Here is a 121,340-nt window from a genome sequence, read left to right on the forward strand (position 1 = left end):
AATTAGCATATATGTGCACAAGTAGTTAGTATTCACTTAAATGTGAATTTTAAAAGCCCGATGCATGCATCAATTAGGAGATGCTTGCACGAGTCGGGCTGATGCACGTCAATGGAATTTTCAAAGCCCTGGGATGAATCTCCTGCAATCCATGGTCTGGGCAGAGCTAGGCATTTCAGGGCAGGACCAAGAGATGTGCATTCAAATATTTATGCACCTGGGCACACGCCCAAGGTCCAGTACCACATAACTTTACTTCTGCTATTGATGAGATGTAAATCTAAATAAAACCAAGTCCAGGCATTGCAGAAGGGTTTAAGGGGTCTGGGTTAACTGAGGGGAGTGCAAGCTATTAATCCAGAGGGGTTTAGAGGGCCTAGCTCTAGCCTGGGTGAACTGCTTGATGAACTGGTGAAACCTGTCATGGCATGGATTGTAATTTTGATTTTTTTTTTCTATTATACATGGTAATAATGCACAAGACAGAAATCAAACTGCAACTGGATTCCTTTACTAATAAGGCCACATAAATGCAGCTATACAACCTGCTAAACTAATGTATCCTAAGCTCCCTGTGTTACACCCCCATCCAGCCAAAACTAAATGTCACAGGCTTAGGCAGGTTGGAGAAAAACTCAAGAGCTCTTCTTAGCTAATTATCATAGCTAGCCTGGTCAGAAGTTAAAGGGACCTTACTCAATAACCTCTGACCCAGGAAGCTCGTGGAGGGAAAGAGAAAGAGAAGGGGGGAGAGTAGACAGGAAGGAAATTCCCCACACTGCTTGCTCATGCTTAAATTTGACTTAGAACAATAAAAAATGAAATTACACATCCATTATTGCAACTTTCATATTATGAAACAGAACTGTATAAAAACAACAAGGACTTCTGATTGTTCATGAAAATGACAGTCACAACAGTCTAAATCCCCTGCAGGTTACACATTGGTGGGCTCCAGCAACCCTCGTGGACTCTGCAAATGGAAAACTAGCTCAAAGAGTACCCAAGGAAAATTCACTCAAAATGAGAAACAAGGACAAATTCTAGCAGAATACACTCAATAGAAAAAAAAAATTCTCCTTTTATTCTTATATCTTCTGCACAATGACCTCATAGCAACTCCCCAGAGGGCATCTCAAGAACCAAAACTGTATTACTAGATGCCGATCAAATCAATGTATACAGTATAACACTTAAACAGCAGACAGAAAATACATCAAATTATTTCATGGATCATTAAACTGGCTTTTCATAAAGCCAGAAAAAAAACTCTACAGGGATTGTATGCATACTATTAGTCTAAATATTCAGAAGACAATTAACCAGGTCTGTATGTCCTGGGATCATATCCCAGATGGGTCTGTCAACCATCATAAGCAGTAACCACTCCTAGTTCATCAGGGTATTCATACCAGAGATGCAGAAACCATTGACCAGGAAAGTAAGTGATGCTCTTATGAATCTGCCTGTCGTATTACTCTTTGGTGCTATTGTAATGCTGATGTAAAAATAATCTCCACTAGACAGATCATTTCTATACTAATTCTTCAACAGATCCAGATATAAATGTGTTCTCTTCTGATCCCATCCAATGAAACATTTGTAGAAAATAATTCTGCTTTTTCCTTATGTCATTGGTGTGGATATTCATCTGTTGATCCAACTACCCCAGTTAACCATAGAACTGGGTCAGGATTAAAAAGTGACAGGGTCAAAAGTGTGATCTCAGATGGCTCACAACCGAGCCATCAAACCCTCAGAGCACCAATACAAGCCAGCAGCTTAGTAAAAAGAGGAATGGAAGTGACTCACTGACTAGGCAATCGGTTGACATGTCCTAAAAAACAACAAGTATGAGAACTGATTCTGATTCTGTGGTTATAAAAAGAAGATTCCAGATTAAATTCAGTATTTATTTTCTAGGAAAACATTCTTTTGCTTTAACTACCAGTGATGTCACAGACAAAGGTAGGGAAGAGAGGCTCCTTTAGGAGACAGGAGCTCAGTGAATTCTGGGATTCTGAATCTTTTTTGATCCACCTCATAGTCAAGCTCAGGTAAATTCAGGTTGGCTTTTTGGTGATGTGTTTTCTGGACTCTCTAGTTCTCATGCTGTTGAGAAATGATTTCTTGAGTTCATTGGCACCTGTGGATCCTTTGCTCAGTTTTCCCAGACTCTGTGCAGCTGATGTTTGCACGCACACACACACACACACACTTGCGGAAGGCACACTTAGAAGACCAAAAACCAGCAGTCACTATAAGTATGCTCCTAGAAACTAAATTGCAGGCTCTTAAAAGGTCAATTTCTATTATTCCGCAGAGAAATTCTCCATGTATAAGGTAATATGGGGATAAATTTTCCTTGCCCGAAAAGTCACAAGGTCCTTATATATTTTTGTAGCCTCATGCCTTGTAGCTAATTTTCCCAAGGTCAAGTTTCTACAAAACATGTGGCTGCAGAAGGGTCCAAGGACACTGCATCTGCTGTTTCTGAGGGGCAGGTGTGCATGGCTCAAAATAGTACTTTATTCACAGAAAAGGCTTTTTAAAACATGTGCAATCCATTCATGCATTAATTTATGTGCACACGCACTATAGGGGCATCCTTTTATATGGATAGGGGAGAGGCATGTTGGTGTGTAGTATTGCCTGGATAATTTCCAAAGCATGTAAGTCCACTCTGAAAATTGGCATAACGTACCTGGGTTGAAAATGCATAAGTTTTGTGGATTGCAATAAAATTGCCATCTTTATGACTTAACTCTCCATGAGGAAATCTCAGGCCACAAATTTTCCACATTTCTATAAAGAGAAACACCCAGATGAGTCCCGGGAATGCCCACATCGCCACTGTGGGAAATCACTCAGCAGGGCGTTAAGGATTCCTTGAGAAGCTTTAATACCTTGTTAGGTATCAGCAGGGCTGGCTATAGATTATTCAGCATAGATGTATTATTTGGTGACCTCTTTCTTTCCACCTTGAATTTTATTCTTACCTTTTCACTTGGTAGTAATACATTATTTGAATATTAAAAAAAAAAAAAAAAGTATGTATCTTATTTTGTAATCAAACATTCAACTTTAAAATGTTCCTTCTGCAAGGCCAGTGTTAAGCAATCTGTGCGATATAGGGCTCTTACAAAGATCCAGTCTTTATCTCTCTATGTTGTATTCATGCTATGCCTGCATCAGTGTAACGCCTGCGCTCTGATGAAGATCTGCTCTTCAGCTGTCCATGCTGTATTCATGCTATATCTCTATCGGTGTGATGTCTACATGGGATTCTGATAATACTGAGCACAAAAGTATATTAAAATCATTTCATGCTAATATCACATTGTTAATTTAGATTACAACTTGACAATTAAAAAATCTAAAGTTCTTCTACTGCTTATTTCTTTGTCATCTCTACAGCTTATATCAGTATAATGTTGGCTGGTCAACAGGCTCCATTCATTAGGATAAGCTGATGCCATTTTGGTTTTACCCCATTCTGTGCATGGACTTCCAGATCAGCTCTTAGTGAAATCAATATGGAAATCAGATCTATAAGTCTCTGCATGAAATGGGGTAAATCAAAATGCCAGTCAGCCTCTCCTAAAAACTTGGAGCCATTTGATAACCCCTCTGGTATTGATCATGTTGGGGTCAATTATCCAACTATCCTCTTATCTCTCAACTCTACAACAAGTTTCAAACAGAAAGTATGTGCACCCTGAAGAAAGAGAAGCCGATTTCGATGACCAATATGTAATGCGCATCACAGGAGAGCTCCACATTGTTGGGGGTCTATTATGGGCAGGAAAAGGAAGGGGAAAAATATCTTCTACTCCTTATCTCCTTCTTTGATTGGCCCATTGATTGGCCCCTGCATTTGTCTAGATGGAGGTTCAGGGGATGTGCCAGTAGTAGTAGAGGCAATGGCTGCATCAGCACAGGACAGTGAAGCTTCATTAATCTCTGGAGGGAGAACACCTGCTCTCCCCCACCAGTACTACAAAACTCAGTAGCCAGTGATTATGTTCCTTAATACTGGGAGATGACATAGCCATGGCATTAGGAACCTCACCAGGAATCAGGATTTGGTGGAACCATGGTCCCTGCCTTAATGAGGGTAATCCAATGTAGAACCACTTCAGCATACAAGAGAACTAATTGATTATGAAGTCCTTTGCACTTCCCAAAAACCACAACTGGAGGTGCTGAGAATCCAAGTTAGTGATGATAGGCCCCTTAAACCTGGGATGGGGTTGGTAGAATTCCTGGATCATTGGGATCCAGGAATTCTACCAGGAACTGACCAGGGTTGGAATCATTGATCCCAACCCTGGTCAGTTTTCCCTTTCTGCATTTCTCAGTCTACCCCCTGATGTCTCCTCAAGGCAGGTTTCTTCTTTGGTGGCATAGATAGAGTGTTCATTCACTGGATACATTTGACAGTTGTGTGATTATTCTGTGGGTGCCACAAAGAAACTTTCCTCAGAAGATTCAGTTTTTAGAAAGCAAGACAGATGTTTGACTAGCTGTAAAAAAAAATAAATTTCATTTTCATACAATTCTAGTTCTGGAGGTCTGATAGTAAAAGGTCATCCTAGAAATCAGATAACCAGGAGTTACAATCAGGGAATGTTATCATCTGATCCTTTGTGGAAAGGAGTGGAGATAAAAGGATTACCAAAATAGAATGCAACCAGTACTAGTGAGTCCAAATTTTCATCTTTCTCCCTGATTATTGTACTGGTCAAACAAGCACAATCCCTATGTAAAGAAATATGTAAATGAGTATATAATGTTTATTTTTTTCCCCAATTTACCAAGTATATTTTATTTGCATGCTGACACTGAAGAATGCTTATTATCTCTACTTCACAGTAAGTATTTTTCTAGTAGGCATGGAGATCCTTGTTGCACACACCCAAGTTTGACCCTGAACAAGTCAATTGGGCTAGACTGGTACCAGAAAATCTCATGGCTTATGGGCTCAAATAAGGCTGTGGACCCAAAAGAAGATTCTGAAGCATGTAGAACTGATGTAAGGAGACAGAGAACTAATATAAGTTTGAAGCAAGCAAAAGAGAAAAGCTGGTGATCTGGCAAGATAAAGGACCTGAAACTGGCACCCCACTATCATGATCAATGAAACTGAGTACAACAGTGAAAGAAAGCAATAAATTCAGAGAGCATGGCTTCCAGTATAGATCTCAGAGCATTTGCAACCAAACAGAATACAAGCACTTATCAGATAAAGGAGTTTAAAAAGGAAATGATGCTTAATAAAGATAAATAATGGGATGCAAATATGCAAGGACAGACCTACTGAAGTTCAGAGAACTGGTATGACAAATATGTATGCAAAAAAGTTTAATTTCTCTTCCTGTAGAGGATAATCAATATACATCCATGTGTGTACTACCATGAAAGAGATGTGTAATTATACAGATTAAGGCTGAAATAATGTTAAGAAATGTTGGACCATATTAATGCTGTGTTAGAAATCACAGAAAGACTGAAGTGCATGGCAGAAGATATGAAAGATAATCATGTGTCTGAAATATTGCTATGCTGCTTGCCTAAATCCTAAAACCCCTTGATAAATTCAAAGAAGAAAGACCAGAATGTAAATTAACATTGGACTACGTGAAGGGGTTAACATTCCCCAGCTGTGTCACTTGACCCAGTATGGGAAGGGGTGGGACTGTAGGGGTTACCTAAATAGAATGCAACTAGTGAGTCAGAGTCTCCATCCTACTTCCTGTTTGCCGTGCAAATCACACCAGAACAATCTCTAAATATAGAACCATGTAATTGTGTATATAATGTTTGTTGTTCTTCTATCCCAGTTTCCCAAGTAAAATATCGTTGGATGCCACCATCGAAGAGTGTTGACACATTTCTGCTTCAAAGTAAGTACATCTCCTGGAGGCAAAGAGTTCCCTCTGGCACTCACCCAGTTCTAACATTGAACAGGTAGATTGAGACAGACTGGTACCAGAAAAAAACACATTAATGTGGCCGTTATCAGGAAAATATGATACTTTAGAACAAAAATGGCCCTTATCAGAGATAATATGGTACTTTTCAAGCTAAGCACAGATCCTTTTTGAGTCTTTAAGAGTTCTTTGTGTCCCTGGGAACAAATTGTTTTCTAAAATTTTCTGCTAAATATATCATTCAATTAAGGGGTAATTTTTTTCCTTTTTTGATCTTGAGGAACAAAGGAAATCCTATGCTAGAGTTCATCTTGATTTTCAGGTTAGGGATTGTATATATACAGTTTCTCTGTATACAATCATGATAATGTTTTCTCTTTCCTGGGTGGGTTTTCTATCTCCCCAATAATAATGGACTTTAAATTCCTGGAGGTTAAATTTTTTTGTGTACTGCTTAATATTTCAGATTATTAATGTCTCTTAACCCATTGGATAGATTCTTCTCAACAATTCTTACAGATGATGTCAGTGATGGTAACTATAAATATGAAAGCAGTATCCACAGACATTTGCACCTGCTATTTGTGGGTGTAGATCTTCTCAGAAAACAATACTTGTACTCATAAAAATGCAATTGATGCATATCATTTTCTAACCCTGACCAAAATATAACCCTAAGAACACCTGTCTTTATTTCTTCATCTATCTGTCCAGTTTTTTTTATACCACATTCATGGTCTCATGAGATCACCCAAATGTTCAGCTGAAAGTTTGAGCATTAAGGACAATTTCGCGTTGAGGCATGAGTTTTTTCAGGCAGTCACTGAATGTACATAAATTGTTATTTGCCTATGTAAAAGGTTTGGAAAAATTGCCTTCTTCATTTCCAAATGTGTTAATGTTCCTGCGTTGTGCTGAGGCTCCCCTGTTGTAGCCCCCATCACTGAGCCCAGATCTTTCAGGAAACTAAATGGGAACTTCAAAACTTCTAAATATCCATCTGTGATAATGTAACTATGTTACTATATATGACAATCTGGTAACTAGGTCATATTAACACTATGAATGTAATAATTGAGAGACTATGTAATGTAATTATCTTTCTATATAACTTTCTTAAAGTGCATCAGTCTACCTATAGCCTATGAACTCCACACCAATGTGACTGTTTAATGATCTACCTGTTTAGTTACCTACCTGTCTTAAGTCACTGTGTGACTGTGTATATACCTGTGTGACTATATAACTGTGTTGCTATATTACTGTGTGAATGGGTTCTTGTTTTAAACTATGACTGTGATTCTCTTACACACTTTCTTTATTCTGTTTTCTTCAATTCTTTTTCTTCTTTCATATCTCAGCATACGATGCCATACAAATATAAGAAAACAGGAAATCACACGGCTGTGACAGAATTCCTGATTCTGGGGTTCTCGGAGTTCCCAGAACTGCAGCTCCTTCTCTTCGTCCTCTTCCTACTTCTCTACCTGATGGCCGTGCTGGGGAACCTCCTCATTATCTGCATAATATGCGTCGATCGACACCTGCACAGCCCCATGTATTTCTTCTTAACCAATTTGTCTGTCCTAGACATGTCTTCCTTAATGGTCACTGTGCCAAGGCTACTGGCAATCCTTATGACTCGTAATAACACCATATCTTTCGCTGAATGTATTCTACAGATACATTGTTTTCTGAGCTGTGTTGCAGTAGAATTTCTAATTCTAACTGTCATGGCGTATGATCGTTATGTTGCAATATGCAATCCCCTGCGTTACACTGTTATCATGAATAAGAAGGTTTGTGCTCTGCTGGCAATGGTCTCCTGGGTCCTTGGGTTCTTAGAGTTATTACCTCACAGTATTATCATATCCCAGTTTTCTTATTGCGACTCCAATGTGATCAATCATTTTTTCTGTGACTTCACAGCACTGCTAAAGCTTTCCTGCTCAGACACCTCTATCAGTGATGTTACAACTTTTATAGAATCCGTGTTCATAACGTTCACCCCATTTATCCTAACCTTGACATCCTACGTTTTCATCATCTCCACCATCCTGAGGATCCGTTCAAAAGAGGGGAAAAGGAAGGCCTTCTCCACCTGCTCCTCCCACCTCACAGTCATCATTCTCTTATATGGGAGCATGATAGCGGTCTATATGCAGCCCAGCTCAGGGGGCTCTGTGAAATCAAACAAGCTGATCACAGCAGTCTATGTATTCGCTCTTCCGCTGCTAAACCCCCTGATTTACAGCTTGAGAAGCAAGGAATTAAATGTGGCCCTGAAAAAAGCCATAACTAGGAAGTAACCACTTTCAGGCACTAAAACACTTTTGGAAGCTCAGCACAAATACGTTGTTTTGAAAATGGTTTGCTTGTTGTTGGGTTAGGGCATTAGAATACAGCTGGGAGGAGAAGGACTTCAGGCGATAATCTGGAGTAGAGCAGACATATGTTTCTGGAGAAATAGGGCTTAAAAAGCCCAGGAAATCATCTTAACAAGAGGAGACAGGGATACGGACAAATATGTAACTAAAGAACCCTAGAAGCTTACAACTAAGCAGAAAAAGAATGCTAGAGAGCAAGAAAAACTTAACTGTGAAAAAATGGGACCAGAACAGCAATGGGGGGGTGCCCAGATTTCTTTAGATGCACAGTATTAATGAAGAAAATCAAAACAAACAACAGTAAACTAGCAGAGACTGAGCAAAGACTTCCAGAGCAAGAAGAGAAATCTCCTAACATAAGTAACCAGCTGATTACAGCAGAGAAAAAAAATATTAGAAGAAAAATTAGAAACTCTTAAAAAAAAACAACAAGTAGGAGAAATAACCTGAGAATTGTAGGTCTAATGTAGCAGGTCAAGCATTCGGAGTTGCAGTGGTGTTGTGAAAGTTAGTTCCAGAGCCGCTGGGTGTAAAAGCCAAAGAAGATAAAATAACGATGGAGAGAGGCCATAGACTAAAGACAAGAAAGGAAGAAGCTAGAAAATGAAGACAAGTTATAAGTTAAACTACTACACCAGTAAAGCTAACATAAAGAACAAAAACTATTTTATTTGCTGTCCAGTGTTGATGTATTTCATCTGGGCTTTGACAGAAGGACCAGTTTCTTTTTAGTCTTGCTGGATATATCATCTCCAAAAAAAAAGCGTCCAATGCTGTGCAGATGTACAAATCAATACATTACACAAAAAAACATCCCCAGGAGAATTTTTTTCAATACTTAAATCTTACATTTTAAATTTATTTATTTATTTATTTATTTAAAAACTTTTTTATACCGGCATTAAATGCAGAGAAAGCCACAAAATAGTTTCTTGTAAAGTGAGGACCGTCGTAACATCCCGTGAATGCTGGAGAAAAGGTTTTTGGTTTTTTTTTAATCTCCGGTGTTTTCACCAACGACTGGTTTAAATAATCAGAGGGGTGGATGAGTAGCCTAGCAGTTAGATCAGCAAGCTATGAACCAGTGAGACCAGGATTCAAGTTCCACTGTTGCTCCTTGTAACCTTGGGCAAGTCACTTTACCCTCCATTGCCTCAGGTACAAACTTACCCCTAGATTCATCAAAATGACACCCTTGATATGAGAGAGAGAGAAAGAAAGAGAGAGAGACTATTTATAAGGTTCTCATAGTAGTCAACTATTTATATCTCTATAGGAGGGCCAGCTAATAGCGTGAGGTGAGGTGGTGGTGGTAGTTTAGGGGCCAGTTTTAGATGGAGAGTGAGATGAACGAACTGCACAGTACACCTTAGTGAAGATTTGACATCATTTGGAGGAAAGTCTCACAAAGATGGTATTTCTACAATGTTCTCTTCCCTAGCTTGATGGACTCCATAAAACAGGGTACCATCAAGCTAGGCCAAAATAACATAGTAGAAATCTCATCTTTGTGCGACTTTCCTCACGCCAAATGACTTCAAATATTCACAGAGGTGTACTGTGCTGTTTGTACATCTCACTCTGCATGTAAAATTGGCCCTAAACCCTAACATCACCAACACCTTCCCTCGAGCTATTAGCTGGCCCTTCTATAGTCATATAAATAGTTGAATACTGTAAGTGCCTCCCCTGAGGCTCTCTCTCTCTCTCTCAAGCCCAGAAATGGCCGAAATGCAATTTGCAAAATTTATCACAAATTGTATTATGGCCATTTTGGGCATATCACACAACTTAACACCAGGAAAAAAAAGGAATAGTTATTTCCGGCATTAAAACCGTGCAATAGCATGCGTTATCTTATCGCACCATGTGATATTGTCCCTCATTTTCATTAATCCCACCCTTCCAAAAATTTGCATTCACGCTGTGCGATAGTACAATTATCGCATGCGTTATGACATTAATGCATGCGTTAACGCCATGACGCATTTTGATGAATGACCCTATTAGATTGTAAGCCCTCATAGGGATAGGGAAATACCTATAGTACCAGAATGTAATCTGCTTTGAAGTGCTGAAAAGCAGAATATACAAAAAAAAAAAATCTAAAATAGTAGTTTACCAAACAATTTTTAAAAACTTTTTTTATGCTCTAATATTATGCAAAATATTAGAAGTGAAGAAGCATGCTTCACTTTTGTTATGCCCGACATGGTATCATGTTTCGAACCACTGCGTCAGGGGCTTCTTATTGGTCACAACACTATCAGTCTGTTGTACAGCAACATAAATGGATGTTTCCTGTAAAAACAATAAAATCCAATGGTAAAATAAATTGAGACGTGGGACAAATGTGATTTCACAATGCAGGCAAATAGTCAGAAAGAAGCAATGTATGCATGTGCCGTAGCAACCTAATAACCAGCGCCAAAATGGAGTAATCCACAGTGATTTGGGTATTCACCATTGCACAGAGTTGCAGCAATTGGATTCGAGACAATTAATAGAGAGCCTGCAGGTTCTAAATAATGGCATATCCTCATTAACTTCAGTTTCATTGCGTGAGGTAGTAGCAGATGTAAGAACCAGTTCGTTGTCAGATTTTTTTGTAAGCTAAAATAATCTGGCAAGGTTCGTTAGTGGCTGGTCTACCACAGCTGAAGGCAGAATTGTGATTCTTCAGATAGTGATATAACTTGTCAATGATTTCCTTTTTGTTCAGTTTTGCATGATAAAAGGATTTTTAAACAAAAATATGTTCTTCTAAAAAAAAAAAATTTTTAAGGAGTTTTTTTGACCCATGATTATAAGATCTTAGCTGTACATTCTTTTAGAATTCCTGAGGTCTTTTCCCCCTTTTTTATATTAAAAATTAATTAAGTAAAACATGGTAAAACCAAAAGAGACCTGTGAGCTACCCCTCTACTCCCTAAAAAGTGACAGCACTACCCAGATTATGATATTTTGGAATTAGGAGACATCTGGATTTTTTTTTTCCCGCCCCTCTTTACAACTTGGAGGAAGGAGATAGAGAAGCTTTGGTCAAGACTGGAACATCAGGCTTTTTCTCCCAGAGAAGTCTCGCAGAGTAGAAGGAGAGAAGAGGTCGAAATATCAAGATCTGAAGACTCCCGACCAGATCTGCAGCCTAAAGGGAGGAGGACACAGGCCTGCGGGCAAAAAAGACAGCTCTTTGGAATCAGGTAAGGATCTTTCCATGGCGTGGGGGCTCCCCCTTAGGATTTCCACGTCCTACTGGGCTTGTTTTGCACACAGATGAGGAAACAGTGGCGAGCTCCTCCCCAGGAGCTAGAGAGATGGACACCAGCGCCCCCAGCAGAGAGGAAAGGTAAGCAGAAAGCACCGTTTCATGTGTGGAAAACTTTGAGGGACAGGGATTGACATTTTGGAAATAATCAATGAACTTTATTTGAGCACCCAGTCTGTGTCCAGCCTGTCTGTCCCTGAGGAGAATACACACACACACATACACATCAGGAGAAACCCTCCATCGCCCGGACCGCACAAAGGATTTCCTTTCCCCCCAACGGAAAGAGCTCACTCCCTGGGAGTTGTAGAGAGAAGGGGGAGGGTTGGCGAGAGAAGCCCTGACTAACAAGTTCTTTTATGTCCCTTAGGGGAAACAGCAAAAACCCCCAACAAAAGGGTCACATATAAATTGTAATTTCTTAAATAGTAAGCCTTAGGGCAACCTTTCAACATGTTCGCCCCACTGTCACCTTGTTTTGCCTGGTAAGTCCTTTCTTTGCATGTTTTCTAATATGTTGGCTGCCCAGAGCTCAACGTCATACCCCACATGTGGTCTTGTACAGTAACATGCGACATGTGCATGACACGGAGGAGTATAAGCAACGAACACTAGCACGAGACCACCGATGCTTGCTGCGTTTTGCCTTTACACACAATCCTACTGTTTGATCAGCCAAACATACCAGTGTCACATTCCTGGTCCATATGCACAAGTATTACAGGAAAATCCATGTAAATTAGCTAATACCATCTCCTTTGACAATGTCTTCCAGGAACCATCTACTTTCTCAGTGAACCAGTATTATCTTATGTTTGCATGGTTTTATACCTCTTACAGAAATCCACTGTTTACCCCTGGCATAAGCAGCTTGGAATCTCTCTACCCCTTGGGATCCTGCCAGGAACTTGTGACCTGGATAGGCAAACTGTTGGAAACAGGATACTGGGCTTGATGGGACCTTTGCTCTCACCCAGAATGGCAAATCTTATATTCTTAATAATTTTCCTAGTTATATTGAAAGGTAAGAATCCTTGCAAGCCTTTATTTAAGACTCTGTTTATTGAAAGGCTGGTATCATCTGGGTCTGGTGACTCAGTGTACATTGTAGAGGATCATGAACCCAGAGCCATTTAATCAAAATAGAAGGAAAATAAATTGTACAGGTGCCTTTAGAGAGATAAAAACTCCTTCCTGAATTTCCTGCTCACATAAGATTGAAGCTGGCTTTAATTTTAAGTTAGCCAGAATATATAGAGTACTTTTATTGCAGAGCTTTTTTACAGCATTTATCTGTTTGCATGGTGTGAAATGAAATCATCCTTGGTGGACAGTATTTAAGATGATGTGTATATGAAGATACTGGTGGTCATGAACCAAGAATGACTTAATAAAATAAAAACAAAAGCAGAAGCACAGGTGTCTGTACAGAGCCATGAACTCCTAAGCTGACCTCTTTCCCCAGAGAATTTTAAACTTGAATTTTAGTTAAAGTTAAGCAGAATGCATAAAATGCTTGTACTGCAAACCTTTTTATTGCATTTATCTGTTTGCATGGTTTGAAATCTCAGAATAATGTTCCTAGTTTGATCTAGAAATGTAAGCATCCTTGCTGGACTGTATTTAAGATGCTGTGTATGTGAAAGGGCAGGGGATTCACTGTGCAGGCTGGAGGTCATGACCCAAGAATGACTTAATAAAATAAAAACAAAAGCAGAAGCACAGCTGTCTGTACAGAGCCATGAACTCCTAAACTGACCTCTCTGCTCAGAGAAGATTGTTAGGAGTCATGAACTTACTTAACCCAAATAATAACAAAATCAGGTGCACAGGGGGCTATACAGAGCCATGAACTCCTAGCTGACCTCTTTGATCTGAGAAGATTGTTAGGAGTCATGAACTTTCTTAACCCAAATAATAACAAAATCAGGTGCACAGGGGGCTATACAGAGCCATGAACTCCTAGCTGACCTCTTTGCTCTTAGAAGATTGTTAGGAGTCATGAACTTACTTAATCCAAATAATAACAAAATCAGGTGCACAGGTGACTATGAACATGAACTCCTAGCTGACCTCTTTGCTCTTGGAAGATTGTTAGAAGTCATGAACTTAATCCAAATAATAACAAAATCAGGTGCACAGGTGGCTGTACAGAGCCATGAACTCCTAGCTGACCTCTTTGCTCAGAGAAGTTTGAAGCTGACTTTTAGTTAAAGTTAATCAGAATATATAGAATGCTTTTATTGAATGGTGTGAAATTTCTGAATAAAGGTTGCTTGTTTTATCTCACAATGTAAGCATCCTTTCTGGACTGTATTTAAGATGCTGTGGTATATGAAAGGAAAGGATAAAAAGTTCTAGTTTCTTCATTCCTTCCCCCCCCCCCCCCCCCCACCCCCCGGGTATTTTCTTCTCACATTTAGGATAAGTGAATAATATATAACATAAGTAAGTACCAATCTAACATATTCACCAGTTGAAGGTATAAACCACCTATAAGAGGAAACTACTTTTCTTCTGCACAATCACCTAGGTACTTGAGGATTGTAGGCCAAACAGGTTTTCACCAGGTGCTGAACCAGATAAGTTCACAATGAGTAGAAGAATAAGAAACATTTTTAAGAGAATAAAGTTGGTGGAAAGGATAATTAGTTGAAATCACTATTGATTATAAAACATTCCCATTTAATTGTATTGGTGGTAGAAAGCAGCATCCAATATATAAAATCAAACTGACAATATCTTTGTATCAATTCATCAGCAGAGGCTTGGAAATATACACAAAGTATGAACCGGTTCTTGATACAGGAATATCAAGAACATGGGATAGGTTTTGCACTTTCCTATTTAAGCACTTTGTTTCAGCCAATGAATTTCCTAAATTAACTGTTAAGAATTGATTCTCGTGATGAATGCGTTTCCCGCAGCTTTGAAGAGATTATAGGTATTACCTCTTCCTTTCTTCCTCTTTCTGTGTGTTACTATTCTGGCTAACTTGGGGGAAAACGCTGTGGTTGATACTGCTAGCTTCTGAGGAGAAGCAGGATGGCCAGGCCAGGACACCAGTTGTCGCGGTTCTAAATATCAGTTGAAGCCCCTGAGGAAGGAGATCCTCTTTGAAACACGCGTCGTGCTGGCCAAAACGATCAAGCACGGAGGAGGAGACTTTTGTCTGAAAATGAACAGTTTGAAAATTGCTCCCATATTATTAGGGAGCGAGGACAAAGCTCTTACGGGCCTCAGCATTTACGATGCTCTTAAGAAACGTTCAGAAACTGCACGCCATGCAAATTACATATGGTAGGGTCCCTTTAAATTCGTCAGTGATCATGATCTTGATTTTCCATTTTAAGGATGAAAAGATGAGCGGTGGTTATAAAATATGCTGCCAAATTGGAAAGCATCTTTACAACCAACAAGACTACCATGTCTACTGTAGAAATCATTAAATAAAAAAAAGTCACAAAAAAAAAAACAATTTAGATCAAATGAGGAACCTCAACAGTTCTCTTGCCTTTGATTCAGTCTTGCACTAATTTGGCAGTTCCCTGAAGGATCAGGTCCCTTTTGCTTTAGAATGCATGGTTAAATATACTTTGACCTTGGTTCCGTTAATCCACATCAAAATAAAAATAAATTCACATGATGGCCATCTGTCTGTCTGCCCATTTGTCTGTCTGCCCATTTGTCTGTCATGCTTTTTTCAGCACTGCTACATAGAATTAAGACAAGAAACTTGGTTATACTTGGTATAACCCTACTACCCATAACTAATCAAGCTTGATATTTCACTTGGTTGCAGCTCCATCACTGCTCTCTACATTAATGGTGGGGGTGGAAGGGAAATAGAACCAAAGAGCTAAGAGAAACAGATAAGTATGAGAAAAAAATGTGACACTTGCTGGGCAGACTGGATGGGCCGTTTGGTCTTCTTCTGCCGTCATTTCTATGTTTCTATGTTTCTATGTTTCTATGTATACACATAGATGATGGATTACAAATTGCCTTTTTGGTGTTTAATCGCAGGGTTCGATTTGGCAATCGGTTTGGTCAGTATTTGGAATTAAAATTGTAGTGGATTACGGCAATTTCTGCGGATAGACTCATTTCAGACAAAGTAAAAGTCCATCTTTCAGAGTTATGAATTTCTGTTTAATAACACATTTATACAGTAAATCTTGCATGTAAGATATTACTAACTCTCTATTAAACATACAGGCATAAGGTAGCTCACTGACAACTGGTTGGCAATGGCTTTGCAGCTCATTGGCAAATAGAGCACCACTGCATTTGCATTAGGTTCAAAGAAGTCTGACCTATAAACGTTCATCATATATCTGCAACTATTAAATGAAGTGGTTCCAACACCAAAGGCTAATCAAGATCCAAATAATGAAATAATCATGTCTAGCATTTAAAAAAACTAATTTCCGAAACACAGAAGCTTAATTGTCTGTCCTGTGAATGTCGCTCCCTGTGAATTCCCCCATGTTCCAGGGTTACATTCCCAGAAGCATTTCAAGCCTTCATAACATGGCATGGTTGGGATCTGAGTGTTTGAGGAAGAGGTATTTGTCTGTCCCTGCATACAGTAAGTCGTACCCTTAAATGTGTTATAACTTGTTGTGTTGCTTTTAAGATATAAGGCTGCAACTCATGCCCTAGGAAAAACTTTGTATCAATAGTGAACTCACTCAGAAATCCCACGTAAAACTTAATGGCAAAAATGTTGGTCTTGCACTCCCTATACAGTGGGTTATGCCAAATAATGATTGGAAATATACGATGGTTTTGTAATGAAAAAGGCAAAGACATGGCCATTTGATCCAGGATTGGAGATTATCATTCACAAGACCTACCATCAGCCATGGATCGGTAGAAGTCAACATTTCCAGCAAATATTTGACTTCAACACAAAAGGGGATGTTACATAAAGAAGTAGTAGCCTTGTGTGAGGATCATTCAGACAAAAAAACCCCAAAAAAACAAACCTGAGGTTCCCTCCCCTGTAGAAACGAAACCCTTGCATTACAACAGGATTTTGTTGCTACAGATGAAAGGGAAGAACTAAAGTCTGCAGGAGTAACAAGTGTCTGCTGGAGAGTGTTTTTTCCAGGCATTACAGCCCATAACAGATTTTTCAGCAGGAGCAAGAAATCTATCACCTGTTGCTGCTTATGGGACCATAGATGTAGTCCTCCAGCTAGACAGAGTGTCTGCCTATCTGCCTGGTAAAGAATCTGTGAGACTAGTACTTCCTAAGTCAAGATCACAGAGTCTGTGTAAAAAAAAAAAAAAATAATAATAATAATAATAATAATAATAAATCCATTTTTTTCCTTCTGCCCCAAGCTGGAAGATGGATGGCAGTTGACCAGAACAGGCTCTTGGTCCTGTCTGTACTCTGTATAAAAGGAAAATTTCCTGATGCCAAAATCCAGTAGCTGTTGCAGAGGGAGCCAGACTGAGTTCTGAGCTGTTTCCAGAGAGAGAGAGAGGGAAGATCTACAGGTTTGGGAGACTGCATTTTGGGAGTTACAGTAGAGCTGGAGAGAGACACTGAGGATTAAGAAAAAAACAGCTGGGCAGCTCCAGAGAAGTTCTTGAGCCTCAGTCGAGGCAAAAAGCAAAAGAAAAAAAAGAAAAAGACAACACTGGATTGGAGGTGATGGGAGGGGAAGGGGATTGCTCCCAGCACTACTGGAGTTTAGAGGCCACAACTCTCGCTGCTGCTGCTGCTGTTGGCCCCTGCCGGCCTGATAACTCGCTGCGGTGAGAGACAGCTTTTGTTTTAGGTTGGGGTTTTTTTCCCCCTTGGGTTCAACAGGGCTCAGTAAGACTAAAGTGTGCATTCAGTGATTAAAAGTGCCCTGCAGGAAGGATTGAAATTTAAGCGGCTCTGGGCAACCTTTGGACACCGCAAGGACTCAGAAGAATTATCAATATTCAGCCCTAGGAGCGGCCGGAGGAACCTTCCTCCCCACCCTTTTACCACAAGCATTGATCTGAATCATGGAGGGGAAAACTCCTCAGCATTAAAGAACGAGTAATAAATAAACAGCGGCGCGCATAAATTTGAAAATGTCCATGTTAAGTGCACGCCCTAATCCTCTTCCAATCTAAACACACCTTTCCCCTATCCCCCCCCCCCCCCCCCAGAAAATGCCTTTGATTAATGCAGTTCGTGGAAAGCTGTGCATGTTTTTACCTGGATAGAGGCAGGCGGTTATTCATCCAGGTAAATTACACCCGGGCAAATGGCTTAGAAAATCTGCTTATTGATTAATCGATTCTTATGCTCTGCAATTCAAATATACCATTATTAAATATGGATCACATTTTAAAACACCCGTTATAAAGAAAAACAAAAAAAAACTTACAAACAAAAATTAAGATACAACAAATAAACTTGCCCTCCCCAAGCCTTATACGATATCTGTGCCTGCTGCCCAGCCAAATGGTGTAACTCCCTTTCATTTTTAATTGATTCCTATCTCCCTGATGCTTACGTCATGTTGTAGCGGGGGGGGGGGGGGCCGGGGGGACACGGACGGACGACACCTCCGTCTTGCTTCGCAGCTGTGCATGTGGCGCAAGTTTCCTGCAGTTCTGCTGCACGTCCACCCGGGAGTCAGACACGCGCCTTGATTAAAGCATCCTGCCTCCCCCGACTTGCAGGCTGGGAGCAAAAGCCAGGGGCTGCCTGACCTCTCTCTTTACACGAGCTGAGATTATGAGGGGTGGGTGGGAGGGAAAGAGGATTCCTACTGAGGAAAGAAGGCTTCGGGGGAGGGGGATTCTCCCTCGGGTCTCTCCTACAAAAATGTGCATTTGCCTCGTATTTGCTCTTCCAGGCACCCTATGAAGTACAGAATCAAGGCAATTGCAACAGCTTCTTGCACATCAGTCCCCTGTTTGCTTCAAATGTGCTTAACCTCAAATGGACCTGGTATTCTGGATCACGAGCTATCAGCGCGTAGCTTGAAACCCAAATGTGTGCCACAAAAGAATTCGAAGAGATTCACGAGATGAATTTCCTGGTGAGTAAAGCAGTTAGAAGAAAGTGCAAGGTTTTTGTGTTTTGTGGGGTGGTGGGGGGGTTAGTATCCAGTTCTCAGCTCTGTGAAAGTATTCAGTTCTTAGCTCTGGGGTAGATTTTTTTAAAAAGCGCGTTCGCGTACTTTTGTTTGCGCACCAGGCGCATAGCCGCGCGTATCCTCTAAAATCCCGGATCGGCGCGCGCAAGGCTGCCGATTTTGGGCAGCCGGTGTGCGCCGAGCCGCGCAGCCTGTCTCCGTTCCCTCCGAGGCCACTCCGAAATCGGACCGGCCTCGGAGGGAACTTTCTTTCGCCCTCCCCTCACCTTCCCCTCCCTTCCCCTACCTAACCCACGCCCCCGGCCCTATCTAAACCCCCCCCCCCACACCTTTATCCATGGATTTACGCCTCCCAGAGGGAGACATAAATCCACGCGCGCCAGCGGGCTGCTGGCACGCCGAGATTCAACCCGGGGGCAGTTCCGGAGGGCGCGGCCATGCCCCTGAAATGCCCCGGGCCGAAACCACGCCCCCAGTCCCGCCCCCAAAACACCGCGCCCCGCCCCTGAAACACCACGTCATCCGGTCCCGCCCCGACACACCCCCGACACGCCCCCTTTGAAAAACCCCGGGACCTACGCACGTCCCGGGGCTCTGCGCGCGCCGGCGGCCTATGGAAAATAGGCGCGCCGGCGCGCAAGGCCCTGCTCTCGTAAATCCGGGCAGATTTACGTGAGCAGGGCTTTTAAAATCCGCCCGTCTGTGAAAAGATTTTCTCTCTCGTGATCAGAATTAGGGACGTGGGGGCCATCTTGAATCGTCATGCTCTAGATCAGGGGTGGGCAATTCCAGTCCTCGAGGGCCACAAACCTGTCTAGGTTTTAGGATATCCTAATGAATATGCATGACATAGATTTGCATACAACTGAGGCAGAGTGCATGCAAATCTCTCTCATGCATATTCATTAGGGATATCCTGAAACCAGACTGGTTTGTGGCCCTCGAGGACCGGAACTGCCCACCCCTGCTCTAGATCATCCTTGAACAATTCTTATGTTCAGCCACAGAAAACCTTCACAGACTGCAGAGAATCCAGTTTCTCCAGGGCCAACAATTCTGTGCTATCGATTTTTTTTCTCCTAATGGCATTTTCTTTTCTACATCCCCCCAACAGATCGAGAACTTTGAATCCTTGGCAAAGGGAAATGAGACACCAGTGACAGAATTCGTTCTCCTCGGCTTCACCACCAGAGCTCACCTGCGGCTCCTCATTTCAGTGACGGTCTTCCTGCTCTTCCTGATCTCTGCGCTGGGAAACTCTACGTTTTTAGCCCTTGTGTGCTCCGACCCTCATCTGCAGAAACCCATGTACTTCTTCCTCGGCAACCTCTCCTTCTTAGACCTCTGTATCACCTCGGTCACTCTCTCCGCACTGCGAGACAACCTCTTCACAGGAAATACACTGATTTCTTTTTCAGTTTGTATCGTGCATGTGTACTTTCTCTTGTCTTTCTTGGGTACAGAATTTTTCCTTCTCACTGCCATGGGCTTTGACCGCTACGTGGCCATCTGTGACCCATTACGTTATGATCTTATCATGAACAGGGCAGTCTGTGTCCTTCTGGCATCTGCATCTTGGACATCTGCCTTTGTATTTACGGTACCTCAGACGGTTTTGACGTCTCAGTTCTCTTTCTGTGGGCACAAGGAGATTGATCATTACTTCTGTGACCTGACAGCTCTGATGAAGCTCTCCTGCAGCAGTAGGCACAACATCGAAATTGTGATATTCACTGAAGGAGTGTTTCTGGCAGTTATCCCCTTTGTGTTAACCCTGGTGTCCTATGTCTGCATAATCTCCAGCATCCTGAAAATACGTTCAGTAAAGGGAAGACGCAAGGCCTTCTCCACCTGCTCCTCCCACCTCACGGTCCTCATCCTCTTTTACGGGACCCTGATCTGTGTCTATCTGAGACCAGCCTCAACGTATTCACCAGGCCAAGGCAAGCTCTTCTCCCTGCTATACACAGCTGTGATCCCCATGCTAAACCCCATTATTTATAGCCTGAGAAACCAAGAAGTAAAAAATGCACTCAAAAAAATCATAATTAGATATTAGTTAACATTTTCTCCTCTGTAATTGGAAATAACCCAACCCTGTTGGCTTACAGCACTAGAGTTTAGAGACACAGGTGCTTTTTCTAGAGCAAGTTGTATATTGCTATTATTTAACTCAAAGCAGTAGGATGACATGGCCCCCAGAAGGATTTCTATATCTAGTTACATAGCGAGCCTATTACTTACTGCTGATAATGCAATTTTTGTAGTTATTTTGCTACTGCTCTCTTGATTCCATAATTAGGTTCTAGCAGTACTGTTGAGCTAATCAATTTTTTATTTGTCATTTCACCATAAATACAGCGGATGACGTAAGTACCTGAAATTTTGGGATGGAAGGGGATGAAAGTCTTTATCCCAATGTCACAATTCCAAGAATTTGGTCTAGGCTATCAGAACTCCAAAAATGCTGAGACATTTCTACTTTTACTTATTTCCTGGAGGTCCTTAAAGCAGGCATAGGAACTCGCATCATTTACTAAGCATTTTTCCCCATAGACATAAAATGGGAGAAAGGTCATCAGTAGATGTGAAAGGTCATCAGTAGATTACCACAAGGATTGGTACTGGAACCTTTTGCCGTTTAACACATTCATAAATGATCTACAAAAGGGAAACGACAAGTGAGGTGATTAAATTCGCAGATGATACAAAAATATTCAAAGTTGGTTAAACAGTAGCTGATTGCGAGATACTGCAGAGGGATCTAGTGAGACTAGGAGGCTGGGCAACTGAACGGCCGACGACATGTAATGTGGAAACGTGCAAACTGCTGCACAGAGGGACAAATAATCCCAACCACACCATGCTGAATTCGGAGTCACCGCCCAGGAAAAGAACCTTGTGGACAATGCGTTGAAATCCTCAGCTCAGAGCACAGGAGCAGTCAAAAAAAGCAAATAGAAGATTAGGAATGATCTGAAATGGAACGGAGAATATCACATTGCATCTGTAGAATGAAACGAAACAAACTAAAATTTTTAAACAAACCAAACAAATGTAGGTGACCTATGAAATTAATAAACGAACAGAAATTAAAATTTTAGCCTCTGCACTTTCCTAGATTTCACTGATGTTTGTGGACAAGCCTGTGGTTGGAGTGAAAGGTGTTGGGTGAGCGTTTATGGGGGTTTCCCCTCATCTCAAATATAATAATGATGAATACTTTTCAGTTTTTTTCCAGAAGCATTAGGCTCATAGGACATGCAGCCATGAAACTGGCATGGCCAAACACCCAAGGGCAGTAAGGCTGCTGACTGAGAACTTTAAAATGGAATAAATCATCTCTCACATTAAAATAGCAAATAAACAAATAAAAAAAACCACAAGCGCATGCTGTCTCTCCCGTGATTGTGAATTCCCACAAGATAAACAGCAATCATCTCCTGAAAATATTTTTATTCTGACAGACTTGAGACCTCTTGAGTCTTTGTGCAAGAAGCAGCTGTCTGTCCTACATATACATACGGTAAGTGAATGTGAAATAGACACGATCATTTTGCTTTTTTTTTTTTTTCCAGCCCATGCACTAGGAATTCACAGTGACTGGCTAATTTCATTGGCATCACAGTCAAAATCATTGACGGAGAGTTAACCTTGCATTGCCATCTTAAAACCAAGCTTAGTTTTGAATATGCAAATTTTTTTTTTTTTAATAAGGAATACATGGGTTTGTCCATTTCATACCTTTATGTGCCCTACACAGAATAAGTGGCAGACCTAGGGCTTGATTCAAAAGGCTTTTCTTTCATGCCACGTTAAGGGGGGGGGGGGGGGCGGTCATTTTTTCAACGACCCACTTGGGAGTCGTCTAGTTCAGTGTTACTGGTTTAAAAATGGCCCCTCCTCTCTGAACAACAAAATGTAACCAGTTTATAGATTGATTCGCAAAGGTGCTGCTAAACGTATGCATCATTTATCGGAGCACCCATTTTCTTCAATGGGGCTTATTGACAAGTAATGTGCATTTTCTCATGGTTAAACCACACCGCGCCAGCGTGAATCAGCCTATAGATGCGTGAGCCTCTTAAACTTAGCTAGCTAAAAAAAAATAATAAAGCGGTTGGCTCCAAGGGCATTCCTGGGATAAGTTTATGAATTAACTGGTCAGCTCTGATTTTCAGTTTTAACCGGCTATGTTTAGATGATTAAAACTAGGAGGGCGAACTGCAGGCTTAAATCGAACCAGCCAAATTCTGACCAGCTAGATTTGGGCAAATCTTTCAACCGAATGCATAGCCAGTTGAGATGGGCTTTTAAAAAAGTCTCTAACAATAACCAATTAATATTCAAATTAACCAGTTATCTTACTCACTTGGCGGGTCTTTGAATAATTTGCCTTTTAGTTTAATCGTATCCTTAAAGTGTCAGGGATATATCCACCTCGGGTCAGAGATGCATGGACAGAATCCTAGAGCACCCTCCATGACCCATGAGCAGGTGGGGGGACGGGGATTGATTTTATGAGTTGTTGGGAGCAATTTTTCAGTTGTGATCCCTGACATAGCATCAGTTGCGCTGTACTGCAGCGGCAGGTGGGTTCTCTTCCCACCCTCTGCTGGGTGTCCGAGAACAGAATCATTATTTTACAATTGTCCTCCTTCTCTGGCCCCAGGATCTGGAACAAAGACACAGAAAATAGAATAGATCTTACAGGCAAATTTCAAGTAAATGTTCGAGAGAAGATATGATAGAAGGCATTTAAATACATTAAAAAATATTAGTAATGCACAAGATGCGAACCTTTCCAATGGAAAGGAAGCTGTAGAATGAGGCGACAAGATGTGAAGCTCCATGGGGGGAACACTGTCCAGGAAATATTTTTTTCAAAGAGAGGGTGGTGGACTGAAATGCCCTCCCGGAGGAGATGGTGAAGACAAACACGGTAACAGGATTGAAAAAGGCATGGGATAACACAGAGGTTTCCCCTAATGGCAATAGGATGGTAATGAAGTACTGGGTAGCCTGCAGAGAGTGGTGGCTGAGCTCGAAGCAGCAGTGAAATGACTGCATTTATTTATTTAATTTATTTATTCATTCATTTATTTAGTCTTTACCTGCCGTCGTTTACTATGCAACTATGTTAATTATGTCTTAATTCCTACCTTCTGTCACTGAAAATGCACAAAACGGAAACCCAGAACCAGTTTGTAGACATTTACCTTTATTTAAAATGTATGAATCGCTTACACATAAGCACTAAGCGATGTACAGGTGAAAAACAATCATAAAAGCATGGATATCACAACAACAAAAAAACTTACACCGTAACACCTTATACACTGTTTACCAATGTACACAGTTTCGGAGTTTTCATGTGGTATTTTCACTGTTAAAAATGTATTCATCCATCTAGGTGGAGTTTGCAGGACAGACAGATGGACAGGAACTGCTGTTACTCTGCAGATCCCTGTTGGTGGAGCTCTTGCAATCACCGGCAGTCTCGTTGCCTTTGCCCTTTCCTCTTTGATGTTCATTTTTTTAAGCCACCGATCATTTTGTTAGCTCCTTCCCTCACTTGGCTTGGATGTGCCCATTGCCCAATTACTAATGCATGCGGCAGAAAGTTTTTTTTATTTTATAGACAAAGCAATTCTTGGACCAGGCTTTCAATGAATACAAATGGACCCTGCTGAGTATTGGGATAGGAAACGGTTTGCAAAGCAAGTGCACGCAAAAAAAAAAAAATGGTTCAGGGTAGAGATTGAACTGGCCCAGAGTATAATCTGAAGGCATTGGAAGGTGCTCTGATACAACCATTGTAAGATGTGGCATAATTTGATATCCGTAGAATTATCAGACGAGGGCTTTCTTGCCAGAATAAATAGCAAGCTGTAGCCATTGCCTACGATCTAGGATAGATCCTTGTAATCTAGAGCTAACATTGGGCAATTGGTATTGATAAAAGCAGGGTGCAGTTGAGTAAGGTTAATAGTGTTCTCATGTCAATAATCCAATTGAGGAGGCAATAATTTCCTTCATAGTAAGTATTTTGACATGTCTAACTGTTCATATGCCAGATATACTGCCTAAGATATCTAATTTCCCATAAAATCTCTTCAATTGAAAAAAAACAACCCAAAAACCAGAGAAGGGATTGCAGTGGGTTCTGGCTTTGTCCTGGTTCTGGAATCATCAGAATGTCTGAGGGATCTTAGTTTCACCTGATTCTCAGTATGGACTGATTGAGGGTTGTGACTAGAATATTGACATTGTGCTGGGTCCCCATAATTTTGACTCCATTTTCAAATGGATGCTGTAGATGATTCTAAGATCAGCTGCCTGATGGTGTTGATGGAAACAGGTGCACCCTCAGCCATAAATGGAATCATCTGTGTATTTGAATATTTCATTTTTATTTTATTGGATCAAATTAAGCCCAAAGATTATGAGGAGTCTAATTTTCTCAAGACCACATCTGCATGGCCATCTGCAACCCTTTACGTTACAGGCTCATCTTGAACAGAACAACCTGTACCCTTCTGGCTTCCATGTCTTGGATACTTGGGTTTTTGACTGTGATGCCCCATGCCGTACTGACTTCTCAGTTCTCTTTCTTTGGGGCTAATGAGATTAACCATTTCTTTTGCGATCTCACAGACTTGATGAAGCTCTCCTGCAGTAGTATGCGCAACATTGAAATTGTGATACTGTCCGAAGGGTCATTTGTGGCGGTGATTCCCTCTGTGCTAACCCTGGAATCCTACATCTACATCATCTCCAGCATCCTGAAAATCCATTTGGCAAAGGGAAGAAGCAAAGCCTTCTCCACCTGCTCCTCCCAGCTCACGGTCGTCATTCTCTCTCTCCTACGGGACTCTGATCTGTGTCTATCTGAGACCAGCCTCAACGTATTCACCAAGCCAAGGCAAGCTCTTCTCCCTTCCGTCGCAACCACCCAGGGTTCATTGTCCTTGTTTCACATTTCCCCTCCCAAGTCACCTTCGCCAAGTCATTGCAGCGATGGCCCTCGGCTGGTGGCCATGCACCCGGGCTCCCTCCAGTGCCCTGCAGTCATGAGCCCTAAATTCAGCATTAGGTGACTGGCACTCTGTTGTCCTTTGGGACTGTGAGTGCTACCTCTGCATCATTCCCAACTCCCACCATCCCTATGAGCAGAAGACCTGAGCCAGGAATTAAACAGGACTCCCTCCGCACTGCAGGGAGCAGTACAGTCACCAAGTAAGCCCCGAAGTAGATCTGTACGTCAAAACGTAGCTGCGTCTTGGCTGTGATTTTTTTTCCACTTATTATTTTTAATATTTGTGTACACATTTGTGAATGAGGGAACGTGGGAATTACTTTATGTGGAATCCTATGGGACTAATAGACGTTTGCACCAGAAATGTATAAATTTGGTATTGGAGATTCTATTTAGTTTTATGCTTTATGTTTTTTCAACATGTTTTTCCTTTTGCATGGTTGTGGTGTTCATTTTGATCCGTCGTCTGGGCTCCAGAGACAAAGCCTTGAACCCTTACACGGCGCTGCCCATTTCCATACGTCGGTCGTCACAGTAAACAGCAGCACACCCTGCACATCCCGTGATGACACATGGAACTGGAAGTGGAATGGAGAATGCATTGCACGTGATAATCCATAGCACACAGTCCCTGCCAGCACCAAACCTCCTCCTTTGTTGCTTCCCCTTCTACTCTCCCCCACTCTTCCCCTCCACTGTTGCCCCTTATTAATATTGTCAGTAGTGCGTTTAAGAGCAGCCGGTGGCAGGAGGGATGCAGGGCTTCAGCAGCCAAGGGAGCAGATGAGCTTCTCCCTTCTTCCACGGCTCATTGGCTCTCCGGTGTGGGGGTTGGGGGAGGGGGGGGGGGAATGTCATTGGCATTGAGGGAAAGCACAAAGAGATAAAGTGATTTGCCCGAACACACACACAGAGAATGGTTTGCCTGGGTCGCAGTCCAGAGCTCCAGTCACTAGACCACGATCGTGAGATGCAACCGTTTACTGCAGCATCTTTTCTTTCCCAATGTACTTCTCCTATAACTTGGCACACCTCTCCATTCCTAAGGTGTGGAAGGACCTCAGCGATTTACCCAGAAAATGAGACACTGTCCCCAGGCACCTGATCTATTGCATCAGCAGGCAGGGATCTTCCATAGCAGGCATGAAAGAAATACAGCAAAAGCTTCAACCTCTTCTATACCCACGTCCACCCCCATGGTTTCTTCCCTCTGCTGTTTATCTCACACCTGGACTCTGCTTCCTCCACACTTTGTATCCTGCTCGGACCCTACATGCGTTATAATTTTTCCCATATGCAGGTGGCTCCCCCAGAGCCACCTGCTCTGCATCTCACATCCAAAGCCTGTATTTTGTATTTTATCTGACACCCAGAAACTAAACCCAGTGTTGTTTATGCAGAAAGCAGGACCCAACCATGTTAACAGCTTCAGACAACGTGCAATACAAGCCAATACTGGCACATAAATTACATTGAGGATTTCTATCCCGATGAGTCTTTTCTTGATGTAATATGTAAGAATGGATTCATATAAATGCGTGTAGAGAATGAAGGTTTACTAATTTCACAAAGGCAATTTTTCAAAAAGCAAAATGGTGATCCTCTGACTTGACATCGCTAAGGCTGGTGCAACAGATTTTACAATGAAAAATAACTTTGTTCACTATCTTCTTGGCAAATGCTTGGGAGACCCAGAATGGCAGAAGAATCATTACAGTGTTTAGGCTTTCTTGCCCCTTTGAGGTTGCTACCTCACCAAAAATAATCCAGAGGCTGATCCAGCCCTAGTTTGTCCACCACTGCAGGCCCTGTGTTGTTCCTGCTTTTCTTGGGGAAATCAGAACGACAACTCCCTGCATGCAATGCGGGCCAAATCAGGACTGGATCTTTGGGTTGAGCTGATTGAGGTGGAAGCCCTCCCTCTCTCATTTCTGGAACGTGGCTGCTTATTCTTCCTTGCTTTATATGGTATCACCCTGGTGGGTGACATTCTCTTGATATCAGTCACCAGTGGGAAGACCTCTGCGACACAGCCCCCCCCCATTGCCTATGCTCCTCCTCAGCCTCCAAGCGTCTCATCATAGCTGAGGCCCTCCAGTAGTCTTACAGAGGCAAAGCTTTCAGCAGTTTGCCGAACTGCAGAGTTGCACACATCTTAATCCCAAGCATATGCCAAACCAACCCAATGCTCAAACCAGATGCAAGCGCCAAGTTGCCTTTGGAGATCAGGTTGATAGGTGGATAAATACAATCACATAACTTTACCCACCGCAAAGCAGGGGCACAAGTTACAGGCATAAATAGTGTGCTTTTAGGGAGGACAATTTTCAAAGTAATTTTTAGGCCTTTGAAATTCCACAATGTTATTTCATGCTTGTAACTCCTTACGCTATGCGAGCGGGGTCCCAATTAAACCTTTGAAAATTTGCCTCAATATATCCTGGCAGAGAAATAGAGGGAACCACAACGGGTAATTAGAAAAATGAAGGTGTAATGCCGGGTACTAAATATAGTAATATAATCATATGAAATACCTGTTGACGGTTATGTTAATTTTTATTTAATGCAAAATTAAAATAAACAATCACACAGAGAAATATAGGGCCCTATATACGAAAGAATATCTTTCTATGGGAAACATGCTTAGCACCTCTGGCCCACAGACTGACTCCCTCACTGACTGTGACACAGAAATCCCCAATTTTATCTTGAAGGGCAGCTGAGATGGCAAACTTACTCAACACACCATGCAGAGACTGACCGGTGATCTGCCGTCCCTTCCACCACAGCATCATCAGAACCCCGAAAGCACGTTAGGAGGATCTATAAAATCATCAAAAAAACCAGCAGCACATTCCAATCCGCCGAAACATCAGTAACTCAAGTAGTTCCAGGCCACAGAAGCCCAGCAGTACTTCCTGATCTATAAAACCACAGGAAGCCTGGCAGCGAGCTCCAATCTGCGTGATCTCAGATACCCAGCAGCCCATTCCACTCTACAGAATCATCCGAAAATTGGCTGCACTTTCCAATCTACAGAATCATACAGAAGGCACGTGCAGCATGTGTTAGTCTGGCGACCAGATGCCTGCCTGGAGCATTATTGAATGCCAGAGTCATTTTTGTGATGACAAAAACATTATCAATTACAAAATGACCCTGAAGAGGTGCAGGAGTGCATGAATGAGTTTATGATGTCAGTAGTTTGTGTTTTCCAGAAAAAGGCATTCCTTTCATCATTCTCTCTGCCATAACTAAATTCTACTACTTATCATTTCTGTGGCACTACTATACTATAATGTACCATCATTAAAGGACTTGAACAAGTTAATGCAAATGGTTTATTTACTCTCTCAGATAATAAAAGGACTAGGGGGCTCTCCATGAAGTTAGCAAGCAGCTCATTTAAAACAAATCGAAGAAAATTATTTTTCACTCAGCGCATAGTTAAGCTCTGGAATTCATTTCCAGAGGATGTGGTTACGGAAGATAGTGTAACTGGGTTTAAAAAAGGTTTGGATAAGTTCCTAAAGGAAAAATCCATAAACTGCAATTAATTCATAAGCAATAGAAGCTTGAGACTTATTTAATGTTTGGGTACTTGCCAGGTACTTGTGACTTGGATTAGCCATTGTGGGAAACAATGGCTTGATGGACCCTCGGTCTGACCCAGTATGGCATAGCTTATGTTCTTATGATGTCCATTGGGCTGAATACTCATTACTTAGATGGAGGGCTGCTCATCAGTCAATTTAAGCTTGATATTTAAAAGATTAAGAGTTAGGTACCTGGATCTAGCACATTAAAAAATTTTCTCAGGCTGAGGGCCTAAATTTAGGTATTTTAATTCCCTAAAATTGGGCATGGCCAAGGGCAAGAGCAGATCAAAGGGAGAAAGTTAGTCACCTAACTGATTTCCAGCACTATGCATCTAACTTGGGTGGCCAAATCTAGATGCTGACAAAGCAGCCCTAAATCCGGCCGCTGATCATCCTCCTTCCTCCTGCTGGATGAAAATAGAATTGTGCGGCCTACAGCTCCTCCCCCTGCTTAGCCAAATAATGTTAAAATTAGCGAGGACAATAACCCCTTCAACTCCCTCCCTCCCACCCAGCCACAGACTTCAAAATTAGCAGGGATGACAGCAGCTCCAATCCTTCCTCCTGCCCCACTTAGCTTGCCTGGCTTACCCGAAAGAAAACTAAGCCGGGAGGACATAGCCTTAAGGTCCTGGCTTAGCATCCACAGCTGCTCCCCTACAGCAAGGGTTTTTCTTTCAGGATGGACAGGCAGGCTTCTGGGTTTTGGGACAGAGGATTGTCCTCCAACAGGCTCCAATAGTTTCAAATCCTCGTCCATGCGAGAGGGAGGGCATCGGAGGGACTGTCATCCCCACTTGTTTTTAAATCTTTGGCCAGGTAGGGAGGGAGGGGGATCAGAAGGGCTCAGAGTCCTGCAATTTAGTTTTGTTTTGGGAGACCACTTAGCCACCTAGCACTGGTTAGGCGACTAAGCTGTGTGTGTGTGTGTGTGTGTGTGTATGTGTGTGTGTCTGTGTGTGTATGTGTAAGTGTGTATGTATGTGTGTGTGTCTGTGTGTGTATGTGTAAGTGTGTATGTATGTGTGTGTATGTGTAAGTGTGTATGTATGTGTGTGTGTCTGTGTGTGTATGTGTAAGTGTGTATGTATGTGTGTGTATGTGTAAGTGTGTATGTATGTGTGTGTGTCTGTGTGTGTATGTGTAAGTGTGTATGTATGTGTGTGTATGTGTAAGTGTGTATGTATGTGTGTGTGTCTGTGTGTGTATGTGTAAGTGTGTATGTATGTGTGTGTATGTGTAAGTGTGTATGTATGTGTGTGTGTCTGTGTGTGTATGTGTAAGTGTGTATGTATGTGTGTGTGTGTGTGTATGTATGTGTGTGTGTGTGTATGTGTAAGTGTGTATGTATGTGTGTGTGTGTGTGTGTATGTATGTGTGTGTGTGTATGTGTAAGTCTGTATGTATGTGTGTGTATGTGTAAGTGTGTATGTATGTGTGTGTGTGTGTGTGTGTATGTATGTGTGTGGGTGTATGTATGTGTGTGTGTGTATGTATGTGTGTGTATGTATGTGTGTGTATGTATGTGTGTGGGTGTATGTATGTATGTGTGTGTGTATGTATGTATGTGTGTGCGTGCGTGTGTCGACATGTGTATCACTGCTGACTAATATCTAGAGCATGTTCCTCCCCTCCTATCTCCCTCTCTTAGCATCCCTTTTGCATTTTCCTGTCATGTAAGCTAGGCAGGCAGGTAGACCCTCATTGGATTTTCCTTCCATCCTGGGAGCTTGGAGAGCTTCTGGGACACGCTGTCCTCGATCGGCCACCCCCACGCCTGAAAGAATGGAACCAGGTTCCTCTCCACCTGCACGGAAAACCTCTCTGCCCAGAGGTTCATCTTGTAGCTGTTCTCGTCCTTGACGCTTTCCATTTTCTGGTACTGGGAGAAGAGCTGAATGAAGGGATCCCAGCCAAATCCTTCCTGAAGCTTGAGAAACAGCAAAAGAGGGCATCTTAGTATAGGTGACGCTGAAAGCTTTACTCCAGAGCAGTGATGTGCGAGGCTATTCACAACGTATCTAGGTCGCTATCCTATTAAAGCTTCCACTCAAAAAGCTTGACGGATTGTTGTGCCTTCAAAGCAAGTATGATCAACATTGGCCGCTCTCTTGAAAGACTGACAGTCTCAGATCATGGAATTATGTCCAACCTATTGGTTCAATTGGCCTCCCATGTCTGCAGTCCCTACCCCAAGGATGGCAAACTCCAGTCTTCAGGCACTATAGCCAGGTCTGGTTTTCAGGGCTGCTGAATTGTACACATTGACATCATCCTTGCATCGCAGAAATCCTGAATACTAGACATGGTTGTGGCACTTGAGGATCAGAGGTCACCATCCCCTGTTCTACCATTCAAACTGCAAGGGAGCAGCCGCACAATATGTTTGGCAGGAGAACTTCTTTTGACAAAAATTATTCATTTAACTGTAAGGGGAGTAACAAAACTGCCCCTTGCTGTTAGGTCTCAGAGTCTAAACAGATCCCAAGAGAGAGAGCAGGAGTAGGGGAAGGTATTTGGCACTGTCCAGCAGGAAGTGACCTTAGGGCTCTTCGGGGTCTCTATGGTGAAGTGAGAGGTGCCAGAGGGTGGACTCTGCAAGGGTAGGGGACTGCCTGACCTGCCTCCTGACCTTTGAAGTTGGCTGGGGCCCAGGCCTTCAGGAATAGGGGTGGCTCTTGTCTTGTGCTCCAAGGGTGGATTACTGAGATAGCCTGAAGATCTGAGGAAGAGGTCCCTCAGAAGAGCGCATGTAAGCTCATACTTTCACTCTGCTTGAGAGGGATTACTTCAGCGTGTAAGAGAAAGGGGATTTTCTTTGTGAGGAGTCAGAGGAAAGAGTGGCTTGCAGGGGGAAGGTCCCACAGAGCTGCTGCCTAAAAGGAAGCATCAGGTCAAGAGTTCTTGATGTGTTCAGAAGGCATTCTAGATCCTTACAAGACTCCAAGCGTCAACATCCAGCTTGCAGAGACTATAGGGGACGTGCACAGGGAGGGTCCTTAGTCTACGGATGTACATATGTATTGCTAACTCAGACTATGATTTCTTGGATTTTACATTGTCTGTATTGAACGGACACTAAACAAAAGAGCATCTACTGTGTTTTACCTGCAATCATGTTACCAGTAAGATGGATTATATTTTGGACAGTACATTTTTTTCCTACGGGACTATGGCAGATGACCTCCTGCTGTGCCATAAGGGCTTTGATGGGCTTGTCCTTTGCCCTCTGTGAGGGAAGAACCTGAGAGCATATGATCTGGAATGGCCCATGACCTCCCATATGAGCTGCTGTCGTCAAGAAGAAACCGGAAAAGACAGGAGCTACAGAAATTTTATATAGCTGGAGTTAGCCCAATGGCTCAGCATTAGTGCCGACCACTGCCATGCAGCAGCCCAGGCCTGGCTTTCTCTCCCTGGGATAGCCCCGGTTGCGAAGGCAGCGCTCCCAACTATGGAGAAAGGGAGTCCCAAACATTGCTCCATGGAGACATCTACTGGCTGGAACTGGAGTTCACATGTACAGTGTTACAAAGGGAATCACCAGTCTGGCGTGACTGGCCATGGATCATCACTATAACATCTGGGCTTGGGAAAACTAAAAAAAAAAAAAAAAAATAGGAGTGAAATCCCCAGGTAGTACTGAATGAAGGTTTATGGCATCATTGTGCAGAGGAGGCATTTTACAATTAAGCTGGAAACCAAAGGAGCAGGAGTAAACTGCTATGCCAAAAATGCAATTAAAATAAAGTGGTATATGTATATTTTGCTCGCTGTCAGAATTCAGTACTCCAGAATTCTGGGTTATGCTTCCTTCCCTCCAAAACAAGTTTTACAATAAACAATCAATTCCCAGGTTACCTGTAAGTATGTCTCCAGGCATGTCCACACATTCCATTCCTCCAGCTTTGCTCCATTTCTCACGTACTCTTCGATACGCTTCTGCCTCTTGCTTGGACTTAAGTCACCATGGGCTTTATGCCTGGGGATTCCCAACAACTTCTCATGGACGTACACCGACCAGAGGTTGCAGGTGGCCTCGGTGGTGTGAGGAGGAAACTCCCATTTATTTCGCTGCTGGTTGTGGCCTAACTCATGGATAAAGCCCCAGGTCCCATTGGCTTCTATATTGTCTGCGTCCACCAGATTTTTCAGAGACTCCACTTGACACATGATGGGGTAGCCAGAATGCATGAAACCTACAGGATAGAAAGTACAGAAAATCAGGACGACAGACACCAAGAGACGGAAGGGACAAAAAAAAAACCAAAAAAACAATTTTAGCACTTTATTCTGTATAAATTTGCATGGCAATAAGCAGGCAAAGGTCAGGCAAGATGCTCATGTGTCCAAAGCCCCAATTAAAGGGAGCGTTGCATCTTTACAGAGACACTGACGGACAGCACAGAAGGAAAGAGGAACCAGTGTGGGTGCCAGCCTGTTAACAGTTAGCAGAAAGCAAGCATGAAGCACTTTGCCTGGGCGCCGGGGTGAAACGCAGAACCAGAGCTGGGATGTTTGTGGTCAGAAGGGAGGCTTATACTGGCTTAGGGGTAGGAAGCGGTGCCCTTTTTTTTGGTGCATGGTAAATGACAAATTACAAAGAGGTCTGGGTAACACATGACGGAGGGGGGGGAGGGGGAGACGGAGGAATACGGAGCCTATAGTATTCAATTCTGTTTCACTACATTTCATTATTCAGTTCTGTTTCATTTTCATGCCTTTTTTTTTTTTTTGTCTCATATAGTTTTTTTGATGCAGTTTGTATCAAACATTTTTAGGGGGTACCGCAAACCATTTTGCGTGCACTAAAATCATTTAATGCACCCTAGGACAGATTAAGTGAGTGCTACGGCGCACTAAAAAGGAAAGGAAAATCAAGCGGAAATGTCGTTTGCTTTTTCTTACATTGAGTTCGGGAAGCGACGTCCGACGAAAGCGAAGTTGCCGACGTTTGTGGCATTTTCAGACGAAGGCAGGCGTCAATGAAGATGGCACTTTTCCAAAACCATTTCCACGGGTAAAACAGCTTCCTCACCCCCAACCCCCTATATCTCTTTTACCATTTACTGATGCGTGTGCAGTTTTTCTTCTCCAACGCAAACAGAATGTGAAGCTTGGTGATTATATTTAGGCAACTCTGCCCAAGGCGATCTTGAAAACCAGGGACCTTTTGTGCTTACCTCTATGGATAATGGCCTAGATCCCTTTTGAAAATTGTCTCTACAAAATATTGCGCACTGCAAAGAAGCAGGGGCATCGCTAAAGCATGAGTACATGGGGCTCATACCCCGATTCTTAGCCAGTGCTAAAGACACTATCCCCAGGTAGAGACAGCCCTCAGCTTCCTACTCCAACCCCTCCTTAGCGGCCCGCAGGGAATTGATGAGGCGTTAAGACTGAATTGGACAGAGCAGAGCAGAGATACTCTGCTCCCCAGTCCAGCCCCTCCCTTCCTATTGTTCCCTCCCTCTACCCCCCCCCCCCCCCACACTTTTTCTGCATAAAAAGAAAATGCTCCCCTTGTGCAGAAAACAGGATGGGAGATGAGATGGGAGCAAACGGAGCAGAGCAAAAAAAGAGCTGCACTGCTTCTTAACCCAACACTTCCTGACTTATCATTTCTCCCATCACTACCACCAGAGGTGTTGCTAAGTACTTAATAATCAGAGCACTGGGCCCATAGTCATCACTGCTACCACTATAATTCTTTCCAGCCCTCACCTCCACCCCCACCCCTGCACCCTAATCTTTTAAGTACCTAGCAACAGGTCTGATAAATATTACAGGGGTTTTTGGAAATTTTGTAAATGGTCTGAAAATCTGAGATGTCATTTGGGTGAAAGGTGATATGTAAATCAAGCCAATTTCAGTCCCTTGAGTGCGTGCAACAAATAGACTGTACTCACCATAAGATATCTGAACGTCAGCTACAAACCTCTCCGGACGCTGGAAAGGCGATGGAATAGCAGCCAGTTCACAAATGGCTTTCATGATTCTGTCCCAGAGAGAGAGAAGAGCTGCAGGGTTCTCCAGAGTCCGCACACTCTCCGATGGAACGGACAGAATGAGGCTCTCAGTGGCAAGTTCTGCCCACGGAGCGGGATAGTGGCGGATGGTTTGCAACCAGTCAGATGGAAGGGTCTCTCCTGTAATGTTGTGGGAAATGATTAGAGCCTGCAGCATCAAATAGCCAGATGAATTCAACAAGAAGAAAGGAGAACAATCGATAACATGATGGGAAGTATCTACTGCAAGGCTCATCAGGCTTTGCCATGCTCTATTCCTACCATAGCATTGCAAACTCTTCGTCTTCTCTGGCTTTGTGCTTGCTTCTCTACCACCACAGATCCTCAAAACTTGCCCCCTCAATTTTTTAAATGTTATTATTATGCTTGCCCCATCATGCCTAATGGAAGACAAAGAACATCAGAACTTAAGATGTGCCATCTTGGGTCAGACCCAATGTCTATCAAGCCCAACATCCTGTCTTTGACAGAGGCCAATCCAGGTCACTTTCTCTTTGTCCCTCTTTGCCTCTTTGAAAAATGGCCTCTAAATGGAAGTACAGCTTTCTTCAAACTTCTCTCATTCCCCAAGGGAGTGCTGTGTGCATCATACATACCGTGTATAAAATAAGGAGCTTGCACTGCCCCTTCTACCGTTACGTCAACTTTGTCAAGTTGACAGTCCTTGGGTACTACGATGTAAAGGAGACCTCCCCACAGACTGGAGATCGAAATCTTCTCCTGGTCCACAGGAAATGTCTGAATAACTACAGGGGCCCGCAGGAACTGCTCACAATTACTGAGGTCATCAGACTGGCAACCAATTTGCACCTGAACGGGAGAAATATGTGCTTTTGTCATAAGAACGGCAGGCAAAGTTTACAGAAATCTGTCTTGGATTTACAGAGATGGGATTTGAAACTCAGACTTCCAGTGTCATGTTTGACCACTCTCTCTATATCACATTGTAAACCTGCATCTTTCATTTAGAATCTATACAGCCAAACTTTCTCACTCCTTAGCAGGGAAGGAGAAATGGTTTAAATGAAATAGCTTACATGATCTTTATAACACCGTAAAATAAAATTTTATTGAAAGGATTACAACATTACACCCATTAAGCAGCCAGGTTACTAGAGGTATCTAAGTCAGAATAAAGAGATTATGATTGTCATGGTTTCATGCATTTCTTGTGGGAACAACTTTCAAGTTCAGTCTTATCTTTTGTTACCTGAAGTCATTTGACAAACATATTAAACAATATCCCTATACAAATGATTCATACTGTGTCAGAACAACTCAGCAGCTATATCCGAAAAAGTTACCTGCAAGCCTTTTTCAGCAATGGATCGAGGGAAGGTCACAGTTCCAGTGGCCTGTGGTGCTAGATACAGCCCTGTGCTCCTCCAAGCTGTCGGACCTAGAAGGAAATCAAATAGAATGTCACTGGGCCATCTTCAGAAATAATGTTAAAATGGCCGGGCCGAATCGCACTGAGTCACCCAATCCATAGCCTCCTGGTGGGAGGGACTGAAGGGTATGGATGGCTCCCTATCTAAGTGTGTTATAAGGACAGGGATAGTGGCATCTAGTGGCCAGACCCAGTAGGGGTGCCACACCCAATTTATGGGTCTGGCCAATCTATTTTCTAGAACTCTGTATTTTAATGAGAATTGTCAATTATTTAACTGCTATGTTGTTATGTATTTATATTTTGCATTTTGTTGACAATTGTTATATATTTATGACTGATCTGATTAATATATGTGAAAAACAAAACTCGTGGCAACAAAGCAGGGATACAAAAACTACGGCTGATGACAATCTCCAACCAAAATATCCAAACAGATGTTTTTTAGCATGACCATCATAATTAGGCACTTATGTTCAATAGAACCTTCATTTTGCCTTCTCTTTAACCATCAGTCAGTCCTTGTATACGCTACAGATAAATTTGCGTTTTTTGAAGAAAAAACAATTTTGTTGCTGCTTAAAATCACTTATCCTTTAGATGACAGCTAGTAATTCAATTAGGATAAGTAAGACAATTAACAAATGCAATTAAACAAATGAATAAAACAAAAAATGATCTTTCACCTGTATTTGTGCAGTTGATCTGCAGTCTCATGGGATGGTGACTGGCCAGCTCTGAAGCAGGATTCATTTTCCATTTCTGAGGTGCAACCCCCTCTTCACATGGACAGCTGTTATAGAATTCTGTTGCCAAGCTGAGGGAAAAGCCTTCCTTGGAATTACTACGGACAGGACATTTTTCCCCAACAGTTGGTAACGCAATGCAGGATGTCAACTTCTTCAGCTGTTTGCAGATAGAAGAGAAAACAGGGAAGCCTTGATCTGGCACTTTCGCCAGCAACATGCAATCCTCTCTCAGCATTTTCATCCAGGAAGAAAGCTGGGGGCTCATTTCACCCTCATCATTGAAGTACTGACGAAAGTGAGAAAGCGCCTTTCTGAAGAGGTAACGTCTGGACTTGTCATCGTCGTGCCAAGGTTTGCACTTGGTTGTAATCATGAAGTCCCCAAAAATGCTGATACCAAACTTGTTGAGGATTTTGTTGCCGGGATAATCAGTGATTACATTTTTTGCCGGGTTCTGGCTTTTCCACCACCAGGCATGACCACTAATTAACAAGCCCCCTCCCTCAGTCACAAACTCATCTATCTTTGCAGCCTCCTGATCACTGTATGATCTGCAGCAATACACGCTTAGATTTGGAACCAGATATGTTTGCTCACAATCAATGTTCTCCTGAGATAGTAGCTGGTAGAAGTCTTCCAGTTTGGACTCAATGCCAATCTTCCCTTGCCTTCCAGTGCCCAGCCAGGACACCGCATTGAGCATGAACTTTTTCAGCTGAGGAAAGACAAGACAGTCTTCATGTGTTAGCACTACGATTCGGCCCTTTCCATAGCGAGCTGCTGCGAAGATTGGCTGATGAAATTCATTCACTCCAATGGGAAAAGCCAGTGGTCCATGAACGAACAGCAATGATACAGTCTGCCCTGTTTTTATGTTCAGCTCTGTCACACCGTCCAACAGAACATTCAGGTCTTTGGTGAAATCGATCCCATGCCTGGAAAAACAAGAAAGAATGTCCATTGAATTCAGCACGCTAATGTGTGGAAAATCGTTTTCTAGAATCATGATAAAAGACGCAAAAAAAAAAATTTTGAATTAGCAAAAGTTTGAAACTTATGAGCGGTAGCCTCAAATCGACAAGACTTCAACCATAATCATGACCATGATGAAGGCATCAAGTCGTTAGACACAAGGGCCCCAACATTCAGCTGGAAAATAGCCTGATATGTAGGACTTATCCGGCTATCTAGCAGCCGCTGAATATCCACTTAAGTTGTGCACTCCAGGACCAAAAGTGTCCACCCCTGTTCTAAATTTATTCTCTGCCTGGAGAACCTGGGAGTATTGTTAGAATCTAATTTGGCTCAATACCTGACAAACTACTTCAAGGCAGTTATGCTCAGAGAACTCTCCTAGCAGTACAATGACACGCTGAGATTTCAATTTGCAATTCAGTAAGGAACTCATCAGTCTCCTGGACTGAATTGCATGGAATCAGTAAGTAAATGCTATTTAGGTGAACCCACTCCCGCCCCAACCTTTAGTCTGCCAATATCATCTATAACTTTCAGTCCTTAGAATTGACTGATTGTACCATGTCATCTCTGAATATGCAAGGTCTGTTAATCCCCTGAATAAATATCAAGAGAATGACTAAAACAAGTGCAGATATTGCATTTTTATTGTAAACCGAAGAGTTGAGTGCAGTAATTTTTCTCAATAATAAAAAAAAAAAATCAGTCTTATAAGAAGCAAAAACAACCCACAGGGGCTGTGGCAGGATAATGACACCGCAACAGAAAGAGCCTGGTTATGCACAACTACATTAGATGAGGAACCTGGAAATTCCCTGCTGCCTTCTGTATACAATAGAGAGTAAGCAGACAATTTACAGAAGGGGTAAAAGTAAACACAGAAGCAACAGATATGATTTAAAATCAACAAGATGCGTATCTGGAAGGGAATACTGAGGAAATCTTTAATGACTGGTAGGTGCTCTGTAGTACAGAAGTTTAAACAAAAGATACTGAACATCTGGAAACATGAGCTAGAATTAATGATCATCCTTTTAAAATGTTCCCCAACTCAAACAAAAATGCCAAGAAAAAAAAACCACGAGAGACTGAAAAATAAACATGAAACTTTGAGCAGCTTTGCAGGCCTAGAAGTTTCCAGCCTACTTCCTCCTTCTTGAGTCCTTCCACCAACTTACAACTTCCCCTTCAAGCCCTTTACTCTACCATGACACCATCAATACCTTCTATTCCATCCCAGCGCAAAGTATAATTGCGAGCAGGGAGCGCGCCTTGGCTTGTAAATGAAATAAAAGTTGTGATGATACACTTACATTTCATTTCATTTAAAAGTCAATGAAAAGAATCAAAACAGATGCAAAAGCCTTCGTCCCCTACCCCCAGGCCATGCTTAACCCTTCCATTCGAAGCATCCGATGTAGAAAAGGGCAGGAGCGATCCCCAGTTGCTCCTTCCCCGCCAGCTCCCAGTCCGAAAATGGATGTTATCTGGCACCTTTTTTGGTTGTCTGGGCTGTGTGCCGTCAACTGAAAAGTTACTGGCGTGCATCGCTGGTCAAGAAACCCTATCGAAAATTTGTACCATCAGCATCCATAGGCACAGGCACAAATGTTCTTGGACTGAAAACTGGGGATTTTTATTTTTTTTAATTTTCTCAGCTTCAGACTGAATTAGCATTTCTTCTTAGTGTAAACATCAGTTGCAGTAATGGTATTCCTTTAAAAATTAAACAGGTCTCCCTATATTGTGGCTGCATAATTTTGTACAGAGCGTCTACGAGGCCGCTCTGAAAAAATAAAATTGTATTTATTTGATTTGTGATAGATTGGCGATAAATGGAAAATAGACAGGTAACGTGATTAAAGTGTGTAAGCACCTCCTTACAGGAAACAGGGTCTGCTCTCTTTCATTTTACGCGTTTCTCCTCTTTCTCTTGCTTGTTCTCTTTATTTTCCTTCATTCAATCCTTTTCCACTCTGTAAGGGCTTTCCCTTTCTCTCGTTTTCCTTCATTTAGTCTCTCTCTCTCTCTTTCTCTCTTTGCTAGGACTTTCTGTCTTTTTCTTTTCTCCATCTCGCTATTTTCCCTTCATTCAATCCAACTTCTCTCTTTCCTTTTTTTTTTGTACTTCTCTTTCTTTCTCTGATCCTTCTCTCTATTTCTTCTTCCCTGATCATTTCTTCCTTTATAATTTTCCACTTCTCCTTTCACTTTCTGGATATTCTCCCACCTCTCATTTTTAACTAAATTACAGATAATGCACTCAGCCATCACTAGAACTTTCCATTCTCTTCAGAATCATTAGGAAAGTCTGCACTGATGTTTCGCGACACGAGGCTTTGAAAAGCCAGGCTCTAATCAGGTCCTGATTTGTGTAAAGATTTAAAAAAAAAAAAAAAAAAAAAAAAAAAGGTTGTGATCCATTTCCATCGAGACACTCAATTTTGAATTTCAGCCAAAAAATGCAAAATCTAAAGTGAAAGTAGGTAAAATACTCACGTCGCCCACAGCGGAGCTAGAGGCATTTCCACTGAAATGGGGAAAATTCCAGTTTCTGCACAGCTGGATGTGAAATGGATCCCGGCCACAGCTGTGACATTATTTCCAGGAAAGGAGAATACGTCTGCCGTGGCTCCCTGCCGCTGGGCCCACTGACAGGCCTGTCCCCCTATCAGGAGTCCCCCGCCTGCCTTCATAAACTTCACCAGCTCCTCTGCCTGACGGTCATCGTAGGCATCCATACAGTATACCCCAAAGGCATCCAGGAATTTGGTGCTTGACTGCACTCGGGCACCGTTGCTGGAAAGGGTCTTCTCCAGGAGACTAAACTTCCCCTGGATGCCCACTAAGGCTTCTGGCGAGGACCTGAGCCAGCCGATGGCATTCCGGAGAAAGCGGGAAAACCTGGGGTCATTCAGGTATTCATTATGGGAGAGGACCACCATCCGCCCCTTCCCATACTGAGAAGCGGCGATCAGGACTTGATCTTTGGGGTTCACCAGCACTGGGAAGGATTCATCGCCAGTCAGCAGCAGGTCGCAAGGAACACAACTTCCACTGAAGTCCAACTCGCTGATACCTTCTACTAAAGCCTTATAGGCATCCGAAAGCTGCATTTTAAGCATCTTCCTGTTCCTGTGGGAAAGAGGAAACAGCATTTTTAAACTCTTTTTAGCACTGAAACAAGTTTTTGACAAACAGTGTTCGAGAAATATTAGATGGACACTGAGGTTCTGAAATGGTAGGAAATCAAAGAAAATTAAAAATCAGAACATGTTACCGTTGCTAGTAATAGCAGTGGCTATTTTCTAAGTCAGCTTAATTAATAGCAGGTAATGGACTTCTCCTCCAAGAACTTATCCAATCCTTTTTTAAACCCAGCTACACTAACTGCACTAACCACGTCCTCTGGCAACGAATTCCACAGTTTAATTGTGCAATTGGCTTGTGTTTTAACTGTTCAACATAGGTTGGTACTGTTTGTGATTTCCTAATCTAACTCGTCATTACGTCCTCTAGATCATTTATAAATAAATCAGATAGTACCTGGCCAAGTACAGACCCCTGGGGCACACTGGGATGTACCCCTTCCGGTTTCAGAACTGGTTATTCAATCCCATTCACTGTCTCCTTCACTTTAACCAGTTACTGATCCATGCATGTACATGTCTTTATTATATATTCATTTGTATTAAGAAATGCACAAAATACAGCAATAAAGACAAAATCAAAATGACAAAGGTGCATAGAACAGAAGCTTATACAGTGAGTGCGTTAATAAAAAGCGGAGTCCATGTTTTATTATGTATTCAGCCTTGAACTTTGGATTATAAATTTTGTTAATAAATATCCCATAGCCTAAAGGTGGCCGGCTCTGGACCTCAAGAGTGACCACCAGGCCTGGTTTTCAGGATATCCACAATGTGCATGCAGAGGGATATTTGAATGCACTGCCTCCCTTGAATACAAATCTAGCTCATGCATATTCATTGCGAATATCCTGAAAACCAGGACCGGACTTAGGCCCTCCTGCCGTAGGCCATCAGTTTCCCCATGTGCTACTTTGCTGAATGCCTTCCTACAGACCGAATACATTATTGTCCTCTGGCTCACCATCATCCATGTACCCATGTGCCTAGTTACAACTTCAAATCTGAATAGGTTTGTGAGGCATGATTTGCCTTCTATGGATGTGCTGTCATGTGAAAGAAGCAAAATGTCATTCGTTTTTCATTTGTTTAGTTTCTGCAGTCATTTAAAAAAAAAAAAAAAAAAACTACCGAGTGAGTCCCTTTGGCTTTCTTCCCCATCTTCAGGCCCATCGGATCTCCTCAGATCTCCCTGGACCCCTTCTCACCCCATCCACAGATCCGCAATAGGCAGGAGCGATCCCCGGTCACTCCTGCCCTGACTCTGCTAATTTTTCAGAATGGCGCTGCCAGAACCCAAGTCCGGAACCATTTTGTCGGCCCTGGATCTGCCAGCGCCATTTTGGAAAAATAGCAGAGACGGGGCAGGAGTGACCAGGGATCGCTCCTGCCCATTGAAGACAGGAAGACAAGGTGAGGAGTGGGGGGAGGGGATGGGGGTACGGGATGGTGAGGAAGCCCAGAGGGCCAGCACAGAGCCCGGAGAGGCTTTTTTTTTTTTTTTTTTTTAACTTTGGCAATGACAGAAAGGGTAGAACCTGACAGTTTTTCTTTTCATTATGTTCTTCATTTTGAAGAAAAGAAATGAAACAAGGAATGAGAAAAACAAAAACAAATCTAAAATGAAAAACAAAACGAAACAAAAAAAAATGTTCAGTGCATAGCCCACTTTCCTTCCCAAAATCCATGCTGACTATTCCTAATTACACCTTTTACTTCAATGTGTTTAATGATTTTATTCTTGATAATTGTCTCTAACATCTCCCTAGGTATTAATGTCAGGCTTACAGACCTGTCATTTCCTGGTTCCCCCAGAGCTTTTCTTAAAAATTGCCTACCTCCCAGGTCTCTGATGCCATTATTAGTGGCAAAATCAGTGTTAAGTATATCTTCAATTTCTAGTTTTATTTCTCTCGGAACTCTGGAGCGGATTCCATCTGGTCCGGGGGGGGAGACGGGGACTTATCACTGTTTAACCAATCTATAATTCTTCTCACTTCCTCCCGCTCCACAGTGATATCGTTTAGCAACCCCTAACGAAAACATCTGGTTTGTGGATCATTCTGCCATCTTCCCTGGTGAAGGCCGATGCAAAGAAATCATTCAGCTTTAACCACGATGGTCTTTATCACCTCTCATAACCCACTTAAACCCTTGGTCATGCAATAGGCCAACTGCCTGCTTCGCTGGTCTCTTACTTTTGAGACACTGGAAAAAACTTTATTATTGTTTCTTGCCTCCCTGGCAAGCTTCTTCTCAAAATTCCTTTTGGCCTTCCTTATCAATGTTGTATATCTGCTCTGGCGTTGTTTGTACTCCCCTTCTGTTTTCTTTGCTTGGGTCCTTTCCCCATTTTTTTAAGAAATATTTCTTGGGTCTAATAGCCTCGTTCATCTCAGAATTTAGGTTCAAAGGGGGTCACAAATATCATTGATAGTGAGACACTACTGATGATATTGGCGACCTTGTTGAAATCTCCCAGCTGGGAGATAATCATACACGTTGCAACAGATTGCATAACCACTGCCTTGCTGCTAGATTTTTGGCTTCTTCGTTATAATATTTCCATATAATCTGTTTTGGAAGCTGTACAAGCCAAGTGACTTAGGGAGATTTGGCTGTATTTAATTTAAATGTTTTGTCTTGTAGGATTGTCTGGTCCTTATTCATGAAGTGTCCACCCTTTGACCCTGAGAGGCTTTCTATAGAAGGACGAACGTTTCTGGGTTAGTTGGGTGCCTACGGGGATCCAAAATTCCCTGTAAAATACCCTTGAAATTGAGTGGCAATCTTGGTTCTTACCCAGTGAAAGGGTCCTACTGCTGTGCTGATTGATTTCCTAGAACAGACACTGCAAATAAATAAATAAATAAATAAATAGATAGATAGATAGATATTAATGAAATCAAGACAGCAGGCTTCATAACTGAGTATTTTAGCAGGCACTCCAGGTTACCCCTTTGCAACAATGCTCCATCACTTACATCTTCACCTATCACCTCAGCAGAATAATTTTAGAGTCACAAGCAATCTCCCGGTAAAACAGCTTTTTTGAAGTCAATATTCAGCAGTAATTTTATCCAGATATTCAGTGGCACTGAGCCAGCTAAGTCTGCCATTGATTAGTCCTTGCTAAAATTCACCCAGGTAACTTTAGGACAGCAATTTTTCTGATCCGACACAGCCCAACTAGGATTATCTGGCTAGTGCCATCAGAATGCACCCCCCCCACCCCAACACCTTCACCTTTCCTCTTTTTATATAGCTAAATTTTAGTCAGATAATGACTTACCTAGCTAAACTTTTGCCAATAAGAGGGAAAGGAAATTCAAATCTCAGGGTTCATCCATCTTATTTTAAAAGTTAGCCGAACAAATCCTTTCGAATATCGACCCCCATAGAGTTTGTTCTCCTCCCCACAAAGCTACCTTTACTAGTCATAAGCAAGTTCCCAGTAAAATACGTTGAAATTCAGAGGCAATCTTGTCCCAGTTTCAGCCTTCTGTGGTAGTCAAGGATGGTTCATGATTAGGTTGGGTCCCCATGAAAGAGATCTGGGATCGAACCGCATGGAGCAGTAGAAGTTCCATCATCTACTGACATTCCTCTCCCTGAGACCAGTGTGGCTGATAATGGACCTGTTATGCCTGTCCTCCAGGGGGCTTTGATGGACACTAAGAGTATCACTCCTCAACCTATTTCTTCCTTTATTGGAGCAACTGGGTCTGAGGTGGGACAGAAACTTCTCGAACCTCCAGATGTCACTTTGGAGGATGTTTGGAGACTTGTTGGAGAATGGAAGCCTCCTTAACGCAGGCTGTCCCCTCAGTTATGCAAATGTACAACTAATGCTTCTCCTAAGCTCTTTGAAATGATCAAAGATTGGAGACCTGATTCTCAGGTTGCCTTTTTTTGGATGTAATACCTGTATTTCAATCTCACATAACATCTGGAGTTACAGTTTACACTGTAAGCAAGAATTGTTAGAAAAATAGGATGAAATAAAAAAATGTTCAAGATTATTGCCTGGTTCTGAATTATTTAAGAAATATGCAACTGAGGTGCTCCAGTTTACCTATGAAAGCTTTTTTTACTTTATAGTTGCTATTATGAGCCTGATTTATTTATTTATTTTATTTATTTATTATTTTTATTATACCGAGTTTCATGATAAGAATCACATCAACCCGGTTTACAATTAACAATGTGTGTAAAGGCAGAGAGTAACATGGTAATCAACATTCCCAATTCAACTTCAAATATAGTAATAACTTAAAAATATTATAACAATACTTAGAATGTGAGAAAGTTACAAAAAACAAGGAAAAATAACTAGGATCTGGAAGGGGGAAGAAATTGAACAAAAAAAAAAAGTCCTCAATTCTAAATGTGATGATGCTTCTTCTGACCCATTAGCTCCCTTTTCCTAGTTCTGACTTGTCTCACTTTTTGTAGAGCCCTCGGGATAATATTCTATTCGTGCAACTTTTGTTGTATCATTTGGTTTGGAATCAGGTAAAGATCTTGTATTTCAACAATGCTTCTAATATAAGGGAAGTTTATTTTTGTGGGAAAGGATTCAGATTTTCCCTGACATTGCTGGGGGAAGCTCTCAGGGAAAGAGATTGTTTTAACTGAAGAATAAGCTGTGTTGTTGTTGACCTTGGTGCTTCCTTTTTCCTAAAGTTTCCCTGGATTTTAGTAGATCCTCGTTATTTGGAGACCTTCCTGGATGAGAGGTCGTAGTGTTCAGGGTATGCTTGGGCAGCACTGATTATGTGTTTAATTTTTTTTATATTTCTATACTGCTTAAAACAAAAACATTGTACTAGGCGGTTTACAATTAAACAGAGCATCAAATTTAACAGTCAAACATTAAAACAGCAAATGTAAAAAATGACAATCTAAAACATTAAACACATACAAAAATGAACAAATAAAAAAAATTGAGTGTCATCTGTAACAAAAGGTAGTTTTGTTTTTCTTCTATTTGTATTTCTTCAATTTCACCCTTTTTGTTTTCTCTCTTTTAGATGGGGACTTGTGATCTGTTTCTTTTGATTTATATATATATATTCATACATTTTTTTTAAATTTAATTCATGTGCTTCTTTTCTTTATAATTTATCTCATGTATTTGATTTATAAATTCAATAAAAAGAAATTATAAAAAAAAAAAGAAATTTAGAGGCAATCTTGGCTCTTACCCAGTGAAGACCCACAGCTGTGCTGCTTGATCCCCTAAAATTGAAGTAGGAAGAAGTCAAGGCAGCAGGCTTAGAACAATTTAGCAGTCACCCCAGGTTACCTTTTACTGCAGTGATCCAGCACTTATCTCTTCACGATGAAGGAATCAGGTGTTATCCAACCTTCCTCTCAGCTGAATAACTTCAGAGGCACAAGCGATCTGCCAGTAACACAGCTTTATAGAGCTTGTGCAATTCCCCACTAAGCTACCCTTAATCACAAGTAATATTCCTAGTAAAAGGTAGTATTAAGACCGAGTTCTTCTAAAAGTCATTCAGCTCTATGGTTGAGCTGCAGGTGTGGCCGCATTATTATGACCTTAGTCTTGGGTTATGGTTTTTACACTGCAATAGCTTTATAGGAGTTTGAGCGCCTCACCACAAAGCTGACGTAGAAACAGAAAAACATAGAACATGACAGCAAATAAAGACCGGTCTGCTCATCCACACCTTCCACTTGCACAATCCCTTCCTCTCCCTCAGAAATCCCTTGGGCTTGTCCCAAGCTGTCTCGAAATCAGATACTCCACCGCCTCCACAGGAAGGCCACTCCATGTGTCCATCACCCTCTCAATAAAGAAATAGTTTATTCCTGAGTCTACCCCCCTTTCACCCTCATCCTATGACCCTTCATTCAAGGGCTCCCTCTCTGTTGAAAGAGACCCACCTCTGTGCATTTGTTTGGAGGTTTTTAAATGTCTCTATCATATTTCCCCTCTCTCTCCTTTCCTCCAGGGTATGCATGATTAGATCTTTAAATCTGTTCCCCCTATGCCTTCTGAGGAAGACGGTTGACCATTTTATATCTGCCCTCTGGACCGACTGTATTTGGTTTCTATCCTTTTCGAGATGCGGCCTCCAGACATGTACACAGTACTGAAAATGAGGTCTCACCAAAGGCTTGTACAGAAGCAATATCACCTCCATTTTTGCTGCTGGCTATCCTGACTTGTCACAATCTATCTCTCCCCCCCCCCCCCCCCCAACAGGGTTAGCCTCACTAGTCAGAGGCAAATTCACAGTAAAATAGTTTTACAGGCGGTCATTTCCAAATCCATTTGCATGAATAAAACACAGGCTTATCACATAAATGCTATGGATGTGCATTCGTTTCATCCATTTCTTATATAAGCATGTAATATGAAACGTATGAAACATATGAAATGAATGCACATCTAATTGAGATGTAATGGGAAACGTATGAAACGAATTAAACGAATAAAACGAATGCACATCCCTAGTAAATGCCTTGCTATAAAATTGCCCGAGGTTTGTGCACATAAAAAGTATGCCCATTTTAGTAGCTGCCTTCTGGACCGACCCTGTTCAACTTATACCCTTCTGAAGGTGCAATTTCCAAAATTGTATTCAGCACTCCAAGTGAGGGTACAGGGATGCGGCTACGCTTATCCCCTGCTGGATAGGTGGCCAGTGATGAGAATTGGTAGCCATTTCAGACTGTTAGCTTCGCAGTGGGTACTGGCTGCTCGCTTTAGATTGGCTTAGATGCTGGAAAGGGATCCTGAGGTTTGGTGCTTGGAAGTTGCAAATCAGGAGGAATTGCAATGGTAGAATGAATTACATAGAAACATAGAAATATGATGGCAGACACAGACCCTATGGCCCATCTAGTCTGCCCATCCGTCCAATTTATCTAACCCTTACAATTCCCAACCCTCCCTCAAAGATCCCCTCTATTTTATCCCATACTTTCCTGAATTCAGATGCCACTGGGAGGCTGTTCCATGCTTCCACCACCCTCTCTGTAAAGAAATATTTCCTGAGTCTTTACATCCCATGACCCTCTTGTTCTGAGACCTCCTTTCCTTTGAAAGAGGCTCAGCTCCTGTGCATGGAAACCTTGGAGGTATTTGAATGTCTCTATCATATCTCCCCTATCCCACCTTTCCTCTAGGGTGTGCATCTTTAGATCTTTAAGTTTATCCCCATATGCTTTAGAATGTGGACCGCTGACCATTTTAGTAGCCGCCCTCTGGACCGGCTCCATCCTGTTTATATCCTTTTGAAGGTGCGGTCTCCAGAACTGTGCACAGTATTCCAAGTGAGGTCTCACCAGGGACCTATACAGGGGCAGTGTCACCTCCCTTTTCCTGCTGACCATTCCTCTCCCTATGCAGCCAAGCAGCTTTCTGGCTTTTACCATTGCTTTATCTACCTGCTTGGCCACCTTAAGATCGTCAGATGCGAGCACACCCAGGGGAACAAGAGCTATGAACAGATCAGGGCTCTTACTGGGCAGATAGATGTAGAGATTGAGACGGGAAAAGTGAATGACACTGAGTCTCTAATACTGACATGTTATTTGACTTTATTTCCAGAAATGTACAGACTTTGGTGGAGGGGGGGTTATAGATAATTCTTTAAATACCTTTTTTTTTTTTTTTTTTGTTAAGAAGAACCACAAGCCAAAAGCCACAAAGCTGCCCTCACTAGTCTCAAGCAATTTCCCAATAACATAGTTTATGAACTTTGCCACTAAGCTGCCCTCACTAGTCCCAAGCAATTTCCCAATAACATTTTTATTTTATTTATTTATTTATTTATTTAAGGTTTTTATATACCGGCAATCATGAAGACATATCTTGCTGGTTTACATAAAACAGGAGTGCAGTAGATACAACAAACTGGAACAGAGGTGCCCGAAGGTGCACCTCTATTCCAGTTTGTTGTCAAATAAACTTGTCTGGAAATAAAGTCAAATAAAGTTATTTGACTTTATTTCCAGAAATGTACAGACTTTGGTGGAGGGGGGGTTATTATGGATAATTCTTTAAATACCTTTTTTTTTTTTTTTTTAAGAAGAACCACAAGCCAAAAGCCACAAAGCTGCCCTCACTAGTCCCAAACAATTTCCCAATAACATAGTTTATGAACTTTGCCACAAAGCTGCCCTCACTAGTCCCAAACAATTTCCCAATAACATAGTTTATGAACTTTGCCACTAAGCTGCCCTCACTAGTCCCAAGCAATTTCCCAATAACATAGTTTATGAACTTTGCCACAAAGCTGCCCTCACTAGTCCCAAGCAATTTCCCAATAACATAGTTTATGAACTTTGCCACAAAGCTGCCCTCACTAGTCCCAAGCAATTTCCCAATAACATAGTTTATGAACTTTGCCACAAAGCTGCCCTCACTAGTCCCAAACAATTTCCCAAATAACATAGTTTATGAACTTTGCCACAAAGCTGCCCTCACTAGTCCCAAACAATTTCCCAATAACATAGTTTATGAACTTTGCCACAAAGCTGCCCTCACTAGCCCCAAACAATTTCCCAATAACATAGTTTATGAACTTCTCCACCAAGCTACCCTTATTACCCGAAACTAATTTTGTATTGAGTACTTAAACCATCCTTTACTTATTGGTATCTGACAGGCTGTGAAAAAAACAAAACAATAGCGATATAAGAATCCTAGTTAAGAAAACAGATGTATTTATTCCTTATTTTAGTTATTATTTAGTTACTTAGACTAGCACTCACACAAGCCTAGGTATACTTATGTGTGTGAAAGATCCATCGCAAATGCAGGCACGGTTAATGCATTTGCTTAATTAAAGCCAGGGAGCAGCGTAAAGGGACATCTTTTTTTTGAGGCAGGGACGGCTGGAGAATGGCTGCACCCAGGGATCACCCAGCTGTCATCTCATCCATCCGGATCATCGGTCGACCGGTGGTCACATGAGATATCTGTAAAAGGGGACAAAAAAGCAATTCTGGCCAGAAACTGGTAACGTTAAATATATCGGGTTGCTAACTGAAGCCTGGCGTTTGTAGTGTTTACCTGATCACCCCCTTTACAGTAATGAAATATAGCTCTCTCTCGCTCTCTTTTTTTTCGGATGTTATAATATTATTTGTGGGCTTGATCACATATCCCATATATGTCACAAATTTGCCCAGTTCTCTGGCTTTAAGCTCCATCGCAATAAATCGGAAGCGTTTGCCATTGATAAAACACTTCTTGCTTCTCACGTAGCTAGAGATTGGCTGCGCCATGGCGTGGGGGACTTAGGTGAAGAAATAACTGGAGATATTACGATCCAAGCCTTTACAACGCTAGACAGATATTTACTCCCAGATACGCGGAGAGAGATACAGTTCAAGCTGCTTCCCCAGACAGAGTTTTAGGGCACAAAATGGAACTCGGAGCTGTGCCTGAAATGAAAATTTCCGGGAGAGGAACTTGGTGCTATAGGTTTGCTGCTTGTCACAAGATGAATGCTTTTTGGGGACAAATTTATATAAAACTCTTGATGGACTGGTTGGGTGGGTGGGGGGGGGGGGGGGCGGGAGGGGAGCTTTGTTTGCTTAAAATTCATGGGGAGAAACTTCAGCTTGCCATCAGGTGGGAAAAGGTTTGCTGCAGTGGCAATTCTTATTGGCCAAAAAAAAGGTTATACAGACTGCTTGGAAGAGTGATGATGATGATGATCTGCCAAGCATTCAGCGATAATAGAACAGTTGTGAAAAAAAAAAATCTGCAAAATACTAAGTCAGTCACAGCGAGGCTATTTTTGTCTGCGGGGAAAAGGCGGCCAAGCTTTTCGATTGTGATATACTGTTTCAGCTCAGTGCCGCAGTTTACGCATTATTGACTTAGAGGAAGGAGCAGGGGAGCAGCTGTAATTGGAATGACCGGGTAGCATGGCTCTCAACACTGCTTCGGTCCTCCGTGTGCCCACTCCTAATGCTTTATTTCTTTACTGTTAAAGACATTTATGGCGATGCTAGTCAAATGCAGTGGGTGTGGTCCTATGTGACTCAAACAATGCCGAGTTTGGACCTCCCTCCGTGTTCCCTGCAACTCATCGCTTCCGCTTCCAGCCATCGGGGCCTGAAGGAGGCCCAAAGGCCATGAGCGAGAGTCGGGAGTGTTGAGGCGGCAGATCCAGGTCATCCCTGAGCAGGGCCAGCCGAAGCAGGAGGTGGCCACCCACAAACCTAGGCGGCCACCTAAGTCTGCTTAATGCTTCCACCGGCCCTGCTCGTAAATGTTTTGCTTATTCGAATTTTGACCTAAAGAAGAGTGGGGTAGCTCTAGAAAGCAAGAAGAAAAACATATTTAGTCCAATAAAAAGGTATCACCTGAATTTATTTTTTTTTGGGGGGGGGGGGGGGGGGGGGGTTAACCTTTCTTTCTGTGCATTACAAGTAGCCTAACATGGCAGCCAAACTACTACCGCGACAGTCATTGATAGTTTGCCCTGTGTGACCTCCACTCTCGTTAGTAACTCACCCAGAATTTGAGAGAGAGAGCGGGTCAATAAATCATTTTTAAATTTAAAATGAGGTTGGGATTGTGTGGGATGACAGTTGCGGCCCTCAGCTTTTCCCTGCTCGCTCTGGTAAGGAATTGACCGTTTCGCCCAGAAAGTCTTCCCTTACTTTCATGACAGCTTTGAAGCAGAAATCAGACTGGGACCTTGACCCAAAGGCAAAAAAAAAAAAAAAGAGCCACTATCTATCTTTTTCCGATTTATATACCAATAAAAAAAATATGCAATAATTGTTTTAAAATCCTATTCACGAGATTATTTTGTTTTCTCTCTTATTCTCTGTTTCTAAGAAGAAAACATGGCCGTGTAATCATCATATGGCAGGGTGATAAACTTGATTCCTGCTAAGTAAGTAGAAATAAAAGTCAAAGGTCAACAATAAGCACGCACCTTTTGATCAGACTGACTTCCTCACAGCAGAATTAGCTTAACTTTTGGATTTTTATTGTTTCAGGGCTTTCCCTTCTCGTCTTAGTTAATAAATGAATTACAAAAAAAACACGTCTCATCGCTGTTTTGATTATTACTACTTTAACCCTCCTCTTTAAAGAGCTCACCCTTTATTTTTCAGAAAATTAAAAAAAAAATTAAGATGAGATGAAAAAAAGAGTGAGCTGGTTTGAGTGGGGCTCCCGCGCTATCTTGCCCAGCGACAAACCCCCTGCTACTTCTGTCGCCCTTGGGTATGGATCACTCATCCTCTGCATTCCCTGGGGGAGATCTCTGTCCTGCCCAGTGCCCTGCTATCTACCCCCCCCCCCCTCCCCTCACCCCAGGGCAACCCAAACAGGCTGACGCAAGTCCTAGGTTTGCCCTATTGCATGCAGGGAAATGTAGTTCCGACTTCCTCTTAAGGAAGCTCTACAACCCTTCCCCTTCTGCACTCAGGAGACAAAAGGGACTACATTTCCCTCATGCTCACCCCCTCCCCATCTGTAAACCGAGTCACAATAAGACCCGTGACATTAGTTTCAGGCATTTTTAGTGCGGCCGCTTGCAAGATGCGATGACCGCCATGGATTTTTTTTTTTTTTTTTTTTTAATGGAAGTTTCTCGCTTAAGATTAGAGACCGCCAAAGGCGACCTCCCTCTCGGATATTGGAACTAATAACTAATGCCCTGACACGAGACTTTTCCTTACTTAAAAAAACAAAACAAAACCTACCACTCCTTACCTGCTACAGGGGCTAAAGCAGGATGAGGTTGGCCTGGAAGGGGGGGGATGGTGGCAATCTAGCAGTTCCCAGGCGGCAGCACACAACCCCCCCCCCCCCCCCCCCCTTTACTGCACATGCAGCTCTGTTTCCATCCCGCCCCCTCCCTTTTTAGGTCTCCTGCATTTACCTCTCCAAGTCACCCCCATAAACTGAAGTATTTCTGAATCCAAGATAGCAGACAGGGGGGGCCAGCCTTAGATGAAAATTGGTTCCTACCTGCTAATTTTCGTTCCTGTAATACCACAGATCAGTCCAGAAAAGTGGGTTGTGTATCCCTACCAGCAGGTGGAGTCAGAGAACAATTAGAACTTTGGGCACTGCTACATAATGAGAGTGCCACTTGCAGTCACTCAGCATGGGCTTGGGTACAGGTCAATACTAACAGAACTAAATAACCAAGGGTAGCACCCAACCAAATTTCCAGACTACTACTTCGTCGCTGGCAAAAATCAGACTGAACAACTGCTAAAAACTGCTCCATGAATCATGTCTGCAAAAAAGAAGCTTCATTTCAACGATAAAAAAACTTAAGCAGGTTCTGACCAAGACAGTCTTTCGGTATCTGAAGAAAGGGGTGGGGTATCTGGACTGATCTGTGGTATTACAGGAACAAAAATTAGTAGGTAAGAACCAATTTTCATTTCCTGAACATACCTAGATCAGTCCAGAGAAGTGGGATGTACCCAAGCCACCCTACACTGGGCGGGAACCGGAAAGACGAACCACGCTCTCCCCGAAGGATGCTTCATCAGAAGCCTTAACGTCCAATTGGTAATGTTTCGTAAAAGTGTGAATAGATGATCACACCGCTGCCCTACAGATCTCCTGAGGTGACAGTAACTGACACTCTGCCCAGGAGGTAGCCTGAGCCCTAGTGGAATGAGCTCTGAGACCCAAAGGCACCTGACGCCCTCAGGCTATGTATGACGAACAAATGGCCTCTTTAATCCAACGAGAGATGGACGCCTTAGATGCTTTGTACCCCTTTTTGGGACCACCAAAGAGAATGAACAAATGATCAGAATGTCAAAAGTCATTGGTAACTTCCAGGTACCGCAATAAGATGCGTCGCACGTCCAAAAAATGAAGGTCTCTGCCCTGAGAGGACTCCCGCTACCACTGAGGGAACCCTGGAAGCTCTACAGTCTGAATGACGTGAAAGGCAAATACAACCTTCGGGACGGAACCGTGCGTAATGACACCCTATCGTCGTAGAGCCGAAGAAAAGGGTCATGATACGACAACGCCTGTATCTCTGAAATCAGACGAACTGAGCAAATGGCCACCAAAAAGACCATTTTCAACATCAGATCCTTCAGCGAAGCTCTGCGGAGAGGCTCGAAAGGGGGACCATATAGTACCCGAAGCACTAGGTTCAAACTCCAATCTGGACATGCAGAACGGATGGGAGGCCGTAAATGCTTAACCCCCTTGAGAAACCGAGCAATATCCGGGTGAACTGCAAGCAAACAGCCGTTAAACTTTCCAATCAAAGCATCCAGAGCCCCCACTTGAACACGAAGGGAATTGAATGGTAACCCCTTAGTGAGTCCCTGTTGCAGAAATTCCACGACCCGTAGGACATCCACTGCTAACGGATCGCAGCAGTGCTGGTGGCACCACGTCTCAAACAGTTTCCAGTCTCTAACATAGGCCATAGAGGTATCTGGGTGTCTCGCCTGCAGGAGCATGGAAATGACCTGTTCGGAATAACCCTTCAAGTGTAAACATCGCCTCTCAAAAGCCAAGCCATGAGAGAGAAGTGATCCTCCCAATCCGAAAATATGGGTCCCTGCCGAAGCAGATGAGCAAGCTGCAAGAGACCCTCTAGAGCCATGCAAACTAGATCCGCGAACCATGGGCGACGCGGCCACTCTGGCGCTATGAGAACCACCCTGCCTGTATGGAGTTCTATCTGACGGAGAATCCAACCATTGAGGGGCCATAGAGGGAAGGCATACAGTAGAATTCCCGTGGGCCAAGGGCACACCAGAGCGTCGAGCCCTACCGAGCCCCTCTCCCGTCGACGGCTGAAGAAGCGTTCTGTCTTCGAATTCGCCTGTGTTGCCATCAGATCTAACTGTGGTATGCCCCACCTTAAGCAGATGAGGTTCCACACTTCGAGGGACAGCTCCCACTCTCCTGCATCGAGCTATTGCCTGCTGAGGAAGTCCACCTGAACGTTCTCTACTCCTGCGACATGAGAAGCGGCAATCCCCCTGAGATGATGCTCTGCCCAGGCAAACAGGAGTCGCGCCTCGAGCACTACTGTGGGACTTCTCGTCCCGCCTTGCCTGTTGATGTAAGCCACTATCATCGCATTGTCGGAGAATCCTTGTACCTTTCTGCCCTGGATCCAGGGTAAGAATGCTTGCAGGGCAAGTCGAACGGCTCGCATCTCGAGACTATTGATAGACCAGGATCCTTCCCTTGGTGACCAGAGGTCTTGGGTGGACTTGTCTGCACACACTGCTCCCCAACCAGATAGACTGGTATCAGTGGAGATTATCAGCCAATTTGGAGTGTCCATGTCCACCCCCCATTCCAGATTGTCGCTCGAAAACCACCACGACAGACTGACTCTGGAAGCAGCGGCATTGGTAGGTGGAACTGCTCCAACACCAGACTCCATCGCAACAAAAGCGCACACTGTAATGGTCGAAGGGAGCGAACACCCACAGAACCAAGTCCAAGGTGGATGCCATGGAACCCAGGACTTGCAGATGATGTCAGACTGTCGGATTCTCTCTCCAGAGACGGGCATGGATTTGGCCTTGTAACTTTGTCACTCGGTCTGTCGCCAGAAACACTTTTCCGCGCAAGGTATCGAACCGAGCTCCCAAATAAATCAGATATTGGGTGGGTTCCAAGTGACTCTTGTGCACATTGATGACCCACCCGAGGGACTGTAAGATGAACATCACCATGTGAACTGATCTCTCGCAGTTGTCCTGAGACTTCGCATGGATCAACCAGTCATCCAGATAAGGGTGGACTAAAATTCCTTCCTTGTGAAGGAAGGCCACAACCACCACCATCACCTTGGTGAAAGTTCGAGGAGCTGTGGTGAGTCCAAATGGGAGGGTTCAAAACTGGACGTGCTGCCCCAAGACCTTGAAGCACAGAAACTTTTGGTGACTGAACCGGATTGGGATGTGCAGGTACGCCTCCGTGAGGTCCAGCGATGCTAGAAACTCCTTTTTGGGGACCACAAAGTAAACAAGAGTACTGGCCTTGCCCCTGCTGTGCCTCCGGAACTAGGACAATAGTCCTGAGCTCAAGAAGACGCTGCAGGGTCGCCCTCACCCCCTCGCACTTGATGTGGGAGGCCACAGGGGACTCCACAAAAACCTCCCAAACTGGTTGCGAAAACTCGAGAGCGTAGCCATCTCTGATCACTTCCAGGACCCAGCGGTCCAAGGTAATCCTTGCCAATTCCGTGTAAAAGTTGGATAATCTTCCTCCGACAGCTTCAACAACGGAATGGGTGCTCGTGGCTTCATTGGGAGGGTTTACTGTTTCCAGCACCGCGGTTTCCAGAGTCCCTACCAGAGCGGTGACCACCGCGAAAGTACTGCTGGCGTCCCGTAGTTTGTTTAGGACCAGCAGGCGTAGTATATCTGGCGGCTCTATACCGGCAAGAATCTTGAAAACGAACTCGAGGAGGAAAAACCTTCTTTGAAGATCTATCTTGCGGCAATTTATTGCCTTTGGATTCCCCGAGCAGCTTAACTAACTTATCGAGGTCGTCCTCGAAAAGGAGCTTACCCTTAAAAGGGAGATTACAAAGCTGGGACTTCGAGGACAAATCCGCCGCCCAATTGCGCAGCCAGAGGAGTCAACGCACCGCCACCACTTATACCATACGTCGAGCCAAAGTGCGCACCAGGTCATAAAGCGCATCTGCAACATAAGAGATGCCCGCCTCCAGACAGGCAGCCTGTAGCGGCCCATTGCCGCCAGACCCCGAAGCAGAGTCCTGAACCCAGCACAGGCATGCCCTCTGCATGAGGCTCGCGCAAACCGCCGCCCGAAGACTCAAAGCGGCAACTTCAAAAACCCGCTTCAACTGGATCTCCAGTTTGCGGACTTGCATGTCTTTCAAAGCTGCAGCCCCCGCTACTGGAATAGTGGTCTTTTTTTATGACCGCAGAGACCACCGCATCCACCTTCAGAATCTTCAGGTCTAAAACATCTGTAGACATGGGGTATAGTTTTGCCATAGCCGTGCCAACCCTCAGCCCTGCATCCGGAGCATCCCACTCGCGGGTTACCAGCTTGCGGACCTTCTTGGGCAACGGGAAAGAGGTTGTAGGACCCCGAATTCCATCAAGGACAGGATTAACCCCTTCATTGTCAGATTCTTCCTGAGAAACCTTAAGACCCAGAACATCCAAGACCTAGGGAATTAGGGGCCTCAGCTCGTCCCGCTTAAAAAGACGGGTCATGCTGGGATCATTTCCCTCAGTGGGTGTGAGATCATCACCATCGGGATCATCAGGATCAACGTCCCCTGGATCCTGAATGAAGACTGGGTCTGCCCCCAGAGTCGTTCCCGGGGTTGTGGGAGCGCCTCACCCCACACCTGGATCTTGTGGCTCCTGGAGGGTGTCTCCCATCTGGCGAGGCTGCTCCCCCGGATGCTGCTGCGGATCTGCAACCCGTGTCTTCTTACCAGAGGGCCCTGACAGATCCACCGGCTGTCGAATCCTCTTAGGCGCCACATGCCTTCTAGCTAGAAAGGCCTGGTGCATGAGTAAAATGGATTCAGAGGAAAAACCCTCTGGGTCCCCCTCCCCAGAATCGCAGGGGGTGACATCATCCGCGAGATACTCCCCCACGGGGGCTAAAATGGTGGAGAATCTCCATCCCCCACTCTGCAGCACGAGGCACCCCCCCCTTTCCGCGGGGAGGGTAGACAGGCCCCGACGAGCGCTCTATGCTTAAGGCGCAGGCATCGCACATGGAAGCTGCATCTAGTGCGTGACCGCGCGCCCTAGTCCCTACCGGAAACGCGCTGCAGGCCAGCAATTTTGAGCGAAGGCCCATAACACAGACCACACAGCCACGAGGTCGAACTGTGAGGGGAAAAGTCGCTGCCGGAAAAAGGCGCTCTGTCAGTCGGCACGGGAAGAAAGAAATAAAAAATTCAATGCCGGCAGCCCAAACAGCACGAGCAGTGCTGAAAATGCGGCGAAACTCGTCGCAAACGGGCGCAAAGCCCAACTCACCCTCTCCCTTCAGGGAACACCCCGGGGCCCCGGGAGCTGAAGGAACACGCTGCCAAACTCCCGAAATAGCCGCTACCGGCAGTCCCCCACTGCACCGACTCCTTACCTCAGAGGAGAAAGATGGCTGCCGGCTAAACTTCTTTTTGGGTTTTTTTTGTTTTTTTTTTTTACAAAAATCTTTACGGAGCCAAATTAGTGCAGGAGGAAAGGGAGCAGGTAAAGCAGCCTTGGTGAGGAGTAGTCAGGAGCCCCTGGCCTTTCATCACCAAGCTGAAGCAGGCGAGACCTAGACAGGTGTGTCCAACCCCCCCGGACGCCCAGCTTCCACTGAGGGATGGCCCACGAAGGTGCCTAACACCTCAGGAAGCGACCTAATCCAAAAGAAAAAAAATCTCTTTAAACTCTAACTAAAAAAATAACTAAGAAACTAGGAAGACTGCAGGAATGCATCTCTACCACCTGCTGGAGTCAGAGAAATACTGAGGGACTGCAGGTGGCTCTCTTGTATATATGGCAGTGCCCAAGGTTTTGCTCTCTGACTCCACCTGCTGGTAGGGATACACAACCCACTTCTCTGGACTGATCCGGGTATGTTCATAAAACAGTATAAAACATATATGATTATCCTATTAATCATATAAATGGCAATACCAATCCACTTCCCATATAGATTATAATTTTTGAAACATGTAACTGAAAAATTTATTGGCACCTACTAGATAATTTATAAACCAAACCAAAACTTATTTACGTGCCTATTTGTAAACCGTTGTGATGGTGCATTACTAAACGACGGTATAGAAAAGTTTTTAAATAAGTAAATAATAAATGTTCAGGAACGTAAATTTAGCTTGACAAAACAGTTTTGCAGCTCAGTGGGATTTTTTTGTGGGATAGTAAGGACAGTAACTGTGCCTGGGAGCTGGACTACTAAACCTCTGGGTAACTTTAAGCAGTCTTAGAGCGCCCTCTAATGGTACAAACCGGGATTCCTGATAACAGCAAGATGATAGATGTTCCCTGCACTGTATGGCAAGGCGGCTGGGACAAGCCTTGTTTCCTGTTACGATAATATCGGTGCCTTTCCATGCCATTAAATGAGCCAGATCCAGCTGCAAGTCAAGTCCCTGGCAAGGGCTGGGCCAGTGGCTTCCTTTCCCTCTTATACAAAAAAAGGTTTCCAGGGAGCCCTGCAGGCACTCAAAGCAGCCTTTACTGGTGTTATATACGTCCAGTGCAGTGATTATTTCATTAGGGTGGGGTTAATAAAAACAGTTTCTGAAAGTCATTCTAGCAGCTGCTGTCTTATAAAGTTAGGGGGATTGGGTTTCCCCTTCACCCCACCCCAGCCAATGATGGTGCATAACAAGGCTGCGCTGTCTAGCATCTCACCAAATGCAAGTCGAGAGTCATCCCCTCGCTGCCAGTTCTCAGCCCCTTTACTTTCAGCCTCCGGATCACAGTCTGGGGGGCAAGGTGCTCCCCCCATCTCAGCCGCTGCAGCAGTTAAGTGCACTGGCAGAGGGCTTCAAGTCAAAACCAGAAAGTTGCCCATCTACAGCACCTGAATTCTGTCTCAGCAGCCAGGTGATGGGGTGGGTGCGATTTCTCAGATGGCTCCAGTGAGGCGGGTAACCTCCAACTGCCCAAAAAATAAGATTTAAAACACAGTGATTGCTCATAGAAAGATTTCACCACCACCTCTATGGGCGTAGGGCTCATTCAGCAGCATTTCAGGGGTGGAAGCGACAGCTCCGTGTACTGCAATGGCTCATGGCCAACCCCCACCAAGAAAACTCTGGTACTGGCCTAGAGAGAGAGGACGCCACTGCTGCCACAACAACAATGGTGTAGGCCTTAGGTCTTCGCAGTTCACTCTTTCCGCCTGCAGGAACAACCACCTTGCACAGACACACACAACTGAGAAATCTCTTTACCTACAGAACACAGCAGTCTCTTCTCTATAGGCCAGGGGATGCACCGATTCCCAGAACGTGTACCTCTGAACACTGAACGAACAAAACAGTGCAACTGCACACCTACAAACAGTAGGGTGCCCTAGGAAAACTTACCATTAAAAAAAAAACCCTTTTAAGTGTCATGTGAGGGATGGTAGATAGCAAACGGGCCGATAACAGTAAAAACGCGGGAGAGCGGGTGAGTGCCCGCTCTCCTGGCGCGCGCACAGGCCACTCTCCTGTGCGAGCGATTCAGTATTTTAATTTATTAGACCCGGCGGTAAAAAGAGGCGCTACCGCGTCCCTAGCGCCTCTTTTTTGACGGAAGCAGCGGCTGTCAGCGGGTTTGACAGCCGACGCTCAATTTTGCCGGCGTCGGTTCTCGAGCCCGCTGACAGCCACGGGCTCGGAAACCGGACGCCGGCAAAATTGAGCGTCCGGTTTTCAACCCGCCAGCCGCAGGCCCATTTTACATTTTTTTTTATTTTTTACTTTTTTAAACTTTTGGGACCTCCGACTTAATATCGCCATGATATTAAGTCGGAGGGTGCACAGAAAAGCAGTTTTTACTGCTTTTCTGTGCACTTTCCCGATGCCTGGAGAAATTAGCACCGACCTTTGGGCAGGCGCTAATTTCTGAAAGTAAAATGTGCGGCTTGGCTGCACATTTTACTTTCTGTATCGCGCAGGAATACCTAATAGGGCCATCAACATGCATTTGCATGTTGCGGGCGCTATTAGTTTGGGGGGGCGTTGGCCGCGCGTTTTGGATGCGCTATTACCCCTTACTGAATAAGGGGTAAAGCTAGTGCGTCCAAAACACGCGTCCAAATGCCGGCTAACTGCGCTCTGCCGGAGCGCACTGTACTGTATCGGCCTGAAAGTAATATAGAGTATGAGTGTTTAATGAGCACTAAAAAAAAAACCAATTTGAATATAATTTTCTTGATTAAAGCTAAAAATGTTTTAAAACCCCACACATTTTGCACAGGTGAACGATTAGAACTGGGGGTGCGCCAACTGCTGGTAAATATTTACAGCAAAAGCACAGCGCCATTCATGTGACACTTTAAATAAAAAAGTGTTATATGGGAAGGGCACCCGCCTGTTGTCGCTATATCAGTGCAGGTTTTCAGGGTCCCCCTGGCTAATGAGTCATATGCCTAATTTTTCACAGGTAGTTACATTTTACGTGGGTCTCTGACTCCAGCTATCCTTTCTGATCAGGCTCCGTACTACGTTCGCCAGATGATGGGGATTGAACCCTTGGGCACTTATTGGTCTTACGAGAGCAATCTTTGGCTTTACTTCGTATATGATGGGCAGGAAGACCACCGAGCCCACGTTCAGGGTCCCTGTAGGCCTCAGGTAGGTGTTGCAGGCCCAAAGTTTACTCTGATCCCACCTCTTCTCTTCCCTCAATGCAAAAATTAACTAAAATTGCATCAACCCTCCTCCCCAGGAAGGAGCAAAGCCGAGGGCCAACCACAGCCTACTCCACAACCAGAAGGAGCGAGCGAGACCTTTTAATCCCGCCAGCAAGAAAAGAAAAAAAAGTGAGCGAGAGAAATCAAATGAGATGAAGGTGGCAGAAAAAGTGAAGCCAAGACCGATTTTTTTTTTTTTCCTCCCCCTCTACGACGACAAACATAACCTGGGCACCAATCTTCTCTGGGAAAATGAGGTAAGAGGAGCAGAAGGGAAAGGACGTAGCACACACTCCAGCCACAGCCATACAATCTGACATCACAAAATCACGTCACTGCAACGGGGCATTTTTCTAAGGTTTGTTTTTTTTTTATTTACTTACTTTAGTTTTAGTTGCTAATAGTTGTAGCAAAAAAAAAACAAAAAACTGTATTTAATACCCGTTAAGCTGCTTTTCACCATACAATTACCAAATTACATTCACAAAACAGATTTACAAAGCAGCGCGACGCTGGACACGATGGCGCCGAACGCCTTCACTTAAAAAAAATAATAATAATAATGTCCTCATTAGAAATCTTTTTCAGCTACAGACACGGAGACCGAAACGTGCAAACACTGCTGTCGCTTTCACCTTAATGCACCTCTCTTAGGGCTGAAAGCAAAATTCTCACAGGGCCTTGGCTTTACCCTCACCGTGGGCCGGCATTTTCCTTCCACCGTGCTCACCTCTGCTTCGGGGCAGGACGCCCACATTTTAGCCGGCCCCTGAGGCCCGTCGTGCTGTCGCAGGGGCAAGAAAGCACAGTTCCCTTTCCCGTCACCGCCGGCAGTCCCGAGGAGGAGCCTCGCGCAGCGCCGCCGCGTTTCCTCTCAGCTCCGCGGGCCGTCCGCGGTCGTCCGCTTCCAAGACGACCGTCCCCTTAAGCGTCCGGTCGGGCCTGCGTCGCCCTCCCCCCACCGTCCAAGCGGCATTGCCCGCGACAGCGACCCACGGGAGCAGGCTGGGGGGGGGCCTGACGCAGCCGCGGTTTCTGGTCGCACGAGGCGTTAGGATCTTGACTGCGACATTTTCACCTTTAAGAGAACACCGGGTCCACAGCCGATGGCAGTGATGTGGGTAGGGGGGAATCTTCCGTCTCTGGCCGTCTGAAGATCAGATTCTCCGGCCAGCTAAAGCTTACGCACACGTTAAGACGGCCCCCCCCCACGCATTTTTTTTTTTTTTAAGTCTAAAAAAATGTTAAAACTGTCAAAGCAAAATTTTAAGTGTGCCCTGCTAAATGTACATCCTCAGACCGATCACGGAGCGGAGAAAGCAGTTCCTGCCCCCACCCCCGCCCCCGTATCTCGCATTCTTCCTTCCTGCTGGTGAAAGCCAAAATCTGCAAAGATCAGGACGCACCCAACCCGCTGCAGGCAACTGGGGCAGATCCCGCTATCAGGTTTTCTTCCACTCTCATCCCTTCTGGAGACTTTTTTTTTTTTGGGGGTGGGGGTGGGGGGGGGGGGGGCAGTCTTGCAATTACCCCACGTTTAAAGAAACAAAACAAAAAAAAAAAAACCACCCCAACCCACAGGTGCCCAACTGAGAGGATCCGAGCAAGTTTGTTCTTTGCAGCTTCATTGCCACTAAAAAGCCTGAAATGGGGGTTGGGGAGGAGGGGGTGGAGGGGTTTTAAAATGTCAACAGAAGAAACCCGCTCTCCTCAACCTATTCCTCAAATCCACCTTTCTCCCTCCCACCCCCGTGGCCCAAATGCAGTCCTGCAGGAGCTAAGGCTTAGTCATGACCCCCCCCCCCCCCTCCACATCTCACCCACAACTGCAGATTTTTTTTTTCTTCATCTCTTACAATCCTTGGGTCAAGTCGTTGGCTGGAAGGAGCCGCCTTCCTTATACGTCACCGCGTCTCGTGGACACCTCCGTCAACTCGACCCGCCAGCAAGCCACCATCCCGGGCCGAAGGGAACCCAGGAAGGGAGCCGCGCCGTGGCCTGCGCGCCACCAAAAATCTGCCCACCCCAACAGGTTCTGGGAAACAGAGGCCTCTCTCCCCCCCCCACCGCCCCCCCCCTGCCGGCAGCCTCGCGCCAACCACCACGAAACCAAGGAAAGAAGGGGGGGTGTGTATGAGAAATGCGTCCGGAGCAAAGCCAGCGCCTGCCCTGGAAGCTGCTGCCGCGCGGAGAGGAAGGCCCGAACCACCCGCGCGGCTCCCCAGACGCGGACGGGAGCAAACGCGCCCCCCCCCCCCCCCCTCCAGAGAGCGGTTGCCAGGGACACGAGGGCGGGGCGGATACGCAGGCCGGCCCGGGGGTCCCCCGTACACATCTCGGCCTACAATTACGGAGGAAACCGTCCTGGGAGGGGTGGGGAGGCGGCAGGACTGCTGCCGATCACAGAAGGACCTCCCGATCCCTTAAACACCGCAAGACACGGGCCCGACGTTCCCTTCGTGAAAGTTTTACAACTCCCCCCTCACAGGAAGCAGCTCCAGCCGCACGAGGTCACAGAAAAGGAAGGGTAGAAATCACAGGGCGGCGAGGGGTGGTGGGGGGGGTCTTCTAACCATCTCTCACGTCGAACGCGCATTAAAAAAAAACACAAACACTGGTAGCTGAAGATAAAAAAATAAAATAAAAAAAAACAAAAAACGGAGGAGCTCGGCTGAAATTGCCACGGAATCTTCCTCCTTCACGCGTCCCTGGCGTGCTCCGCGCCCCCCTCCCCCCCCCCTCAGTACAGCAGTTACACAGTGTTACGCACGACAGGAATACACAGAAATACAGCCACATCATCCGCTACGTCAAACCAAATCCTACAATCCTGATTCTTCCTTTTCGGCATCTTAAAGTCCCGTCCCGTCCCCCCCCCCCTCGTGTTATAGTCTATAAATTGCTCTAAAAAGATACACCAGACACAAAATGTACAAAATCGTTCTGCGTGTTGTCTCGCCGGCCACAGATCGCGGTTACGTGGGAGGGGGAGGGGCCGAAGACCGCACTTGGCCACGGGGGTGGGTCCCGCACCCCCCCCACAAGCTTCCAGCTCTCCCCCTTTCGCCGCCCTCCCTGCATCACTAGCAGAAAGCTTCCTCGTCGTCCTTCTCGTCCTTCAAGCCCTTCAGCCTGAGCCGAGCAAAGTCCTCGAAGACGATGTCGTCGTCCTGACCAAAGCTGCGTGAAGGCAAGAGAAAAGGGGATTCACTTAGGGGGGGGGGGGGGGGGGGGGGGGGGAAAACCACCACATCGTCCCCGCCCTCCTTCTCGTACACCTACACCCCCCCTTCTCTCCCCCGCAAGAACAACGGTCTGGGCCCTAGCAATAAGGGCCCCCCCTCCCCCGGGCACCTCCTGAAGGCCTTGTTCCCGTAGGGGCCCCCCCCGGCACCGCGTGAAGGATGAGGGCCCCAGGATCGCCTGCGGGGACAAGACCTCGGGATGAGGAAACATTAACATTTTTTCCACCTTACCCAGTCGGGGGGGGGAGGGGGGTGCGCCCCATCTCATTTACGGACAAAACGTACGCCACCAAGGGCGCGGGAACACGCACAGAAATAAACCGAAAACTCTCTCTTACTTGCTCTCAAACTCTATCAGGTTTGTATCGACGGGCGCGTCCATCTCTGGAAGAGCTGGAAGAGACAGAGACGAGAGCCGGGGCATGAACGGGGCTCCGAGAGCATCAAAAAAAAAAATAAGGGGGCGGTGATCTTTCAGTTCCGCCAACGCGGCGCGGGTGCCGCACAAAACACAGAACGGAAGAGCAGAGGAGCCCGCCCCACCGATTCCTTACTCCTCGGGGCTCGCAAACAAAAGAGGAGCGGGTCAAAGAGCGGCACGCTGAGGAGCCCAGAGAGCGGGATAAGCAGAAGGGGAATATAAAACAAAAAGATGCCTCTGCACAAAGCACTGGGGGGAGATCTCACCTGGGGGAGCAGCGTGTCCTGTTCTGGAGGTGGTACCACTAGAAGGATAGAGATGGGACCAGGGAAGGGCTACCTAGAGCCTTACGAGATCAGACTGAAATGGACCTACATATGCATAATCTACAGTCCAGGACAGGTGGAAGGACGGGGCTGGACAGGATGAAGGCATTCAAATATCTCAAAAGGTAAAAAATAATGCACAAGCAGCACTTTTTTTTTTTTTTTGTGGAAACCGTTCTAGAACAGTTGACAACAGGAGGCCTCTTAAGGAGGAGAAGACACTGAAACATTAGAAAATTCATCTTCATGGAAAGGGAGGTGCACGCATAGAAGGCCCCCACCCCCCATGGAAACCCGTCGAGGGCCGCAATGGTAACAAAATTCAGGCAAACGAAATCTCAGCACAGTTTGGTTCCGATAGGATTAAACGTATCCACCAACAAGGCCTGGATATGCACAGAGGGGCCTTCAACTCTTAAAAAGTGGCAGGAAGGCCCAGAGATCAATTGAAGCCCATGGCACCGCCCCAGGAATGAAAAACGGGGGCAGACTGGAGGAACCTTACGCTCCCGCGTTTCTCAGCGCAATTCTGCTCTCGTGTCACCTTCTGAAGCCGCTCTCCCCACCGCCATGCCTAACCTCTTACCTGACTGAGGCCGGAAAACTGGATGCTCAACGGGTTTGGGGTGCATTAAAACAAACGGCAGCTCCACAGACACATCCCTAGGAGTGGAAACAAAAGGATAGGAGAGTTCAAAACTTCATAGAGAGAGACACACACGCACACAGCAGAGACAGACAATATGAGGGGGCCAGAGAGGAGCGCGCGACACACACACGGCGGTGGGAAGAGATAAGGTGATGAGGCTAAAGAGCCAGGCAGGACAGCAGGAAGCAGAGGTCACGGGACGGGAGATATGAGAGAGAGAGAGAGGTTATCTGCTCACCCTCCGCGGGACACAACCAGCTTCACCTTGACTCGGTACGAAACCAGAATACCCAACACTTCCTTGTTGGCTCCTTCTTTAACTCTGAAACGCAGGAACACGGTAAGAGCGGCGGAAAAATCCATACCCCACCTGCACCCCCCCTACTGAAGACAGAGGCTGGGTGACATCTCCCCCCCCCCCCAACCCCCCCCCGTGGATATCAGCCGCCTCACCCCTCGGACCCGATACGTACATGGTGCTGGAGGCGAGGTTGGTGTCTTCGTGCTTCAGTTTCCCGTCCAGCGCCAGACCTCGCTTCTCGCGGTTGTTGGTCAGAAGGGGCGTCAAGGTGTAAACTTTACAGAAAGTGGAACTGGCAGACACCTGGTCACTGGCAGAGAGAGAGAGAGAAACGGAAGAGAACTAAGACCTCCTCAAGAGGCGAGAAAGACGACTCCGTCAGATCCACCCCCTCCCCCGCGGAGACTCTCGGGTCACAGAGGAACGTCCCTTTTGGCTTAAACCGTTTTGCTCTTTGAGAAGAAGATCTTTGCTTGAACGGACAAAGCCGTGAGGCGGTGACCACAAGCAGTTTCCAGCAGTCACGCGACAGAAAGACTGCCCCCGCCCCAGTACCACAATCTGTACCGCAGGTGTACAAGTCGCCTCTTGCGTCAGGGGAGCCCGGCACGGCACGAGGTCTGGGAGGGGGGGCGGGTACAGTCCCGGAGACTCGCCACGCGCGGGAAGCCTGCGACAGGGCCGTAGATTAACCCAGGCCCCTCCCCCCCCCCCCCCGAGCCACAGACGGTGGGTGGCAGAGCCGGGGATTAGAAACTTCTAAACAGGTCTTTCCGGGTTAACGTCACGTAATAACCGCTGCACAGAGAGAGAGAGAGTTAAGAGTGTTACAGGGAGACAGGAGGGCACAGAGGGTGTCAGAACGGGAAAGAGAGAGCAGAGACAGAGGCTCCTGCTGGGAGGGGAGAGAGTTCCCGGCGTCTGCCAAGGCAGAGGCGAGACAGACGGACACCCAGGTACTCACTCTTGATCTAACTGGGCAACAGGACACTTATACTGGGCCGTGCTAAACAAGCAAATATCAGCATACTGGCGCACTGCAAGAGAGAAGACAAAGAGGGAACTTAAGAACATAAGAACATGCCATGCTGGGTCAGACCGAGGGTCCATCAAGCCCAGCATCCTGTTTCCAACAGAGGTCAAACCAGGCCACAAGAACCTGGCAATTACCCAAACACTAAGAAGATCCCATGCTACTGATGCAATTAATAGCAGTGGCTATTCCCTAAGTCAACTTGATTAATAGCAGTTAATGGACTTCTCCTCCAAGAACTTATCCAAACCTTTTTTGAACCCAGCTACACTAACTGCACTAACCACATCCTCTGGCAACAAATTCCAGAGATTTATTGTGCATTGAGTGAAAAAGAATTTTCTCCGATTAGTCTTAAATGTGCTACTTGCTAACTTAATGCAGACAGGCCAAGGGTGCGTCCCCATGCCCACTCATACACAGCGTGATCTCTGGTCTATCACACAGCGAAGGAAGGGATAGTACACCCAGGGCCTCCCCTCCCCTTCTCCCTGCTGCCTTACACACATGAAATCACCCAACAAAAAACAAAACAATAAATGCAAAAAAAAACAATGACTTACAAAAGATTTTTCAACAAGTTTAATCAACAACGATCAATCACACTTACGTGATTAAATGTCATTGCTGAACACCGATGCTAGATTAATAACGACAGTATGTGAAGTGTTCGAATGTGGTACCTATGGTATGAGAAGCGATTTAATGTCTAACAAGCTCCCCCTGAAGCAGCCCTTATGCTAGAGGGTGAAAGAAAGAATTGTCGGGAATGTTAGAGGAGGAGGAGGACGGAAGAGGTTCTGATGGGGAGTCACCAGTCGTGGGAGAACTGCGCTCACTTATTGAAGATATTTTCTAATATTTGATGAGGAAGTTATGACTGGAAATTATGATGATCTCGGCTCGGCTCCTTCTTTATAAAAATGTTTTGTTTTGTGTTTTGTCATTGGGGTTGGTGAGAGAGAGAGAGAGAGAGAGAGAGAGAGAGAGTTTTAAAGCTTGAGATCGGGGGTGGTGGATATCCAGCATCATTATAGCGTTTTTCTACAATTTGTGTGTAGTTGTGTACACTCTTGTATAGTTCTGTATATGATGTAAGCATACTTAGTATTTTATTACTGATTAAACTTGTTGAAAAATATTTTGTAAATCTTTTAAGTCATTATTGCTTTTTGTATTTGCTGTTTCTTTTTTTGTTGGCTGATTTGTGTTTATAGGAGAGAAGGTCACGTGTCATCCTTCATTCTTGTGTGTCCCTAGTTGGTTGCCTGCGTTACACACATGGCTTGGACTAGTAACACCGGGCTGTGAAAAAGAAAAAAAAAAAAAAAAAGACTCTGCCCCTCTAACCTGAGATCTTCATTTTCTTCACGGTCTTTGTGGAATTGTTGGTCACGTGCACGTTGACGCTGATGGGCTCCCCGTGGTAGTAGAGCTGGAAGAGATGGGAAGAGGTCACGAGAAGGCAGAGGAGGCCGGAGGCCGCAGTCTCTCTGCACCACTCGGGGAGGCCTTCCCTTTGCTGCCTGCTTCAGCCTCGATCTTTCCAACCCCTTGACGTCTTCAAGTAAAACTCTTGAAAGTTGACAACGCGCATAACGCACGCGCTATACGTTCCCTGAACCAAGCCACCACCCACCTCCTTGTAATGCAGTCGCACTTCTGGGTCCACCCTGGCGCGCCCCCCCCCCCCCCCAAATTGGGTCACGCCGGGCCTCACCTCCTTGTCCAGCGAAGCTTCCAGATGCAGAGAGCGGTCGGACATGAGGAAGTGGCGCGTTGTCTCCGCCATTGGCTGGGGGCCTGGCTTCTCGGGCGCATATTGGACCTTCCGGATTACGAGGCGCACGGAGTTCCTGGCCAAAAGGTTTGGGGGGGAGGGGGGAATAAATAATTAAATAAGGCCCTCTCCTCCCCAGCAGCCCCCCCACGTCAGCCCTGCCCGGAAGCCAGCCCCCATCCCTGCACGAGAATGGGGAAACATCCGGCAGCCGCCACCCGACGGGCTCGCAGGACCCGGCCTCCAGGGCTGACGGGCAGCAATCCGCCCGGTGGCCGAGCGCGGCGCAGGGACGCGGCTCCCACGCCGCGGCGGGACTTGCCTTTTGTGTATCTTTTCTTCCAGGGTTTGGCACAGAACGCCCGGATCTCAAAATCCACGCCACATGCCTACAGTAGAAAAAAAAAATTATTATTTTTTTTTTTAATTAAAAAAAGAAACAACAAAAAACAGGGTTGTAAGGGGGCAAACAAATCAGGTATAATTAAGACTGGATGAGAGCCATAGGGGGGAGGGAGACGGCAGATGTGCCCAACTGAGCAGAGACAAAATCGCCCTTTAAACACAGGGTAAGATGCTGTGGTTAAAATGTGTGCAGGGGGGCTGGGGAGGGCGCGTTTCTACCTGCCCTCGAAACTCTCCCAGGATCTCTCCAAACCCCCAATACCCTGGTGTCACGGAAGAGGAATAACCCTCAGTATCAACAGCCTATCCATTACGCTCTCTCAGCGGTCAGAACCAGCGGGATCGACACTAAAATAAGTAAATAAATAATCAGCATCATCCATAAGCACAAATTTGGACTCTTCCCTACTGCCCCCACTCTCCTCCCCCCTGCCCTGAATAAAGGAAAATGGGTTCTTACCTGCTAATTTTCAATCCTTTAGTACCACAGATCAGGCCAGACTCCTGGGTTTTGCCTCCCCGCCAGCAGATGGAGACAAAGTTTATTGACACTGTACATAACCCCGGGTGCCACCTCAGCTCCTCAGCAACCAATAAACCTTTTTTTTTTTTTTTTTTTTTAAACAAATCTGCCTTTCCTTAACCAAGAAAATAGAATACGCGGACGACTCTTCCCCTCAACAGATCGGGTGGGTCCTGGACTGCTCTGTGGTACTACAAGAATGAAAATTAGCAGGTAAGAACCAATTTTCCTTTCCCTGTACGTACCCGGATCAGTCCAGACTCCTGGGATGTAGCAAAGCTCCCTACCCTGGGTGGGACCTGGAGAGTCCCGCTCGCTGAACACTCTCGCCAAAAGATGGAGACCCTGCGTCCCCCACATCCAGATGATAGTGCCTTGCAAAAAGTACGTAGCAACGTCCACGTCACTGCTCTGCAATTCTCCTCCGGAAAAACTAGCTGAGCCTCCACCCATGAGGCCGCCTGAGAGCATGTAGAATGAGCACGCAAACCTTCCAGAACCAGACGACCCTTAGACACGCAAGTCAACCCACTGGCCTCTTTGGGCCACCGCGCAATACCCTGTTTCCCTGAAAATAAGACATCCCCCGAAAATAAGACCTAGTAGAGGTTTTGCTGAATTGCTAAATATAAGACCTCCCCCGAAAGTAAGACCTAGCAAAGTTTTTATTTGGGAGCATGCCTGTCGCACAGAACACCAGAGCATGCAGCTGTGATTTTTTTACCCTGCAGGATTCAGTTAGTTGTCATCATAAACCAGCATAACCAGACAACTATTCAGAATATAATAAATGTTCATTTTTTTGTTCAACAATATATGTGAATTCTTCTTCATGGAAAAATAAGACATCCCCTGAAAATAAGGCCTAGTGCCTCTTTGGTAGCAAAAATTAATATAAGACACTGTCTTATTTTCGGGGAAACAGGGTAGTAGCCTTAGATGTCTGAAATCCTCTTCTTGGACCGCTCAACAAAACAAAGAGCTGATCTGACCTCCTAAAGTCATTAGCAACCTTGAGACATCTCAGCGACGCCCTGCGAACATCAGACAATTTGTAAGCTCCCTCATGTGAGGAGCGGAGGCATCCATCTCTGGAAAAGCTGGAAGCGCCACCGTTTGATTCACGGGAAAAGCCAAAACCACCTTCAGTAAAAAGGAAGGTACCGTATATGCAAGGCAACCCCGAGTCGGTAATCTGAAGGAATGGATCCTGCCCGGCAAGACAAAAAGGAAAATTGGTTCTTACCAGATAAGTTTGGGGGTTTTTTTTACACTAAGTAACAAGTACAGACTGTAGGTTTTGCACCTCCACCATCTGCTGGAGACAGAGAAATACTGACAGACTGTAGGTGGCGCCTCAGGATATAGGGCAGAGTCGGTCAAAACTTCTCTCTGTCTCCATCTGCTGGAGGGGAGGCAAAACCCAGGATTCTGGACTGATCCGGGTACTTACAGGGAACCTGCAATTCGGATGCTCTCCTTGCCGAACATATAGCCACCAGGAAAACCACCTTAAGAGTCAAATCCTTAAGAGCTGCTTTTCTGATCGGTTCAAAGGGCGCCTCACACAAGCCCCTGAGAACAAGATTGCGATTCCAAGGTGGACAAATTCTCCGTACCAGAGGATGCAAATTCTTAGCCCCCCGTACTTCGAGCACCTTTTTCAAGTCCAGGATTGGGCGAAAGGTGCCCATTTTCGGGACGACGAAGTAAATGGAATACCTTCCCGTACCTAGCTGGTTGCCGAAGGGACTAGGTCTCCGCCCCTAGCAGCCGCAAGTGGTTCGGCTTGTCCCGCACTGCGAGTCGTTTGACCAACGATCCGCAAGGGGAAACCAGAAACAAATCTCGGACGGGACATGCAAATTCCAACGCACAGCCGTCTCCGACGACGCTGAGGGCCCCACTGATCCTGAGTAATTCTGGCCCACGCCCCGTAAAACCTCGTTAAGCGCCCTCCTATGCAAGGAGCGACAGGGCGGGCCAGGCTCCCGCTGCAACACTACCTTGCAGGGACACGAAAGAGTCTGCTGGAGTCAGAGAAATACTGAGGAGCTGGGCAGGTGTCACACTGGGTTATGTGCAGTGCCAATAAAACTTTCTCTGTCTCCATCTGCTGGCAGGGAGGCAAAACGCAGGAGTCTGGATTGACCTGGGTAATACAGGGAAAGGGAAAGATTTAAAGGCCTCATCCATACATCACTGCTGATGAAAAAAAACCCAAACAGCTAAATGGGCAGGATGGTCCTGGCTGTTTTGAGAGCAAATAGAAAAAAAAAAGACCTCTGAAAGGATATTTCTGCTTCGACAACTCCCTTCGCCATTCGGACCCAACGGGACACGGACACAGCAGTAGCAAGAGGTAGGGATCCGCGTGCCAGATGCCACCATCTACCGACTACCCTTTCTCCATCCTCTAGCGCTCTGTGGAGCGGGACGACAGAGTTTGGGAAGGAAGGATGAGAGGCAGGAGGCTTCCTGGGCTCTGACGGAGGCTCTGCTGTGGCTATCCACCCCAGCGGAAGTGACATCAACTCCTGGGCCTGTGCTGCTGGTCTAATCTGCTCCCTGTGCCTGTCCTGACTGCTTCTGGGAGCGTAAGAGAACAGGCGAAGGAGGGTTTGGTTCATTAGGAAGAGGCTGCCGAGGCAGGATCTCCCTGTCATGGTCTAATTCGCGCTTCCACGTCGCCCAGCTGCACCAGTCCAGGTCGGTGGTTTCCCTCTGCTAGCAGATGGAGGCGGAGAACACCGTTTTATTCCCCCATGACGGTAATTAATAAGCAATAGTAGCCTGGGATCTATTTAATGTTTGGGTACTTGCCAGGTTCTTATGGCCTGGATTGGCCACTGTTGGGAACAGGATACTGGGCTTGATGGACCCTCGGTCTGACCCAGTATGGCATGTTCTTAAGTTCTTGTGACATCATTGCCACTACTTTAGGAGGTGGTACAGCTCTGGAAAAGTCCAGTATTTCCTGTTTCCAGCAGACGGCGAGTCCCGGTGGTGCAGCAGTTCAAGGACGGATTCGGATTTGTCAGAATTTGGGGCCAGGCCACTGGCTCCGGCCAGCAGAGCACGTCCAGCTTACTAGGTCCCAGTCCTAGGGGAGATTAGGCAGACTTTGAAAAGGGGGGGGGGGAAGGCTAGGATTTAAAAAAAACCAGATGTGCTTAGACAGATTGTTCCCTTTGGCCTTATCCCTTTTGTCTCTCTTGTTCTCTCTCCCTACCCCCCTTCAGGTTTGTGGTGGATCGATACCGAGCTGCAGAGCTCCCGACCACGGCAACTACCACTGAGGGGGGGGGGGGGGGGGTGAGTGTTCTCTGCCTCCATCTGCTGGTCGGGGGGGGGGGGGGGGGAACAACCCGCAGGTATTGCCTGGACTGCTGAAGCAGGACCAATGGAAAGGAAATTAGAAGGGGAAAAACCTTCCTTACCTGTTGATTTTAGGTTTTGACCGATAAACCCCAATAAATCACACCCCTGATGCAAAAAAATTAAAAAAAAATAATAAAACAGGTGCTAATTAGATAAAAAATACCACTTTCTCCTAGTACTCTCTCACCCCTCCTTTGCCTACCCTGGATCCTCTGCTTTCCTTTTCTGCCTTTTCCACGCTAACGGAATCCTCAGCTGCACAAATGTAATTTGATTCAACCGGAAAAGGCATCGAACAACAGTACCTGCGCTGTGAAAACACAGATAAAACACCGGTTTTTTCGTACCCCCAAAGAATCCCTAATTAGCTGGCAAAAATAAAACAGCTAAATGTATAAACTTTACAGACACCCAAACCCAGAAGCCCTTAGTTATAATGTGTGCCGCGTCTCTGCCTCTCCTGTAACAGGTGGGGGAGGGCTGCAGGGGCAGGATCCCCGTGTCACATTATAACAGGTGCTGTCTGCCCATCCTGTGAGGGGCGGGCGGGGGGAGGGGGGATTGTCTACCTTTCCGGTATCCTCGGGGCCAGGCTGCAGAGTGACCGAACACGGCAAGTTCTGCGGAATCTAAAACACCAAAAAAAAAAAAAAACAAACAGGTTAGGGTGAGAGGGAAAGAGACGGGTTCAAATCCCTCACCCGCACAAATCCCCGCCCATACCATGAAGAAGAACGGATGCGCGTTCTCCCCGAGCTTCTTGATCAGGCGCTCCTGGAGCCGGGTCAGCGGCTTCTTCTCCTCGGGGAGGGGTGGGAAGGCCTGGAAGGTGGAAATGAAGAGGTCCTTCCGGAAAGAGAGACCCAGCACATCCAGATCCTCCCGGCCGTAGCGGAAGGCGCAGGTCAAGGTCACGTAAACTAAAAAAAAAAAAAAAAGCGGAGAAGGAAACATCGGCACGCGGGGTCAGCGCCACGGCAGGGAGGGGGGAGGTGGATCCAACTCTCAACACACGGGGCAGAGCGAGGCAGCCTCTTACCTTTCCTGTCTTTTAGGTAATCGGGATCCACCAGAACCACGCCGTCTACAAAGTAAAAACCCAGAAGAGAGCCCCCCCGTTAATGACCGTCTGAAGCACAGCAGAGGCACAGCGCAGGAAGTGGAGCTCTACCTCACGCCGGAGCTAAGATGCAGGGAAGCAGTTTTCCCGGATTGTTCCACGTGGGACGCAAAGAGGGCCGGCCTGCGCCACACACGCGCGCGCGCGCGCGCCACACACACGCGCGCGCGCGCCACACACACGCGCGCTCGCGCCACACACACGCGCGCTCGCGCCACACACACACACTAAAAGGCCCAGGCTGCAGGCCACGTCCGGTGGGAACTCGATTCAGGCCTCCAGACGCAGGATGAGGTGCAGGCTTCTGCGTCAGTAGGGCCGGAGTCGAGAAGCCAGAACCCGCCGGCCCAGGCAAACACCCGGCTCGGCCCGGCGGGGGAAGTGAGTGTCCATCCCCACATCTCGCTCCCCCCACCGAGCGGCCTTCCTCTGACCTGGTCCCAGAACCAAGTTAAGGCCTCGAATCTTCCCTTGGCGAGCTCCACCCATTTGCTACTCACCGACGGGATCTACTCGGTCCAGATGATCCACAAAATCTCGTTTCCCCAGGTATACAGTCAGCTAGGGGGGGAAAAAAAAAGAGCAGTAAGAGAGTCAGAAGTCAGACAGAGAGAGGCGAGACAAGAGAGACAACAGGATGAGCTGAAAGAAGAAACGAACCAGGCAAACCCAAAGATGCAGGGAAAGAGAGAAAACCTAAAGGTACCAGGCTGAGCCCTCCACAATACTACACAGCCTCCTGCCCCCAGCCGAGCCCTCCCTACAGCCTGAGGGGTCCCACGCTCACTGCTCCTGAGCCGAGCCCTCTCCAGTACCCACAACCTCAGAGGTCCCACAGCTTCCAGTTCCAAACAAAAATTTAAAAAAAAAAAAAAAAAGGGTTTTAAAAACCTGGAGGAGCACTGTAAAGAGAAAAACAATTCTTTGTTGTAGTAAAATATCCACATACAAAATACCCCAAAACCAAGGGGCCACCCATCCCCAGGCCCTCACCCAAAAGAGACTTCTGAACTATTGAGGGACCAGGAAGCCCTCCAGCCATCCTCAGGCCCTTAAACCGAGGGTCACCTGGCCCTTCCAGCCCGCCCCAGGGTCTCCCCCAGGTGTTCACCATACGAGCTGAACTGCCTGCAGGACACTCTTACCACACCCCCCCCCCTGACCCCACTCCCAGCCCATCCGAGATTCAGGCAGCAGCACCAATGCAGCTCCATGCGGTAACATCTACGCAGGAGGCGCACGACGCTCCCCCCCCCATCAGCAAACAATCCCAGGCTTCAAAGCGTTACCACATTCCTCAGTTGTTTTTTGAAGACCAGGAGCCCCTGGGGAATGTCACAGCGAATCCTGTCCAGTTCCAGTGCGTCCATGCCATGGAGCGCGGGTGAGCACGCAGCCAGCTTCCGAGTCTTTCCGTACCCGCACCTCCCCCCCTCTGCTGGCAGTCAGGTCAGGGCAGTAAACCCCGAGACGCCCCCGCCTCTCTCAAAGCCGCGGCGGCAGGGCCCCATAACCCATATCCTCTCCCCCTCGCAAACATAATAATGTGTGTGTGATTACAGCATCCTGTTTACCGACACCCGAGTCGCACCTACCCATCCTCCTCCTCCTCCTCCTTCCCCGTTGCCTCAGGTTTCACCGCCACCTGGGGATTTTTTTTTTTTTTTTACATTACCAACCAGATGAGCTGCCAGGACCCAGGAGGCCGAAACTTAGCAATCAGAAGGAGCAGGAGCAGAAGAGCACAAACAGACACCTCACTGGAAGACACACACACACACACACCACACACACACACACACTCCCAACCTGCTTAACCCGTTGACACACACACACACACACACTCCCAACCTGCTTAACCCGTTGACACACATACACACACACACTCCCAACCTGCTTAACCCGTTGACACACACCCAACCTGCTTAACCCGTTGACACACACACACACACTCAGTCACACACACACACACACACTCCCAACCTGCTTAACCCGTTGACACACACCCAACCTGCTTAACCCGTTGACACACACACACACACTCCCAACCTGCTTAACCCGTTGACACACACACACACACACTCCCAACCTGCTTAACCCGTTGACACACACACACACTCCCAACCTGCTTCACCCGTTGACACACACCCAACCTGCTTAACCCGTTGACACACACACTCCCAACCTGCTTAACCCGTTGACACACACACACTCAGTCACACACACACACACACACACTCCCAACCTGCTTAACCCGTTGACACACACCCAACCTGCTTAACCCGTTGACACACACACACACTCCCAACCTACTTAACCCGTTGACACACACACACACACACACTCCCAACCTGCTTAACCCGTTGACACACACACACACACTCAGTCACACACTCACACTCCCAACCTGCTTAACCCGTTGACACACACACACACACTCCCAACCTGCTTAACCTGTTGACATACACACACACACACACACACACACACACACACACACACACACACACACACACTCCCAACCTGCTTAACCCGTTGACGATCGAACACGGACTAGGGCTCGGACCCCACACCAGATCCAGGAAAGGCCCCAGATCCCCCCACCCAGCAGCCAGACAGGAAGGGGGGGGAGGGGGCAGAGCATCGTAAGGCACTTCATGATGGTCTCCCACGAACTTCCCTTTGACAGACAGAAGTTCCAAAACTTCAAACTTACAGCCGCCTGATGTCACTGCTCAGCTGTCAAACAGAAAGTGACCCACCCCTGGAGAAACTGCTCCCAACCGCCAAGGGAGATGGCACCTGGCCACCCAGGGCTCCTGGCCAACAAGCGAGACCGTGCCCGTCCACAGAGACGGCCCCCCGCCACCCAGTTCTCTTGGTAAATAAGGGACGGTGTCAGGCTTCAACGTGTTTTATTTAGGAGGGACTTCAGGGGCTCCTAACAAGGCCTTAGAGGCATCAGCACCTTCCCCTCCCCCGTGCCCTCTGTTCTGTTCTCCACAACCCACCCACCCACCCCCCCACTCACCGTACAGGTCCCATCTCACTTCCCAGAATTAATGTCACTCGGGGCCTTGCGTCCATCCACATTTTGCCCCTCCCGCATCCATTCCTCATCCCAAATTACAAGAACCCTCTTCCCTTCCGGCTCCTTCCCAGCTCATCAAGTCGTTTTCTGGTCGGGTGGGGGGGGAGGGGGCCATACGTATCACGGGGACAGGGGCACGCACCCCGGATAAGCCACTCGCCAAGCGATGCGATGGGAAAGGGAGGGTCAGGTGCACCCCCTCAGGCAGCGAGTGGAAGGGCGGGGTGCAGAATGCGAACGGGGGGGACGGGACGACACTCACCTTGCAGTTTGGACTGGATTTCTTGAAAACCCTGTAAAACACAGAGAGAATAATTCTAAGAAGGGGAGGGGGGTAAAGCAACACTCCCCAGATACCCCCGCACCACAAAATTCCTATTTTATTCTTTATTTAGGCTTTCTAGATACAGTCGCTCCACAAGAAGATCCCAACGGTTTACGGTATCCACATTCATGGTCAACGATCGCCTTCTAGTTGAACGCCACAGCGTACACACAGTTCTTAATGATACATATTCTATATCTACTATATAATCTAGTTCATAGTCATACATTAAATACAAGCTCCAATTCTACTAACAATGCACTTCAGATCATTCATGCTTTATTGTCGCTCCACTAACATTATATCTCTGGTACTCATGTGGCAGTTATCCACATGAAGGGGTGATGTTTTCAAATCTCCTGGTCCCTAGTAAGAGTCTTGCAGAGGCATTTTGGAGTAGCTGAGGCGGTTTCAGTAGACTTGTGGGCAGGCCTACTAAAAAGGGACTTGCAGCAGTCCAAGTCTGAAAATATAAAAGTGTTTTTAAGACAGTTTGGAAGTCCTGTATTGTTAAAGGTTTCAGTCGATGTAATATTCTCAGCTTGGCGTACCCGGTTTGGATTAAAATTTGCTTATGTGCTTTTCCGTAGTGACGTTCTCGATCTGAATTCCAAGGTCTCGTACTTGATCTGAGGGAGTAATATTAGTGCTTCCTAGGTCTAGGGTTGGTGGTTTGTTTACCGTGTTCTCTCTCCTTAACCACACGATTTCCGTTTCTTGGGGGGTTTAGAGCTAGCTTCAGCTGAGAAGGTTTTGGTTGTATGGTCTCCATGTACGTTGAGAGAGATGACGCAGTTTTTTGGGTTTTTTTAATGTTTAGTTGAATGGGATAATTGTGAGTCCTAGATTTGCTAGAAATGCGCACATAGCTGCCGAGGAGTGTGGCCGAGAGTGCTGAACCTTGGGAGATGCCTGTATGGATTGGGAAGGTATCCGAAATTGACTTGGAATGTCCTATGTTTTAGGAAGGATGAGAGCCATTTGTTAACATTTCCGTCTATTCCAGTCTCTCTTAGCTGGTGGCATAGTAGGGTATGGTCGACTGTGTCGCATGCCGCTGGTAAATCTATCCGTACCAGGATATAGGATTCATTGTTGTCAACGCCTTGTAGCACAGGGCCGGCTAGGCATTATTGTGATCAAACTCAGTTATTTTACGCTTAATAGCTTCTTTTGAGTGTTTCAGGTTCTATCTTTTTTCCTGTAAGATAAGGATCGATTGTTACGTGAGCTTCTTTCTTGGGTGGTGAGAGGAGTTATTTCTGCCTTTATTAGCTGGTGTTCAGACCATGGCAATATTTTGCGAGAAGAACTGATTACACAGTTCTTGCGACTGGCGAAAATTAGGCCAAGGATGTGTCCGGCATTAGGGGTGGGGTTGGATACAAATTGTGACCAACCCACGGCTTCCGTAGCATCTAGAAAAATTTAACGCGCTGTCGATTTAGGTTAAAGATGATTCTGGAGCTGGAAACACTTTAGTGAAGATTACGATTATAGGCGAGTGTTCTGGGTGGGCTACAGATCAAACCAAGATTTGGAAGTGGAGATTTTAGTATTGAAACCTGGTTGGGCGGGTTTCTCTCAATTTTATAGGGTTAAAGTTTAAGTTCCTTTTTGCATATTATTAAGAGACCCCCCCACCTTTTTGTTTGTGTCTAGGGAAGTGAAAGACATCATAGGTTGGGTTATCAATTTGGTTTAGGAAGACATTATCACCGTTTCAGCCATATTTCGGTAATGCAGAATATGCAGGATTTAGTTCCTCTAGAAGGTGCATCGTGGGATTTTTTTTTTTTTGGATAGTGATTGAATATTTAGTAATAGGAGAGTTAACATTAGGCTGGAAGAAATCGCTTGTGTTTTGAGGCTCTCTGGTGATTGTTTCAATGATGTGGACCGGCTCCGTTTTATAATGGAACTTGGTTATGGCTGAATTTAGAATTTGCTTACTTCAGGCGCACACAAAGGGGCAGGCTCCGCTGGCGCTCCTGCTCCCTGGATGGCGGGCGGGCAGAGGGGCAGTCACTGTGGGCAGGCTCACGCCGCTGGTGCCAGTGTTGGCGTTTCCTCTCTCTGGCAGGGGGGAGGAGGTGCATTCCTCACGCTCACCTGCCCCGCCGGTGTCAGATCCAGCCACTCGCTCCTCCGGCATCGCTGCCTCGCTCCTGCTCCCTCGATGGCGGGCGGGCAGAGAGGCAGTCACTGTGGGCGGGCTCACGCCGCTGGTGCCAGTGTTGGCGTTTCCTCTCTCTGGCAGGGGGGAGGAGGTGCATTCCTCACGCTCACCTGCCCCGCCGGTGTCAGATCCAGCCACTCGCTTCTCCGGCATCGCTGCCTCGCTCCTGCTCCCTCGATGGCGGGCGGGCAGAGGGGCAGTCACTGTGGGCGGGCTCACGCCGCTGGTGCCAGTGTTGGCGTTTCCTCTCTCTGGCAGGGAGGAGGAGGAGCGCTCCTCACGCTCGCCTGCCCCGCCGGTGTGAGATCCGGCCACTCGCTCCTTCAGCGTCACTGCCTCGCTCCTGCTCCCTCGATGGCGGGCGGGCGGGCAGAGGGGTGGTCACTGTGGGCGGGCTCACGCCGCTGGTGCCGGTGTTGGTGTTTCCTCTCTCTGGCAGGGGGGAGGAGGAGCGCTCCTCACGCTCGCCTGCCCCGCCGGTGTGAGAGCCGGCCACTCGCTCCTCCGGCGTCGCTGCCTCGCTCCTGCTCCCTCGATGGCGGGCGGGCAGAGGGGGGGTCACTGTGGGCATATTCAAGCCGGCTGGCGCCAGGTGGTATTTTGCGCACAACAATCTCTCCCCCAGGCGTAAACACTGCAGTATCCCGCGCGCACACCAAGCTCTCCCCAGACATATATACAGCACAGTTTTCCCCCACATACACTGCACTTACTTCTCCCTAGAGCCATATACACTGCAAATTCCCCCTCCAGCCATCTGTACATACCGCAATGCACCAATCTCTCCCCAGACATATATTAAAAAAACATGGCTTATACAGGGCGTGCCCAGTCAGACCAAGCTCCATCGAGCACAGCATGCTGTCCCTGACAGAGTCACAGATACCTGGCAGGACCCAATTCCCAAGGGACAGAACGGTGGCTTTTCAGCTCTACCCAGCTAATAATGGTTTATATACTTTTCCAGCACAACAGAAGCCTCAGCGCCGGAGTTTATTATTTTTATAATCTGCCATTCAAGATCCCGAAGCTGAATGACAGCTCTGACATTTCTCATGTGCCTCTTCTGACGACTCCCAGACGTAGAGCTTCTCTCTCCACCAATGGGCCACAACGCACCGGCAACAGATACTGTTCCACCCGTGCTAGATAAGAGACCGGCACCTCACCACATCCCTTTCTCGTGGTATTTATGATTTAGCTGCCCCGGCGCTGTAAGAGAATTGTTTTGTGTTTCAGTTACAGACCCATGGGGTTGGCATGGGCTCTCCTCTTGACGCCGGACGCGGCTACGTGTTTCAAAGTTTGAAGAGGAGATTATTTATTCCTCTCCGGTGTTTCATAATGTTCGTTCTTGGAGTGGAGACAGACGGCTTTTTGATTTTTTCAATTTGGTTAGGCTCTGTCGGTCAGCTCCAAGTTTTCACGAACGGCTGAATTCACAGAATGTCTCCCTACCTTTCTCTATAAATTATGACCATTGGAGTATCTCTCTCTTTCAGACGTATGTATTACTAAAGAAGGTACAGTTTCGAAATATTACTCTATATTGTGGTGGCTACGCTTTCAAAGCTTTCGTCTTCCGCCCTTAAAATGCGGGCATCCTGTTGACCAATTTTCCAGATTACAACGGATGTGTTCATCAACAGCTAAGTTTAAACGACAAAGGGTAAGATTTATCTAAAACAGATTTCTACACCCCCGGGTGCCCTAGAAAAGCGGTAAGAGGGGCTTTTAAAAGAGCGAGACTTTCCGCTCGTTTACAGCATAAAAGCATCCCATAGTAACGACAGCAATGTGCTCAGGGTGGTAACTGCCGCTCCGTGCAGGTCACTGCCATGCAGCCCTTCCTTCGTTTCCAGCCTCTAGGCATCCGCAGTGCGTACGCTATTGCCCCTTTGAAATCATTTGCTGCGTTTGTCCTCACCACCTCTTGAGCTCAGAGAGGATAGGCGTGGAACGGGTACCAGTAAAAACAGGATGGCTTCCACTTCCCACCTTCAATAGCATCCCCTCTCCAGCCGTCCGTCCGCATAGCCTGTGCGCCCTGCTCTCTGCCACGAGCGCGTATTACACGAGTGGCCATGCGTCGAGCTCCTGGTGTTTTAGGTGCACTCAAGTTGCGTTGCAGGAGACATCAGTGAATGGGGAGGATACAGGTTTATTGTGCCCCGAACAGCGAGCGTGTTGGGCACAGGTTTGACTCGTTTTTTGTACCCCTGCAGTCACCTCCCGCTCCTTTGGAGCTCTGGTTCAGCTCAGGCCCGTGGCTGGGATTTGAGGCCATGACCATTCACTCTCTACAAGACAGGGAGATTCTCCCTCCCCCCCTTCTATACTCTTCTAAGTCCAATCTTTGCAGTCCTAGACTGGGGAAGGAGATGGGGGGTGCACCGGACCTCCTTCCAGAAACCTGCACTCATGAGCCCCAAATCCAGCCACTAAGTGTTGTCGTTGCATGATGGCCTGCTAGCCCCCATCCAGGGGTATGAACTCTGCCCCCTGCAGCAATCCCAACCAGGTCGTCCTGAGGCCACAAATTTAATGTGCAGCCAACTCTTTGAGTGTGTTGGGTACCAATGAGGAAGGGCACAGGCAGAGGGTGCCTCTGACCGCCTGTATTTTAACCGTGCCTGGATTACCTGGGTACTTGCCAGGTTCTTATGGCCTGGATTGGCCACTGTTGGAAACAGGATGCTGGGCTTGATGAACCCTTGGTCTGACCCAGTATGGCATTTTCTTATGTTCTTATGTACAGACTCATGCAAGCGATCTGAATGCTACTATTCATCGGATTTGAATGTTTCTGCGGGCGGCGGGAGCCATTTGCTTCTCAGCCTTAGAGCACCATTCGTTTTTCTAGATCTGCTCTTGGACTGGATGCAGGGTGGGGCGAGGGTGGATGAACGGACAGACAGAGACAGACAGCCCTCTTCCCTATCCCTCGCATGTCAGCTGTACACACCCATGCAAATCTCTCAGTGTCTGGGCAGCTGAAGAGGCCCTGTGCCAGGAGCACAGTCTTGCCTCCAGCCCTCAGTGTGTGCTGGCTGGGGGAGGGGGAGGAGAAGGAGCAGGAAGAGGAAGAGGAAGTTAAGATCTAGAAGTTGCCAGATTAGCTCCGCTCTGCACAGACGAGTGACCACACCTTGCCCCTGGACATTCCTTAGTCTGAGGGTTTAGGGCTGCCCCCCCCCAACAGGCCATCTGTGTGCGGTAAGGGGCAGGGGAATCAGTGTGAAAGCAAAGGCCCAGAATGATGGCTCCCTGATAAGAGCAAGATCAGGAGTTGGGGCTAACCCGGTGGCTTGCTAGCAAGGCAGAAGGTCCCAGGGGCGATCACCCAGTTAGGTCTTCCACCACTCAAGACTGACTATGTACCGTGTGTAGGCAGCGCTCCCTCCCCCCCCCACCCCTTCTGTGGTCATCGCTTAAGGTCAATACCCTATGGCCAGGTTCAGAGTCTGTCATTAACAGGTCCCAGTCGCAGTCCTCCTGGTGCACGTCCCCCTGGCCCGGGACCATTAGGCCAATGATCAGATTAGGCACATTAGGAGGTGGTGGGTGGTGTTATTAAAACTTTTTTTTTTTAGAGGGGAAAACACCTCAGGGAGTTGCAAATGAAGGCTCTGGTTCTGAGCCCTGACAGGGAGAGCCCAATGGAGGAGGAGTAGAGAGAGGCTGTGCAGGATGACTCCTCGATAAGAGCCCGACAGCAGGAGTACACAGAGAGAGGCTGTGCAGGACTCCTCCTCGATAAGAGCCCGTCAGCAGGAGTACACAGAGAGGCTGTGCAGGATGACTCCTCGATAAGAGCCCGACAGCAGGAGTACACAGAGAGGCTGTGCAGGATGACTCCTCGATAAGAGCCCGACAGCAGGAGTACACAGAGAGGCTGTGCATGAGGACTCCTCGATAAGAGCCCGACAGCAGGAGTACACAGAGAGGCTGTGCAGGAGGACTCCTCGATAAGAGCCCGACAGCAGGAGTACACAGAGAGGCTGTGCAGGATGACTCCTCGATAAGAGCCCATCAGCAGCAGTACACAGAGAGGCTGTGCAGGATGACTCCTCGATAAGAGCCCATCAGCAGCAGTACACAGAGAGGCTGTGCAGGATGACTCCTCGATAAGAGCCCATCAGCAGCAGTACACAGAGAGGCTGTGCAGGATGACTCCTCGATAAGAGCCCATCAGCAGGAGTACACAGAGAGGCTGTGCAGGAGGACTCCTCGATAAGAGCCCGACAGCAGGAGTACACAGAGAGAAGCTGTGCAGGATGACTCCTCGATAAGAGCCCGACAGCAGGAGTACACAGAGAGGCTGTGCAGGATGACTCCTTGATAAGAGCCCGATAGCAGGAGTACACAGACAGCCTGTGCAGGACGACTCCCTTATGAGAGCTGAATACAATTAGCAGCGGGAGAAGGGCTGTGCAGGGCAGTTCTCTGATGGGGGGGGAGATACACAGCCTCTCCACTCATCCCCTCCCTTTTTCCTGCCCATCTGCTGCTCCTGACTCTGCAAGGAAGGAAGCACCCGGAGAATAGGCGGAAATCTCAGAATCCCAGGCACGGGGGGGGGGGGACACCAGGCTGTCAGTGCTCAATCCTAGTGCACATCCAGAAACAAACATCTGTGGAAACGCAGACACATATACACGCTCACACCTGGGAACACACAAACAGGCCTGAGAGCTTCCCTCCATGACAGTACCTGAGAGCTGGGCGTCCAGGGACCAGCCTCTGGGCATGTGATTTCGATAGGGAGGATGGTGGTGATGGGGAGGGAATGCATTGAGCAGAGATTGTATGGGCCGAGGCGAGAGAGGGACAAGATGCTGGGCAGTGGCTCGGATGCCGAGTATGGGCCCAAGCAAACACACACATAGATGACGGGCATCTGTCTCCCAGCCCTGTCATGTAAGCTGGCACCAGGACACGATAAGGGAGAGCTTCACAAGCCATCACACTGCCCCCTCAGGCAAGGGGCCATATTAACACATTCCGCTACAGCAGTATTTTATGCTTCTACTTTAACAGCAATTTAATTTTGGGGGTTAAAAAAAAACAATGTTGTGATGGTTTTGCAGCACATGTCAGGACATAAGGCCAGCAGCCACCAGCCAGCCACGTGTGGGGTGATGGCACCAGGGTTCACGCTTCATGGGGAGGGGGGGGGGGGGAGGAAGGAGGGGGCCAATGTGAAGGATCAGACCCGAGTATATGCTCAGGGCCTGAATACCAGGAGACCTGCTGTGCACTCAAGCTCCCACGTCATGCCCTAGTCACGAAATACAGCCACCTCAGAGGAACAAACGTGGCTGGGAGCTGCAGCGCCAAGCTGCAGACCCACTGCAGGAAGCACAGGGAGGGATTCCACCCTCTGAAGCCCCCCCAAGAAGCCAACCTACAAGTCACAAGTTCTTTGCTACTTCCTGCACATCGGTCAGCACAGACAGTGCGGAGAGGCCCAGAGGAAAAAACAGCCAGCTAAATAAGCGCACATTAACCACTTCCGAAATTTTCTCTTACAAAGTAACTGCCGTCAAGCACGAAAAAAACAAAACGGAAGGCCCCACTCCCTGCGAGCTGATGTGTGCACATCTCTGCTGAGGAAACGTGCTTCAATGTACACCATGTCCCATCCTGACACGCTCAGACCGAAACGTGCACGGAGCATACCCATGCACCCATTCCCAACAAACTCTCGCAAACGGATATTATGAAGTTGTATGGTGGTGGTAGTGGGGCTCATATATTTAGAAAACTTAAGGTCAAACATTTTTAGGAGCCAGAGATACATTTTTTACTTTTTCCTTGCTTTTTCATTCGTGGTTATGTTTGGGGGAGGGGGGAGTGTTCTTCTGTTGCCTTTTTCTCTATTTTATAATTTGGTTTTCTAGAACTGTTTGCTTTTTGTATTTTAGATTTTGACTCTTCTGAATTTTAGGCCCCCCAGCTTGCCTGGCCCCCGGGAAGTTTCCGGCCTGCATGGAGTACAAGCACGCCCATTCCCACCACGCTTACACCAATATACGCCATGCATATGAACACCCCATGCCCCCAAGTCCCCCAGTACAAAGAATACACACACTCCCCATTTCCACCACGCTGACACCGATCCACACTCACAGCGCAGGGTATGAATACACACCCATTTCCAGCACATGGTCACGCGCAGCGCTTGGCTCTGGAGGTATCCATGTCCCACGTATACCAGTCTTCCACACCCAGGCTTCTTGTGCAAGTGATTGCCGTTAAGGGTGACTCTCTGTGTCCCCTCCCACCCCACCTGAGTTCAGTAACGGGGGCTTCTGGAGTGGGTAATGCCATTTGGGGCCGGGACTTATAGTGTGCAGCAGGGAGTAACCCCAGCTGGGGCTAAACATTTGACTCCACAGACTAGAGCTGCAGGGGAGGGCAGTGGGGAGAGGCAAGGTATCCCCTAAACTTCCAGGGCAAATGATGCCTACCGCCACAGAAAACCCAAAGGGGTGGCAGCTCTTCCCCCTCCGCTACCATACCATTGCCTACCAGTCTGGTACAGCGAGCAACGCCTCTCCTTCCTCTAACTTCCCCTTGGGAGGTTACAACCTGTCCCAGGCTCAGAAGAAAAGTGATAGATATAAACCGTGAGCCTCAGGCATTGGAACTAGCATCAAAATAACCAGCTGCGCAATGGAAGGCAAACAAGCAAATTAGTGCAGCAAAACAAGCACAGAAATAGAATGAGGTACAGAAACACATGCACGTAAACATGAGGTATGAGCTTATACAGAAACCATGGCCGGGGTGTACCCTACGCCCAAGAACATACACGTCCGTGGGCACAGGTGGGTGCAAGTCGCAGGGGTGCTGGAACACATGCTACTGCAGACCAAGTCACTGTGCAGGCAGAAAGCAGGCAAATACTGACATACAAACTCATCTGGAAATGTGCCACCCCTCCCCTCCCCTCTGTGCAGGGAGCAGGAAATCAAGAGACCAGAGAGAAGAACGGGAAGTGCAGGGGAACGGGAGGGGCTGGGTCCTGCCTGAACTGCCCCGGCCTGAAGTGCTCCAGGGTGCCAGGGCCAACAGGAAGGTGCTCCCAGTGGGCAATCCACTCGGGTTTTAAGTCTCTTCCAGGGCCTGTGACACAGCTCAAAGAGGGCTCAAAACAGAAGAATAAAAGTTTGGGGCCGCTGATCCTGCCTGCTGCCAAAGTCACTAAAACAAGACAGTGGGCCTGGAGAGAACCATCCAGATGTGGGGCCCAGAGGTGCACCCAGAGGAGTCCAGCGCAGCCGGTGCCATAATACCCCCCCCCCCCCCATGTGACATTCCCAAAACACGCAGCTGTCACTTCCCGCCCGCCTGAGCTCTGCAACCCCTCTGCTGAGCGCACCGATTTAACGAGAGCGACAGCGTGCGAGGAGGAGGAGGAGGCGAACAGATAAAACTAACTGTCCGGGCAGCACCAGGGGCAGTGCAGGCAGCGGCTCGCTAGGTGCCCCAGGGTCCAGGCAGCACCAGGGGCAGTGCAGGCAGCGGCTCGCTAGGTGCCCCAGGGTCCAGGCAGTGCCCCTCGGAGAGGGGGGGGGGGGGGTCACCGTGCAGGGCCTGTCCCGGACCCCCTGGAGAACCCCGGCGGCGGCGGCACCACCCATGGCTCCCCTCCCGCCGGGGCATATCCCACTATGACCGCACAACCTTACCGGGTTCCCGCCTTGTCCCCCATGGCGCTGGCCTCCTCCGCGCACGCGCCGCACCGGGCCGGCGGCCGCTGATTGACTAGGCCGGGCCCCGCCCCCCCCACCTCCGCCGCCGATGTTCCCGAGGCCTCCGCTCGCGAGCCGCCGAGCGCGGAAACGACAAGTGGGGGGGGGACTACGGAGCAGTTACAACTCTAGCCATCCCCAGCCCGGCCTCTGACTGGCGGAGCCGGCGACCAATCACAGCGCGCGCCGCGGCCAATGGGCGGAGGGGCGGGGCCCCGACGTCAGCGCGGCGCTGGAGGAAAGGGGCGGGGGGGCGCGGCCCCCCGCTCCCCGGCGCCCGGCAGGGCTGCTTTGTGACGTCACGCGCGCGGTGACAGACTGCCCGGGCTTTGACGTCACAGCTCCTTTACAGCAAGGCAGAGGGGTGGCAGGGGCATCCCCTCCATACACCCCCCCCCCCCACCCGGGAAAAAAAAAAAAAGAAATCTCAGCGCCCCGCCGGCCCGAACAGGCAGACCTAGGCCTGGGGTTGCCCCGCTGTATGCAGGGAGATGTAGTTCCTAGAGGCAAAAATCAGGCCTGCTTCAGCTTCTTCAGGTTGACCTGGGTGAAGTGGGCACCCTCTGTGCCGGCACAAACCCCTGACCTAGGTCAGCTCTGTCCGGCTGATCCAGTTCTGGTTTTGCCTCATAGCATCCATGGGATGTGTAGTATCACTTTTTTTTTGCAGGAAAGGCAGGCACTACAAATCCAAAGATACAAAACTAGATCAGACTTTGCCGGGTTGGCTTGGGCCCGATGGTGAACCCCGCCTGGGGCTACCGGCCCTACCTCTGCCATGGCCCTCATATCCAGATGCATCTGTTCCTTACACATCCTTTCTCACTCATCCTGGCAAAAGGGCTAGAGCTCCTTTCAAGAACCAGACTACATTTTATGCATAAATGCCAGAAAAATCCCACTGTGAGGCTGTAATGTTGTAAACAGCATGTGTGTCGCATCTCAGGTACCAGTACGTGTGACCATATTTCTCCGACTCTAACTAGCCTTCACTTACTTCCAATTGCCTGGTGGTTGAAGTTTAAAGCTCTCCACGGTCTGCCCCGCCAGCCATTTGTGTCTTCTATAAGCAGACCCCACACACACACAGACATACCTCTTTTCTCTAGTCTTCCTCGATTGAGTACTGCTTGATCTTGTTAAGCTAAGTTTGTTTTTTTTTTCTTCCAAGAGATGTATAACAATGTTGCTTTTTAGTTGTTTTGGCATGATTATGTTTTGTATTGTTTAAGGTTTTGTTATGCTTTACTGTGTATGTTGACTTTTTGGATCAGAGGAATAGAAATTTGGATCAGCCGTTGAGATTTTTGGATCACAGGAATAGAAATTGTGGAAATAAATAAGCACTAGATCAGTTCGAGATTTGGGAATTATATTAAACTCCCATCTCTCTGTGAAAATACGAATAAACCATTCAATTCACTTAGGCTCTATGAAACTACAGATGCTCAGGCATCTGAAACCGGTATTAGAACTGGAGGATTTTAGGACAGTATTGCAGTGACTGATATTTGCTGGCTTGGATTATTGCAGTTCCTTATTAGGCGAACCATACTCCACACTTTGGCCCTTGCAACTGTTACGGAATCCGGCAGCACGTTTGCTCACTGGACGGAAAGAATATGATCGTGTTACACTGACGTTGGCGGCCTCGTACTGGCTTCCCATCCGTGCCACAATAAAATACGAGACTCTGATGTTAATATACAAATTAATAAATGATACACAACACCCTGAGGATTTATACACCATGAAGATTACTAGAGACCCCCGACAATCTGGCAGGCGTGTCTTGCTGAGGTGAGCGGCCGGACCTTTTTGGTCATAGGCCCGGTATTATGGAAGACTATGCCAGAGCAAATACAAACTGCTGGATGTTAAGGCCTGCAATAAGGCGTTGAAAACTTGGCTTTCAGCAGAAATTTGAAATATAAATAATTGTGCCAGCAAGGTTACTGATGTGCAACTCTTATGTATCTTACATTGTTGTCAGGATGATTCTTCGGTTTTATGCGTATGTTAGATTTGTAAATTGCCGTGACCTTTTTAATGTTATGGCAGGCATGAAATTTCATATACTGAGCTGCAGTCCTGCGGTGACACTACTTCATTCCTATGCATGACGCTGTATGGGGAGCCTTGAAGACATAAAAATGTCTACCCTAGAATAGACAGGCAGGGGGAGATATAAAACAGACTTTTAAACACCTGAAAGGTATTAGTAATACACAAGAGGCAAAGCTTTTTTCAATGGAAAGTAAGCTCTGGAACTAGGGGGCAGGATTCGAAGCTCCAAGGGGGAAAACTCAGGAGCACTGACAGCAAATAGTTTCTCACGGAACAGGATGGTGCATACCTAGGACACCCTGCTGGCGGAGATGGTCAAGAGAAAGAGTACCAGACCTCAAGGCACCATGGGATAAACACGGCAGATCCCGAGGATGGTGGCGAAGCACTGAGGTAACTTGCAGGAGGCGGCCATCACGACCCAGATGCAGACGGGCGCTCCTGCGGCGCCCTCCCGGGCCCCGGCTCCAGCTGTCACAGGCGCAGTGGAATCTCTTGCAAATGCCAGCGTGAAAAGTGCCCAGAAAAATAGAACCAGAAATTGCATTTCAAAACTAACTCTAGGGTTCCTGTGGTGATTTCAGACCTTGGTTGCAGAAACATCATTTTCATTTATTTATTTAATTTGAAATATTTATATCCCACACCCGGTCAAGACAAGCCCCAAATTTCCCCCCACCTCATCGGACATTAGGCAGCTCCCTCAAACACTAACTTTCCACCTCCTAGGCACGGCCTTTTATTTTTTGTGTTCCTGCACTGGGCTTAAGGAAACATTGAGGAGTAGATTTTCAAAACAGTGCGCAGGTGTACATGTGTGCGCGCTACCCGGCGTGCAAATGTACGCCCGATTTTATAACTCGCGCGCGCCGAGTCGCGCTGCCTTCCCCCCACCCCCCCCTACCTCCCCCCTTTTTCTTTTTCTTGTAAAACTTACTTCAGCCCTGGGGCTGAAGGAAGCTGCATGCGCCGGCCAACTGGCGATGCGCGATCCCCGCCACCGCGGCAAATGGCCGCTGTGCTGGGAGCCTCTGACCCCTCCCCACCCATTTTTTGCAAGCGCCAGGGGGGGCCTTTACGCACGTCGCCGGGCCTTTTGAAAATAGGCCCGGCCCGCGTAACCTTTTTAAAAACCGGCCCTGAATGAACAGAGCTGCTCCAAGAAGGGTTAGAGACCTCCTGCAAGGTGCAATCCTGCACAGAGAAGGGCCGCCAGGCATCACAAGATACGTCTGTTCGCACCCGAGTCTTATCCTGTGTTTTCCATTCTTTATTTACCCCAATCCATTTCCAGTGTCTGTAAGTAGCAGTTTTTGTTACCAATATCCCCCTCCTGGCCACTTCCCTGTTTTGACAGCAACCTCCCCGGAAGCTGGGCCGAAAGAGAAAACCATCAGGGACGGCCAAGATGCAGAAGGCCAGAGACTTGGAGCTAGAATAGAGTCCATGGGTCCACCTTAGTGGTCCCTCAGTGCAGCAGCAGCCCACAAATTTCTAGTGGCTCCTGCTCTACTGGGATAACCTACAGCCTTGGGGTAGGGGCCAGCTCTTCAACCATCTTTTGAGGTCGTTTTGAAAAAAAAAAACGGATACATTTTCCCTCCTGAGAATCAGAGCAGAGTCCCTGCAAAGTGACTTAGGCCCCAGACCTGTGCCGATCGATCCCGATTATATTCCCACCCTTAGATTTTGTGCCCCAGCAGCCCTGCCTTACAGCCACAGTCAGGTACATGCAATATTGGCCTGCATTAAACAAGCAATCATGGAGCGCCTGCTCCCTTAACGGGTGCCAATTCACCTCTCCCAGGCACCCGCTGTAATATTTAAATTGGGTGCCACGGGAAAATGGAAACTGTGCACCCCTACCTAGCACCTCCTCGGCAGCCGGTGGCTGTCAGCAGGTTAGGAAAACAGACGCACAATTTGACGAGCATCCGTTTGCCTAACCTGTGCACAGCCTAACTTGACTGCCGGCATACTACTATTTTTTTTTTTTAAACTCTCCTAGCATCGTCTGCTTTTCTGTAATTTTTGTGGATTAAAATGTGTGCATCATGTGTACCTTTTTTATTTTTTTTTTTAAATCAGAAGGGGAAATAGGTAATAGCCTCATCAATATGAATTTATATGTGATGAGCACTAGTACCTACGCTCTCGTGGTTACGGACACATGTCTAACATGGCCAGCCCACGGTATTGCATTGACCTGATGTTGTTTACTGAAGCCATATGCATCTAAACCCACGTATCATAGGCCTACCTTCACCTTTCTTGTTTAAATCTATAAAACATGCCTCAGCTACTCAGCATATAGTAAGAAATCAAGCACTACAAGTATAGACTGGGTACATAGTAACGTTCATGGCTTTTGGACTACGAAAAGCTCGAAAACCTGCTAAAAATGTAGATGACTGCACAGTGCTGAGACTCTTGCCTTTCACAATGGCTATGGTTAGAAACATTCCAGTCGTTTCCTATTTATGTAGGTGTGGGGAGCAGGAAGGTACTTTCTCACACAGCAGCCTGCACACCACATCATCTTCCCCCCCCCCCCCCCCCAACTAAACCCTCCCCAGAGGCAGCCCCAGCTGGTGGCAGCTGAGGCTCCGGGGCAGACTATTCGAAGAAGGGGGGACTTTAAATAGCCACAGCAGGGAGGCTGCAAGGCAGTTCAGTTTCCTGCATACCCAGACCACAAATCAACTGCTTTGGCAATACCATACACAACAGTCAGGCTACTCCCTCTAATCCAGCCTTCCGAACATTAACAGCCAAGCGTGCAGCACTGTGATCTTGAGATTATGGCATCGCTTCTCCCCCACCCTTCCAGCAGCAGCCACCACCTCAGGCAGCAAGCCAAGGACCCGCTGCTTGTGTGAAAGGAGCCTGTCACAGTGCCAGCAGACGTCTTAGCAGGGAGGGGGGGGGGGGGAATATGTTTGTCTGAATCAAAAGAAGACCACAGTTCTTTGTACCACACTGTACAAATGAAAGGTCAAACAACACGTAGATCTCTTTATTAGAATAACTTAACATTTGGGACAGACTTTGGAGAGTACTGCTCCCTTCTGCAGCTCAGTGCAGAGAATGGCACCTGACTAGATATTTACTGGTTGCACTACAACGGTAGTTTTCATTTTCAAACACTGTAAAAAGTTATGAAGGAAAGGACTGGACCCAGGGAATAGGGTAGTGGATGCAGCTGCAACAAAGTACAAACTAAGAGAGAGACAGAAAAGTTACAAGGGAAGGAGAACAATAATCAACTGTATTAAATCAGGGATGCTCTGTTTCAACAAATAGGTTATTAAATACCTGGTCTGCTGTCTATTACACATTTGCTAATCACAGCGCCTTCACGTTGCTTTTCACTCAGCACGGACAAATGCTAGAAAAACACTTCCAGCTATGGAAGATTTATTCCTGGGAATTAAGGGCTGGAAGTGTTACAAACAGAAGCCAAAACAAAAACATTCACTTTAGATTGCACCAGCTCCTACCCTAGAAGACTGAACCCAGCGCAGCTCAGCCTTGCCCCTACCCCTAAAGCTGCTCCATGAAAGCAGAGATCCTCCCAGAACTGGGGAGGAATGAACGAAAAGTATTTACAATATTCATAGCAGGTTAATCTCACAGTGACAGAATCACTCACAATCACAAGAAAAATAAAGAGAGGAGACATGACAGAGAACCCCCTAAACTCATTTGAAAACAGAACAGAGGTTTGCAGATGTGGACCATACGGTGCTGGTGCTTACAGCATGGATGGAAGGGAAGAGTCTCACAGCCTGGCAGAGCGGAAAGAGACCAGATTTTTCTAATAAATAAAAGCAGCAATCCAAGGCTCCCGCAGCAGGACCCGGGTTTTCGAGGCAGGATGCTAGCGGACCATATACTCCTTGCGCTTGTTCAGCCGCACCTGGCAGAAGGAGAAGCTGCCGAGCACCACGTAAATCCCGGCGGCAATGAAACAGTTGTAGCTGACCTGCTCGTACAAGCGGTAAATCTTCTCAGGTGGGCGAGGACTGGGGGGAGGGAGGATGAAAGAGAAAAAAAAACAAAACACAGAACGTGGTTATTTCCTCAGCTGTAATCCCTGTACTATACAAGTCACGGCACCCATCCAATAGCAAGGAGGATGCTGCAAGGCAGGAGTGCACTGGCAGGGCTGTATATGTGGGGGTCTCAGTAAAAGGAACAGCAGAGCAAGCGCAAGAAAAGGCCTTCACGCACAAGGTCAGGAACTTACTCATCAAAGTCTTCAGGGGTAAATGGCACATCCTCAATCAGAACAGCAGAGTGCACGTTGAAGAAGATGCCAAGGAGCACCTAGAAAAAGAGAATGAGACGTCAGCCAGGGGAAACCAAGCCCTGTCCAATAATACTGACATCATGGGAGTACTTCAGAGTCACTTGATGAAGGATCCCCACTGGATCTCCTACAAGGAGTACGACAGTTACATTCTCTCACAGTTCTTGGAGTCACTTGATGAAGGATCCCCACTGGATCTCCTACAAATCCAGAATGCTTCCAAAACACAGAATTTTCTTCCTGAATGACAGGCAGGTGCATGAACTCCCTCAAACTGATCTTTCCCCAGTGCAAAACACGGAAGCCTCACCAAGATCCATATCCCTCTAAACAGAGCCTGTTTACAGGATCAACAGAGCAGGTCACCCCCGTCTCAGTTCACTCCTGACACAACCAGTCGCCTCCTGATTCACCGGTGCGCTGCTCTGCGTCCAGGCACCTCCCCTCTCCATCAGGTAAAAGGCCAGTGCCTAGGGGAGGGGGAAACTGAGTGCATCTGTAAAACCAGCAAGTAGGAAGGTGAAAATGACGCACACACACACACGAAAAACAGGTCACCGGCTCCAGGCAGCAGGATCCTGCTCTGGAGGACCCCCACCTCCCTGCCAGGCATCAGAGAATGGCCCCGAGGAGGAGGAGGAGGAGGAGGAGGATACGGTTACAGGGTGGGGTAGAAGGACTCAACTGACAGGACTAAGCCTTCTATCCACTGTCTCGGACAGAGGAGTCATCGTTTCCCTACAGCTGTAAAAGGAGAAGCAGAGGCTCAGGCTGAGCTATGACCTATGCGATTGCACAGAGGAGACGAAAGGGAGCTCAGTAAATGACGGGAGGGGGGAGAGGAGGAGAATCCAGGGACAGCAGGGAAAGCCTGCGGCCATTCAAACAGCACGGGGGGGGGGACGGGACCAGGGGGGCCCCAAGCCCAGCAGCACCATCCCAGGGCCTCCACCTCCTGCAACCCCAGATCCCGGCATCCCGTCTCCTCCCCGAGGGCCTCACCAGCATGATCACTCCCCAGATGCTCAGCACGATCCCGCAGGCCGCCATCTTCGGGCCGCAGCATAGCAACGATGTCATGATGAGAGCCGGATGCGGGGACGGGTGAACCAGAGCCTCCCGCGAGGCCAGTGGAGGAGCTAGTTCGGACCCCTCCGCCCACACCCGCGCATCTATTTAAATTACAATACAGCACCAGCAACCAATCGCAACACCCCTAACCACCTCTCTGCGCTCTATATCCGCTTCCCTGGCGCCCTTTAAAAGGATCCACAGTGCGGGGCGGGGCTAGACACATCCATTATCGCGGGGACGGGGGAGAAGAGAGGACAGGAACAGCCAGACGCTTCCCTCTGACGTCATCCTCCCAGCCACTTTCCTCCTCTCACCAAGGAGACCGCGCGCCCTTCTCTTCTCTCCCCCCCCCCCTCCAGCCAGGATATGGAACGTTCCACGCCGCTTCTTCCACCGCTGCGGCTGGGAGGGTAGAAGAGCGAAGCTTCATTCCCCTCCCCCAGCTCATCTGGCTCTCCGGCTTTGTCGCCCTAACCCTTCCTGTCTCAGGCGTCTCCGCGAGTTACCCAAAGGAAGGAGGCGAGAATTACACCCCTTTTCGACCTTTAGGGTAAAATGCTGTCCCACCCCCGCCTTTCTGCAGGAAATGGTTCATTCCCCGAGGACAAGGATCAGAGCACGTGAGCAGCTGTCACGAGGCGGTCAGCTGACAAGTCGTCCCCCGCCGTCAGGAAGGGGAGGAGGGCAGGGAAGGACGGACTTGTTGAACTCCCCAGCCAATCATCGTGCGCCCTTCCGTCAGTGCAGCTCCCTCGTGTGGACAGAGAGCAGAATGCAGGAGCCTTTCCCTCTTTGCAGCACGAGGACCTGAGCCCCGGACCCGGCTTTTCTCCCCGTCTGTGCAGCGTATTGCGGTGGCAGGGTAATGCCTGCTTGCAGGCTCCCTGAAGATCAGCGCGGTCACTAGTGGAGCTGCTCCATAGGATGGGGGGTGTGATCCTTTGGGCTGGTCAGGGCTGCACTCGCAGGCCGTCTTTGAGCAGGGGGTGATATTTAATGACCTGGGTTTTGGAAGGAGCCCTGCTGCACGGATCACACTTGAGGGCTGGCGCTGTAATGAGGGACCTGACGTAAGTCGAGAGGGGGAATGAAATTCAACAAGTAGTTATTGAAAACTCACGATAGTAGCCTTTGTATCAAATGAGCTGAAAGTACAAAGGAGCACCAAGAAAGTGCCCCCTCCAAAAAAAAAAAAACCCAAAATCGTAGCGCATTAATATGGTAACACAATACAATTCAATTAAAACAAAAAGGATCCTCATGAATAGACTAGAAATGGATACTGGGACAAGCAGGCTGGGCTTTTAGATCCCCAAAAGTGGTGGCTGGCTGCTGAGAGTCCGTTTTCTTATAAAAATATGGATTATTGGTTTCCTAAACCACTTTTGGAGAACGGTGCCGCTTCTACACAGACAAGAAGTTGGGGTAAGGCTTGTTGCGTTCAGTAGGGGTGGACTCCTACCATATATGTGCTGTCGGCTTTGTTGGATCTCATTTTTGCACATCCAATGGGGGGGGGGGGGGGGTGTTAGAGGTCAGCTTACCACTGAGTGCATCTCAATGCAGTACAGGCTCTTGCTAGCAGTTATTTTGGCTGCATGAGGACATTGTCGTTTGAAGGAGAAACTTGGAACAAGAAGCATGGTAGCCACATTAGTGCAGTTGGCTACTTAGCCATTGTAAAGCCTAGTCGCAGGTGTAACATGTTAGGGCCATGGCTTAAAGTTATAGACACAGAGGAAGTGGGAGCAGAAGTAAAGAACAGAGCCGGGTCTAAATAAACTGGCTCATTCACATACACTCTCGCCAGTTTTTTTCTTCTTTATCCCAAGAATCCTTCCTTCCCAGCAGGGCTCAAGCCTCAGCCATCCTTCTGCCACCACTGCTTCTTCCCTGGAGATTGCTTTGAGGAGCAGGGCTGGAGCAGAAAAGAGCTAGAGGAGCAGGGCTGTTCTAGAAAAGCCCTGCTGAACCTTCGTTGCAAGCCCTGGTTAGTGCAGTAATAAGATGTCACCTACAGTAGGTTTTATTATTGCCATGGGGGAGAAAAGACCAAAATGGGCACTATGGGAAGGGAATGAAGACCTGGCTACACCAATGAAGGTTAGAGTTGTTATACTGTTTGCATCAATGGAAGGATAGACCTGAACACATCAGAGCCTGTATATATGACCATTTTCGTCAAAGCTGAGTATCTTCACTTCAGCCCCAAAGTTAAAGAGAATGCCTCATTGTCGAGGCAAAAAACAAAGTCATGGTGAAAGATGAGGGCAAAGAAAACCTTGGGGAAGGAGAGGAAGATCATTTTTCAGAGTCTACAGCGAAGAAATCCACCACCTTACTAGAGACGAGTCTGTGAGCGTTTTTTTAATTCAATTTCAACAAAAATCAAATAACATTTTTGAAAGAAAAGATAAAAATATACAAATCAGATAAGTAAAGAGAGTGGAGACCCTCAATATTAAAAGAAAAAAATACCACCGATTGTAGAATCCTTATCAGACAGGAATAGAAATAAACCGTGCAACCCAAACTCAAAAATCATAAAACAAATACCACTGTGCAAACTCAGCTGCCCCCAGAGACCATAACACTACCTGCTGGTGCAAGCCGTAACACTTTGTGCATTTAAAGATTCTAATTTCAGGCACTTTCTTGGCCCAGCAATTTATCCCCATTTTGCTGAAGTAATACATTACACATCAAGACTTCCCAAACTCGATTGGGACCCCAGAAGGGGGAGGGGGTCACCCATGCCGCTAAGGGAAGGGTTTTTGAAGTGCCAGCAGCAGCAGCATTAATAGTGGAAGTCAGTACGGTGTCTGCGAGGCAGCAGTCACGTACAGGCCCTTGCATGAGTTTCTGTAGTAACAGGCAGCCCTGCGTGAGGAAGGAGCTGGGTTACGGCAGGGCCTGGGAGTCCCTGTGCTGACTTTGATTACTAACGCGGTTGCTGCATGTAGGTCACTGTCGGGTTTGGGACCAACCGTGAGGGGAGGGGGGGCTGAGTGTGTACGAGCTGGTGGAGATTGCCACAGCTCCTCTTTTCCTCACCCACCCCTGAACCTGCTGCAAGAGAAAAAAAAAAAATGTCCCCATCCTCAGCCTGCAATCTCTATCAGTTGTCATCCACCTTTGGGCTGGGCTTCCAAAGGAAAAGGTGGCTGCTGACCCTGGCTGAGGAGATGTTTGGAAGGGAGGGATCAGATAGAGGAGGGTTCTGAGGGTTGGAACAGGTGGAGAGGAAGGGGCTGTGGAGGGTGAGAGAAAGGGACCAACAGACAAGCCAGTGGGGATGTAAGAGAGGACCTGGGGGGGGGGGGGGGGGTGATAGGGGAGGTGGAGTGGCTGGGAGTTGAGATGGAGAGAATGGGGAGGAATGTGATAAAGGAGGGGAGGATAGGATCAGTCTAGTTGTGATGTAAAAACGGCTGGAGAGAATGGGCGATGGAAGAGAGATCACGTGGGGGGAGGATGAGAGTGCAGTGATTGTTGGAAGTGATCCGCACCCCTGCTAATTTTGGTTTGGTGGGCCCCTGGGGCTCAGGTGAATTTTCAGGTGCTAGCATCGGGTCACGCTGGCTAAAAAGTTTGGGAAGCCCTGCATGCCCACTGAAGCACAGCAAAAAGGAAAGGCCAGAGCCCCTGACGGAAGGGGCTGCATGGTGGGTAAAGGTCATAGGGTCCGATCTTGACCCAGACCAGCTTTGAGCAAAAGCTGCAAATGATTTTTTTTTTTAAATAAGCGTGAAATGAAGGATTTCTTGAGAAGATGCCGGAGATGGGATGTCCGTGCGGAAGACTCCTCGCATGAGCCTGGCAGAGGAATTAGAGCAGAGTTTTTATTTTTCAATTTGAGATTGCCGTTTACCGAGAAAGACTCTCTCACTCCTTTGTGGTAATTAGTTAAACGGAAATCAGGTAATCAGTTAAGCACGGCCCAAGTTTGTGTTTCTCAGTTGAGTAGAAAGTGTTCTAGCAAGTTTGGCTTTTTCTTCCACTAAATTGCAAGTTGGATCGCGCTAGCGGGTGGAGTTGCATAATTTGTTCGAGGGTGGGTTTTTTTTTTTTGATTGTATCCTGTACAAGGTTAGGACAGCAGTTGGGGTTAATTTCGTCAGCGTTTGTGGAACTTCTCTTCCACGGTCACTGCGGCTGGCGGACAGCATGAGGACATCCAAGAACGTCTCCGTTTAGAGGCGGCTCGTTATTTATAGCGGCTTGAGCTCGATGAGGCAAGCTTGATAGGCAGTGTAAGCCACGATGTGGTGCTTTCCAAGTTTTATTCTGTTATCTCTGCTTTTCCGATTGTTTTACCTCGATACGGCCTAGTGCTTATGCGCAAGCGATTCGTTACATTTCAAATAAAGATTTGCTTCCTGACATTGCCAGGACTGCTCTTTCTTGAAAAAAAAAAAAAAAAGGAAAAACAGTAGCTCAAGTGCTGTGGAGGTGAGGAGGCAGGGGTTCTCTCTTGCCCTTAAAGGGGACCCATCACCCACAGCCTTCTGAGACCCCTGTCGGAAAGCCTCAGGCTCCAGTGGAGCCTTCAGCTATCCCCCTCCACTTCTTCCTGCAAGGAAGTGACACAGAGTGGGCACCCATCCTTTCTGGGGAGTGAAAGAGGAAGCGATGTTTTATGCGAGAAGCATGCAAAAAAATAAAAAACGAAACGATGCGGGGGGGGAGGGGTCCTCCGGTGCAGAATGGCTTAGGACTTGTCGCTGCTTGCAACACCGGACGTTACATGGAGGCTGGCTGGAGGAAAGCGGTTTTATTATGATGGCGGGCTAGGAAGGCAGTCTGAAGCAGAGATTTCCATAAATACTTACATGGAATCCCTTTTTTCCCCCATTTATTTGATTTCTGTTCTGCACAGGCTGAGATGGGGGCCAGAGTCTCCCCTGCCTTAGCGTTGCTGGTTAATAGAAGACTATAAAGTGATTGAGGGCTCACAGATACGTCCGGGGACTGCCCCCACCAAGGGAGGACCAGTTCCTCACTCAGAGGTAGAAGGAGCACAGGGCAGGGCTCAGACGGTGATGCTGTTCTCAATGTTTCCAGGCTGCAGGTATTCATATTTCAGCTCCAGATCTGCATTTCTCTCATCAATTTCACTTTTAATGGCTTCCAGTTCTCTTTGGAATTCCCGGATCTGTTCTTTAGCTTTTTCTTCAGAAAAATATTCCTCAACGTACTGACCCAGCGGTACCTGGCGCAAGAGAAAAAAAAAAGAGGGGATTCCTTTATTAATGATCGTTGACTTCACTTAAGGCCCCATCGCTTGTTATCGATCTGCTACAAGGTGAAGGTGAGGACTCTTCCCGTAGACACAAGCCTGTCGTCAATATCTGCTTCATTACCCCTTCCTTCCATCTACCACCTCCTCTCACCCTTGCTGGTTCTCAAAAAAAAAAAAAAAAAAAGTGTCCGCAGGCAGTTTATGCCTTGCCCTCTCACATGCACGCCCCGCGGAGCCTCACCATATCTGGCTGCCTCCGCCCCAGGTGCCACGTGATGGCCATTTGGATACAGGACTGGCGAATATCAGGGAGCGATTCCACGATGGACTGCATGGTCACTGGATCCTTGCAGGTAGGCGGGGGCTGGCGCATCGAGCAGGGAGTATTGGGGACCCACGCACACCAGTCGAACTGGAAAGAGATCAGACACGAATTAGCCCAGTTACAAAAAGGGGGAAAAAAAAAACGGCAGCCTTATTAACTCGCCTCTTCCCCGTCCCCCACCCCAGCAGAAACGTACCTGTCCTGAATTCACAGCGGAGTGCTGAGCCGAGCAGGTAAAGATCCCCATCGTCAGGAACTTGCATAGTTCCACCTTGGTGTGGAACGAGGACGGGATCCCTGCCGAACAGAAAGCAAGACGATCAGCGGGCTGATAACCTGAAGCACTCGTGGGTGAACTAGAGCCTCGGGACCTAAAAAAGTCTTGGTGGGGGGGGGGGTGAGAGGGATCATCAGCCCAGAGCTGACTGGGTGTCTCCGGCAGGCTTCCCTGTCCTTTTAACCTTGTTAAAGGAGGAGTTGTGCCAGAACTCACCAGCATTCGGAGCCCCAGCAAATCCTTCCTCGGCGATGTCCTTAATCCAGGCCTGCAGCTCAGGGTCAGAGGCCACGTCCTGGTCGTCACGATAATATAATCCCACAATCCTCTGCACATACCTATCAGGAAGCAGAGCAGGCTGGATGAAGGGAGGAAAAAAGGGCAGCCCTGCTCTCCAGCCTACACAGGACATGAGGGCACGCCGAGGGTATTCTGCTTTGACAAAATATCAAAGACTGCTCCTGTCCCCCCCACAGCCATGGAAAATATATCTTACTCCATCAACCCAATTCAAGGACAGACACATGCACAAAAATACAAACATTCTCACCTTCGAATGGCCTCCCATAACCGAAGACCATCCATCATGTAGAAATAATCTTTAGGTTCTCCGTGCCTCGGCTTTTCAAATTGTCAGGTAGACAGAGCGACTCGTATGTCAGCAGCTGGTACCCTCTCTGTGCCACCTGGAGAAGCCCCCGTCCTCCCGTCGACACGGCCTTCAAAATCAGAGAGACAACTGGGTCAACCGTGCCCCGAGTGATCAACCTCAGCAAATCGGCACAACTCTTCAGCAGGGAGAATATCGCAGACCTTTACTACTTCCCCCGCCCCAGCTGAAGTCACGATAAACATCTAAGGGACAGGGCCCCAAGGGTCAGACCCTGACTGAACTCCAGAAATAAAGTTCGATCCTCCTTTTAAGTGTTGCAGAGCAAGGAAAAAAGATCAAACGTCTAAAGCCAATGCAAGAGAAAAACGCTCTACCTTCACGAGGTCTATGCTTCGCCCAGCGAAGGACAAATTGAGGTTGCTCGAGTACCAAGAGGACTGAACTATTTGCTGTGGCACTCCCTTCTAGGGGTTTGGCGAGAGAATCCGCACAGTGTTCTGCTCAGAAGGGTTAGGAGGCGAGAGGAAGAAAGCCTCTGGTGTCTTGTGAGCGTGGGGAGTTTGGGAAGTCTCTGTCCCGTAAGGAGGGCCTGACGTTGCCACGGCTTCTTCTCTCTCTTAACTATTAAGCCAGTGGTCTTGGGTCCATCCGTAGAGTGGAGGTTATCCCTTCTCGGAAGGGGTAAACCTCTCACCCTAGGGTCATCCTTCCGTAGGGGGAAGGGTGACCATGATCGAGAGTTCAGGGTGAAGGCAGATCTACACAGGACCTGTGGAAAGAGCAGTGGAGGGAAGCAGCCCGTCGGGGCCCTACATGAGTCCAGGAAGGAGATGCTGTGTAGGATCAGGTACCAGGAGGGGTCATCAGGAGCCCAGCATCTGCCCAAGGGAGCCTTAAACCCCCAAGAAAAAAAAGCATGAGGGGATCCCGGGAGGGTCCCCAGATACGTTCAGTACCTGGCTGTAGATTGCAAGAGCTTTACAGACTGTACAACTTGCAGCTATTTTATTCAGACTTCAGTGATTAAAAAAACAATTGTGTAACCCCAAACCTTGCATCAAGCATCTCCTTGGTTTACAGCATCTAAAGCTCGGGCCCCCGGACGTCCACTTCTGAAGAATCCATGCCAGGGTTGCAGGACTCAGCTAACTGCTTGCAGTGGGGAGGGGAGGGGATACTTACCGTCACTCTCTCACTGAGACCTGCTGACCTTTTCAACGAGCCACATTTCCCATCCGAATCTAAAGATTCTTCTTAAACTCATCCGTGCTTCCTACAGGGGATTCCATCCCCTACCCCCCTCCATTCCCACATCCAGGTGCACTTCTCAGTGAAGTTAACGCTCATTGTCTCTTTATCCTGGCGGTACCCCCCCGGGGTCCTTCCAAGGCCAGGCTGAGAGCACACCGCAGGCTCACCCCACCCCTGTGGACAGGAACACGTCCCCTCTCGGATCCTCGCCCCTCCCCACCCGGTGGACCTCGCCGCAGTGAGGCTGGTGACTGACCTTTGCAAAAATTCCATTTTCGGAGATGAGCTGACTCCGAGCACGAGTGTTGATCTCCAGCGAGTATCTCATGTGCGGCATGAGGAGCTGTGGCAGACCCAAGATAGGTTATAAATATCTCCTAAATTCACAAAGCACAAGCAGCCCCTAACAAACAGAAAAATTTTAAAAAAACACGTCCATACACCCCCCCAGCAAGCCCCCGCACGGCCTCTCGGGGTACCTTGAAGATGGGGTGCAGGGATGGGAGCTGGCGCAGCACCGCCACGCAGATGACCTCCCCGATCAGGTGGGTGCGGAGGAGGTGAGAGACGATCTGGAACATCTGGAATTCCGCCGTCCGGACCCAGATCTTCGCCAGGAGCCACGTCAGCTCCGGGTCAGAAGGCAAGAAGATGGGATTGCTCTCCCCAGGAACCTGGTTTAGCTGCAGGACAGAAGCAGAGGGAGGGATTGGCAAGGGGGAGAGCTTCTGCTCTGGACGCGAAGGGTGGCGAGCCAGAGGCAGAGAGAGCGTGAAGAGGCAGGGCAGTACGGTGCGGTTGCCTCCCACTTATTTGGTCTTCTGACCTGTATTGCAATGGGCACTAAGTGCCCGGCAGGCGTCTGGTGCAGGAGGCACACGGGAGCAGTCAGGTACTGCTTCTGTCCTTGGATCACATTGGTGGGAATCGCATCCAGGATGTCGTAATCCACAATAAAAATCTTCCCATTCTGTTTATTTAAAAAAGAAAAAAAAAAAAAAAAAAGACAAAAAAGGTACGAGGCGATAAATTCAGTAGCTGCCCACATACACACCAACCCTCCCCCTTCCCATATCCTGAGAGACAGTAATGCCTTGTGCGTGCAAGGCGAGACAGGCTGGCACGAGAGACCTTACCTGCAGCTCTTGTTCCAGCGATGTGTAGCCTCCCAGCGAAGGAGCTACCATGTCCTCGGTGACAGGCAGCTTGGCGGGGATCTGGGTGCAGCATCTAATTAGGGTAGGATTTGCCCCATTCAGGAACTGGTAGCCAAAGAACCAGTCCTCCCTCCAGTGCTTCATAACAAATCCTGACAGTGGGATGGAGAGGGGAGAGAGAGATTTCAAACACACAAGATCCTTCCACCTTTATGTTCCACACGCTCCTCGGCCCGTGGTCAGTGCCCGGCTCACAAGCTGTTGCACTCACCAGCCACCGGGCTCTTCACTCCCCAGAAGATGGCACGAAAGTCATCCAGGTCAGTCCACGAGGTGCTGAATTTCGTCATAAGGTTCTTCAGACAAAGTTCTAGCAAACTGCCAGAAGAAAACAGCTGGAGAACCATGTGGAGAACAGCTGGACAAGGCACAGAGACAGGGCAAGGCTACTGGAGGCATGTTAGCAGACTCTACCTGTAAGGCTCCCTTCACCCTAACCCTCCCTGCGAGACCTAGAACAGGATGCTAGGCGGCCTGTGTAGCGTGGGCTTTCAGGGCCCTGCCACCGGAGAGACCGCTGATGGGCAAGCAGGACCCCCCCACACTGGGCCACAGGCTGGACCTCAGAGCGGTGCCCCTTCTCCTCCCCACCCCGGGAAACTCACGCGTATTGCAGGGAGTGCGCAAAATCACTTTGTTTTTCGTTGTGAAACCGGATGTCCTGAGGCAGGTCCTCCTCACTCTTGACGGCGAGACACTTGGGGAGGCCTGGTTTCCACTGCATCCACCTGAAGAAAAAAAAAAATAAAACACAGCAAACAAGGAGCCCGCAATCACACAGTGCAGTCAAGCGTGCCCTGCCCCTTCATCTCGTGGCGCAGTCTGCACAGATGCCCCAGCCTACTCTTAAGACGTCGTCCCAGATGTCAGCTGCGCAAGCTTGAATGCATGGGGAGGTCGCACCTTGTTCAATCAACCTGCCATCCATGCTAGGAGATCTGCCACCTCTCCCTATAATATCTTGGGATGCACTGTTGCCTTGCTGCCATTTCATGTTGGCTGACCTTGCTTCCTCTTCATACTCTCTGTGCTAGTTGGTTCTATCATCTTTTTTCTGCAGCTAGAGAAGCAACTCTCTTTCGGAACCTAAACCAGTACCCAGAGCCTTCTCCAGTTCTCCTGCACGCCCCTCCTCTTTCCGTCATTCCAGTTGTTTGGACTTTTGACCCAAGCCGCCTATCCAAGGTACCTCCAGGTACACAGGAGCAGGTCACCCTATGTCCAGGTTCCTGCGGCATTCTGGGTCTCATCTTCCCCCTCTCAATACAATGATTCATTGAGTGAGACCAGATTGATACCATAATCTACTAAAGACTCGCCAACAAGCAGGGGGTGGAGGATACAGACGAAGCGTGCCTGGAAGAGGGGCAAAGGACAATGTTTCACCTTTTTCATAAGGACGAGATGTCTGGTTTAATTCTGTAGACCCTGAAGGCCCTTGGTTGTGAGTTCTTGCCAGCAGCGTCTAAGGATCTGAAGAACCACCCCGCGATGGTTAGCTTGTGAAAGACGTCCTGGTTTTTCCTCTTCACGAGGCTGTCCAGGAGTAGATCGATTTGGAGTGGAGTGCAACCAAGGCTAATTTTAAAGGGAATCGTTCATTAGCGGGATTAATTCCTATGGACCATAAGACTAGGGAGCAGCTCTGACTGCCAAAGGACGATGCTCTGGTCTGCGCTGTGACGAAATGGACCACCATACCGGTGGAAGAAGGTGCAGCTTTGGAGGTGCCCAGGATCATAAGATTGAGGCAATTCTGAAGCAAGAGCCATGAATCTCCAAATCTCTGCTTGCTGTTGTGTGGTGACAAGGGCCGGGTTGCAGTTAGCCCAGGAAGCTCCGGGTAAGAATGGCCCATATTTGGAGCCAAAAGCCGCATTCCTAGTGGTGCAGGGTATGATTTGGTGGGTACGGCAGCTCATGGGGTGGGGCTTCAGTGATTGCTGCCCGAAGGCTCCTTTGGCTACAGAACTGGTCAGCTGATATCTCGAAGTCGAATCTTACCACTTACTGTTTGGGAAATAAATTAGAGAAGATGGCAGATCAATGGGGAGAGTCCAAATTTCCTCGGTTACCCAAGGATAAAAAGTCATCTCCTCTGTTTTCTACGATGAGGGGGATGATTTTGGGCTTCTTGGCGTTTTCGCCTCTCCAGAGGTTCGGGTTCTCAGAGATTCCGCTCATTCAGGAGGTCTCAGTCCTTTCGAACGAAAAAAGTCAGGTAAAGACAGAACCTCTGGTTCAATATCTCCTCAAGCCTTCCAGTGAGGTTTTGGGGGTCTATCCTCTGGTTCAGGAGATAGGCGTCCGCCCATCTCATTTGTATCAGACATGGATCTACATCACATCCTACCGGTGGGTCTTGGAGGTGGTCGGGACATATCTGCTCTCAGATGCTTTTTCGGTTTCCCCTTGCAATTCCGTAGAAAAGTGGGCAGCAGTCCAGTCCCATGGTGCATCAGCTGCTCACTCTGAAGGCTGTTAGTCCAGTTCCACAAGATCAGGAAGGCACAGAGCGTTATTCTATTTACCTCGTAATTCCCAAAAAGAGGGATCCTTTTGATTTATTTTAGAGTTGGTGGGGGGGGCGGGGGGTCAAATCCAGCCCTTCAGGTTACCTATTTTCAGATAGAAACCTTAAGGTCAGATATCATGAAAGTGTAGAAAGGGGCATTTCTCACTTCTCTAGACCTCTTGCATATTCCAATTCAAAAACAGCATCAGCAGTATTTGCATTTTGCAGTATTAGGTGTTCCTTATCAGTTTCAAGCATTGCCCTTGGACTTTTTCCAAGGTGATGGTAGTCATGGCCACGGCACTACACAAGGAGGGAATTCTTCTTCTTCGGTATTTGGACTGGCTAATCTGAGCCAAGTTGGCAGAGGCGAGCTGCCTGGTGCTGAGCAGGGTGGTTCAGTTGATGCAGCACCTGGGATGAGTAGAGAATTTGGCCAAGAGCAGCCTGCAGCCATCCCAGGTTCTGGAGTATCTGGGCATCTGGTTAGAAACAACTCGGGGCAAACTGTTTCTTCCAGAGTCCTGCATCCAGAAGATCTGAGGACAGGTCCGGGCCTTGCAGTCAGCGATCTGTCCATCCATATGGTTGTACTTGCAAACGCTGAGGGCCGATGGCTGAGATGATAGAGGTTGTACCTTGGATGCATGCTCATATGTGTCCTCTGCAGAGGTCCCTCCTGGCCCAATGGAATCCTCGGTCTCAGGAATTCAGTGTACCCTTGACCTTACCACCAGAAGTGAGGAGGCAGTTACTCTGGTGGCTATGGAGGGAGCATCTCGAAAGAGATTTAGAGAGTCTCCCGACTTGTTGGTGGTCACAATGGATGAGTGTCTCTGGGGCTGGGAGGTTCACTGTCAGGAATTGATGGCACAGGGGCAGTGGGTTTCCAAACAGATGTCTTGGTCCTTCAACCGGCTGGAAGCCTGAGCAATCCGGCTAGCCTTCGATTGGGAAGGAGAGCTGAAGGTCATGTCTGACAATGCTACAGCAGTAGCGTCTAATCGATCATCAAGGAGGGGCTTGAAGTTGACAAGTCTCTCAGGAGATGATGTCCTTCCTTCCATGGCTGGAACAACAACATTTGTAGGCAATGTCGGCTTCTCATATAGTAGGAATCAACAACATTTGGGCGGATTATCTCAGTTGTCACGAATTGAAGCCGGGAGAATGGGAATTGGCTCCAGAGGTTTTTTTGCCTCATCATGGATCAATGGAGTTGTCTCTTTCTGGATCTGATGGCGAATCACCAGAACGATTTTACAGGCGGATAAAAGGATGTTCAAGCTCGCGGAGTGGATGTGCTAGTTCAGTCTTGGCCACAGGAAAAATTGCTCTATGTGTTTCCACCATGGCCCAAGATTGGCCAGTTGCTACAGAAGATAGTGCATCATCTAGTTTTGGTGCTCCTGGTGACCCTGAACTGGCCACACAGGCCGTATGTGGATCTTTATCATTTTCTGGTGGAGAATCCGTTACAGCTCCCTCTTCTCGGATCCAGTATTTCACAACAACCTGGATCAATTTTGTCTTATGATTTGGCTCTTGAGAGGGCTAGGCTCTTGAAGCGGAGTTATTCAGGGGCAGTGGTGGAAACTCTTTCGAGAGCATGTACGTTTTCCACCTCATTGGCTTATATCAGAGTCTGGCATGTCTGAGTATCGGTGTCATGGGCATTCTTGTCTACCTGCATCAGCGACTATTCCCTTAATCCTAGATTTTTTACAGGAAGTTCTGAGTAAAAGGTTTGACCTTGAACAGGTGCAAGTGGCTGCTGTAGCGTGTAATTGGAGGTGTGTGCAGGGGAGGCCTCTCTTCGCATCCAGTTGTCTATTTTGAGGGGAGTGAAACGTCTTAAGCCTCCCTTGCATTTCTCAGTGCCTTTGTGGGATTTGAATCTGGTCATTTCCCTTCTGACGGGTCCTACTTTTCATCCTTTTCGGGGTATTTCCCTATGTTTGTTGACCCTGAAGACCTTGGATCTGGTTGCTGTTTGTTTGGCAAGGCGGATTTCGGATTTGCAAGCCTTGTCATATAGGGAGCCCTTTTTGGTCATCACGCTGGATAGAGTGCAGATAAGGATGGGGCCTGCCTTGCTTCTCGTGCCACCATGGCTCGTTGGATTAAGAAAGGGGTGACAGCAGGCTGTGCGGATGCCGGGAAGGGCACACTCGACCCTGGGCGGAGTTACGTTTGCTTCCTCTGGCAGAGGTCTGTGGAGCTGCAGAATGGTCTTCCTGGCATACGTTTGCCAGGTATTACCTGTTGGAGGTGGCTGCGTGGGAGGATCTGTCCTTTTGCTAGGGCAGTGCTGCTTGGCCTCAGGCAGCCTCCCACCCTTCTGGGGGAGTAGCTCTGGTACATCCCACCCATGTGGGCTGGCTGGCCTGGATGAAGAGAAAGGTGATGTTACTTCTTACCTGATTATTTCTTTTCTTTTAAGGAGGGCAAGCCAGACCACCATCCCGCCAGGGGCTGCCTTGTGGCGGTCGACTTCCTTCTGCCCTTTAGGTTCCTTATTAAGGGAGTATTGTGATTCAAGGATCCGGCTGAGCTGGACCAGCGCAGAACCTGGTAAGTGCTTTACGTTTCTGGAATAGTCTTACTGTTTTGTTTTCTAATGTGACTGATCGTGGAGCTGAGTCCTGTATTTCCGTTTTTTGGTTTGTTTGTTTTTTTTAACTAGAGTTCATTTTTAGTCACTGCTTGTAGGATGCAATAATTCTCGTTAGCGGGTCAGTGTCCACAGTTGGCTTTTGAAGAAGATACTGGCTGGCTGGTGTCCGTGCTGAGCTATATGAGGGTGACGTCAGCGAGTCGTCGTTCTCTGACTCCATCTGCTGGTTGGAGTGCACAACACACTGGAGCGGACTGGCTTGCCCTCCTTAGAGAAGAAGAAATTATCACTTAAGAAGAAAATTTCACCTTCTGCTTCGTCTATGCATGCCTCAGAAGGCTTTTAGTTCACTATAGGGCTCTGTGCATGCCCTCTGCAGTACGCATGCCCCACCCCTCCCCATCACATGGCGCAGTACAAGCAGCCGTTCTCCAGGCTAAGAGAAACTAGGCAGCACCGCAAAAGTCTGGGAGGCGCAAATCACCGGGGATGGATGGCAAATTGTTAAAGAGGCATTTTAAGTTTTTAGGCTAAATCGATCGATCTGTGTGTTCGTTCTTGGATCTCTTGCTGGCGCTTGCGAGACTAGGGCCGCGTACCCGAAGGGCGTGGTGGGGAGCACACCGCAGTACCTGTACAACGCCTGTCGCTCCTGGAGCTCTGTTGCCCGGTAATTATGAAATATCTCCGAAGCGTCGGTCACCTTCCTTGCTGCTTAAACAAACAAACAAACAAAAAACACAAACACACACACAACATAAAAAACACGTGTACTGACAGGTTAGGGCGATCGTGATTATATTATGGTGGGCAGCATTTAGAGTGCCCATAATCAGAAACGGTATTTTAAAAACGCTTTACACCTTGCTGCACAAAAGCCTGTTATGTGGCCGATCTGAGAGGGCGGCATGGCCGTGTTCGCACGCTGCGATCTTTAGGGCAGGACGACTAAATGCGCCTGCTTTCGGAAACCTTCAGACTAAGAGAGCCTTTTCCATGGCAGAGCCTCACGTGTGGGACACCTTGAACATGTTGTGTTATTATTATTTTTTTTTTTTTTTGGCTCAGGAAAAAGCCTAGAAGGCTGAGATTTTTAGGCAAATATATTCAGTTGAGAATTGCCACTTTTGTTTTAATGCTCGTCCTGTCTCGTTATATATTTCAACCGTGCGGGTCGTGGAACAGAAGAAGTGGAATTAAAAAGTTCAGCGGCAGGTGCCGTGCCCTTGCCTTGCCTGTTAGACCCAGCGGACGCGAGGTCTCGCTCCCTCGCACACGGAGAGGCCGACGGGCGGTTCCTCCCGTCCCCGGATAGGTCACGGGGCAGGGCTGGAGTTTTCAGGCGTTGGGGGGGCAAATTGAAGCTTTCCTTCCCGCATACACACAAAACCTTCGGGTCACGAGGTCAGTATCCCCAGGCGCCTGCCTGCTTTGCCTAAATTTTAATCGGCCTCGTAGGAGGATCTTTCCTATCTCTGGGGGTTGCTGATGGTACCCCCCTTCCCAGGTTCTCTCCGAACTCTCTCAGGGCTTCCCTCCTCCTGACAGACTGTGGATCTCTCCTTTCTTAGGGATTCCTCTCCCCCCCCCCCTCCCTCACGGGCGAGTTCTCCTCACCCAGGGATAGAGCAGAGATCCTCGCCCCCCCCCCCCCCCGGGCACTCACCTGTACCCTCAGGAATACGTATGGTGGTGTCCCCCTTGAGCCACCTGTAGCAGGGGAAGTGAAAGGTGCGCCCCTGGGGGCAGGTCACTGTCACATACAGGCAGAACCAGTTATCCTCCACCCAGAAGCGCTGCTTCTCCAGCTGCACGAACTGAACAGCCCCGATCTCCTGGTCGCTCTGAACCTCATAGTCATCCACCTGGGGGGGGGGGGGGGGGGGAGAAAGAGACAAGGGAGAGGTGAGGAGAGGTCCACCCCAGCGACACCTATAGAGGCGAGTGAGCCTCTGCTCGGATCAGGGGCGAGAGCTTGCTTAAGACCCTGGGCCGCTTCTGAATCGGACGTGGGCATCAATAAACGTGCGGCACCTGCGCGCGTGCCCACGTACGGACTTCACTCTCCCTAACTCTCCGTCATTCGTGAGCATGGCGGGCTGAGGAGTCTCTGCAGCGACCCCCGTGCAGAGCAAACTCTCTCCCACCCCAGAAGTGATGGGAAGGGGAACACTCTCTTTGCATCTTAGCAGGAAACACCGTCTGTCCTCTCATACATATTGTCCGTCTGTCTGTCGGACATGACTGAGACAATAAATGTTCTCGAGGTGAAAGCAGCTTTGGAAGTTATCCTGTACAAAATCTGCTTCTAGCCAGAGCTGTCATGTCATATTATATATATATATATATATATATATATATATACACATATACACACACATACATACATACATATACATATATATCTATATATCTATCTCGTGTGTGTGTGTCTTGGATCTTTCCCTGCACAGCCTTGGATGCTTCACCGGAAGATTATAGGGTCCCCATCTGAAATGGAAACTCTAATTTAACTCAAGTTCTTTTCAATTGGACACGTAGCAAGCGAGCACCTCGGTTTATTGTGTTTGGGCGGGGGGAGGGGGTGTCACGCACCTCGAGAACATTTATTTTCTCAGTCATGCCCCACAGACAGACAATATGTATGAGAGGACAGACGGTGTTTCCCTTCCCATGACTTCTGGGGTGGGAGAGAGTTTGCTCTGCACGGGGGTCGCTGCAGAGACTCCTCAGCCCGCCATGCTCACGAATGACGGAGAGTTGGGGAGAGTGAAGTCCGTACGTGGGCACGCGCGCAGGTGCCGCACGTTTATTGATGCCCACGTCCGATTCAGAAGCAGCCCAGGGTCTGAAGCAAGCTCTCGCCCCTGATCCGAGCAGAGGCTCACTCGCCTCCCCGTGCGACCCAGCGAGCCTCGGGCTCAGCTCCACCTCCGTAATCTGCAGTTTTGCTGCTTTCAGATCCTCAGGCATGATCATCACCCCCCGTATCTCTCTACCGACAGTCACTTCTGCTTGGAACACTAGAAGGGAAATTCAGAACCATCCAGGAACAGAAGGCATTTGAAGTTCAAATGCTCGGATACTTTGGAGCTCACCTAAAAGCACTGGACAAGACCCTCGAGGGTCTTTTTTTTTACCCACTGCCAGACCGTTTTGTGCACGGCAGCCACCTTCCCTCAGCACTCTGCTACCCATTGCACCGTATTGTACCATTCACTTGCATTTTCCGGCACCTCCTCTTTTGCTGGGTTTGCATCCAACTCTACAACCCTCTTCATAACAAGGAAACAGCTTGTTATGAGGACATTTGTGCGGGTGCCGATCCCGAAGCAGTCTTGTGTTCTGGCTGCTCCCCTATGGTCGGCTCCCGTATTTTATTCTTTATTATGTATTCAAATGTATTTTATTTAATTTTTTAGTAAAATAATTTTTAGTAATTTTTAGTAAAATAATTTTTTAGTAAAATAATAAAATTAAATAAAATACATTTGAATACATAATAAAGAATAAAATACGGGAGCCGACCATAGGGGAGCAGCCAGAACACAAGACTGCTTCGGGATCGGCACCCGCACAAATGTCCTCATAACAAGCTGTTTCCTTGTTATGAAGAGGGTTGTAGAGTTTTTGCACAAGGCAACGAGGTTAGTTGATATATAGGGTTTGCATCCAAGGCAGGGAGGATTATCCCGAGCCTCCCACCGCTCTGACTGACCTACCCTCCCACAAAGCTCGTCCCCTCTCCCCCGCAGGCTTTGCGGACCACAGCTACAACGGTCTTCCACATGGAGTCTAGCCTTCAGCTGCTGTGCCCCGTATTTTTAATGGAGTTTATTTATTTATATGCATTTGATATCCAGAATGAAGCGGGTTCTCTCTCTTTACAGGAGAGGTTAAAAACGTGGTGGTTTCTGCAAGCTCTCCTTGCTCGATTTGTGGTTTTCTCTCTTTTGCTGCACTCTAACAGTTGCTAGCTCGTTAGCTGCTTTTGGGATGGGAATTTTGGGCAAAGGCTAACGGCGGTATTGCTTTGTGGAGCCGCTGAAGTCTCTGGGAGGGGGTCAAATCCACTCATCACCGTGTTACGACGATTTTGTGTCACCCACACTGGGATCCTGGTGGAGTGGGGGATCCGACTGAACACACACCAGGCTTCGTCTTCAAATCCATGAATCCACTAGCCCCCGCCCCCGAATGTTTTTCCCCTCAACATCTGTTCTCCTATACCGCCCCAGGGGAACCTTCCATCCTCCATGCCACTGGCTTCAACTGGACTAAGCACGCGCAAGAGTTGGCATTCATCCCCAGCCCGATACCACGGAACTTGTTACCTCGCCCTCCAGAAGGAAGAAAATAATAATAATAATAATCAGGTCTTCTCTTCAACTCCTACTTGACTACAAATCTCAAGTCTTGTCCACTTCAAGGCTTCCTAACTAAATATATGCAATGTTACCCCCCTTATCTACTGACTTGCAAGCTGACTATATCCGTTACCTGCGTACCCAATGCTTATGTAAGCCACCTTGGCAGAATCAATGCTCTTAATAAATACTGGCGGCACGGTTCTACCTTGTTTTAATAGTGTTTTGTTTGATGGACTGTGTGTATTTTACTTTTGTAATTTGTCACTGGAACAAACAGAGAGCAAGCTCACCCAGAAATGTATTAAGTTAGTCCAATAAAAAGGTATTGCTTTTTTGGTTCGTTTGAACTCTCTTTTGATTACCTCCTCTTTGGAAAGAGTTGCAGATCCAGCTCAGGACAGGGTCATGCCCCCTTCACACCTGCACCACCAGCTCCTCTCCCTATGGAATTTCGGGCATTTGCACCGTGTCCCAGGTGCCGTACGTGCCGAGGGCTGAATCCCATCCACACCCACTGCTCCCGTGACATGCTGCAAGCAGTGCCAGCCGGCCTGTGCTGCAAACTTCTATGTCCTTTCTGACACCATAGCACCAACCAGATCCAGCATATGGGAGACTGGTACATACAGGAGGAGTGGGCATTTGAATTTTTAAAAAAAAAAAAGTTTGCTGTGTGTCATTTTCAAAACTAAATGAAAGAACCACCCCAGAGTGGGCACAATAGAGAATAGACACACACATACACATTCTGCTTCTCTAAGGTGATAAGGCATACCACTGGTGTTTCTCCAATTCTCTCCTGGATTAATAGATAATTAGGAGATAGATTTGCATCCATGGGTCTTGTGAATGCAAATCTCCCAAAGATATCCATTACTGATATCCTGAAAACCTGACTGTTTAGCTGGGCCTCCATGGATCTTGTGAATGCAAATCTCCCATACACATCCGTGACAGAAATCCTGAAAACCTGTTTAGCTGGGCCTCCATGGATCTTGTGAATGCAAATCTCCCATACACATCCGTGACAGATATCCTGAAAACCTGTTTAGCTGGGCCTCCATGGATCTTGTGAATGCAAATCTCCCATACACATCCGTGACAGATATCCTGAAAACCTGTTTAGCTGGGCCTCCATGGATCTTGTGAATGCAAATCTCCCATACACATCCGTGACAGAAATCCTGAAAACCTGTTTAGCTGGGCCTCCATGGATCTTGTGAATGCAAATCTCCCATACACATCCGTGACAGATATCCTGAAAACCTGTTTAGCTGGGCCTCCATGGATCTTGTGAATGCAAATCTCCCATACACATCCGTGACAGATATCCTGAAAACCTGTTTAGCTGGGCCTCCATGGATCTTGTGAATGCAAATCTCCCATACACATCCGTGACAGAAATCCTGAAAACCTGTTTAGCTGGGCCTCCATGGATCTTGTGAATGCAAATCTCCCATACACATCCGTGACAGATATCCTGAAAACCTGTTTAGCTGGGCCTCCATGGATCTTGTGAATGCAAATCTCCCATACACATCCGTGACAGATATCCTGAAAACCTGTTTAGCTGGGCCTCCATGGATCTTGTGAATGCAAATCTCCCATACACATCCGTGACAGAAATCCTGAAAACCTGATTAGCTGGGCCTCCATGGATCTTGTGAATGCAAATCTCCCATACACATCCGTTAGATATCCTGAAAACCTGTTTAGCTGGGCCTCCAGGGAGAATAACTACTCTATACAGCTGCATACTAGGATCCAGGAAGTAAGGTGCCCTGAAGTTCTGCCTTAATGCCAGCAGTCAGATTTGGGTACCTGGCACGACCCACACCTAATACCAACCCCCTGGCTGGCAGTCGCATTCACTACCCATGCAGACAGCTATGATGGATGGCACCAAAGGAAACTGAGTGTGCAGGTTTACTGGTGTTCATCAAACCCACCCCCTAAAGGCAGGATAGAGGAGGAGAAGAGAAGGGGGTACAGCCCTGCAGCCCTTCCAGAGATGGGGGAAAGAGGGCGGCAACAACAACAACAACAACAACAAGGTCCCCATCCTCCACCCCCCCAAAAAAAAATAAGAATATGCATTAAAAAAATGAAATAGCACAAATTAGGCAAGAATTGGAAGGAAAGTGCACGAAAGGCTGCAGGCGTCTCCAGACCTTGATTTAAAAAGATCCGTTTGAGAGTAGAGGAACAAGTAGCACTACAGGGCAGAGAAAGACTCATCGAAAGCATGAGCGTTCATTTTTCCGTGCATATAAAAGTTTAGACGGGCAACAACATTTTAAAACGTAATTAAAACAGACTACACAATAAGTTGCACCGAATGCCTGCACCCCGGCTCACCGCGCCCCGGCAGAAGTCCAAGCCGGGATTGTCCAGCAGGGTCCTCCGGGAGCTGCCCCGCTCCCCGCTCAGCCTCACGTAGACGTAGTTATTGGTGCCCGAGTACTCCGAGGTGCCGGTGGCCACCGTCACCCGGTAGGAAGGCATGGCCGCTGCTCGCAGCCTGCTGGAGCCCGAGCAGATAAAGCAGGAGGAGGGGGGGGGGATGGGAGAGCCGGAGACTCCGCCCCCGAGAGAGCGGAGGCCCCGCCCACGATGCACGGACCATCATCCCGCGCAGGAATCAGGTCCCGCTGCACGGTTACCGCCCGCCTAGCCGCCCTCCACGGGGGTCTGCGCCCTGGTCCTGTGACCCCCACCCCCCCCGGGGGGGGGGGGCAGGAACGAACCGGGCCCCTCCACAATTTGCCCCAAGCCGCCCTGGTTCAGGGGGACCGGAGCTTGATCCACCTAATGAGGCCCAAGCTACCATCAACCACCCCACTTTTTTTTTTTTCTCCTTCCCTCTGCATCAGAGCCAGCCACCCCTTTTTCAGGAGCACCACAAACTTTGCTAGAATGAGGAGGAGCCGGCCGGAAGCGCTGATTCAGCTCCTCGGCGGCCCTGAACAAGGAAGCTCCCCCCCCCCCCCCGCAGGACTGGATGGGCGGGGACCAGCCCCCGGCACGCCCTTGGTCCATGCACCCGGCAGCGTGATCGGCTCCTGCTGCTGCTGCCATCCGGCACCGGCCCATGCATTTCAGCGGCCGGCACTACTGAGCCCCCCCAATGCACCTCCCCTGAGTGTCACAGCAGAAAAGAGACCCGCATAACAGCCCCGTTTCTAAAAGGTTGCAGCTGCGCCGGGGGGGGAGAGGCAAAGTTATCTGCAACTGCAACCTTCCTTTCCTCTGCGCTGGAGGTGAGGATAAAGCCCTTCGCAGCTCCTGCTGCCAGACTCTGATCAGGGTCTCGCCCAGCGCCACGAACTGGCACCGCGCTCTCATCCCCCCCGCCCCGCACGCTGCAGTTTCATACACGAGGCAGAAGCAGCCACTCATTTTATTTTTCCAGCAGGCAGCGGTACTCAGGTAAAAGAAAATTATTACTTACCTGCTAATTTTCGTTCCTGTAGTACCATGGATCAGTCCAGACAGTGGGTTATGTCCCCAATCCAGCAGATGGAGTCAGCACAAGCTTTGAGGGGGCGTATCCATATATACTACTACCCCCTCTGCAGGAGTTCAGTATCGAGTATATCAAAGCCCGAGTAGAAACCCCCGAAGGATCAAGTTTGTGGAAACAGATAATGAAAACAATTGTAACCGCAACAAGTAACTGCAAACATCCTACCAACTTGTAGGGAGCTGTGAAAAACAGCGAAAAGAAACGACTGTGAAGACACAGAACACTGCGAGCAAGAAGTAGCGCAGAGCTGAGCAGGATCAAGAACCCAAACGCGGTGGGCGTCTGGACTGATCCATGGTACTACAGGAACGAAAATTAGCAGGTAAGTAATAATTTTCTTTTCCCTGTACGTACCTGGATCAGTCCAGACAGTGGGATGTACCCAAGCTTCCCTAAATCGGGTGGGGTCCTGCGAGGCCTGCTCGGAGAACCTGCTCGCCAAAGTGTCCAGAGACTGAAGAGGCGAGGTGCAGACGATAGTGCCTCGAGAACGTGTGTAACGATTTCCAGGTGGCTGCCCTACAAATTTCCTGCGAGGATACCGAGCGAACCTCCGCCCAGGAAGCCGCCTGAGAACGTGTAGAATGCGCTATGATTCCGGGTGGGGGAGTCCGACCCGACCCAATGTAGGAAGCAGCAATGCCGGCCTTCAGCCATCTGGCAATGGTAGTCTTCGAGGCCTGAGACCCCTTCTTAGGACCGGCCCAGAGTACGAAGAGATGGTCAGAGGTCCGGAACTCATTTGTAGCCTCCAGATAGAGGCGCAGAGTGTGCTTGACATTCAAGAGACGGAGAGACTTCGGCTCTGAGGAAGAGAAGGACGGCAACTCCACCGTCTGGTTCACATGGAATGCAGAAACCACCTTCGGAAGGAAGGAGGGAACGGTGCGAAGCGAAACTCCAGAGTCGGAGAAACGGAGATAGGGCTCTCTACACGACAGAGCCTGCAGCTCCGAGATGCGTCGAGCGGAACAGATGGCCACAAGAAATACAGTCTTGAGAGTGAGATCCTTTATCGTTGCGCTGCGCAGCGGCTCGAACGGTGGTCCCGACAGGGAGCGAAGCACAGGTTAAGACTCCAGGAGGGACAAGGGTCCCGTAACGGAGGACGCATATGCTTGACACCCTTGAGAAAACGAGCAATGTCAGGATACTGTAGAAGAGAGCCCCCATCGCTCAACAGCGAGCCAAGGGCGGCCACCTGAACCCGTAGTGAATTATAGGCGAGCCCTTTTTCCACCCCCGCCTGTAGAAACTGAAGGATCTGAGGTACAGAAGCCTTAGCGGGTCTCGTGGCCTGGCTGGTACACCACAGCTCGAACATAGGCCGCCGACGTCGATGTCTTTCGTGCCCGCAATAGCATGGATACTACCCGCCTCCGGGTAGCCCCGACGCCGGAGGCGGCGCCTCACAAAAGCCAGGCTGCAAGACAGAAGAGTTCTGCCTGCTCGAAAAATACCGGGCCCTGATGTAGGAGCTGGGGGAGGTGCCCCAGCCTGATTGGCCCGTCGATCACCAGCTGTAGCAGGTCCGCAAACCAGGGTCGCCTGGGCCATTCCGGGGCGACGAAAACCACGGTCCCCTGATGGCTTTCTATTCTGCAGAGCATCCTGCCCACCAGGGGCCATGGTGGAAAAGCGTAGAGCAGAAGATGTGGCGGCCAAGGGAGGACCAGGGCATCCACTCCCTCCGCGCCGCGCTCTCTCCGGCGACTGAAGAAGCGTGGAGCCTTGGCGTTGAGAGCGGACGCCATCAGATCCAAGTGGGGGGCCCCCCACCGATGGACGAGAAGTTGCATCGCTTTGTCGGAGAGAGACCACTCTCCGGGGTCCAGCAGTTGACGACTGAGGAAGTCCGCCTGGACGTTGTCCACACCGGCGATGTGCGAGGCCGCTAGCCGGACGAGATGACGCTCCGCCCATTGCATCAGCAGCGCCGCCTCGAGCGCGACCTGCGGGCTGCGTGTGCCTCCTTGTCGGTTGATGTAGGCCACGGTGGTAGCGTTGTCCGATAGGATTCTGACTTCCCGGTTCCGAAGAAGCGGGAGGAAATGTCGCAGAGCTAGCCGGACCGCTCTGGTTTCCAGACGGTTGATTGACCACTTCGCCTCCACCGTGGACCCCGTCCCCTGCATGGCGCTTCGATCGCAGACTGCACCCCAGCCTGCTAGACTGGCATCGGTGGTCACCACCACCCAATTTGGCAGATCGAGGGACACGCCACGGGCCAGGTTCGGCGGATCCAACCACCAGCCCAGACTGTCCCTGGCATTCTGCGGGAGCGGGAGAATCATCTGGTAGTCCTGCGATACTGGTTTCCAACAGGAGAGGAGTGCCCACTGTAAGGTCCTGATGTGCGCGAAAGCCCAAGGTACAAGGTCGATGGTGGACCCCATCACTCCCAGGAGTTGCAGGTAGTCCCAGGAGGTGGGCTCTGGTAACGCAGAGAACCGTCGTGTGTGATCCCGCAAGGATTGAGCTTTGTCCTGGCGCAGAAAAACTTTGCCCAGTAGGGTTTCGAAGGTCGCCCCCAAAAAAAACCCAAGCGTTGCGAGGGCATGAGGGAGCTCTTGGAGAAGTTCACTACCCATCCCAGGGAATGTAGAAACCGTACTACTCGAGTCACCGCTGAGCGTCCATGATCGAATGACTTCGCCCAGAGGAGCCAATCGTCCAGATAAGGATGAACCAGGATGCCCTCCTTCCGGAGAGCTGCCGCCACGACTACCATGATCTTGGTGAAGGTGCGCGGCGCCGTCGCCAATCCGAACGGGAGAGCCGTGAACTGAAAATGCTGGTCCAGAATTTTGAAACGAAGGAAACGGTGGTGGTCCGGGCGGATGGGAATGTGCAGGTAGGCCTCCGTTAAGTCCAGGGAGGAGAGGAACTCCCCCCGATGCACCGCCGCAATCACTGACCGGAGCGTTTCCATGCGGAACCGGACGACTCGAAGGGATTTGTTGACTTCCTTGAGGTCTAGGACAGGCCGGAAGGAACCGTCCTTCTTTGGTACGACGAAATAGATGGAATAATGGCCCGAGCCCACCTTTCCGAAGGGCACGGGCGCAATAGCGCCTATCTCCCGGAGTCTGTCCAGAGTCAGCAGCACCGCTCCTCTCTTGAGGTCCGAGCCACAGGGGGAAAAGATGAACCTTCCCTGCGGGGGGCGGACAAATTCCAATGCGTAGCCGTGTTTTATGGTATCCAGGACCCACTGGTCCGAGGTGATCCGTGCCCACTCCGCGTAGAAATATGTTAGTCGGTCCCCAATCCTGGGGACAGGGGAGTGGGCGAGACTGGCATCATTGTGAAGACTTGGTATAGGGGTTCCCGGTTCCGGGAGTAGTGCGTGCGGGCCGACGCCCGCGAAAGGAGCGCGACCAGGGCTGAGACCTGGGGG

The 121,340-nt window shown here is 47.6% G+C and overlaps 6 protein-coding genes across 6 annotated transcripts; 2 read left to right on the plus strand and 4 right to left on the minus strand.

The window, feature by feature from the left end:
* The first annotated feature begins 7,300 nt into the window (after positions 1–7,300).
* On the plus strand, positions 7,301–8,242 carry LOC115077391 (olfactory receptor 5V1-like). Its single transcript, XM_029579680.1, has one exon. The coding sequence runs from the start codon at positions 7,301–7,303 to the stop codon at positions 8,240–8,242; it is 942 nt and encodes a 313-aa protein (XP_029435540.1).
* Positions 8,243–19,964: 11,722 nt separating this feature from the next.
* Positions 19,965–20,744, plus strand: LOC115077392 (olfactory receptor 5V1-like). The gene has a single exon (XM_029579681.1). The coding sequence runs from the start codon at positions 19,992–19,994 to the stop codon at positions 20,742–20,744; it is 753 nt and encodes a 250-aa protein (XP_029435541.1). The 5' UTR covers positions 19,965–19,991.
* A 10,089-nt stretch (positions 20,745–30,833) lies between these two features.
* Positions 30,834–45,365, minus strand: LOC115078721 (TRPM8 channel-associated factor homolog). The gene is made up of 8 exons (XM_029581707.1): positions 44,418–45,365; positions 40,966–41,601; positions 37,429–38,426; positions 36,657–36,751; positions 35,949–36,162; positions 35,233–35,472; positions 33,185–33,522; positions 30,834–31,253 (listed from the first exon to the last, which is right to left on the minus strand). Exons 2-8 carry the CDS (start codon positions 41,589–41,591, stop codon positions 31,005–31,007), a joined length of 2,760 nt encoding a protein of 919 aa, XP_029437567.1. The 5' UTR covers positions 41,592–41,601; positions 44,418–45,365; the 3' UTR covers positions 30,834–31,004.
* Positions 45,366–63,183: 17,818 nt separating this feature from the next.
* Positions 63,184–88,705, minus strand: LOC115077985 (arrestin red cell-like). Its single transcript, XM_029580491.1, is given in 17 exon segments — positions 63,184–65,175; positions 65,579–65,633; positions 66,574–66,650; positions 66,875–66,958; positions 67,110–67,247; positions 67,902–67,974; positions 69,321–69,405; positions 69,691–69,826; positions 70,073–70,100; positions 70,103–70,139; positions 74,262–74,369; positions 74,629–74,688; positions 74,783–74,979; positions 75,099–75,143; positions 75,680–75,740; positions 78,533–78,563; positions 88,472–88,705. Coding segments are annotated over 17 exon segments (1,335 nt in total). The 5' UTR covers positions 88,495–88,705; the 3' UTR covers positions 63,184–65,078.
* A 4,884-nt stretch (positions 88,706–93,589) lies between these two features.
* RNASEK (ribonuclease K) lies at positions 93,590–96,164 on the minus strand. The gene is made up of 3 exons (XM_029581596.1): positions 95,916–96,164; positions 94,851–94,930; positions 93,590–94,626 (listed from the first exon to the last, which is right to left on the minus strand). The coding sequence occupies exons 1-3, from the start codon at positions 95,991–95,993 to the stop codon at positions 94,482–94,484; spliced, it is 303 nt and encodes a 100-aa protein (XP_029437456.1). The 5' UTR covers positions 95,994–96,164; the 3' UTR covers positions 93,590–94,481.
* A 2,165-nt stretch (positions 96,165–98,329) lies between these two features.
* On the minus strand, positions 98,330–117,325 carry ALOX12 (arachidonate 12-lipoxygenase, 12S type). Its single transcript, XM_029581561.1, is given in 15 exon segments — positions 98,330–101,199; positions 101,471–101,641; positions 101,751–101,851; positions 102,048–102,169; positions 102,382–102,430; positions 102,433–102,550; positions 103,952–104,038; positions 104,175–104,378; positions 104,522–104,665; positions 104,832–105,004; positions 105,124–105,230; positions 105,518–105,640; positions 110,677–110,755; positions 111,711–111,909; positions 116,773–117,325. Coding segments are annotated over 15 exon segments (2,004 nt in total). The 5' UTR covers positions 116,920–117,325; the 3' UTR covers positions 98,330–101,019.
* Between the last annotated feature and the right edge of the window lie 4,015 nt (positions 117,326–121,340).

The sequence above is a fragment of the Rhinatrema bivittatum genome, chromosome 16 (assembly GCF_901001135.1).
Source record: "Rhinatrema bivittatum chromosome 16, aRhiBiv1.1, whole genome shotgun sequence".
Classification (NCBI taxonomy): Eukaryota; Metazoa; Chordata; class Amphibia; order Gymnophiona; family Rhinatrematidae; genus Rhinatrema; species Rhinatrema bivittatum.

Coding starts and splice junctions, on each gene's coding strand:
- LOC115077392 (XM_029579681.1), top strand. CDS start 19,992: ATGTACTTCTTCCTCGGCAACCTCTCCTTCTTAGACCTCTGTATCACC.
- LOC115077391 (XM_029579680.1), top strand. CDS start 7,301: ATGCCATACAAATATAAGAAAACAGGAAATCACACGGCTGTGACAGAA.
- LOC115078721 (XM_029581707.1), bottom strand. CDS start 41,591: ATGCTTAAAATGCAGCTTTCGGATGCCTATAAGGCTTTAGTAGAAGGT. Junction 35,473..35,948: donor AGCTCCTTATTTTATACACG/GTATGTATGATG, acceptor ACAACATTACAG/GAGAGACCCTTCCATCTGAC. Junction 31,254..33,184: donor GCCTGGAGACATACTTACAG/GTAACCTGGGAA, acceptor CTGTTTCTCAAG/CTTCAGGAAGGATTTGGCTG.
- RNASEK (XM_029581596.1), bottom strand. CDS start 95,993: ATGACATCGTTGCTATGCTGCGGCCCGAAGATGGCGGCCTGCGGGATC. Junction 94,931..95,915: donor TCTGGGGAGTGATCATGCTG/GTGAGGCCCTCG, acceptor CTCTTTTTCTAG/GTGCTCCTTGGCATCTTCTT. Junction 94,627..94,850: donor ACCCCTGAAGACTTTGATGA/GTAAGTTCCTGA, acceptor CCCTCCCCCCAG/TCCTCGCCCACCTGAGAAGA.